The 144,179-nt window shown below is 44.6% G+C and overlaps 1 protein-coding gene across 1 annotated transcript; it reads left to right on the plus strand.

The window, feature by feature from the left end:
- The first annotated feature begins 2,563 nt into the window (after nt 1-2,563).
- cradd (CARD and death domain containing adaptor protein) lies at nt 2,564-91,247 on the plus strand. Its single transcript, XM_084330672.1, has 2 exons — nt 2,564-3,122; nt 88,115-91,247. The coding sequence occupies exons 1-2, from the start codon at nt 2,813-2,815 to the stop codon at nt 88,417-88,419; spliced, it is 615 nt and encodes a 204-aa protein (XP_084186798.1). The 5' UTR covers nt 2,564-2,812; the 3' UTR covers nt 88,420-91,247.
- Nucleotides 91,248-144,179: the final 52,932 nt, after the last annotated feature.

Below are 144,179 nucleotides of genomic sequence, written 5' to 3' on the forward strand. Positions count from 1 at the left end.
TTTAACTTGTATTCATTTATAAATGTATAAACTGTTGATTGATATGCACTGTCCCTCATCAAATAAACTGAGTAAACTAAACTAACGTGTTCTTGTGCATATGGCATGCTGAAGCACAGCCTTTTATGGTTCATGCAAATGTATCAATTATTATAATTATATCAGCGACTATATGACTGCATATGTATGCAGTCTAGTAATCTGATGAAGACCAGTTTACTCTTCTTCAATATGAAATGTAGGAATGTAATGGGGGTAGCACACACGCACACGTAAATAAAATTAGAGAGAGAATAGGAACCTCCAATAGGAATGAATAGGAGAAGCCTTAAAGGCCTAATTTAGCAAAAATTAATGGAAGCGGATATGGACCAGCTAGCCTAGCTGCTTGTCAAAAACACATCTCCCGGAGTTTTAAGCTAGGCTAGTGGTCCGTATCCGTTTCCATTAATTTGTGCTAAGCTAGGCTAGCTTGCAGCCAGATAGCTTTCTACTGAACGCACAGAGAGGAAATTGGTATCTATCTTCTTGTCTGACTCTGGAGAAGGCGGTAGGTACATTCACTGTAATGTTGACGTGCCCCTTTAACAGGATATTTCACTTTAGTAGAATGTGTCCTGTTCCAGCAGTCTTACCTCAATCTAAGTGCATCAACAAGTACGCTAGCAACTGCTGTCCCTGTCGTCCGCTGTCAACACCACCATCCCTCCAGGTGTCGGGCTCCTCATTCACTAATCACTTCCAATCATTTTGGGGATCTAGTCTAAATAATATAAAATAGATTTTTGTTTCATACCCTAGGATAATTTTTTAAAGGGGAATGCCACCCATTTTAAGAATGCACATGTCTTCCTGTGTCCCAGGACAGTTCAGTCTGTATTTCATTCTCTCACTTGTTTTCATTGGCTTTTTGAGGCTTGTTAAGCCATACATCCCTGGTCCTGTTGTGACTATTTAGTGTATTTATTGTATTGCATTGACTCGTGCATTATATATTGTACTTTGTATTTGTCCATTTCTTTGTACTGTGAAGCACTTTGGTGCAACTTCGTTTGATTTTAAATGCACTATATAAATAAAGGTGACCTTGACTCTCTCCTAAAGCTATAAATCAGAGAGCGGACCCTCCAATCAGTGATGTCACTGGGATGTAAAATATGGGGCTGCTTCAGACAATGAATGGAGCTTTGACTTTTTGTTTGAGTTCTTACAACTAGGGATGTCCAATATTATCGGCCGATATCGGCAGTAAAATGTGATATCGGAAAATATCGGTATCGGTTTAAAAAAAAAAAAAACAATAACAATATTTGTTATATATATATCCAGTGAAATTATTAGTTACCTGAAATTATTCAGTTTTTTGGACGGGGAAACCCTTCATATATCGGTATCTGTTGATATCGGTTGATATCGGTATCGGAAATTAAGAGTTGGACAATATCGGAATATCGGTATCAGTAAAAAAGCCAATATCGAGCATCCCTACTTACAACCTAATGAGGTTTACATTCTAGCATTGCTAGACGGTCTGAAGCAGAATTAAAACCTAATTTGGGTGTAAGAGCTCACAAACATTTTAAATCAGAACCCTATTCATTGTCTATGGGGCAGCCACAGATTTCTAATCCGAGGTTACATCACAGATTTGAGGGTTCTGGAGGATTCTCTTTCTGACTAGCTTTTGGAGGCAGTGGCGCATGTTCACAAATCCTGACTGAACTATCCTGGGGCACAAGAACATAATGGGAATTATTCAAATTAGTATTTGGTAGTGGAGAATAAAGTTAATCTTCAATATGATATCAAATCAAAGCCAGTAAATGAGTATGGAACAAAGAGGATGCCATTCATTCTGAAAATTTCCTCTCAACTGAATGATGGAATTATATGAGTTAGCGTTATACCAAATAGTTAAACTTAGAGGTGTAGGTCACGGGGTGCAAAGGTTTTTTTCAATACATGAAAGAAAATATGATTTGAGAGATATTTGTAAATTCACTGTTCAAAAAGCTAAGAAAGGGATTAAAATGAGGTGCATTTCTATTATTGGGGTTAACTTGTGGAACACTGCTGATATCCTACAGTTAAGAATGAGTAATTCGCTTTTGGTTTTTAAGAAAATGGTTTGTAAAGCTATTTTTGAAAACTACAACTAAGGGTGAATAATACTGTTTTTTTTGCTATTTTCTTTTAGAATACTGTTTCGAATTCGGAGTCTTAATTTTTGTTAGAAATATATGACAGGCATATATAAGCATTATGCTTCGGTCTGTACCTTTTCAGTCACTGTCAAAATCAAATATCGTTAAATGATGGTGTATATTGTATTGTGTGATGATGACTGAATAAAACTACTACTACTACTACTACTACTACTACTACTACTACTACTACTACTATTACTACTACTACTACTACTACTACTGCTACTACTACTACTACTACTACTATTACTACTACTACTACTACTACTACTACTACTATGTTTATGCACGGTAGTTCCGCTTTCCAGGTTTCCAGTCGGACCTAATAAGGAGCTACGTCGATTCGGGGCTGTTGTTTGTTTTGCTTGTTCAAGTTGTCGTCGTCCTGACTGTTTCCAGTTTGATTACTTATTATCACCATGACAAAGTAAAGCGATGACAGCTCGTTATGTGCATTCAAAGTGGCTGCTCTTTGTCAACACAAGACACAAAGACTAAAAATATCAGCGAATTTGTCAAAGTTATCAACGTGAAGGTTACTCGTCGTCTGCTCTGCTTCTCCTATCATGGTCATGGGGGGGTTGACGCTCCGAGGTTCATAAACCATGGACCCCGCACACAAAGACATACTCAGGAAACACAGACTGGACCTGTCGAACCAGCTTTTAGTGAGCGATACTGTTGTTCCGTTTCTCTACCAGGAGGACGTCTTAACGGCGAGTCACGTCGAGGACATTGAATCCCAAACGAGCAACAAGAGGAAAGCGTTGAGAATGCTTGATATCCTGCCTACCCGAGGTCCAAGAGCCTTCAACACATTCCTCATGTCTCTGGAGGAGGAGTTCACTTGGATGAGAGACGTGATGCTGCAGGATTTAGACTCTCCTCATCCACCCACTGCGCAGTGTTCAACAGGTGAGCCTTTAAAGGGAAGATCCACTCTAAATGTACAGTTTCCCCACCTACCCCTTATGATGAATTGAAAATGGGGTACCCTGATGTAAACAAGACGAAAGTCTTTCTCTGGTCTGCATCCCCTTAACAATTGTGTGTAATGTGTATTGAGCCGTACTGTATTGTACCCATTCTGCAATCTGTTAATAACATTTTCAATCAATCAATCAATCAATCACCCCCACCCCACCTACCCAACCTCCTCCAATGTACAGTTTCTTCCCCCTCCCACCTACCCAACCTCCTCCAATGTACAGTTTCTTCCCCCTCCCACCTACCCAACCTCCTCCAATGTACAGTTTCTTCCCCCTCAAATGTATTTTTTAGACTAGAAACAGGTTGAAATGGGATGTAGAGCAGGGGAAGACATTCTGAGAAATGACGGCGGGTCCGGGAATCGAACTTGTGTCCCCCAGATCCGTGACGAGCACGGTTTTCCCCGACGCAGAAATAGCGCCGAGATATGCGGTGAGCTACGGGAGCTCCCCCAATGTACAGTTTCTACGTCAAATGTATATACTATTTTTTTCTGGACTCTTTTCATATCACAAACAGTACTGTATTTGCAAATCTGGTATGTCATAAATGTATAGATGTAGAAGTACTGTCTATCTGTATGTCATATATGTTAAAAATCATACAAATCATGTAAAACCCAGATTCGGCTCAAACAAGGGACTAAACACGTTTCGCAATTATGCCACATCAATGTGGAACGCCCTACCCAAAGCTGTAAAGGAATGTGAATCACTACCCACTTGCAAAAACACTCTCAAAGAACACCTACGGGAGACTGCAATTCGAAACTGGCCCCTACAAATGTCCTAACCCAGTTGTACAGTAAAGACCAAGTATGGCCTTGTCAGTCAGTAGTCCAATGTACAGTGCCCCCCCCCCCCCCATACCCAACCCCCCCCCCCCCCCCCCCCCCACCTCCAATGTACAGCCCCACCCACGGTCCCCACCTACCCAACCTCCTCCAATGTACAGTTTCTATGTCAAATGTATGTCAGTATTCCAATGTACACAGTGCCCCCCCCCCCCCCCACCTCCAATGTACAGCCCCACTCAACCCCACCCCACCTACCCAACCTCCTCCAATGTACAGCTTCTATGTCAAATGTATATACACTCTTTCTGGATTTTTTTTAGTATCACAAACAGTACTGTATTTGCAAATCTGGTATGTCATAAATGTATAGATGTAGCAGTACTGTCTATCTGTATGTCGTGTGTGTCATATGATGAATTGAAAATGGGGGACCCTGATGTAAACAAGACGAAAGTCTTTCTCTGGTCTGCATCCCCTTAACAATTGTATGTATTGAGCTGTACTGTACTGGGATGCATTGATATGAAAATTGGCCACCGATACCGATACCGATTGTTCAACTAACACAATCGGCCGATACCGATACTTGTGGCAAAAAATAAGTATTTGTAATTTTTTAAATTTTTTATTTTTTTTGTATTTTTTATTTTTTAAATGAAACTACTGTATATTTGTATGTGTATGTTTGTATTTGTAGGCCTCTTTACTTACTTAAAAAAAAGGAAACATCAAGAAATATGTTTATGGTATTAATTCCACCATGCCATGTAGCACTATCCCTCTCCCAGTATCGTCTGGCGGCCTGCAGATGGATACTATTCTCTCAACCAGAGCTCTCAGCCAATGCAATAGAACCATTTTGATTGACAGTCGATTCGGCCAATTACGCCACACCGCTAGCACCCACCTCCTGCTGTTCTTACCACCAATCGGCAAGCGTTTATTCATTTTCTACTTTCGGGCATGCCGCCATTGATCTGCTTGCGACTCGAGAGCACAACAAACTTAACGTAGCTAATACGTTAGCTGCCCGGCCCGCCGACCAGCGCTCCACAGCATGACCAAATGAGACATAATGATTTTACTGCAACAAATGTTATAATAAAACAAAGCCTTTCTATACATTTGTCTGGTTGACACTTTATTAACAGATTGCAGAATGGGTAGTTGGGTACGGAATGAGCAACGGAATGGAACTGAGCTATGAACGGAGTAATGCCTTGCTTACTTGCTGTGTTCGGGTAAATAATATGCTGATGTTATATTGAACGTGTAACACTAACTATATAACGTTATTAACTAACTAGCTACCGTCTCTGGAGCTCACGTTGATGCCTGGATGGTGCTAACTAACTAGCTACCGTCCCGGGAGCTCACGTTGATGCCTGGATGGTGCTAGCTAACTAGCTACCGTCCCGGGTGCTCACGTTGATGCCTGGATGGTGCTAGCTAACTAGCTACCGTCCCGGGAGCTCACGTTGATGCCTGGATGGTGCTAGCTAACTAGCTACCGTCCCGGGAGCTCACGTTGATGCCTGGATGGTGCTAACTAACTAGCTACCGTCCCGGGAGCTCACGTTGATGCCTGGATGGTGCTAGCTAACTAGCTACCGTCCCGGGAGCTCACGTTGATGCCTGGATGGTGCTAGCTAACTAGCTACCGTCCAGGGAGCTCACGTTGATGCCTGGATGGTGCTAGCTAACTAGCTACCGTCCCGGGAGCTCACGTTGATACCTACTAACTGGCTACTGTTCTGTGATTTGTTTACTTCGAGGTTGAAGAAAGTGCACTTTTAGGTTGAAAGAACGGGGGCCGGGGGCGGCGTTGTGCAGGTCGCGACGCGTTTTGCCTTTTGACGCGACACAAATTGATGGATATTTATCGGCTACTGCCATCGGCACATTCGAGCACATTCGAGCAGTCAACAAGGCACTTATCGGCCGATACCGATACCCGACCGATACATCGGTGCACCCCTATACTGTACCCATTCTGCAATCTGTTAATAAAGTTTTCAATCAATCAATCCCTTAACTCCTTAAGTACAAAATGCAAACCTTTTGTAATGCAAAATGCAAAAATGAGGTATGGATGTAGTGCAAATCTTTTTATAATAAATAGATAAAATATGGTGTAGTGTCTAAAGTGAATGTTAACACATTGGGTGCCACGCCCCTTCCGGGAAGTGCATAAACTCATGCCACCCATTAACCCTATGTAAACGGTCACCTTGTTTGTAGAGCTAACCCTATATTTAATATTATAGCTATGGATCCAATATCATTGTCAATTGACAGTATGAACCTTCCGTTCAATATGCCATAAAGAAATATTTTTTCCATCGATTCGTTCCCGTTTTATACCGTGGTGAATATGAGTGTTATATCGGAATGATCTGGGATCATTCCTGTGAGGCAATTTATAAGGCGCAATGCTAATTGGCGTCTCGTCCCTACACACGCTACAGTTAAAAATCCAAATGCATATGATCGGTATTATGTTCCATCATGAATGCGTGATTGGGGGGGGCGGGGGGGGGTCGTTTGTGATTAATTGATTGCCAATAACGGCATTAGTTATTACCACAACATACACTGAACTGGGGTATGGCTATGAAATCCTTGCACGATCAAGCTGAAATTGACGTCAAATTACTCTTACCTTTGGCCGGTTGGATTCCAAAAATTATTTTCCAATTATTTGATCGCCATCTGGTAGATCATAAATCCATTTGGCACACGCCATAACGCTATACAGCATAATGAATCCGGCATCCCAAAAAGTATTCCATGCGATCTTGTGAAGCCCTCGCTTCAGGCTAACAGAAAAGTCCGCCCGGAGCATTGTCAGTGTGACACCAGTTCTGCAACAGGGGTTACTGCATTATCGAGACAGCGCCACTACCAGGATCTGGCCGGTACCTTCGGAGTCCCAATATGCCTGTTCCAGCCAAAATACAGCTCTGTGGACATGAAATAGGATATTAACCCATTCTCCGCCATTGACTGATTAAGACGTCATTCCTCGCCATGCTTAATCTGCCAATGACGGATTACGCCGTCATCGAGATCAATATTTCAAATTTTCGTCATGGTATTCACATTTCACCCACGGAGTCATGACTGGTGCTGTAGATCTCCACTCAACTCTCCAGCGCTTCAATACTGCCACCTGGTGGCCGATCGGCGAGTTGCCAAACCGGAAGTGGGGCCGGAAGTGCTTGGTGTCACCCCTATTCCGTCCGCCACTCGCTATCGCTCGCGGGACTCCATCTGGACACACTGGATAATCGATCCGTTGCCATAACTCGATAAACAACATTATTTGGACATATATAGTATTATACAACCTGGAAATGGAGTGCATAGATCAACATCCCATAATAGCGATCTTTTTGCTCCAGTATCATCCCCCATTGCTACGAGGAAGCTGCGGTGAGTTTCAGCGTTTTTGATTATTATCCATACAAACTGCTATGATCTATATATCACTCATACGACATGAATCATTTAACGTCGGTCATTGCATTATAAACGACCCCCCCCCCCCCCCCCCCCCCCCCTCCGGTCACCAGCAGATGATGAGTCATGACGTTTAGGACCTTGTACAATTGAAATTTTTTTATCTGACGTCAATCGCTATCAAACTGCATTTGATGATCTAATATATGCATAAATGGCTATAACTCACGTTCTATGAAATACTGCAGAAAACGATAAAAACATATTCATACTCTAGACCGTATTTTTGTATGAATGTGTGAATGAAAAAGTATAACGTTCCCACATACTGAACGATAGATAATTGATGTTGAATGGGCCATAGTAATGTCAATTTAGCAATACAATTTAAAAAGTTATAGCCCTGCAAAGTAGGTGAACATCTCCATAGCAGGGTTTCCGTTAGAAAAAATTGTTGCCGGTCTCAGGGTCCGGTAGATTTAAATCTACCGGTCAAATGAGAGAAATTCCGGTCAGAGTTTATTGAGCTTAAAAATAATTGACATCCTCAAGGCATGTAGATTTATAATATTTTAACTTAAAACTAGGCTACTTTTGCGTATACAATCATTATATTCCAAATAAAATAAGTCCAGAGACTCCGTGCTGCTGCCGACTTTAAATCAAATAGGTGTCTGTGGGCAGTCGCCCGACATTAATACAGTATACAATAATAAACAGCAGTCTGTTATAATCACATTTTTATGAGCTAACGAATTCCGTTATATTGGACATTTGTATTAATTATATCAAGCGAAGAACTGAGAAATTTGGCAGAGAGAGACGGCAACATTATCGTGGGTTTGCGTGATGACTCTCTCCACCTCGCAACGACTTATTTGCAAAGAGTATGGCGCTGCAGAGCAGCAGATTCAGCTGTTTTTTGGCTCTATCTGGGGACCGCTCAACAGCGCCCCCCACCCAACAGCTGAATTGCCAATGGCTGAATTGGAGTACTGCACTGTGCCGCTGCTGCTCCGGCTCTGCAGCTACACATGTACTCGCAAAACCCAGCACTAAGCTCTCGCTGACAACATTATTATACCTGCTTGGTGAAGCAACGATGAAACAAATGTAATGATTGTTTCGTTCATCGAATAGGCTATTTAATTTTAGCCTATTTTAATACAATTCAAATAATCAAATTGTGCTTGGAGGGAATTATTTTCACCGGACATTAAGACCGGAGAGATTAAATATGTCGGACTTCAACAGATTTTGCCAGTCAAATACCGGTAATTACCGGCTAACGGAAACGCTGCTCCATAGACAAATAGAGCTCTCAGAGGATGGTATAAGAAGGGTACAATGCCTGGCAAAGAAGTTCAAGTTTCAAGTTTCAAGTTTCTTTAATAGTTGTCATACAGAAGTACAGAATACTTTTATACAAAATGCTTCTTACTGTTACGCTCCAGAGACTGTGCAAGACAAGATAAGTATGAAATAAAATAACATAGTATAGCATGTAAATTAGAAGTAAAAAATGAGGTCACAGTGTTCAGTATAGACATATGTACAATGTTCGATGCATAATAGACGTAACTGAGTTACCATATAACAATATACTATGCAGTGTACTAATATACAATACTATATAGTGCAAAGCACAGAAATGGGATGAGGTACAATTTAGGTACAATTTACAGTAGGTGTACGAGTTGTAGTGCAAATCCTTTATCAATAAATATAAAGTGTGTTTGTGTGATCTAAAGTGTGGAGAGTGGGTGCTGCAGTGTGTTGTTTGTTTGTTTAAGTGAGTGTGTGCGTGTGGGTGTGTGTGCTGCTATGTGCAATTGATGGTTGTTGCATAGTGTTTATTGTTCGTTGAGCAGCCTGATGGCCTGGGGATAGAAGCTTCTTCTGAGTCTTTCTGTGCTCGCCTTAAGACTCCGGTATCGCTTGCCTGACCGCAGCAGTTTAAAGAGGCAGTTGTTCGGGTGGCTGGAGTCCTTGATGATTCTCTTCGCCTTCCCCCTGCACCGCTTGTTGTAAATGTTCTGGAGGGTGGGAAGCCCCCCTCCAATTGTGCGTTCGGCTGAACGTGTCACTCTTTGTAGTCTGCTATGGTCTTGTGCAGTGCTATTCCCAAACCAGGAGGTGATGTTGCCAGTCAGGATGCTCTCTATTGTACATGAGTAGAAGTTCCTAAGGATCTTCTGACTGACTTGGAACTTCCTTAGGCGCCTGAGGAAGTAGAGGCATCGTCGTGCCTTCTTCACAACACTGTCAATGTGTGTGGTCCATGTCAAGTCCTCGGATATGTGGGCTCCGAGGTACTTGAAACTGTTCACTCTCTCAACCGGTGCCCCGTCGATGCTGAGGGGGCTGTAGTCCTTGACCCCCGACCTCCTGAAGTCCACAATCATCTCTTTTGTTTTGCTGACGTTCAGGGAGAGTTAATGGGTTAATATCGGAAAAAAAGGAAAAACAAAACGGAAACGAGAATCTTCGTTTCCGGCACTCAACCGCTGGGCCACAGAAACGAGAATTCTCGTGAATGGCAACCAAAGGGTTAAAGGTGAGTGTTTAAAGTGAGTGTGTGCATGTGGTAAGGCTGTCCCCGAAGCCTGTTTTTGGGATTCGAACTTCGTCAGGGTTTTACGAACGAACATTTGAACCTTCGTTTTTAATTAAAAAAAAAAAATAATAATAATAAAATTCAAAGTTTTAATTTTAATTTAATTTTTTTAATATCCTCAAACTAAATCCTCAATTTGAATAAAGTGATTAATCTGATTAAATTTGTCTCTTTTTTTTATTAAATCACCTTTCTTTAATGAATATAAAGTTTTTTTTAATACTATAATATTAGTGTATATGTTGTGAAGGATCAGATTAAACCGAATATGTATATTTATTTATATATATATATTTAATTGTATTTGTATATCGTTTGATATCCCCTGTATATTCCTTGTACAATATGCATTGAATATCCCCGTTTCTACTAAACAGCCCATAATAGTTCATTCTACCATTGGACGAGAACCTGGCGCCAGGTTGCCATACCCCTAGGTCCAAGTTCAATCGTGCCGCCTAACATGTCGAGGCAACCCCCGGTTCCGCGCAGTAATATGTCGGGCGAAATACGAATGGTACTATTTGTTCATAGCGCATATATATATGACGCTAGTAAAGTAGAACTTTCTTTTAGTCCAGTTCTTTACCCTCCAACAGAGTGACAGACGCAAAAGCCTCCCCACGACGCACGTGCGGTGTAGTAAGGCCTACTTGGCCCAGAATAGGCATTGAGATATCGTGTAGATTAATAGTTGAATGGTCATAGTTTGGCACCATACCGTCGAGTTGGACGTATTCTATTAAGCTAATAGTAGTCTATTTATGTATGGTGCATCGTTCGGTTAGAGTTCTACAGTTATCAGTACCCCCATCGTTCCTGACGTTATCTGGACGCTTAACCAGGCTGGTCAGACCCCTAGTGGTGATTGCATCCGAGGAGCTCCGGGCCAAGAGCGACTGGACCTGTATATTGGATTACTCTACCCAGACGACGGCGAGCCTTCCACGGCTTGGATTATGCTTTGTGTGCTTTGATTATTCCATGGATAAAGGCCAACACTGCTGAGTGTTGGAATTACCCCCCGGAGAGGACTCCAGGTGAGACGGCGCTCTACACGTGAGGTCGCCTCACGTTTCTCCGTTGTGGACCGGCAGATACCGTCCACAGAGGGTCCAGCTGTATTCGTCTGCGGTCCGAGGTTCTGTGGGCACCGTGTCCAAGACTTTGGATTCTCCCAAGACACCGTCGGCCAGATGGGATACCGCCAGCGGCTTCTCTAACCCCCCCCTCCTACTGTCTTACAACCAGCGGGACCCCCCCCCCCCCTTAGTGTATCCAGCTATAATCATTTAAGTACCATCGCTATCGTTTTCCTAAATATTCCAGGTTGTATACTTACTCCCTGCGCAACCAGAGATTGGACATTCAATGTTGATTTACCTACAAATACTCATTTGCCATAAAAGTGCATATTCCATATTTCAAATCATAAATGTAATTAAGTGATCGTTGTATACACCCTTTGCTGTATTAAACCTTCGATTTGGTACATTTGTGTTGGTTCGTTTCATCAGGTGGGAAAGTGTTCATCATACTTATATCTTGTACTGGGTGGCCAGAAGTTAAAGTACATGAGGTAGTGGTATTAAATATCATATCTAACAATACAGTCAGGGAATTGTACCCCTCAGTTACAATTGGTCCTTCGAGCCGGATGGTAACTAGTGTAATATTAATATAGTGTTATTAATATCGAAATGGCCTATGATGAATACTCCACGAAACGATCCTCCTAACCTAGAACGCCCGCGGCGCAGACGACAGACACCTCAGTACTTAGAGGCTTACACTGTCAGTCAACTACCTAGCCTTCGACAAACGGTAAACGCGGTAAAAGTAGAAAGTAAAATTATGTCTGACCTTAACGACCAGGTTTCCCCGACCACAGAGCCCCTAGTAGGTCCTAATGTAACTGACCAAGCTCACGGTGGGGACCAGGAGGGAATTGACATGCCTTTACCCCCCGCCACTACTCAAGAAGTAGTCCCCGAACAGCCCCGGGAGGAAGACAACCCTACAGAGAGAGAACTCTGCACGGAAGAAGAGGAGGAGAGCGCCGAGGAACTAGAGCTCCAGGACTCCCCAACGAGTACCCCCAGGAGCGGCTCACGCAGGAGCGGCTCACCTCCACAACCACCTTCCCCCAGCGAAGCGGAGAGGATACTACAACAGGCGTTCCTCGTCAGCCTGACAGCCTCTACCGAACGCGATCGGCTCCAAGCACAGACGCTTAGCGAGCGCGAACGTCTCCAAGCACAGGCGACCAGCGAGCGCGAACACCTCCAAGCACAGCAACGGAGCGAAGAACAGCGCACACATCTGGAGATGAGACGCTTCCAGATGGAAGAGAATATGGCAAGAGACCGGGCCGACGCCCAGCGCGCCGCTGCCGGTGCCCAAAGAGAAGCAGAGCGCGCCGCCGCCGACGCCCAGCGCGCCGCTGCCGGTACCCAAAGAGACGCAGAGCGCGACAGACTACAAGCGCAACTAATAGAGCAGCTGATCAAAAGGACAACTCCCTCTCCCTCCGCCAGGGGCTCAAGGAACTCGTCGAGACAACAGTCAAGAGCAGCGTCACCACAACGAGCAAGCGACCCTGAACTTGACCAACAGACCGAGTCTAGACCCCCCGCAGACCCCCTTCCCATACCGGTCCAAGCGAGACCCAGCTACAAGGAAGGAGCGGCATACACTGCGGAGAAGCTAAATAAACGATTACAAGATCTGGAAGATCTGATAGAGGAAGAAGAGGGAGAAGAGGAGAACCAAGCCCGACGACAGCACAGTACTCCACCGGACCAGGAGGTCCCATACAGTCCAGGCTATACCCCCGCGGCACTGCGCTACAGACCCCCGACTCTATTCACGGGTGAGCACGACGCACAACCAGCCCCGAGGAACAGTACCTGGACCAGCGGGCCATGGTACCCTGCCAGTACCAGCCCACAGCGAGGCGCAAGAGGGGACTCGCCCAGGAGGTCTCTCCCCCAACGCTCGCCGATGTATCAGCCATCCACGGCGTCATACAACGCCACGCCGTCATTCCCAGACTTTGCCTATGAGAGTCGAGCACAGTACACGGAGCTCCGGATGTGCTTAGAGACAATGATGGTGGATGTCGCTGATGAACGCCACAAGTATGCAATATTACTGAAGCACCTGAAAGTACCGCGAGCGCACAATATAGCGCTAGCCTATGCTACCTCCTCGACCCCATACACAGCGGCCCTTGCCCTTGTACCTTGGACGTATATGGGATTACGTAATCCAGGAGATAAGGCATATTGACCGCCTACCCCCAGCCACAGACAATCGCTCACTAGACGACCTGTCAATCAAAGTGCAGTCCCTGGTGGGGATGCTGGGAGCTCAACGGGAGAAGGGCATGCATGAGCTATACGCCAACTCTAACGTTGAGAGGATTTTGGAGAAGCTGCCACCCGCAAGACAGGAGCGCTTTCGGCGGCAGAGGGACTACCGCGATCCCGACGGCCCCGAGCCATCCCTCCTTGATCTAGCCGACTTCCTGGCGAGAGAGGTCAGCAGCTTACGACTGGACACCTTCGGGCGGAGCACGCCAAGCTCCAGAGAGGGACCCAGGAGAATAAATGATGGAAGAAGATCGGTGACTGTCATGCACCAATCAGAGTCAGTACCGAGCAGTAGGAGTCACAGCACCCCCTCGAGAAAGGAGAAGTGGAAGATAGCGTGTCCCTACTGTGAGAAAGAACACTGGCTGTCACAATGTGACTCATTCACAAAGATGAATGCAGAAGAAGTGAGCCAATGGATAAAGTCCAACCGGCGCTGTTATCGATGTGCGCGGCCCCACATGGCAGCCGAATGCCGCCTAAAGAAAAGGTGCAGCCGGTGCGATGGAGCCCATCTAGATATACTACACGATAGTAACGGAAGACGGCCTATACCTGCACCACGGAGCGGCACCAAGGCAAGTGTCATGTACATTGACCCCGCCAGCAGCAACGGAGCTCAAGTGCTCTTAAAGGTAGTCCGTGTGACATTGAGCTACCAAGATAAAGTCATGGACACTTACGCCGTCCTTGATGACGGGTCAGAGAAGACCCTTCTGCTCGCCTCCGCTGCGACCCAGCTGGGACTGCGGGGGAGCAAGAACGAAATGACGATTCGGACAATAAGAAGAGATTTAAAGACGATAAAGGGCGAGAATGTCTCCTTCACTATCGCAGCCAACGGGCAGCCAGAGCGACGGTACAAGATCACAAATGCTTTCACCAGCCAAGAAATAGGACTATCGCAGTACACCTACCCTGTCACCAAGTTGATGGATAAATATGTGCACCTGCGCCAATTACCTATCCCGCTCATAGACGGCGCTACCCCGACCCTGTTGATAGGCTCCGACCATGCAGAACTCATAGTCCCGATTGACCGGGTCCATACAGGCCCCCGAGGCTGTCCTGCAGCAGTCGAGACCCGCCTAGGGTGGACCCTACAAGGCCCCCTCGCTAAATCTCTCAACCGAACAGCAGCCACTAGCTGCTTCCACTCCAGAGTGACAGCAGGAGACACCACACTCCTGCAGCATGTCGAGAAGAAAACTGACTGGCGACGCCGAGCGCTGCTCCGCGCCTCTCTGATCAAAGACGGCTTTGATCTCCGGCAGCAGGCCAGCAGCGACCCCCCAGTATTGTTTGCACTACAGAAACACGTCACAGAGGACCCAGCAGCAGATGAAGAGGTCCAACACAGTGTGAAGAACAGTTTCTACGTGGACAACTGTTTACAAAGCGTCTCGACCCAAGAAGAAGCCGAGGCTCTCCTAATCAAGTTACGCGCCTCCCTAATCAAAGGCGGCTTTGATCTCAGGCAGTGGGCCAGCAGTGACCCGCAAGTATTGCGCAGCCTCTCCTCCGCAGACAAGGCTGCCAGCAGCGAGACCTGGATGGCGACAATCCCAGGAGAAGCCCAAGAAATGACACTAGGACTAGTCTGGCGCTTCAAAACAGACTCGCTCCACTATAGACACAAACCCTTAGCTCCAGAGCAAGGAAGGTCGGCGGCGATACCGACCACCAGACGGAGTGTGTACAGAACACTCGCCAGACAATATGACCCGTTGGGATGTATTCTACCTTACACCACCAGGGCAAAGATGATTGTACGAGCACTATGGGACAAGGACCAGGGCTGGGACGACCCAATACCCGCACACCTTGCCTCAACATGGAGAGAGTGGGAGACGGAACTCCGCTCACTCCCAGGTGTCAATATACGCCGCAGCTACTTCCCATCCACAGTGAGGCCAGAGACATGCGAGATTGAGCTACACGTCTTCAGCGACGCCTCCGAAGTAGCCTACGGATCGGTTGCCTATTTGCGTGCCCAAGAGATGGGAGGAAAGATACACACTGCTTTCATACTGGCCCGCTCAAGAATAGCCCCACGTAAGCAACAATCTATCCCACGTCTAGAGCTCTGCGCAGCCCTCGCAGGAGCGCATCTAGCCACGTTAATCCAACGTGAACTCACCATTCCGGTGCATAGAACAATCTTGTGGTCAGATTCCACGACAGTACTCACATGGATTAAGTCTGATTCATGCAGATACAAAGTCTTCGTGGGAGTCAGAGTCACCGAGATTCAAGAATTAACAGAAGAAGCAAGCTGGCGGTATGTGGACACCAAACACAACCCAGCTGACGTCATCACCCGGGGAATGTCCCTGGATGACCTAACCCGTCGCAACATCTACAGTGACGGACCAGCATTCCTCAAGCTCCCGGAAGGAGATTGGCCTACGCCCACCCCGAGGGAAGCAAGTAACGAGGAGGCTGAGAACAAGAAGCCTATGTTCTGTGGACTGAGCACTGTCGCCTCCACAGACCCCAACATAGATGACTGCATTACCCTAGAGAGTGCGCAACAAAGAACATTCCTGCGGCACCACCCAGAGACTCAGTCCACCACTGACATGTCAGCAGCTGACTACGAAGAAGCAGAACTTCTTCTACTACAACGAGCCCAGAGAGACTCGTTCCCCGATGAGCTAGACTGTCTACAGGGAGGAAACCCCGTCCCATCAGACAGCAGACTGATTCACCTGGCACCAGAGAGTGACGCACATAATCTCATCAGAGTGGGTGGTCGCTTGCGGAGAGCCCCCGATCTACCAGATGACATTAAGTACCCGATCGTCTTGAACAGCCGACACAAGGTCACAGAGCTGATCATAAAGAAATACGACGAGGATGTACACCACGCAGGAGCAGAGAGAGTCTTCGCGGAGATCAGACGTCGTTATTGGATATTGCAAGGGAGAGAAGCAGTACGGCGCTTCCAGCGAACCTGTCTAGACTGCCGTAAGTGGCGCGCGCAGCCCAGCATACCACGGATGGCTGACTTACCCCCCTGTCGCCTCCGAATCGGCGACAAGCCATTCCACTCCACAGGCATGGACTGCTTTGGCCCGTTGTATATAAAGAGAGGAAGAGGCACCGAGAAGCGGTGGGGTATTGTATTCAAATGCATGACCACCAGAGCGATACATATTGAGCTCCTTCCGACCATGAGCACAGACTCATTCCTTATGGCCTTCCGGAGGTTCACATCACGGAAAGGAAAACCGTCTACATTGTTGTCTGATCACGGGACCAACTTCAAAGGCGGAGAAAGAGAGCTGAGAGAGAGCTTCCAAGCTATGGGCCCAGAACTTAAGACCCACCTCGCTCCATCCCAGATTGACTTCCAGTTTAATCCCCCGAACGCACCCCACTTCGGTGGAACCTGGGAACGAGAAGTACGTTCTATAAAGACAGCCCTGTACGCAGTACTCGGAGCCCAGACTGTGGCAGAGGAAGTCCTAATGACAGTCCTCACGGAGATCGAGGGAGTATTGAACTCAAAGCCCCTCGGTTACGTCTCCAGTGATGTAGCAGATGTCAACCCAGTCACCCCCAACACACTCCTAATGGGGCGGCTGGACCCCGCGCTACCCCAGACAATGTACAGGCCTGAAGAAGCGAACGGCCGAAGAATGTGGAGGTACAGCCAAGTACTAGCTGACAAGTTTTGGAGCAGCTTCCTACTTCACTACCTACCGTCTCTACAGACCCGCCAGAAGTGGGTAAAAGAGAGAGACAATTTGACAGAAGGAACAGTCGTCATGATTATTGATCAGTCGCTACCCAGAGCTATGTGGCCGGCCGGCCGCGTAAGCAAAGTGATCACCGGTGCCGATGGCAAGGTCCGAGCAGCTGAAGTACTCGTCCAAGGGCGCACTTACACACGTCCCGTGGCGAGGCTCATAGAACTGCCCCGACTCCCAGATACTATCGATGATGACCATGACCCTATGACTTTGTGAGTTGACTGACCCTTACAGCGGACCTTGAGTGGTAGACAGTGCGGTTAATCTGTCTCTGCTTAGCTAATTAGGTGGGACTAATTAGGGGGCGGCTGTTGTGAAGGATCAGATTAAACCGAATATGTATATTTATTTATATATATATATTTAATTGTATTTGTATATCGTTTGATATCCCCTGTATATTCCTTGTACAATATGCATTGAATATCCCCGTTTCTACTAAACAGCCCATAATAGTTCATTCTACCATTGGACGAGAACCTGGCGCCAGGTTGCCATACCCCTAGGTCCAAGTTCAATCGTGCCGCCTAACATGTCGAGGCAACCCCCGGTTCCGCGCAGTAATATGTCGGGCGAAATACGAATGGTACTATTTGTTCATAGCGCATATATATATGACGCTAGTAAAGTAGAACTTTCTTTTAGTCCAGTTCTTTACCCTCCAACAGAGTGACAGACGCAAAAGCCTCCCCACGACGCACGTGCGGTGTAGTAAGGCCTACTTGGCCCAGAATAGGCATTGAGATATCGTGTAGATTAATAGTTGAATGGTCATAGTTTGGCACCATACCGTCGAGTTGGACGTATTCTATTAAGCTAATAGTAGTCTATTTATGTATGGTGCATCGTTCGGTTAGAGTTCTACAGTTATCAGTACCCCCATCGTTCCTGACGTTATCTGGACGCTTAACCAGGCTGGTCAGACCCCTAGTGGTGATTGCATCCGAGGAGCTCCGGGCCAAGAGCGACTGGACCTGTATATTGGATTACTCTACCCAGACGACGGCGAGCCTTCCACGGCTTGGATTATGCTTTGTGTGCTTTGATTATTCCATGGATAAAGGCCAACACTGCTGAGTGTTGGAATTACCCCCCGGAGAGGACTCCAGGTGAGACGGCGCTCTACACGTGAGGTCGCCTCACGTCTCTCCGTTGTGGACCGGCAGATACCGTCCACAGAGGGTCCAGCTGTATTCGTCTGCGGTCCGAGGTTCTGTGGGCACCGTGTCCAAGACTTTGGATTCTCCCAAGACACCGTCGGCCAGATGGGATACCGCCAGCGGCTTCTCTAACCCCCCCCTCCTACTGTCTTACAACCAGCGGGACCCCCCCCCCCCCTTAGTGTATCCAGCTATAATCATTTAAGTACCATCGCTATCGTTTTCCTAAATATTCCAGGTTGTATACTTACTCCCTGCGCAACCAGAGATTGGACATTCAATGTTGATTTACCTACGAATACTCATTTGCCATAAAAGTGCATATTCCATATTTCAAATCATAAATGTAATTAAGTGATCGTTGTATACACCCTTTGCTGTATTAAACCTTCGATTTGGTACATTTGTGTTGGTTCGTTTCATCAGGTGGGAAAGTGTTCATCATACTTATATCTTGTACTGGGTGGCCAGAAGTTAAAGTACATGAGGTAGTGGTATTAAATATCATATCTAACAATACAGTCAGGGAATTGTACCCCTCAGTTACAGTATAGCCTAATCTTTATCTGCAACTGTGAAGAAAAACCACAGTGGTTCAAACAGAATGAATAGACACATAAAAGAAACATACATTTTTTTTAATTAAACTTTTTTTTTTTTGAATTTAGATTTAGAATTTGAATGTTAACATAACGAACGAACGTTCGAACATTCAGGCTCAGCCTTAGCATGTGGATGTGTGTGCAATGAATATAGATGGATGGGTTTGAGCATCCTGATATCCTGGGGATAGAAGCTCCTTTTGAGTCTCTCTGTGCTGGCCATGAGACTCCGGTAGCACTTGCCTGACCTTGCAAAGAGGCAGTTGTTTGGGTGGCTCATCTTGGAGATGCTCCCCTGTGACATATTCATACTTCATACAGCTCTGGTGACAGGTTCTGCACAAATAACAATTTGTTTAATCAAAGTCACACATTCCAAGTGGACTTAACCATGAAATGAAACATGTTTTTGAGTGGAGGGGTATTTTTAAGGTAGAATCTGTAATACCGGCAAAAAGCGACCTCAGTAGGCAAAAGAGCCCCGCTTGGTATTGCACTTTGTTTCCTTTTTTGTTTTGGTCTGATGTGTGGGTTGAAGTTTAATAACTTATTATACTTTGAATTTCTCCAGACCTCTCCTGGCAGAACCTGAGGTGTAACCAGCAGTAGCAACCCCTCAACCCTATACCCACTGAAATCCAACTCGCACATCAGAATAATTTTTTTAAATAAAATGGAAACGGAGCAAGAGTGTCTCTTTTTCCCACAGCTAGCTGTTTGACAACATTATAGATTTGACCTTTAACACAATGGCGCCCAAGGACGTATATCTCCGTGTTTCGATTCCACCCGTTGTGGACAGAGGCACGGATAAATAAAGTTGTTATTGCTTTTATTCCATTTTAATAACCTATTCAAGGTCGCCGAGCGGCACTGCAGATCTACCCTACTCTATGAATTCGACAAAGTGCAATACCGGCCAGATCCTCTTAGGGGCGCTATCGTTATAATGCAGTGTTCCCTGTGGCCGAACGGTGGACTATTTTTATTTTTTTACTTTCATGTTATCCTTGTACCCCTTGTTTTTATACTATTGTATAAATTGTATGTACTAAATAAAAATCAAATCAAATCAATGGAGATTTCAGTTAGCTGGATTCTGGATGTGTAGCCTGTAGCTTGGATTAGGTGTGTTTGCATTTTAGCATAGCAGCACTGTAGCTTTTCTTTAGTAGTCGTCGCTGCACCGTGTTTGTACAGGTTGCACCGGTTGCACCGTGAAAACTATGACAGTCAAAAAACACAAATAACATACACAATTAGTTATATTGTTCACAGAACCACAACAAAGCACATAATGCGTTCAAACAAACATTTGAACTTAACGATATCAAGGGTGAACTCTTCTTCCATAACAAAAGGGCATTTAGGGAAACTAATAACTAACGTTACTTGTTCGGCAGCAGGTGCTCTGATTAGAACCGAATCAGTCAGTGCACCACTTTACATGTCTACAACACGCAAAATATAGACATCTCCAATAATAATAATACACATTTTAGTGTTCAACGTACCTTATTCCGCTTTACCAAGGGGTGTTAATTACTGAAGTAAGGTCCTGGTACTTTATATAGTTTGCTGTCTGCTCCGACGTTCTCGCTTGGTTACTTCCTGTATTAGTGACAGGTCTCTTGAGAACAAACAGGATCTTGTGACCTTTATACTATAGAAAAGACGAGCTCTGCCCCCATGTGGACACTAAAGGAAAATGCACAAGCGGCAACTGAGATATTAACACAGGGTTTCTTAAATAGAAAGTTTAATATTATAAACTAATAAAGAAAAGTTGATCATCTAGACCAATGTAAATTAAAGCTTACTGATAATGAAGATGATAGGCATCTTGACCCTTGGCGGTCATTTACATGGTTATTGGTAATCGATAATCAAAAACGACATCCCCCCCTTTCATGCATACATGCTTTGGGATTGTGTCGATCATATGCAGTTTGAGTTATTTCTGTAGCATCTGTAAAACGGAAATGCCATTGGATATAACGTTAGCAGCTATTAGCCCTATATCTAGCCTTCCAGAAAATATACTAGTCCCAAATCCCGTATAACGATTATATTCACGGCGCTATAAAATGAGAACCTATTGATGCATTTTTTTTCCTTTAAGCCATTTTGAAGGGACGGTTTATGGACTCAATTGACAATGAGAATGGACAGATAGCAATACTATAAAGTATAGATTTAGCTGTACAAACAGCCCCACGTTTGTTTACATTCCCCGGTCCTCTTGACATTAATTAGACTCATCCCAATGGCCCCGAATGTGTTAAAGCACAGTCAGAAATATTATTATATTTCACATGTTGACAGATGGGAGAACAGACAAGAAAGATGAAGAAAGAGAGACTGGAGATGTTACATAGTAGCAACGTTTTGTTTCACTAGGTTCACACATTTCAAGCATCAGTGATGCAACGTTCATAATAATAATAATAATAATTATGTGATTATCTCACATGCGCTATTAAGTAAAAACAAAAGACAGACATCTTAAGACTCAACAATGTAACTTTCAATTGAATGGTTTTGTTCCTGGAAATAACTTTAGGGAAATGAGCCAAAGAATGCAGTTAAGTGCCACGATTAGTAAAGCTGAGGTCTTATCCACTCTTAAACCCTTTAAATCCTGGTTACAAATCCAGTTAAGAACTCTGCTAAACACAATTTAGGAATAGATTATAACCACCTATATTTGAATGAAGTAGGCGACCATAACTACAAATATGTTGACAAATATGATATTCCTAATTATTTTAGGCAGCTAGAAATTTGCCTAATTTACTATGGCTGTGTCTCAAATGTAAGGAAGCTTCCCATCATCTTGCTACAGAACTAGGAACCTTCCTAATTGTAATTAGGTACATCGTTTGAATGTGGTTAACAGAAAACACATTTGTTTGAGACTAGGGATGGGCAAAACTCACAATTTATATTCGATCGTCACTTGGAACTATTTTGACTACTAATCGAAAGCAAGCTGTACCCAGCATGTCGTTCAGCGGTGTAAGAGTTAATAGGGTTCCCTCTCAATACACTACACAGTGTAGGTGTAACAGTTAATAGGGTCCCCTCTCAATACACTACACTACACAGTGTAGGCGTAACAGTTAATAGGGTCCCCTCTTAAAGTCTCAATACACTACACATTGTAGGTGCTGGTAAAAACAAAAGGATTTTTTTAAGACAAAACGATAGTTGCATAAACTATTACATTTTTTTTTTATAATTGAACAACTATTCGAAAATCTATGCCCATCCCTATTTGAGACTTAAAAATGTCACCTACCTTTATAGGAAGCTTACTTGCATTTGAGACAGCCTATATGTTCATTGCTTTTGTGATCTCACTGCTTCCTGCTTACTCATTAGAAGTTTACACTTCACAAAATTCTTGATTGGCATGTTCTAGTATATACATGTTCTAAAATAAAATATCAGGAACCAAAGCTATTCTACATTTCATTTAGACATTTAATATGCAGTAAATCAGGGGTCTGCTATTAAGTTTGGCCTTGGGCCACATTTTTTGTAAGCCATTATATGGCTGGCCAGAACCAAAAACAATGGCAATTTAATAAATTGATAGTGAAAAACCTTTTAACTCTGTGACAGACCACCTTATAACTAAGACATACATTTGTGGCAGAGGCAGAAAATTTATCAAAATAAACTAGCTGCATAGGTGGCATAATAAACTAAACTAATAGTTTTTTCTACTTTCCATTATTATATAATGCATGTTTGCACTGAACTTTATACCTTTGTTTTTGCCATTTTATTATAAAACTAGAGACAAGCGCCTCTTCATATCCTACATTATGCGCAACCAGCGCCTCTGTCTGACAGCCTGTTCTGAGGAGCTCACTGGACTATTGAGAAACGATAAGAATTTTCAATTGGTTCAGAGTTAATCATGCTTATTTACAGCTTATTTATATCTTTACTATAATTGTATTGCCTATATTTATGTCTTCTACTATTACCATGCCCATACCTGTACCTCCCACCCACCATGCTGCTATGACTCGTGAATTTCCCCAAGGGGATCAATAAAGGAATATCTTATCTTATCTTATCTCCAAACCTATCTACTCCATTCTTATAGATAGTATCCCTCATTTTCTGTAAATGATTCTCACTTGTGCCTACCCATCTAGCGTCATGTTCAAATCAATGTTAACTGATTCTAATTCCATCTTATTACCCATTGGCCATTTCACTCCAGGTTTCTGCCCAATAATCTTTGCCTTTCTTGGCTGACTAATCCCCCTACCCTTCACACCCTGCGTTTCAGTGCCAAATCTCCCTCAGTGACGGTGTGGCCGATTACCGGCTGATAAGTATTTTGTTTGCTACCTGCTGCCTGGCTTCCCCTGACTGACTTCTGATTAATTAAAGGAACATTATGGGAAATGCACTTACCGTCTTCTCCGCAGTCAACATAGAAGATGGATACACATTTCCTGATACACGTCTGTGTGTTCAGTAGGAAGGTATTCAGCTGCAAGCTAGCTTAGCACAAATTAATGGAAGCGGATACGGACCAGCTAGCCTAGCCAAAAACACCTATCCCAGAGTTTTAAGACGTCCGTATTCGCTTCAATTAATTTGTGCTAAGCTAGGCTAGCTTTCTATTGAACGCACAGAGAGGAAATTGGTATCTATCTTCTTGTCTGACTCTGTAGAAGACTGTAAGCACATTTCCCATAATCTTGGTGTGTCTCTTTAAGTAATGGCAGGGCAATGGCAGTCTTTAGTTTTTGCCATCCGTTTCTGATGCATTATAAGAGGAGTATATCAATGGAGGGTTATTAAGTACATTATGATTGCTGTGGGTGATTATGCATTTTGCTTATCTATTACCTAAGGCATAAAAAAATATTGTTTGGTTCCTGTTGGTTGTCAGTTAAGGCCATGAGTAGTAGGTAGGGAATTTATTTTATTTAATTTTTTTATTTTATCTCTTCCCACGGCGATTATGGATAGGGAATTTCTTTATTTAATTAAAATGTTCACGACAACATGGATGCATGTACTCTGCCAGCATGTTTAATATCCATAATACTAAAGGTTTGACTAAGATTTTTATGAAACGTTATTGTAAAAAATAAAAATAAAATTTATAATATATATATTTTTAAACTCATAAAATAAATTGGGTCGCACCTAAATCGGCAGGGTCGGTCGGCAACCGGAACCAAACCATTATTTTTGTTAGGCCTAAGGAAGGAGACAACTGTTGACATCACTGCTGCTCAGTGACATTCATCCACTCTTTCTGTGCTCATCTTCCCCTTCAAAGCTAAAGTGAAAGGAGTTTTCTTTAATAGAGGGTGTCTGTGGATTATCTGGACATGGTAGGGTGCTCTGTGAACTTGCGTCTAGGATTACTCGCACATCCTAAACATTCTTTTTGTCGCAAATATATTTTCTTAACTCTGAGAAACATCTAAAGATGCAGGCATGTACTGTATAGCCTACTCCAACCCTGAGCTGTTGCTTTTATTACTTTCAAACGTATGTACGCCTACTTGCAGAGAGGAAATAAATTTATAAAATATAGTCTAGATTTGAAAGAAACAGGTAAATGTAGTGTGCCAAAAATAATTTAACTTGTTCACAACCCAACGCGCAGATTGAGTTGGCCTATTTCTGTCAGCACTGTGCAAATAGAACGGAGGTATGGAAGATGATTGGAATTTAGCCGACAATAAAGAATAACCTCTACAAGCTCTATAAAGACATTATAATATATAGCTAAATGTTATAGTACAGACACGACCTGCAAACTGAAATAGTATCTGTCCTCAATTATCACTCCGGTCCACAACCAGATTAACTCAAAGTCACTTAATCTTGTTTAGCCAATGATTTGTTTATTATGAATAAACATATTGTTTATTCCCCCCAAATCTTCAGTTGAGCTCTATTCTGGGAGCTCAATTATGAGTCTGAGTCGTGGTCGGTGGAAGTAAACAACTCATGGGCAGTCATGGGAGTTGTGGTCTAGTAGTGTGCCAGCCCATATTCTGCCATCGCAGGGCTCGAGAGTGTGAGCGTTTCACTCGCATTTGGGGATTTTTTTTAATTTGTGCATCGAAAGAATAATTTAGGAGAACATTTATTTTTATTTATTTATTTATTTATTTTTATTTATTTATTTAATTTAATGACCACACAGCCAGGCTGGTGGAATTTAGTTTCAGTGCAGGTTTCATAGCAGTTCCAACATAAAAACATAAAAACACAAACATAGAACATATAACATCACTTACAGCGTACATAAAAGAAAACACAATTACATAGATACAGTTCAGAGTTTGTGAGTTTGTCCATGTCCATGTCAGCAGAGGTAAGGGGGGTTGCGGGGGGTACTGCAGGGGGGGGGGGGGGTGCTACAGGGAGTTCAGTGTCCGTATGGCAGTGGGGAAGAAGCTGTTTTTGAACCGGGTTGTTTTGGTGGTCAGGGATCTGTAGCGCCTCCCGGAGGGCAGCAGCTGGAAGATGTGGTGTGCTGGGTGAGTGGGGTCGGAGATGATTTTCCTGGCTCTCCTGATTGTAATTTGGCGGTGGAGTGATTCGAGGGAAGGGAGGGGGGTGCAGATTATTTTTGAGGATTTATTGATGATTCTTTGTAGTTTGTTTTTTGAGTGAGTGTCCAGATTGCTGTACCAAACGGTTATGGAGAAGGTGAGGATGCTTTGTATAATGGCCTGGTAGAAACGGAGCAAGAGATGTTTATTGACTCTGTATTTCTTAAGCTGGCGGAGGAAGAAGAGTCTTTGATTTGCTTTTTTGTGTATGTGGTCTGTGTTGGTTTTCCATTTGAGATTATTGCTTATGTGAGTGCCGAGAAATTTGAAGGAATCTGTGGTGATTATGGGTTTGCCGGAGATGGATATGGGGGTTTTGGGGTTTGGCTGGCGTCTGAAATCTATGATGAGTTCTTGGGTTTTTGATGAGTTGAGAAGGAGGTTATTGTCTGTGCACCAGGTGAGTGTGTGGTTGATTTGTGTACGGTATTCTGTTTCGTTATTGTCTGTGATGAGGCCTATAAGGGTTGTGTCGTCTGCATATTTATATATTTTTACGGAGTTGTGGAGGGATATGAGCAGGTTGGTGTATAGGGAGAAAAGCCAGGGTGAAAGGACGCAGCCTTGGGGGGCTCCTGTGCTGAGATATAAAGGGTGGGATGTGATGTTATTTATTTTGACCTTCTGCTGTCTGTTGGAGAGGAAGCTGTGGATCCAGTGGCAGATGCAGGGGTTGATGTTCATGTCCAGAAGTTTATTGGTGAGTTTGGCTGGGATAATTGTGTTGAATGCGGAACTGAAGTCCATAACCAGAATGCGGGCGTATGAGTTGCGGGTTTCCAGGTGTTGCAGCAGGTGGTGAGTGGCTGTGTTGACTGTGTCATCCACAGACCTGTTGGTTCTGTAGGCAAATTGATGTGGGTCCATGAGGGGGGTGGTGCTGGTTTTGAGGTGGGTGAGAATGATGCGTTCAAATGATTTCATTACTACGGATGTGAGGGCAATTGGTCTGTAATCGTTAAGGCAGGAGATATTATTGGATTTTGGGACAGGGATGATGGTGGACTGTTTGAGACATTGGGGGACTGAACAATTACGGAGGGAGGTGTTAAAAATGTTGGTGAAGATGGGGGCCAGTTCTGCAGCACAGTGATATAGGACAGATGAACTGATGTTATCTGGGCCTGCTGCTTTATTTTTCTTTATCCTCTTGAAGGTGGTCCTCACCTCTTCCTCCTGGATGAGGAAGGGGGGAGGTGGCAGGGGGGAGGGGGGCGAGGGGGGTGGGGGGGGTGTCTGTTCAAATCTAGTGTAGAAGATGTTGAGTTTGTCCGGGAGCTGGTCATCACTGTCAGGTATGGGGGGGGGTTTCTTTTTGTAGTTGGTAATGTGCCAATCATGATGAACTTAATAAGCCTCCTTTGATATAGTTCTTCTCTCATAATTAATCAGAAGCAGATGGTAAAAACTAAAGACTAAGTTACAGCAGCAGAAAAGATACCTTCATGTCATCAGTGTTAATTTTCATTTTAGTTTTAGTCTTTTTTTTTTTTTTTTTTTTTTTTGTCTTTTCCCCCCTCCATTTTCCTCCGATTTTCTCCCATCCCAATGTTAGTCGTATGCCAATTCCCAGTCCCTTCCTGGTCGCTGCGCACTTACCCCCCACAGTCAGATCATCTGGGAGAGTGGAGGCTACCACGTGCTTCCTCCGACACACGTCCAGCCAATCACCGCTTCTTTTCACCTGGCAGCGCGGATTCTCATTGAGAGGGCGTAGCGTGTGGGAGGACCACACTATCCCCCTCACGTCCAATCCGCGCTTAGCAGGCGCCCCGACCGAACTGTAGGAGTCGCTGTTTACAACGACCCGGACCCACCCCGCCAGCTTCTCCCACCCTCTGATACAGCCAATTGTATCAGTGCAGACGGCCAGCCAAGCTGGTGACAACCCCGGAGCTGTGAGCTGGATTCGAACAGGCAAATCCAGCTCAGCTCCGGGGCTGGTGACGAACACAATCTCCGCTCGGCCACCTAACCGCCCTACTGTTTTAGTCTTAATCATGTGTCAAGTGCTCCTTTTCCATTTTCATCATATTTAGTCATTTTCATTTATTTTTCTTTTAGTCAGTTTTAGTCAACTAAATGTCTGAGCATTTTAGTCTTAGTCAGTTTTTGTCTCAATTTTGTCTTTTTTGTTTTCGTCTAGATTTAGTCGACGGAAAAGGATGACATTTTTGTCTATTTTTAGTCAATGGAAAAAAAACTTGTCAGAAATAGTCAACATGGAACATATTCTGATTTAAATTGCGTATTTATTTTTTAACCTAGGGGAATCTGAGTCGGCGGCACAAGTAATACACAGGAAGGGTGCACTCACTGTCGATCTGTGAATGGAGAAATAACTTAATAAGACAGTCACATTATCTCTTGCCTTGCTCACCTGGCAGCGATTTATTTGAATGATAAATATTAAATAACACTCTGTAACAGCAGCCAGCGCAGTGTAACAACAACACTAACTAACAGGATACTGTCTGTTGTAAACAAACACACAGTACAGTAGTAGTTGAGTAGATAATAGTAGTGTGTAGTACACACAGTAGCAATCTGATTGCAATCTGCTTGCATAAACATATAAAAAGCTGCCAGCGCTGGCAGCTCACAGCCAGGTGTGTGTGTAAGCGGGCCTCGCGGGAAGAGAAAAATATATATATTTGATTATGTTTTATTTTTATTTTTTATAAAAATAAATATAATGTTATTTAACAATCACTTTCCATCATAGACCGAAAATCTACTTTTGCTTACAGGTGTCTAATGTGACTTACATCCATCCATCATGCAGTTATTATATATATATTTCATTTCACATTAGACCGGCTGGCCTGCCCTCTCACTATGCCTGCTACGACCTGGCTGCGAGTGCGACAGGCAGCGTGTGTCCGTCACTCACCGTCACCTATCTGCGTGCTGCGCATATAAAAAGCTGCCAGCGCTGGCACATGGACTGTCTCATAGCTCACAGCCAGGTTGCATGTTAGAACGTTCAGTCGGGGAGGGACACAAAAGTACCCGCGGCATGGCCGGGATATCCATTCGAACCAACGTCGAGGTGGTGCCAAGAGTAAATACGGAAGCAGATACATACGACGCTGTACATCGGAGGGAGGACGCAGTCAACTAAAGAAAAGTGAAAACGCTGTGTTGACTGAATGACTGTTTTCTGTGGAATCGCCGAATTTCACTGGTGCTAATGTTGCTAGTTTGAGCTAACTGGCTAAGTGGCTCTGCTAGCCAACTGAGTGCTAACACTGCTAGCTGCTAGGAAAGTGAAAACGCTGTGTTGACTGAATGACTGTTTTCTGTGGAATCGCTGAATTTCACTGGTGCTAATGTTGCTAGTTTGAGCTAACTGGCTAAGTGGCTCTGCTAGCCAACTGAGTGCTAACACTGCTAGCTGCTTGCTGAGGAGATGAGGAACTAGGAAGCTAGTGTGGCTATCTGTGTGAAATGACAGCTCCTGAAATGTTTGTTGGATTTTAATGGATTTTTATAACCTCATTCTCCTGTCTGACAAGGGATTGTACTACCAGTTGTAAAGGTCTGTAGTATGTAATCTGTCATTGAATTTATCAATTTAGTCAACAATATCAACATACATGAAGAGAAATTTCTTCCTGGTTTTTGTAAATTACATTTTTGCGTCCTCAGTTGTTGTCAACGATATGTAATTAACTATTTAGTCACGTTAGCGTCACATGGTCTTCAATAATGTGACATCACGTCTCGTTGTCGTCATGAAAAAAACCTTCGTTGACGAAGATCTTTCGTCATAATTTTCGTTGACAAAATTAACACTGCATGTCATGGTTCGCGATTTAGTAACTAGAGCCTAAATCTGCCAATGAAAGGTAGAATAGTTTTGGTTCTTCATATATAATTTTCTCCCCCACCAAAATTCCGAAAGAACCAGATTTGATAAGCAGAACAAGAACCGATAAAATCCCTACGATACCCAACCCTACTGAAAAGATTATCGGTATGAAAATCTTTCACTGTGCTCCTAAATTTCTTTGTGTGCTAATAAACGTTTTCATTTAGGGAAAAAAGTAAGTAAAGTCAAGCCCTGTCATTACTTAAAGGAACACGCCAACATTAACACTTTGAGTGCCAACGACGAGAAATCTCGGTGTTGGCCGCCATGCGTTGAGTAACTTGAGTGCCAACGATGAGAAATCTCGTTATTTAATCGTTATTGCTTTTATTAGCGATATCCGATATCCATTCATTTTTCATCAATCCAGCCTCACATTATCATTGGGACTGGCTCTGACCTCGAAAATGGCAAATACCGCCCCCTATCGTCTCCCGGATGGTAATGCACCCATTGGATTGGACTCAATGGAAATCCATGGGTGGAAAAAACCCCGGATTCCACATTTTACTTCTCAGGCATGTAACCCGAGACGATTGCATTCATTGGGGACCCTCAGAGCAGCGTGGAATATGTGTTTCGAGGTTGGATCGTTGGATCAATAAACGCGATCGATATTTGTAATGGCGATCAGGAATTGGAATAATCTTTTTGCACAACATCTGATGTGAGGTAAGGAATCTATTTTACCAGTCTTGGGGTAATCAGATGTTTTTTTCACATATTTCACAACGTGTCCCCTATTTGTGTATGTGTGTATATGACTTTAGCGCTGACCAGGTCATAGATAATCGATTTTTCAGCCCGCTTCTCTAGCGTGCATAAGTACACATATACTATCGATTAGGGGTGTAACGGTACGTGTATTCGTCCCGCGAATTTACGGTACGGCCGTCACTGTGCGGTACATCCAGCCATACGCCGAATACGTCTCAGATGACAAGCGGACAGAATTAACAACAGCGCGCACTGACACTCTGCACTCGGCTCTCCCCTCCTCCTCTCCTGTTTACTACAGCCTATTTGTCCCTAAAACAAAACCATGATGAATTAATTAAATGTTTAACACAGCAGGGTCATTACAATTTTGTTTTCTTTAGTTTTCTTGTTCGCCCATTAATGTTAACCAAAAGACACACGCTCACTCGCGAACACACACATCAACCTTTTTCGGCGGACCGCGGAGTCTCATAGCTGATCGGAGAAAATTTAAAGCACAACATACCACCAGATCATCTGAGCTCCTCTCCAGTTGCTGCTGCCTGCTACTGTTTAAATCCAAAATATTGATAATCCTCTGCCATTGTTGTGTAACATGTCACCTGTTCTCTAGTATTCTTTAGTCTCGGCTTCACGTGAAGTTAAATCCCCTCTATAAGTGAAACTGAAACTAAGGTCGCTTTCACACAGGGGCTGTTTGGTCCGGACTATCGGACCAGAATTCGATAGTCCGGTTTTTCGGGTTTGTGTGAATGCGCGTCGAACTCGGTCCGCGGACCAAACACACAAACTCTGGTCCGACCAAAAACATAGGTCTCGGTTCGCTTCATCGGACCAAACGCGGACCAAATATAGGAAGTGCTTATTATTACCGCGGCATTCACTGCAAAACGAGCACACTGCATCTATCTATCTATCTATCTATCTATCTATCTATCTATCTATCTATCTATCTATCTATCTATCTATCTATCTATCTATCTATCTATCTATCTATCTATCTATCTATCTATCTATCTATCTATCTATCTATATATCTAACTGCATCTTGGGTAGAACGTAGAAGGAAGAAAAAACACGGCTTATTATATTATTACCGAGGCGCTCGGCATTCACTGCAAAACAAGCACACTGTACACATATGGGCAGAAGACCAAATAAAACAGCTACTTGTGGGCACTGATAAAAACAACGCGGTGTACAAGTTGTTTAGCGAGAGGATGGTGGTAATGGGCTTCAATAGAACAATGGATCAATGTCACGTCAAAATAAAAAACTCCGCCTCCGCTGATCTGGAGGGCTCGCAGTCCACACACACAGACACACGCGCGCGCGCGCGCGCACACACGGGCTCGCAGCCACACACACACATTTCTATTCTCTATTGTCCAATAGACGAGCCTTTTCGACAGCGTGACATTGTTCAGAAAGTTCGGTGCGCCTGACAAATTGCTATGTGAACGCAGACGAACCAAATGAAGAATGCAACAATGTTGCAACTTCACCACCAGAACCGCACCGAGTCCACCAAAACTATATGTGAAAGCGACCTAAGTTGTTGTTAAAGGTGCAGTAGGCAATTAATTTACTCGGTGGATCACTGACTACTACGGCAAGCCTATAGAATATTATTATATTTAATAATTAGGGCTGTCGGTTTATCGCGTTAATTCGATTAATTAATTACACAGCAAAAAATTTACTAAATTTTTTTTTATTTTTTTATTTTTTTATTATGATATATATTTTTTATCTCATTCATTCCATAAGAACGTAGAATACACATTTACAGACTTTTTTTTAATATGGTCCATTTGCATGTTCTTGGTATCTGATTCTAGGGACCTTTTATGTCAGATAGTGCAAAGTTTAGTTTTATGTCATCTTGACTATAAGCTCTGCGATGTGGTCATCTGCTGCCAGTGGTGACCTCAGGAAGCTCCAGGTGGTCCAGAACAGGGCAACACGGTTGGTACTGGGCTGCTCACTAAGGTCTAATGTGAGCCGTATGCATGCCCGCCTCTCTTGGCTTAACGTTGAAAATAGATTGTCTTTTAATATACTTGTGCTGTTCAAGTTGGTCATGAGCAGTAAAACTCCTGTTTTTATACATAATCAGATTGTTTTTAGTAATACTGTGCACGAGCATTACACTAGAGGTTCCAGTAGTGGGCAGCTTGAATTGCCAGGTCCTAGAACCAGCGCTTTGGGGAGATCTTTTATTTGTAGAGCATTAACTCTTTGGAATGGCCTGCCTCGGAACCTCTGCTGCATTTACAGTAGATTCACTTTTAAAAATAATCTTAAATCGTTTTTAAATTGTTTTTAACACTATTTTTTTTGTTTTTTTTACACTAATGTAATTTTAGCTATCTTAATTGTTACAGTAGGTTCATTATGCATTGTGTGTACTGACTTTTAATAATTTTGTTTTTGCAATAGTGATTGTTTTTGTATGTTTTTTTTTTTGGTGTGTGGACCCCAGGAAGGCTAATGGGGATCCCTAATAAAATCAAATCAAATCTATGGATCTCAGGGAATGTATTCCCAGTGTCAGAAATACTGTGTCTGTTACTAGGCTTGAGTAAATTGTAATGAACCAAATGAGAATATCAATACTTTTTTTTAAATCTTTGACTGTGAATAACACCATGCTCAAATTTACCAGACCTGAAAAATCTAAGCAAATTAATAGATGGAAGATGATTAAACAGAAGGTTTTGTAGATGCAGTACTGAATTCTGCCATCCGGACACATGCAATTTAAAATATGATTATAGAATATAGAATATCAGGCATAAAATGGTTATGCGATTAAAATGTGATTAATTAGATTAATTAATTACAAATCCTGTAATTAATTAGATACATTTTTTTAATCGCACTATTAATAATAATAATTATAATAATAATAATAAATATATAATAATAATAATAATAATAAATATTTTTTTCCTGTTGTACCGAAATCGTACCGAACCGTGACCGCAATACCGAGGTATGTACCGAACCATGCCTTCTGTGTACCGTTACACCCCTACTATCGATAATCTAGCGTTTATTTGAAAACGATTCATAAATCAGCCGGAAAATGACAGCGTGTTGTGTGTATTACACTAAAGGGCGATTCCTGCGGAATCTTTTTCTTTTTCTAGAAATTTCCAAAAACTTCCGTTTTTCAAAACGGTATAAAACGGAAATGTACCGATGGAAAAAACAATCCGTTTCGTACATGTTGACTGCAAGCAAGTCATTGATAAGCGACGGGCGTATCGTGCGCCCCCTGCTGGCACCCTTCTGGGTCTTGGGATATTTCATATGTTTTGGCTAATTTTGATTTAAATTGTATAATTCCCATTTTAAAATGTTTTACCATGGTATGTTTGGTATCTTTTTTTTCAGCACAGCCTCACATATATGACCTGACAGTTAGTTTTCATATTGTATAATACTGTATATACTGCATAATGTACAACACAAAACACAAAATCGGATTGAGAAAATGTGTTATTTTTAGTATGAACCAATGCAAACATATCAAATCAAGGATATAAAACAGTGGAAATGCACCCTCAAGTAGCATATTTACATAAACAAAAGAGAACAGATCAGAATTCAATTTACAAAGCATTATTTTCTCCATACACAGGTAATAAACACAGACGAAATTTTGATTCTCAACTGGAAATGATCACCAGCATGCTTTTTTTTAACAAAAAGTCAGTAAAGGTATTTTTTTTTACAAAAAAGGTAAAAGAAAAAAAACGTTTTACAGTAAAAAAGTAAAAAATAACTAAATAATAAAATTGTGGGATATTCAATATACATATATACAGTACACATATGACTAGAGTGCAGTCATATAGAGTGCAGGATGCCTGAGGCGTATCCAATAAAAATATTGCACCTGTCAAACTGTAACGCCTTTTGACAGGTGTTACCTGTGTATACGTGGCATGGGGGTCTAGCTGCGGTCCTGGGGGTCTGCACGGCATGAACCGGAGGGGCTGAGGGGCTGGATCAGGATCACTGTCGGTCTTCCAGGGCGTCTGATCTCCTGCCTGATCTCCTGCCTGGGCTGGACGTCTTGGCCTGGCCTGGGTTGTCCTGCGTCGGCCTGGAGCAGGCTGCTCATCATGTCTGCACATAAATGGCACACACATTGTACATATAAGACACTGCTCATACAACACACACACACACACTGTATATACACTCAATATTCCATTCTGTATATATTGCGTACAAAGTCTGCAAACCTAGTAATAAGGGTTAGGGTTAGGGTTGGCTTGGGCACGCCCTGCCCCCCTAGATGTCCCAGGCAAATCATTGCTGTAGACAATGACATGTAAAAATTAGGGCTGTCAGTTTATCGCGTTAATTAGATTAATTAATTACACAGCAAATTATTGCGTTATGAAAATTTACTCAAAATTAATTACAAAAAATTTTTTTTTTTTTAAATAATTTTTTTTTTTTATCTCATTCATTCCATAAGAACGTAGAATACACATTACAGACTTTTTTTTATATGTCCATTTGCATGTTCTTGGTATCTGATTCTAGGGACATCTATGGATCTCAGGGAATGTATTCCCAGTGTCAGAAATACTGTGTCTGTTACTAGGCTTGAGTAAATTGTAATGAACCAAATGAGAATATCAATAAATATTTTTTTTTATCTTTGACTGTGAATAACACTATGCTCAAATTGACCAGACCTGAAAAATCTAAGCAAATTAATAGATGGAAGATGATTAAACAGAAGGTTTTGTAGATACAGTACTGAATTCTGCCATCCGGACACATGCAATTTGAAATATGATTATAGAATATAGAATATCAGGCATAAAATGGTTATGCGATTAAAATGCGATTAATTAGATTAATTAATTACAAATCCTGTAATTAATTAGATTACTTTTTTTAATCGCCTGACAGCACTAGTAAAAATACATTATTTTCAACTTTTATGAACAGAGTAATAACTAAAACAAAAGCACTAATAATAATAATAATAATAATAATAATAATAATAATAATAATAATAATAATAATAATAATAATAATAATAATAATAATAATAATAATAACAATAATAATAAGTCTCTCACCTGTCTTGGTTAGCCCTCCTTCCATGTCTCACTGAACTGGTTGGAGGCAGGGCTTCTGCTCCTTGCTCCTCCTCACTGATCGTCAACGTTAGCACATGGATAGCTCAAACTACTACTACTAAAACGTCTACTAATACTACTACTACTACTGCTACTACAACTACTACTACTGCTACTACTACTACTACTACCACTACTATTACTGCTAGTACTGCTACTACTACTGCTACTACTACTGTTATAAAAGTCGAACTACTAACTACTAACTGTCCGACAGAAATTATCTAGTGGACGAATTGTGCAGGCTTGTTCTACTCTTTTTTTCTGGCAGTAACTTCCGCCTCCTTCGTCACTTCCTCCCAATATTTTCCGTTTCAGTCTAGCACAAAAAATGGCCAAGATATTGATAAAAATGTAACGCATGTAAAATTATATCTGGCACATTTTACGCGTGCGTAAAAGTTTATTTAGCATCGAATTGAAATGATCCTGGTTGAGTCATTTATTGGTTTATGAAGACAAAATAAAAAGTAGCGTGTAGTTTCAAGGCCACGTCATAATGCCACGCCGAAAAAAACCCGGAAATGGACTAAGTTTTCGATACAGAGCGGCACAAACTGATGACGTCACTTCATCACGGCGCCGTGAGCCGCGACCGGGACCCGTTAAGCGCTTACCGTCTTCTACAGTCAGACAAGAAGATGGATACCAATTTCCTCTCTGTGCGAGTGTGCGTTCAATGGAATGCTAGCCTAGCTTAGCACAAATTAATGGAATCAAATACGGACAGCTTAAAACTCTGGGATAGGTGTTTTTGGCCAACAGCTAGGCTAGCTGGTCCGTATCTGCTTCCATTAATTTGTACTAAGCTAGGCTAGCTTGCAGCTGAATACCTTACATACTGAATACTGAACACACAGAGAGGAAATGTGTATCCATCTTCTGTGTTGACTGCGGAGAAGACGGTAAGTGCATTTCCCATAATGTTCCTTTAATTAATCAAAAGTCAGTCAGGGGAAGTCAGGCAGCAGGTAGCAAACAAAATACTTATCAGCCGGTAATCAGCCACACCGTCACTGAGGGAGATTTGGCACTGAAACGCAGGGTGTGAAGGGTGGGGGGATTAGTCGGCCAAGAAAGGCAAAGATTATTGGGAAGAAACCTAAGATATAAGAGGGAATCAGAATCAGTTAACATTGATTTGAACATGGCGCTAGATGGGTCAAGAGGTACAAGTGAGAATTTACAGAAAATGAGGGACACTCTAGGTAGGAGAATGGAGTAGATCAGTCTGGAGATCATGAGGAAAAAGAGACGTCTAGGTGTCAACAATAACACAACTAGTGAAGGAGAGGGAGGCAGCTTGGAAAGCAGTGATCAGATAATGTGCTTAGCAAGACTTGAGAACATCAACTACCACTGTGACTTAACCTGGGTGGTGGTACTGAAGAAAGCAGAAAAACTATCCAAAAACAGTCAGGAAGCCTGTTGAAAGGAAGATGGTATAGTCCAAAAACAGTAGAGAAGCCTGTTGAAAGGAAGATGGTACAGTCCAAAAACAGTAGAGAAGCCTGTTGAAAGTATGATGGTATAGTCCAAAAACAGTAGAGAAGCCGGTTGAAAGGAAGATGGTATAGTCCAAAAACAGTAGAGAAGCCTGTTGAAAGGAAGATGGTACAGTCCAAAAACAGTAGAGAAGCCTGTTGAAAGGAAGATGGTATAGTCCAAAAACAGTAGAGAACAGAAGCCTGTTGAAAGGAAGATGGTATAGTCCAAAAACAGTAGAGAACAGAAGCCTGTTGAAAGGAAGATGGTATAGTCCAAAAACAGTAGAGAAGCCTGTTGAAAGGAAGATGGTATGGTCCAAAACAGTAGAGAACAGAAGCCTGTTGAAAGGAAGATGGTATAGTCCAAAAACAGTAGAGAAGCCTGTTGAAAGGAAGATGGTACAGTCCAAAAACAGTAGAGAAGCCTGTTGAAAGGAAGATGGTATGGTCCAAAACAGTAGAGAACAGAAGCCTGTTGAAAGGAAGATGGTTCAGTCCAAAAACAGTAGAGAAGCCCGTTGAAAGGAAGATGGTACAGTCCAAAAACAGTAGAGAAGCCTGTTGAAAGGAAGATGGTATGGTCCAAAACAGTAGAGAACAGAAGCCTGTTGAAAGGAAGATGGTTCAGTCCAAAAACAGTAGAGAAGCCCGTTGAAAGGAAGATGGTACAGTCCAAAAACAGTAGAGAAGCCTGTTGAAAGGAAGATGGTTCAGTCCAAAAACAGTAGAGAAGCCTGTTGAAAGGAAGATGGTACAGTCCAAAAACAGTAGAGAAGCCAGTTGAAAGGAAGATGGTTCAGTCCAAAAACAGTAGAGAAGCCCGTTGAAAGGAAGATGGTACAGTCCAAAAACAGTAGAGAAGCCCGTTGAAAGGAAGATGGTACAGTCCAAAAACAGTAGAGAAGCCCGTTGAAAGAAAGATGGTACAGTCCACGCCTAAATGGCAAGCAGATTCAGGAGTTAAGACGGGAGATATGAGGGAACAGTATAGAAAGGCCAACGCTACCAGGGGCCTTATGGGTAACCTCTGCTTTGGCCTAGATTTCATAGGGAAGAATGCCTTTATTTGTAAATGTTCTAATTGTCAAACTATCTATTTAAATTCTATTGCAATTCGATAGATTTGATTTGAGTCTCTCTGCTTGGAAACACATTGCTTTCATTTGTGAATCATGTGTCGTGTTTGATCCCTAAGAGGAGAGAGCGACCTGCCACCCCCCCCCCCCCCCCCCCTCTCCGCTTCAAACATATCACGACATCAGCCCCAGATAGGCTCCTCCTCCCTGGTGAATATTTGCCCTTTTCATCAAAACAAAGCTTGTTTTTCTCTCCTGTTTTTTATTTTTTGTGAATGAATGTCCAAGGACCTCACTATGAAAGCACACGCCTCCTGACCGGGGGTCAGTGACACCCACGGTTTGTAAAGAGTTGTACAGAGTAGTTATGATGATCAAGTGAAATGCAGGATCCCATCTGTGCTGCCACAGTCCAATGTTCCCATGGCACAATGTTTGGTCCGATGTTCCCTCAACACAATGTTGGGTCCGATGTTCCCTCAACACAATGTTGGGTCCGATGTAGGGCTGACCTTCGAAGCTTTTGTTGGCAATCGAAGCTTCGGGGCCGAGCTTCGATTTTAATTCGAAGCTTCCGGAATTTATTTTAAAAAACTTTTTAAATTTCTTTTTTATTATTTTTTTAAATTTATTTTTGTATCTTAGGTTGTGGGACTTGTACAGCACTTTGGTAAACTTTGTTGTTTTTAAATGTGCTCTATAAATAAAGTGGATTGGATTAATTAATTAAGTAGCCCCTTTCGTGACTGTGACGCAGCCAACAAGGTTTCACTCGGCTGCCCTGCCTGGGTGCAGTGTGGCTGCTCTCACAGCCAACGACATTACATAATTATGTTGCAACCTTCGTCTATCAAGCAAACAATTATATAAATATTTATATGTACCGGTAGTTGATAGAGACAAAGGCAGAATTTGACTTAATTAAGCATGTTTTATTAAGACATATTTTTATATGGGTCGGGACACTTTAAAAAAGCAGCACAATGAACACAAATCTGTCCGACATAGTCTTAAATAACAAACGGCATTGCTTCGCTTCTTCGTCGACATGTCTGCTGCACATATCCTTGTTGTTTTCAACACAGATAATCTCCACGTGCTTGTTGTAGAGAGGTGGAGTCGAGGCGCCGCTTACTTTCGTTTAATTGGAATGGAGGCGGGAAGGCGCCGCTTACTTTCGTTTCATTGGAATGGAGGCGCAAGATTTTGGAGGCAAAAAAAAATAATAAGTATTAAAAAAAATAAAAATGTAATTTTAATTTTTTGAACTTCGATTTTTTTTAAGCTTGTGCCATCGAACGAAGCTTCGAAGTATTTAAGACAGCCCTAGTCCGATGTTCCCTCAACACAATGTTGGGTCCGATGTTCCCTCAACACAATGTTGGGTCTGATGTTCCCTCAAGACAATGTTGGGTCCGATGTTCCCTCGACACAATGTTGGGTCCGATGTTCCCTCAAGACAATGTTAGGCCGTATGTTCCCTCAACACAATGTTAGGCTGTATGTTCCCTCAACACAATGTTGGGTCCGATGTTCCCTCGACACAATGTTGGGTCCGATGTTCCCTCAAGACAATGTTAGGCCGTATGTTCCCTCAACACAATGTTAGGCTGTATGTTCCCTCAACACAATGTTAGGCTGTATGTTCCCTCAACACAATGTTAGGCTGTATGTTCCCTCAACACAATGTTAGGCTGTATGTTCCCTCAACACAATGTTAAATCTGATGTTCCCTCAACACAATGTTGGGTCCTAAGTCCGATGTTCCCTCAACACAATGTTGGGTCCGATGTTCCCTCAACACAATGTTTGGTCCGATGTTCCCTCAACACAATGTTAAGTCCGATGTTCCCTCAACACAATGTTGGGTCCGATGTTCCCTCAACAAAATCTTTGGTCCGATGTTCCCTCGACACAATGTTGGGTCCGATGTTCCCTCGACACAATGTTGGGTCCGATGTTCCCTCGACACAATGTTAGGCTGTATGTTCCCTCGACACAATGTTAGGCCGTATGTTCCCTCAACACAATGTTAGGCCGTATGTTCCCTCAACACAATGTTAGGCCGTATGTTCCCTCAACACAATGTTAGGCCGTATGTTCCCTCAACACAATGTTAGGCTGTATGTTCCCTCGACACAATGTTAGGCCGTATGTTCCCTCAACACAATGTTAGGCCGTATGTTCCCTCAACACAATGTTAGGCCGTATGTTCCCTCAACACAATGTTAGGCCGTATGTTCCCTCAACACAATGTGAGGTCTGAAAATGAGGGGAGTTAAAAGTTCAAGGCTTTTCATTTGTAGAAGAAATGGAAGTTGGGTAAGCGCTTTGTTGCCTTGGAAACAGTTTTTCAATAGATGCTCTCTCTTTCGCTTTCTCTCTCGCTCTCTCTCCCTTTATCTCTCCCTTTATCTCTCTCTCTCTCTCTCTCTCTCTCTCTCTCTCTCTCTCCTCTCCCCTCTGCTCAGTGTTTGTCCTCTGTGTATTCTATGCACAGTGCCTGATTGTAATAGAGTGACTTGATCACAGGCTCTGGTTTGACTGATGATGTATATATGAGCCACACCGTCACTCTGTTCCCAAAAAGTATTACAGTTACACTTCACCTCCACCGGCAGAACATCATTTACCGGGGGAATTCTGAAGAAATGTCCAGATTCGTACTCTAGTGTAAAATATATTTTTTGTATTATTAGTACTATGGTAGTTCTTGAGCTGTAAAGGAGAGGCAGTTAAATCATTTTGTGTCCTGTACTGTGCAGGACAGTGATGCAACAGTAGCAGGACAGTGGATCACAGTGATGTAGCAGGACAGTGATGTAGCATCACAGTGATGTAGCAGGACAGTGATGTAGCAGGACAGTACATCACAGTGATGTAGCAGGACAGTGATGTAGCAGGACAGTACATCACAGTGATGTAGCAGGACAGTGATGTAGCAGGACAGTACATCACAGTGATGTAGCAGGACAGTGATGTAGCAGGACAGTACATCACAGTGATGTAGCAGGACAGTGATGTAGCAGGACAGTGATGTAGCATCACAGTGATGTAGCAGGACAGTACATCACAGTGATGTAGCAGGACAGTGATGTAGCAGGACAGTGATGTAGCATCACAGTGATGTAGCAGGACAGTGATGTAGCAGGACAGTGATGTAGCAGGACAGTACATCACAGTGATGTAGCAGGACAGTGATGTAGCAGGACAGTGATGTAGCAGGACAGTACATCACAGTGATGTAGCAGGACAGTGATGTAGCAGGACAGTACATCACAGTGATGTAGCAGGACAGTGATGTAGCAGGACAGTACATCACAGTGATGTAGCAGGACAGTGATGTAGCAGGACAGTACATTACAGTGATGTAGCAGGACAGTACATCACAGTGATGTAGCAGGACAGTTAAAGGTGTATTCCACCCAAATGGTTAGCAGGACAGTGATGTAGCAGGACTGTACAGTACAGTACAGTGGACAGTGGTAAAATGGCTGCAGGACAGTTAAAGGTGTATTCCACCCAAATAGTGTTAAAGGTTATAACCCAAATCGAATGATTTTAAAGGTGTATTCCACCCAAATTGTTTTAAAGGTTATAATACAGTAGCAGTACAGTGGATCACAGTGATGCAACAGTAGCAGGACAGTTAAAGGTGTATTCCACCCAAATGGTTAGCAGGACAGTGATGTAGCAGGACTGTACAGTACAGTGGACAGTGGTAAAATGGCTGCAGGACAGTTAAAGGTGTATTCCACCCAAATAGTGTTAAAGGTTATAACCCAAATCGAATGATTTAAAGGTGTATTCCACCCAAATTGTTTTAAAGGTTATAATACAGTAGCAGTACAGTGGATCACAGTGATGCAACAGTAGCAGGACAGTTAAAGGTGTATTCCACCCAAATGGTTAGCAGGGCCGTGATGTAGCAGGACTGTACAGTACAGTGGACAGTGGTAAAATGGCTGCAGGACAGTTAAAGGTGTATTCCACCCAAATAGTGTTAAAGGTTATAACCCAAATCGAATGATTTTAAAGGTGTATTCCACCCAAATTGTTTTAAAGGTTTTAATACAGTAGCAGTACAGTGGATCACAGTGATGCAACAGTAGCAGGACAGTTAAAAAGGTGTATTCCACCCAAATGGTTAGCAGGACAGCCCCATCACAATGTGCAGGAGGTGTGTACAGTACAGTAGGTGTACAGTAGCAGTACAGTATGTGTACAGTAGCAGTACAGTAGGTGTACAGTAGCAGTACAGTAGCAGTACAGTAGGTGTACAGTCGCAGGACAGTTAAAGGTGTATTCCACCCAAATGGTTAGCAGGACAGCCCCATCACAATGTGCAGGAGGTGTGTACAGTAGCAGTACAGTAGGTGTACAGTAGCAGTACAGTATGTGTACAGTATCAGTAGGTGTACAGTAGCAGTACAGTAGCAGTACAGTAGGTGTACAGTAGCAGTACAGTAGGTGTACAGTCGCAGGACAGTTAAAGGTGTATTCCACCCAAATGGTTAGCAGGACAGCCCCATCACAATGTGCAGGAGGTGTGTACAGTAGCAGTACAGTAGGTGTACAGTAGCAGTACAGTATGTGTACAGTATCAGTACAGTAGGTGTACAGTCGCAGGACAGTTAAAGGTGTATTCCACCCAAATGGTTAGCAGGACAGTACATCACAGTGATGCAACAGTAGCAGGACAGTTAAAGGTGTATTCCACCCAAATGGTTTTAAAGGTTCGAATACCCAATTGTGTTATGGTGTCTTCCCCAAATCCTTTTAAAGCTTATAACCCCAAATCGTTTGAATGAATAAATGAATGAAATGGGACTATGAAGTCTTTATTTGTAACACATGTGAGATGGGCAGCACACACGCATTCCTTTGGGGGGGTTGCCATTGAAATGTCATCTGCGCTTGACCCATCCTGTCATCCTTCATCCTGTCGTGGGTCCGCTCCAATACAATACCTTGCCAATCCAAGTGCTCCTGTTCATCTTCATCAGGGACGTGACAGCATTAGCGATCAGTTCTGCATGTTTTTCCATTCTTTCGTTTTTATTTTTGTATGTGTATTCCCACAAATAGCTTTAAAGGTGTATTCATCCCAAATGTTTCTAAAACTTTATTCCACCCAAAGTTAAAATACTACTTCATGTTCAACTCCAAAGGTATATATGCTTGAATTACATTCAAGTAATCTCATGACTTCCAGCTGGCTATAATGGAGGCGGTGAGCCCTCTAGTGTTCAAACATAAATAAGACACTATTCTAGACAAAATTAATTCTAATATTCTAGCAATACAAATCCAACAAGTTGGCCTTGGCCTCTACACACCGGCGCCTAATTGTGCCTTAAACTAAACACAATTACAAAATATATATATATATATCGGAGAAGCTACCGACATAATCAAAACACTCATATGGCCCTTACACTGTGTCTACGTACGTGACTTCTATTTTTACTTCTATTTTTTTTTACATGCTATACTATTTTATTTCACTTATCTTTTGTCTAGCACAGTCTCTGGAGCGTAACAGAAAAAAGCATTTTGTATAAAAGTATTCTGTACTTCTGTATGACAACTATTAAAGAAACTTGAACTTGAAACTTGATACATGACATACAGATAGACAGTACTGCTACATCTATACATTTATGACATACCAGATTTGCAAATACAGTACTGTTTGTGATACATGGCAGGCATGTTAGACATCGTTTTGCCTCCTGAGCACAGTGATGTACAGGTGCAGCTCAATAAATTAGAATATCGTGGAAAAGTATATATTTAGCTGTATTGATGCAGTAATTTGTGCAAAAGGAGCCCCAACCGCGTGAATACTTTCGGTAAGCAACAAGCCCTTCCGCGTTGCTCTGATTGGCCGAGCGTGCGCATGCACATGAGCCGCAACAAGCCCCTCAGCCAGGCAGCAATACTAAGGTCCGCTTAATGCAATTTATACAAATGGAAGTATTGATTTCGCCGTAACGAATCATTAAAAAAATATACCGTTAACTGGAATATGTTGTTTCTTTACACATATGTTGGATTATGTAATTGGTTTGTCATGACAAACCAATAAAAAAGACAAACCAATTACATAATCCAACATATGTGTAAAGAAACAACATATTCCAGTATCTTTTTCTGATCAGTTAGGAGTTGTTTAGAAACAGTGTAAATAATAACAATCAAATAGCACACAAGCTAACACTCAAGCACAACACATAAACAAGCACATCATTTGTGATCAACTGTAATCCTCATTGTGCAGGTGTTCTCAGTGAGCATGGTGAGGTTATGTGCACACATTCAGATTGTCTTGTCCTTTCATGGTGCTGGTCCTCAAAAAAATTGCAGTTACTTTGTTGGGCAAAAAGAGCAATAGACTTAAGCTAAATTCAGGCAGCCAACCACGTCCAATGGCTGCCGATATCCTCCACCCTAAAAAGGTGCAGGATCACAGAGCCTGAAGAAGAGTGGAGCAGGAGACCAAACACACCCAGGACAGGATGACCACAGTCAGCAGATGAGGGATGGAGCAGGAGAGATGAGGAATGAGATAGGACTAAACAGACCAGTAAGTAGTGATTCCGGGCCCCCTGGGAGACATGCCAAGGAAAGAGAAAAAGTAAAGCATTGTTAGTTAGTATTGTGGCTATATGATGCTAATTATGTGAGTTAGTCAACTGGCCTACTAGAAGGCCTTTTATATGAGATATTTGGTATGGTATGGGTTTATTTCTGTGGCCACTACTGATGACCATTTTGTATAATGCGTCATTGACAGCAACATCATGTGAAAATGTGCCCCATTGCATTGGAGCCTGGTGAGAGGATACAACATAGTGCTATGTGTCTAAGTACTAAAGCGATCAGTGAAATCTTGGCCTGTACAGCAATATCAGAACCTGAACCAATCCCAGCTACTCGCATAACCTGCATAAATGTCATAACCTGGCAGATCTCAAAACAAACTGGTCAGACTACTGCTTGACCTTACTCCTAGAACCCACCTCACCCCTGCCCACTTTGACAACCTAGGATGGCTTAGAGTAGACGACAGAGTACAGCAACTTGCAATGGGCCTGGTCAACAAGATACACTATACGACTAAGGTACCCATGTACATGTCAAAATACTTCCCAAAGGTCAGTGAATACCACGATCACAACACCAGAGGGAGCTCCACAAATCATGTTAAACCCAGATTCGGCTCAAACAAGGGACTAAACACGGTTCGCAATTATGCCACATCGATGTGGAACTCCCTACCCAAAGCTGTAAAGCAGGGGTCAGCAACCTTAGGCACGAGTGCCACCATTGGTACACATTATCTAAACCAACATGGCACACTAGCAAATGTGTAAGAGGAACCTTTTTGGAAATGTTGAGTTACCTCCCCATGCAGTTACCTCTTTCACAGCCATTGGCAGTTGCACAGCCTGTTATTTATGGTACTGTAGGTTGACTGATATACCAGGGATATTTCATGGTCAGAGCCAATGAGAAGGGTCAGTCTGTTGTTGTTTGCCGAACATTGAGTGTTAAACGCCATTTTGAGACCAAACATGAGAACTTTAAAGGATGAGGCAGACAAGGCTGAATGTGTCCAGGTATGGCAAGCAAGCATCTCATAAAGACGGCAGCATTCTCTTATATATTTATGAGAGGAAAATGGTTATTAAAACTATTGCTATGCACGTTGCCTATATGGATGGAATAGAATTACAGATCTGTTGGAGATTTACATTGTGATGTGGTTTCATAATTAACCTTAACATTGATATGGCACACTGGTTAACAAGAACATTTTAAAATGGCACTTCGTATCAAAAAGGTTGCTGATCCCTGCTGTAAAGGAATGTGAATCACTACCCACTTTCAAAACCACTCTCAAAGAGCAACTACGGGAGACTGCAATTCGAAACTGGACCCTGTAAATGTCCTAACCCAACCCCCTCCAATGTACAGTAAATGACCAAGTATGGTTTCGTCAATATTCCAATGTAAAGTTTTGCTTGTACAGTTGTACAGTGTACTTAGTATAATAGTAGTAGTAAAGTATAATTTCTGGGTACTTTTTACACCCCTGTTTATGATGAATTGAAAATGGGGGACCCTGATGTAAACAAGACAAACGTCTTTCTCTGGTCTGCATCCCCTTAACAATTGTATGTATTGAGCTGTTTTGATTGATTGATTGAAAACTTTATTAACAGATTGCAGAATGGGTACAATATAGTACAGCTCAATACACACAATTGTTAAGGGGATGCAGACCAGAGAAAGACTTTCGTCTTGTTTACATCAGGGTCCCCCATTTTCAATTCATCAGGACAGACATACATGACATACAGATAGACAGTACTGCTACATCTATGTACTGTACTGTACCCATTCTGCAATCTGTTAATAAAGTTTTCAATCAATCAAACACAACTACTGTACATAACGTTAAATTAAATAGACCGTGGACGACGTACCCCCCCCCCCCCCCGCCCCCATACACAACCTACAGCATAACTTCCCACAGTAACGTTAACCAAATACTGTGGGCGACGCAGCCCCCCGCCCCCCTCCCACATACAACCTACAGCATAACTTTTATATCAGTATAATACAACTCTCAAAGCCAACGTAGAGTTTGTGCACTACTGTACATTTTAACTAGCACTTACCAGCCCTCGGGGGGGGGGGGGGGGGGGGGGGGGGGGGGGGAGGGGGGCGGGCAGTTCTGTTGTACAATGTGGTAGAAAAGATCGCTCCTGTGAATTGAAAAGCAAGCCCCGCCCCCAGCCTAGTGAATGAGAAAAGCCTGCCCCTAGTGGAGCAGGACAGTCCCTACACAGTACACTACACAAAATGATCACAGTGATCCACTCTCTTGCTACATCACTGTGATCCAATGTCCTGACTCCTGCTACATCACTGTCCTGCTACATCACTGTGATGTACTGTCCTGCTACTGTTGCATCACTGTCCTGCTACATCACTGTGATGTACTGTCCTGCTACTGTTGCATCACTGTCCTGCACAGTACAGTTTATGATGAATTGAAAATGGGGGACCCTGATGTAAACAAGACAAACGTCTTTCTCTGGTCTGCATCCCCTTAACAATTGTATGTATTGAGCTGTTTTGATTGATTGATTGAAAACTTTATTAACAGATTGCAGAATGGGTACAGTACAGCTCAATACACACAATTGTTAAGGGGATGCAGACCAGAGAAAGACTTTCGTCTTGTTTACATCAGGGTCCCCATACATGACATACAGATAGACAGTAGGCCTACTGCTACATCTATGTACTGTACTGTACCCATTCTGCAATCTGTTAATAAAGTTTTCAATCAATTCAATCAATCAAACATGTATATATTCCCTCCCCGCCGTATGTATATTTCTCTCCCACCCACCCACCCCCTCCTAATGTACAGTCCCCTCCCCATCATATGTATATACTCTGTCAGGATCTAGGGGTAACAGTACTGTATATTTGAATACCGGTTATGTCACAAATGTATCAGTACTAAATACCTATATGTCCCTATGCCATAAATGTCATGTATGTTGTGTATGTCATAAATGTCTATATGAATTGAAAATGGGGGACCCTGATGGAAACAAGACAAACGTCTTTCTCAGGTCTGCATCCCCTTAACAATTGTATGTATTGAGCCGTACTGTATTAAGATAAGATAAGATAAGATAAGATATTCCTTTATTGATCCCCTTGGGGAAATTCAGGCATCATAGCAGCATGGGGGGGAGGGGGGGAGGGGTACAGGTAGTAAAACAACACAGTATACAGGTAGTAAAAGACAACACAGGCAGTGTAAACAATTTGATCAATATGGTCAATATAATTTACTATCTGACTAGCTGAGGAATATTCACATTATTCACAGTGTCACATGAGGTGCAGTATGCAGGAGGTAGTGTTATAATAATTTACTATCTACTGAGTATACATTAATCAAAGTACCAGGGTAGTCTACTTTGTCCCCCTTGGGTTCCTATAAGTCCCAGGTCAATGTCTGGTAGCAGTCGCTGTCGCTGCCCCCTGTTGTGGGGCCTGGAGGCTGCTAGTCGCTGCCCACTGTTGTGGAGCCTGATGGCCGCTGGTATGAAGGACTGTCCGAGGCGGTTAGTTGAGTGTCGGGGGGGGATGAGTCTGTGGCTGAACGAGCTTCTCATCTTGACTAGCTCGTCGTAGAGGGGGTGGTAGGGGTTCTCCATGATGGCATCCAGCTTCCTTATCATCCCCCTCTCTACCATCACCTCAAGTCTAGGTAGCTCGACTCCCACCACAGAGCTAGCCTTCCTCACCAGCTTGTTGAGCTTGTTGGTGTCCCTTGAGTTGATGTAGCCTCCCCAGCATGCCACAGCATAGAAGAGGATGCTGGCCACAACAGACTGGTAAAAAGACTGCAGCAGTTTGTTGCACACATTGAAGGACCTGAGTCTCCTCAGGAAGAACAGCCTGCTCTGTCCCTTCCTGTAGAGGGCCTCTGTGTTGTCCGACCAGTCCAGTTTATTGTTCAGGTGTACCCCAAGGAACTTGTATGAGTCCACCATCTCCACATCCACCCCTCGGATGGAGATGGGAATCGGGGGGGGCCTCTTCTTGCCCCTCCGGAAGTCCACCACCAGCTCCTTGGTCTTACTGGTGTTGAGTTGGAGGTGGTTGCTGTCGCTCCACCCCACGAAGCTCTCCACCAGGGCTCTGTACTCCTCCTCATCATCGTCGGTGATGTAGCTTACGATGGAGGAGTCGTCTGAGAACTTCTGCAGGTGGCACCCGCTGGAGTTGCGGCAGAAGTCTGAGGTGTAGAGGGTGAAGAGGAAGGGTGACAGCACAGTTCCCTGGGGGGCGCCGGTGTTGCTCACCAGTACGTCAGACTGACTGTCCTTTAGTCTGACGTACTGTGGCCTCTCAGTGAGGTAGTCCTTGATCCAGGCCACCAAGCCGTGCTCCAGCTGCATCGCAGAGAGCTTCTCCGCTAGCAGTGACGGCTGGATGGTGTTGAAGGCGCTGGAGAAATCAAAGAACATGATCCTCACTGAGCTGCGCGGCTTTTCCAGGTGCGTGTACGCTCTGTGGAGCATGTAGATGATGGCATCCTCCACCCCGATGTTTGCCTGGTATGCAAACTGCAGGGGGTCGAGGGAGTCACGCACCAGGGGCTTGAGGTGTTGCAGGACCAGTCTCTCAAACGTCTTCATGACGTGTGACGTCAGAGCGACTGGCCTGTAGTCGTTGGGGGTGCTGGGACGTCCCTTCTTGGGCACCGGGACAATGCAGGAGGTCTTCCAGAGCTGGGGCACATTGTACCCATTCTGCAATCTGTTAAATAAAGTTTTCATTCATTCACACAACTCTCAAAGCCAACGTAGAGTAGAAAAGATCGCTCCTGTGAATTAGAAAAGCCAGCCCCGCCCCCAGCCTAGTGAATGAGAAAAGCCTGCCCCTAGTGGAGCAGGACAGTCCCTACACAGTACAGTACACAAAATGATCTAACTCCTACTGGTGTAAAGGTGACCAAACTGGCCATGAATGTTTTAAGTAATTTAAGCAACAGCTCAGGGTTGGAGTAGGCTATATACAGTACATGCCTGCTGCATCTTTAGATGTTTCTCAGAGTTAAGAAAATATATTTGCAACAAAAAAATTATTTAGTAGCACACATGTGCGAGTAATCCTAGATGCAAGTTCACAGAGCACCCTACCATGTCCAGATAATCCACACCACAGACGCCCTCTATTCACTTCAAACCCTGTAGGATGAGGGCGGCTGGGTAGCGCAGTGGAGAATGCACTCGCCTACCACCGCAGAGACTCTGGTATCGAATCCAGCTGTCAGCGGTACCTCCGGCTTGGTCGGTCGTCCATACTAACCAATTGGCAGTGTTAGCGGGTGGGAAGTCGGCGGGGTGTGTATCCTGGTCGTTGTAAACAGCGACTCCTACAGGTCGGTCTGGGCGCCTGCTCAGCGAGGGAGGGAACTGGGGGAAGTAGTGTGATCCTCTCACGCATTACGCTCCCCCAGTGAGAGTCCTCGCTGTCAGGTGAAAAGAAGCGGCTGGCTGACTCCACATGTATCGGAGGGGACATGTGATAGTATCTATCAACCCCCCCTAGACCGGCAAGTGGGGGACAAATGCGCGCAATGACCAGGAAGGGGAGGGGGGAATTGGCATAACGACTAAATTGGGATGGGAGAAAAATACAGAAAAAATTTGAAAAAGTAGATACAAAAAAAAACGGTAGGATGTGTAATGTCATCAAACGGTCGAGTCCTCTGCAAAAGAGCTCCTCTCTGTGTTGCACTTTGTTTACATGATCGTTTCTGTCTGATGTGGTGGTTTGGAGTTGAGTGGGGATAGGAGGGAGGGGCGGTGGGGGGGGGGGGGGGGGGGGGGGGTTGCTGACCGCACTGCAGGCTCTGCCAAGAGAGGCCTGGACTCTGGAGAGACCCACAGTGTAGTGAGTTGCTAAACTTCAGCCCTCACGTCGGCCAAAAACAAAACCGGTAATAAACAAAGCACAATACCAAAGCGGGGCCCTTTTGCCCAGAGGTCGCTGTTTGACAGCGATTACAGATTCAGTGGCTCAGGAGGTAGAGCAGTGGCCTGGTAATCGGAAGGTTCCCGGTTCGATTCCCGCTCCTCGCGGGCAGCATGTCCAAGTGTCCTTGAGCAAGACACTTAACCCCTAATTGCTTCCGATGAGCAGGTCGGCACCTTGCATGGTCGCCTCTGCCGTGAATGTGTGAGTGAATGGGTACAATGTGAGGAACCGAAAATTATAAAGCGCTTTGGATAAAAGCTGTTATATAAATGCACCATTTACCATTTACCTTTTAACTGAATTAATATTAGCCTAAGATAAGATATTCCTTTGTTGATCCATTTGTGAAATCCTGCTACTTATCAGCCAGCCGACTAACGGATGACAATTAAATGTCGGATTTTATACAAATACACAACAATACAGGGGCATTGCAGGTAATGACAATGACAATAATAATATAATATATGGTATATATAAAGATAATATAGAGATAATATAATAAATAATCATACAATTATAAAATCTCATATTTTTATATTCTGATAAAATTGTATTGCTTATATTTATTATCTTTATACTATTACCCTGCCCACATCTGTACCTCCCCTCCCAGATCAGAGATTCAGATTCGGATTCTTTTTTTTATTGTCACAGCTTATTTTTATTCAGAAAAACGTGAGATGCTTGTTTTTTCCCGGCTGCTCAGCCATAGTAGATTTGTTGGAGCATGTCTATGTTCCCCGGGTCCTATGTTCCCTGATTGATTGATTGATTGATTGATTGATTGAACATTTTAGACCACCAGCCCTGATTCCAAACTCTAACCATAACCAACTTCGAAAGAGGGCCTAAGCTTAACCAGTTCGAAACAAGGCGGACATTAATAATTAATAAAATAATAAAAATTAATAAAATGTTCAATCAATTAATCAATCAATCGGGGAACATAGGATAGGACCCGGGGAACATAGGGATGATCCCGATTTGTAAACAACAATACACAACCATCTATATTACAAACTATACAACACAAGGTAAAAAACAGTGCATAAATAAAAAAAACAATTAACACTATGGTCGTCAAAACCGCCGTACGACGTCTTTCCTCGCCATGCTCATTCTGCCAAAGACGCCGTACCACGTCTTTGATATCAATATTTCAAAAATCTGTGATCGAAATCATATTTCTCCCCCGGACACTTGAGATATACTGTTGATCCCCTCTCAACTCTCCAACGGTTCAAGAGCGCCATCTGGTGGCCGATCGGCGGATCGCCCAAACAGGAAGTGATGCGCCGGAAGTGGCGCTCTCCCATATTTCGTCCGGGCACTCGCTATCGTTAGCGGGACTCCATCTTGATACACTGGACATCGATCGGTTGCAAATAACTCGATAAACAACATGATTTGGACGTATATACTATTATACAACCTGGAAATGGATCGCATATTTCTACATCCCATAATAGGAAAACTTCTGTTCCACGCTCATCGCCCAACGCTACGAGGAAGCTACGGTAAGATTCAACGTTATTTTCTAACTTGTTCGATACTAACTGCTCTAATGATCATATCACCCACACTAGATGAATCATATAACGTTGGCCACGGAATTATAAACGACCCCCCCCCCATCCGGTCAACATCAGATGATCAGTAGTAACTTCTAGAAGCACGTCCATTTGAAATTTTCTATCTCGCGCAGATTGCTATCAAACTGTATTTGATCATCAATATAATGCATTTGGGGCTATAAATCACGTTCTGAAGAAAGCTGCAGAAAACGATAAAAACATACTTATACTTTAGTCCTGTGCTAACCAGCTAGCCCCTGTGTTCACCACCATATTTAATCGATCGCTGAAGGAGTCAGTGGTCCCTGCCTGCTTCAAGATGTCTACCATTATCCCGGTACCAAAGAAACCCTCCCCAGCAGGTCTCAATGACTACAGACCGGTGGCACTCACCTCTGTGGCCATGAAATGTTTCGAGAGGCTGGTCAAGGATCACATTTGTGCCTCCCTCCCCAGCGATATGGACCCTATGCAATTTGCATACAGGCCAAACAGGTCCACTGACGATGCGGTCTCCCAAGTACTGCACAGCACCCTCTCTCACCTGGACCGTCAGAAGGGGGGCTATGTGAGACTGTTGTTCATTGACTACAGCTCAGCGTTCAACACCATAGTCCCCACCAGACTGGTGGACAAACTGATCGAGCTGGGTCTGAGCTCCGCTCTGAGCGCCTGGGTACTGGACTTTCTGAGTGAAAGACCCCAGGCGGTCAGGGTGGGGGGTCAGACCTCCAACACCATCACCCTGAGCATCGGGTCCCCCCAGGGCTGTGTTCTGAGCCCCCTGCTGTACTCACTATACACACACGACTGTGTGGCCAAGTTCAGCTCCAACTCCATAGTGAAGTTCGCAGACGACACGGTGGTGGTGGGGCTGATCTCGGACAACGACGAGAAGGTCTACCGGGAGGAGGTTGAGGTACTGGAACGCTGGTCCTGCTCCTGACCATTGGTAAAACCAAGGAGCTGATCGTGGATTATAGGAGAGGACAGCAGGAGACACACACACCACTGAGGATAAACGGGGCCACCGTGGACAGGGTGAGCAGCTTTAAGTACCTGGGGGTCCACATCTCAGAGGATCTGACATGGTCAACACACATAGACACAGTTGTAAAAAAGGTGAAGCAGCGCCTCTACCACCTGAGACAGTTAAGGAAGTTCAGAGTATCGGGGAAGATACTCCAGTCCTTCTACTCCGGAGCTGTAGAGAGCATCTTGACTAGAAACATCACTGCCTGGTATGGAAACAGCACGGCACAGGACAAGAAGGCCCTACAGAGAGTGGTGCGCTCTGCCGAGCGTACCACGGGTATTGCACTACCTCCCCTGCAGGTTCTACACAACAAGAGGTGCAAATCCAGAGCCTGCAGAATAATGAAAGACCCTCACCACCCCAATAACAGCCTGTTCCAGCTGCTGAGGTCAGGCAGACGCCTGCGAACACCAGCTACTAGGACAGAGAGGCTTCGGCTCAGCTTCTTCCCCCAGGCCATCAGAGCCTTGAACAATGAACACTGAGGGTCACAGAACACTGAACCCTACACACACAAGCACACATTAGCACACACACGACACACACAACACACACGCTGTGCACACTCGCACACTAGCAACCACTTTAACATGAGAAAGCACTCACTCATGCTGCACACGCCCGCACTTATGGCCACAAAGAAAGGTCACTTTAAAAATAGTATAGTAACAGTGTATTGCACTACCAAGGGACCTAGCATGTCCTTCATGCTCTGTAAATAACTATGTACAAATACCGTGATGTCCCACTATGTTACCTGTTTATTGCACAATGTTGTCTATTGGATTCTATTATATGTTGTACTACTGTATTGCACATCGTTGCGGGCAAGACCACCCGCATTTCATTGTATACTTGTATGCCGTGATAAAATAAAACTCTTGACTTGACTTGACTTGACCGTATTTTAGTATGAATATGTGAATGAAAAAGTATAACGTTGCTACACCCTGAACAATAGATATAGGACGTTGAATGGGCCATAGTAATGTCAATTTAGCAATACAATTTAAAAAGTTATAGCCCTGCAAAGAAGGGGACCTTCTCCATATTGAATAGGGCTGGCAGAGGATGGTAAATTATGAATTTAAGCCTGGCGATCAAAGTGTTAAGGATTCTACAGTGTAAATAGCAGCAGTGTTTGTGTGTATGTGTGTAATAAGTGTGCTTGTGCAATGCATGCTGCTATGGCGCCCGGATTTCCCCAAGGGGGATCAATAAAGGAATATCTTATATTATCGCATCTCCTAAACTTCTGATTAACAAACTGCGCCGCTCCCCCCCCCCCCCCCCCCCCCGATAGTTGCCTCTTAGCGCCGGAGCGTTATGTAACATCTCCATCACACGGTTAATAATTAGGCACGACTTGCATAACCGTGCCGGAGGCAAGACGGCATTGTCGAGGGGCGACAAGGAGCAGTCATCGCACACCGCTTTGCACCGCTGTTTCTTCAGATGAGAGGGGGAAAGGGGGAGAGAGAGAGGGGGGAGAGAGCGAGAGAGAGAGAGAGAGAGGGGGGGAGAAAGAGAGAGTGTTTATTATTATTGAGGAAGCATGGCGTGACAATGTGGCCCTTCCGTCGCTGCAGGCCTTGGAAGGGGGGGGTTTGAAGCGTGCCGCGCCAGTTCTGACAGCCATCAATTCATGCCAGGGCAGGCAGAGCTGTTTGCTTGTTTTCCTTGCCGTGAAATTCCCTCCCTCTCTCCCGCTCCCTCCCTCCCTCCCTCTCTCATCCTCCCTCTCTTTCTCTCTCTATCCCTCCCTCTCTCCTGCTCCCTCCCCCTCTCTCTCTCTCTCTCTCTCTCTCTCTCTCTCTCTCTCTCTCTCTCTCTCTCTCTCTCTCTCTCTCTCTCTCTCTCTCTCTCTCTCTTTCTCTCTCTCCCTCACTCCCTCTCTCTCTCTCCCTCACTCCCTCTCTCTCCCTCACTCCCTCTCTCATCCTCCCTCTCTTTCTCTCTCTCTCCCTCACTCCCTCTCTCATCCTCCCTCTCTTTCTCTCTCTCTCTCCCTCTCTCCCTCACTCCCTCTCTCATCCTCCCTCTCTTTCTCCCTCTCTCTCCCTCACTCCCTCTCTCATCCTCCCTCTCTTTCTCTCTCTCTCTCCCTCCCTCCCTCCCTGCTTTGAGTGCCTGCCGCCTGCTTTCCAGGAATCTTGGCAGGAGGAGCCTCTCCCTGTTAGAGCAGCAGAACAGGCCCGGAGAGACCAGCCCTGCAGAGACCAGCGGACCAATCACACGCTCTGGGTCCGTTATTAAGGTCTCCGGAATCACGTTTCATAAGAACCCCGTCATCTGTAATGAAAATATGCATTGTTTTTTGTGTTGTTTTGGTCGTTAGAGAGGGCGCTTTGAGCAGCCAGTAGGAATTACCGGTGTCTGGTTTCAATTTACCCAAATGTTTTTGTGTAAGGGAACACAGTTGAACAGAGGTTGAATGTAGTGAGTGAGTGGGGGGCGGGGGGGGAGGGGGGGTATTACTCGTAAGAGGAACATAGTCTACGTTCAGACTGCAGGCTAAAGTGGCCCACATCTTCTGCTCATATGTGACTCAGATCAGGTGTTTTCACGACCGTGTGAGCGGCACAAGTCACATGGAATCTGATCTTTTCAATTCTCGATTTGGGCCACTTTCATAATGTGATCCTGAATCAGATACGGTCTGTTTTTGTTTTTGCAATGCGACCTCAGTCTGAACAGTCATGCGTCACTTCTAGATTGACATTTGTCACAATTCTTCTTTATTGTTCAGATCGGAGAAATACATCTGAATTGAGCACTATAAGGCTTGCGGTGTGAGTCTGTATGCAAATTCAGGTGTACGAGAACGAGCTTCCAGTTTAAGAATGAGTGACGTACTTCTGCTGCAATCATTTTGGCAGCTTAAGAGAACCTCTCCACTAGGCATGTGCCAGTATGACATTCTGATGCTATGATAACCCTGGGCAAAAATACCACGGTTTCACAGTATATCACGGTATTCTGTAAAAAAAAAAAACACGATCATGTATGAAAATAAAAAGCATAATTTTTTTTTAAGGCTTAATGGAAAATACATGCAAGATATTGCCGATAGCCTATCATGGACAATGAAATGTCCTGCATTAATAGATCACTTGACTAATATTGATGAACAATTCTACAGATTGACAGACTTCCACATTCATATTGATGCGTCAATAATTCTCCTCGATATTAGACCTGTGTCTGCTGAAGTCCATCTCTTGACATCACAGCAAATTGTAGACAGTAATTTCACCTGCCGATCCGGGATCAATACCCCCTATTCTGAGGAACGCTGCGGCTGCGCACACAGTGCCCTGGGCTTAGGACATAAGTACATTTATTACATGGGCTCAAGAATTGCAAAACACTGGCGCAGCGGACATTGCGCTCGTCACCAACGCAAGATACACCGGGTTCGACTCCGGCTGTCGGCGTTGCCTCCGGCTTGGGCCGGCCGCCATACTAACTCAATTGGCAGAGTTAGCGGGTGGAAGTCGATGGGTGGTAATCTGGACGTTGTGGACAGCGACTCCTACAGGTCGGTTGGGGGACGCCTGCACAGCAGAGACAGGAAATGGCGGGGGTAGTGTGAGCCTCCCACACGTTACACCTCGCCAATGAGAATCCGCGCTGGCAGGTGAAAAGATGTGACAGGCTGCCTCCTCGTGTACCGGAGGGGACACGTGATGCAAGGCTTCTATCCTCCCTACAACCGGCCAGTGGGGGGCATATGCGAGCAACGTTCAAGACAGGGGAGGGGAGAATTGGCACAGTGGAATTGGGATGGGAGGAAAAATAGAAAAAGAGGAGAAAAAGTGGATAAAAAAAATAAAGAATCGCAAAACACATATCATCATCATCATCATTTTATTTATTCGTACATGGAATCACCACAGTCCAACAGTACATATTCACATAATTCACAAAAAAATACCATGGCCGAAAGGAACAGGAAGAAGAAAAAATCTTATATATACCTGCCCCTACGTACAACACACCGATAGACATATTGTGTAAAACCAAACAGAATATACCCATTTTGCAAAAAATAAATAAAAATTTAACATCAACACAACCAAATTAAATCAACATAAATAAACCCATTTTGTCTATCTATCAGTCAAACTACATATTTAGGTTAATTCATTTACACACACACACCCCCACACACACACACACACTTATATAATGTATTATACTTCTATATACTATCTAATTTCTATTTTATTATAATATAACTAAATCATACTATTTATTCTACACCATATTGGTACAGTATTATACAATATTTTAATATATTATTATTCTATGTTACGCTGCTATATACTATATTACTATACTCATACTGGCCTACACTACAACTCTATGCTACGTCATCCTGACACGCTAAACTGCAATATTATACTAAACTGTGCTATACTGTCTATGTATCTTTTCTTTGCACAACCTTTTGAAGTGAAATATATTATTGGAACTCTTTTCATCGTTCTGCAAAGAGTTCCATAGTTTGATACCTATAACTGAGGTGCACCTTTGTTTTAAGGTTGTTCGTGCAAATTGGTGTTTAAAATTTAATTTCCTTCTGCTGTCATCTGGACAGGGAACGAACAACCTCTGTATATTTGCTGGTAATACTCTGCATTTTGCTCTAAACAAAACTAATAAAGTCTGTATTTCAGCTAACTCTTTAAGTTTCAATAGTCTGGATTTAATAAATAATTCGTTGGTATGTTCTCTTGAATCTACATTGTGAACTATTCTTACTGCTCTCTTCTGTAATATAATGAATGATTTTATTTCTGTTTTTTAAAAGCATAGTAGTAGAACTTCCAAAAAAACTAAAAAAATTAAATTACTGAAAAGGTGTAGGCTGAAGCCGAGGCTTATAATTGGCCTTTTTACATTACATTACACTATTTACATTACATTACACTATTTACACAAAACAATAAAATACAAAAAAGAAACATAATTCAGTATATCATTTAGCAAAGGTTACAAACGTTTCATAGTTTTATGTACAAAACGTATACAAATTTATTTATGTTTTATTTCTTTTTTAAATACTTTTTCTTTTTTTATATGTTTTTCTTTTTCCCTTTGTCACTATTTGAACACCGCTACATACAATCACAACAGTTTGATAGTCCTCGAGAGATTCTGTCTTGACGAGTCACTTAAAAGGAGCCTTTATCGGGAGCAGAACTTCTTCGAAGAGTCTTATTTTCTCTACACTCGTGCGTGTGTGTGTGCACGTGCGTGTGTGCACGTGCGTGTGCATGTGTGTGTGTGTGAGCGAGCTTGCCTGCCTGCTTGCCTGTCTGTGCATGTGGTTCTCTGGAAGCGAGACAGAACATTGGGTTGGCCTGCCTGTGCTTTCTCCACACTCATAAAGAGGCTGTTCCTAGAAAAGCGAACGTTTTGCCAGAAGTGGAGAGTGTATGTGAGGCAACGGTCTGCCTCTTTTGTTTGGGTCGCCTTACTCGGTTTTCAATGCCTCTCTCTCTCTCTCTCTCTCTCTCTCTCTCTCTCTCTCTCTCTCTCTCTCTCTCTCTCTCTCTCTCTCTCTCTCTCCCCTCTATTTCTCCTCTCGCTGCAGGGAGATCTTGTCTCTCAGCAGCAGCTCCCAGCCTTTCAGAATAACGTTGTTTATTCAACAGGTCTGTTGCTTTGTCGCTCGTCATGGCCGCCGGGGAGCATGTTATTTCAGACTCCTCACTCAAATGGTCACAGAGCTTAAATGCATGTCATGTGCAATCGCCACGTCAACCACCATCCAACCAACCCCCACCCCTTCCTCCTTTGTCATGGTAGGGCGTGGGGGCGGATTTGTCCAATGACGACAGTCTGCCTGGCCAACGCCTCACAGAGGACCAGTGTGATGCAGCCTAGGTGCACGTTGTGTGCAGCTATGTTAATGTGTCACAACTAGGGGTGGGCGATATATCGAGTATACTCTATGTATCGCGGCTTGTTCTACATGAGATGTAGTAAATAACTATATCGCGAACACACCGATTATATGTTGTCACGTCATTTTCTGAGCCGCCACGGCTGAGATGAGACTTGCTTTAGCACAGAGCTTTCCTCTCATTTCATTATAGACACAGACCAGCGCGGACCTTCAATGACATGCAATACACTATAAATACTAACTTGATAGTTGATGATATAAACTAGTGATGTTAAGATTCACCGGTTCGCATTGGTGCACCGGCATAAACGTTCAAGATGCGAGTGCACCGGTGGAAAAAGTGCACATCGGCTACAATTCAGGTTGAACTCACGATGCATCTGTTGTAGCGTCTTTGCATCGGTCAAAACCGATCATTCATATAATTTCCTCTCATCCACTTCTGTCAGCACTCAGCAGCAGAGACTATCTTTGCTTCGCTACTACGGAAGGCGAGAGCCGCGTCACAGTTATCAACAAACAGTGGAAGTCGATGAGACATGAATTTAATTGACCCGCTGTTATCCGCTCAGCTAACGCTAAACTATCTAACTAACTAACATGACTCCGCAACACCAGTTCCATTAGTGAGGAAATGGGGGGGGGGGGGTATATTGATGAGGCTTGACAACAGAGGTTCAAAGGTAACTTCACATTTATTGGCAATTCATTTCTTTATATCGCTTGACTAAATGCCATCATGGTGAAAATTTGCAGGGATTTTGGGGAAATGGCCACTCTTTAGCCTGGGATTGCGCAGGAACGGATGTATGTAGAAATAAACGTTTTTTCCCCCTGTTGGAGTATAAATATTGCCTTTCAAAATGAGCCATAGTATGTCTCCATAGCTATAATATAAAATGTACGATGGTTCTACAAACATCGTTAAAACGGTCTGAAACGCTGGCGCCAGGGAGTGGAGATGGAAACACAGCGTGGCAGTCAATGAGTTAATGTGTCACAATGCCTGGAAGGAACAGTGTGATGCAGGTGCACGTTGTTAATGTGTCACGCCGTCCTTGTGACCAGAAGATATTTTAAAAGGGCGAGGATGTCAGTATGACAGGGACGCACATGTGATTTCTTTGAATCAGGTGAACACACGCACGCACACACACACCATAAACACACCCACACATACACACACCATAAACACACACACACATACAATAAACACACACAAACACGTACGCGCACACACACACACACACCATAAACACACACACATACAATAAACACACACAAACACACATACGCGCACACACGCACGCACACACACACCATAAACACACACACACATACAATAAACACAGACAAACACACGTACGCGCACGCGCACACACACACACACACATGCCATAAACACACACACCAAACACACATACCATAAACATACCAAACACACGTACGTGTACGTACACACACACACACACACACACACACACACACCACCACCACCACTATCATCCTTCCTCTTTACACACAATTACAGTTCATAGTAGCGAAGGCCTCACTTAGTGGTCTGCTGCTGCTAATGGAATGGTGGTTATTAGCTCAGTGAAATGTGTGTGTGTGTATGTGTGTGTGTGTGTGTGTGTGTGTGTGCATGCTTTCTGCCCTTTAATAGCACAGGGTGTTTGGCTTTTAAATGTGCGACAGAGGCTATAAACGGACGAAAAAGAGTCTGGAGATGGAAAGCGAGGCGGACCGGGAGAGGACGAAGAACCCCAAATGATTACAAATAATTTATATTTAGTCATTTAGCTGAACGCTTTTATCCAAAGCGACTTACAGGTTCTGTTCGACAAGTCAGCAGGAAGGATACAAATTGAGTATATCAAAGTGCTGTAGTGTTGAGTGCATAGTAGCAAAGACATATTAGTATAGTAAGAAGAGTGCATGATAGTAGAGGACAGTAAGAAGATTAGTATTTATTTAAATTTTTTATTTGAATCTTACATTTATTGATTGAAAAAGTGTGTCTTTAGTCGATGGCGAAAGATTGGTCGGGTTTCGTAACTGGTGGGAATAAAGGCAAGGAAGATTATTTAGTGGAAGAGTGCATGATAGTAGAAGACAGTAAGAAGGTTATTATAATTTCTTTTTTTCGTTTCAGATATTGAGTGAAGAAGTGTGTTTTAGTCGACGGCAAAAGATTGAAACATATACCTTCCATTACAGGTGTCTTAGCAGACACTCCCGGAGCGAAGTGCCTCAGCAGAACGAGCTCAAAATTTACATCCTGGCAACAGAGAGAGTAGCCGGGATGAGGAGCACTGAGGGCCAATCAGCGGTGAATAACAAGTAGCCCGGAGCCTACGGCGGAATAAAGTACTCGGTAGAAAGAAGAACATTCTAATTAATCAAGGATCTCAAGTGCCGGTAGAGGCGCGGGGGGGGGGGTTCCTTGACGAACAGGTGGGTTTTCTCTCTCGTACGTCGTGACTCTGCAGCCCTGAATGAATTGAATTAGAACTTCTAATTAAACCTGTCAGACCCTCTACCCCCATAGCCCTTCATTTAAATCATTTGATGAAGGACTTTTTAGCTCTGATTCACATAACATAACATGGGCTGTTGAATCCACATGGCCCCCAGGGTATCTGCGGCTAATAAAAAATGTAATTCATAATTCCATTTAAAGCCTTAAAAAGTCTAAAGGTATTAAATTGAAATAATATTAAATATGTGAAATTGGTATTCAATTTAGCTTTAAGTGGTTAAAAATGGCTTAAAAAGTCTTAAATTGAACTTGCTGATACTTGCAGATACCCTGGCCCTGTTGTTATTCGTCTCAACAGCAGGGTCGGTTAGGATACGACTTAGAGTCGACTGTTCTGATTCACTCCCCCTTTTTTCCCACCGTCCCAGACACAGTTTCTATCGTCCCCGGGACGTTATTTTCACCCTCGGGCGCATATTAATCACACTCGGATTCAGATTCAGAGTTTTATTTGCCACATGGAAACAATACAATCATAGAGTTTTTCATACAAAATCATAAATACCATACCATGGGCAAAAGGAGCAGGAAGAAGAATAAATCTTATAGTTACCTGCCCCTTATTCCTAAACTAAACAAGTATTACTTGATGGTCGGCATACAACCTAATTTACACAAAATAATAATTTATACCATATACAAAGAAACAAACAATCCACAGTTTAAACAAGAAGAAATTAAATGATAATAACAATAAAGAATAAAAGAAAGAAAATAAAAGATCTCACTATTCAGATCACATTTGATTTTCATACTGACATCCCTTAAGCTCGCTATGGAGAGAATTCCACAACTTTACACCAATAACTGAAGGACACATCTGTTTGAGTGTGGTACGTGCAAACTGACCACACCTCCCAATCATAGCTGTCTCAGCGGTCTCAACCTGTATCACAGCAGCGACCCAAACGTCCTCCATGACCTTGGGAGCCTCAAGACCCGTTGAATGAACGACCATAACGGTAGACTTTGGCCAGCTCTTTACACTACAGCACAGCATACATGCAGCCATCCCCAAACATCATGTAGGCTTACCGCTCTCGAACTCCCTCACCCCACGTTTAACATACATGCACTCTGTGACCGCTCCCCCGAGGCTTGTAGAGCACAACTCTCCACCACGTGAGCCAGTGGCTTCTGCTGCGTAACACGTTGAGAGGTTGTGCTCCCAAACGCTCTCAGTTGAAACATCGCCAATCTACACAATGACTTTCCATGAAGCTGCGGTTGCGAGCGGAAGGTTTGGGACTAAACGGTGTGTCGCCTGCCGACAGGAAGAGGTGCATAATTCACACTCTCCGCAAATAAGTACAATGAGTACAAAAAAGCATGTGAACCCCCCCGGAACAGCCAGTCCCCCAAACTTCCCTACACATCAATCCCCACCATGTAGTGCATTTTCTAAAGTGGAGCTCATGCATACGTGTTTTTGAAGGGGATTCCAGCGTGGAATAGGCTAATATAATGTGTTTTTACTTAAGTAATTTGGAAATCTGCTCGTAATTAGGCTGGTTGTTAAAAGTTTGTGGTGGTGAGATATTTGGAGTCATGAATCGGTACATTACCTCACCGCCACGGGTCGACCTACATCTTGTGATGTTTTATATAGAATTAGTGGAATTCAGCCATTAGGCAAAGGGATCAAATTAGAGAATGAATTAGGCTATTAGGCTCCGTTCACACTGCAAGCCGGGAGGTGTAGTGGTTACGTCATTGCCGGTTTTTCCTGTTCCACCCTCTGTTCCACTTAATGTATTTCCCCATTGACCATTTCTAAATTGGCTCGTTTTAGATAAATAAAGCATTAACGTTGGCATGGTGTACCTTTCTGTCTGTATTCATCCACAATCTATAGCTCAACATGAAAGTCAACATGGTCGACTATGATTGGCCAAAATTTGCCGTTATTCGACTATTGGTCGATATATTTAAATTTTTTTTTATTTTATTTTTTATTTTTTATTTTTTATTTTTTTTAATCATTCCATTTGGGCTGTGGGGGGTGCTTAATGTCTGAAGGAGTCGACTGAAGGCTTCTTGTCCTCTGCAAAAGCATGCAATTGGTCCACTGATGGATACATCTTGATATTTGTCTAGTGTGTTCATTAGATGGGTGAAATCCTCTTTCAGTGCCTCTGTGCCTGTTTTCGTAGGCAGTTAGCCTCTGGTATGCGTGCCATTAGCGTTAGCCACGCTTCTAGGCCTCTTTTCTTTTGGAAAGAATGATAAAAAAAAATAATCGACTAATAGGGGGTCAGCCCTAATAACGTTATTTCGCTGCATATTAAATCACTGTAAATACTAATGTAAATCATTGTTTCGTTGTACATATTGTGTATAGTTTATAACGTTATTGTTTTTTTACATGACGTTAGTAGCTAGCTAGCTTGCTAGTAATTCCCGAAACTCCTCCACATGCCCCGATTTAAAATGGTTCTCTCCTCTTTGTATACGTTTGTCCTCACAAACAAAGTATTCTGCCAGGGAACTTATGGACACGACAGTAGTAGTAGTAGTTATAAGGTGTTTGAGCTTGTAACGTTAACGTTAGTTATTACATGGCGTTTTAACATTCGTTTAAATGCTTGATTGTAATTGGTCAATAGCGCTCGTCAGAGGTCCGTTATTACTCGATAACGGACCTCTGCCGAGCAATAATGACCGCTGTTCGCAGCTGTAGCAATCAAGCCCACTGACACACACTGCATCAGTGCAGCCAATCAGACACACCTGCCGGCTGCCGGCGAAGCTGCCGGCGATGACAGCGCGGAGCGACAGAACAGAACTGCGTCTGCATTTGGTCTCGTCTTGTCGATGGTGTAAAATGAATTAGGTATATTGTTAGTAAGTTAGCCATGTAATAAGCGGGATAATGTTTAGCCTATACTCTGTCATTGTCGCAAAATAATTAACCTTCACTGACGTTTAGAACACCTCGGCGAGGCGCCTCGGTATTCTAAACTCCGTGTCGGTCAATTATTTTGCGACAATGACCTCGTAGCGATACATTATCCCTTACTTAGCTATCGTGGTAGCCCCCTTTTCCCTTTCAAGTGCATCACAGTCACGAAAGGGGCTACTATCGTGCTATCAGCCGGCCGTGACGTGTAGCTATCCAGCTTGCTAGCCGGCATGATGCATGTGCAGTGCTTGCCCCACAGGTCTGAGAAGAGGACCTGCACATTTTACTCGTTCCCGAAACTCCTCTACATGCCCCGATTTAAAATGGTTCACGACAGTAGACATAATGCTAACGTTAGCGGGGTAACGTTAGCTAGCTAGCTTGGTACTATCAGCTGCCTGTGATGGGGAAAAGGCGACAGCCTAACAGACCAATAGCGGCTGTGTACTGAACAACAGGCTGCCTACTGGTAAGTGTAGTTCTTTTTTTACGACATTAAAAACCTTATAACTACCTTTGTTTCAACCAAAAATGCTTAAACAATCATGTTAGTGGTTAGTGTGCAAAAATGGAAAGCTTGCCAATGTTCATGCGGCAGAATTGTTACAATAGCCGATAATCCATTTTCCCAAATGATAAATCCCTATACCGGTGGAACAACCAGTGACGTCAGACTACACCTCCATATTCAGATGTATTGCTCAGATCAGATTTTCTTTTGTTTGGCTGTTCATATAATTTTTTTAATGTGGTCAATATTAGATTCTAGTGTGAACTGGTCACGCTCCTGAACTGACCCGCATGCGCAAATGAACAATAACGTAATGAACGTAATTTTTTTTTGACAACTGTCAATTTTAGAGTGACAAAGGGTCACATTGCAAAAAATCTGACCTGTATCTGATTCAGGACCACAAAGTGGCCCAAATCAGAATAGAAAAGATCAGATTCCATGTGATTTGTGCTGCTCACACTGTTGTCAAAGAATCACATTTGGGACACTTTTGTCTGCAGTCTGAACGTAGCCTTAGATGCCTTGGCCATTGGCATAATAAAAAACGATCTACAAACTACATGAGATGGTTTTTATATATTGAGATGGTATTTAACTTAGTACAGTCATTTTGTCGCTCCTGCATGCAAAGATGTCCCTTTTGATACTCATCTCATCCCTCAAATCATCTGAGGAGCAGAAAATCTGTAACCTAGCAATTTAACTGGGGCTGATTTTTGATGAATTTAAAATCTTAACGAAATCGCAATATGGCCTAGTTTAATATCCAAATCACAATATGGCCTAGTCAGTGCAATATCCAAATCACAATATGGCCTGCCTAGTGCAATATCCAATTGGCAGGAGGCGCAATATTTGAAGGCGAAACATGTCCAGCAACTGACTTGACGACAGTTTGCTGGATATCAGTAATGCTGTCACTGAAAAGGGGGGGGGGGTGTAGGAGGATGTACTGTAGATCGTACTGAGGTCAGAGAGAAGAGCTGGAGGATGTAGATGGTACTGAGGTTAGAGAGAAGAGCTGGAGGATGTAGATGGTACTGAGGTCAGAGAGAAGGGCTGGAGGATGTAGATGGTACTGAGGTCAGAGAGAAGGGCTGGAGGATGTACAGTAGATGGTACTGAGGTCAGAGAGAAGAGCTGGAGGATGTAGATGGTACTGAGGTTAGAGAGAAGAGCTGGAGGATGTAGATGGTAATGAGGCCAGAGAGAAGAGCTGGAGGATGTAGATGGTACTGAGGTTAGAGAGAAGAGCTGGAGGATGTAGATGGTACTGAGGCCAGAGAGAAGAGCTGGAGGATGTAGATGGTACTGAGGTCAGAGAGAAGAGCTGGAGGATGTAGATGGTACTGAGGTCAGAGAGAAGGGCTGGAGGATGTAGATCAGGGGTGGGCAACTTTGTATATGGTGAGGGCCATAAAATGTCCACAATCAATCTGGGGGGCCGCATTGTTTATCGGCAGTCCCGCCAGTAGTACCCCATCACTCAAATAGCCCTAATAGTCACAAGGTATATAAACAATTATAATTTGTTGTAACTTTGTTTTTATTCCATTTCAAATGCATTTAGTAATGCAATTTCAACTTTATGAATTTATAAACAGCTGAATTTAAAAGTATTGCTGTGTAACCCCAAATATATACAATAATAAAATAAATGTATGAACTTAAAGCCCACTGCTCAACAAACACAAAGCAGCATTCCTGCTGCATTTCACTACAACAGTAAATCAAAAGTGCAATAATAAATGATTTTGTTAAATGTATAAACTTTTATCCTGCTACTAAACAAAACATTATAACACTGAAATGCATGTTATGGATATGACGCACTCAGGAATGTTTTGTTTAGTAGCAGGATAAAAGTGTATACATTTAACTAAATCATTTATTATTGCACTTTTGATTTACTGTTGTAGTGAAATGCAGCAGGAATGCTGCTTTGTGTTTGTGTTATTAGTGTTATCTGAACACTACAAAAGTAAACAAGTAAAGTGCAAGTAAAGTAAAGTGCAATACTACATGCCTCCCATTGACCCTTTATCAAACTGGCATGACATTCACCCTCGCCCCACAGTGGGTCAATAATGGTTATAATAATAATAATAATAATAATAATAATAATAATAATAATAATAATAATAATAATAATAATAATAATAATAATAATAATAATAATAATAATAATAATAATGGTCCCCTCTCTACACCTCTCCATCATCCCCCCCCCTCTCTACACCTCTTCATCATCTCTTCCCCCCTCTCTACACCTCTTCATCATCTCCTTCCCCCCCCCCCCCCTCTACACCTCTTCATCATCTCCTCCCCCCCTGTCTTTAATGAGACACTTGTGGTCTCTCTTGTTGGCGCACAATGGCAGGAATGTCAACTTCAATGTTTGTGCATGCAATCTGCATCAGATGAAATAATGTTTCATCCGACAGCCTGTTTCTCTCCTTTGACTTGATGTGCTTCATGTTTGAGAAATTGCTCTCACATATGTATGTGCTCCCAAACATACTGGCCATAGAGAGGGCAAAGTCCCTGAGGAGTGGGAAGCGGGGCTCAGGTAGCAGTTTCCAAAACGAAATTCCCCTCTCATTTCTCTTTGCTTGAAAAAAAGGATCTGACTGTAGCTCGCACAGTTCAAGCTGCAACGGTGGGGGCTGCTCTGACACCGTAGCGGTGAGGGGGCCGGCAAACAGCGCTATCCGTGACTGCATGCCGTTGAAATCTTCAAACCGATCATTGAATTGCATTTGCAGTGTTTCAATGTCGCTCCTGTACTTTCCGACGGCTCAGCCATCGGATTTCTGTGTGTAGCTGCAAGTCGCCATAATCAGTGTCCATCTCTTCCAAAAAGGAGACAAACTTTCTATGGTTTAGTGACCTGTTGCCTCCACGAATTAGATTGGTAACCTTGGTAACCAAATCCATAACATGGCTGTAGTAGTCAAGCTTCTTGGCACAGAGAGCCTCCTATATCAGATACAAAAAAAGAAAAACGATTTAACGACTCTTGCATATAATTTTACTACACTCGACTCGCATTGGTCATTATTAGTGACCCACAATAGATGGAAATTATGTTAGCGAACTTACCTGATGTATAATGCAGTGCAGCATTGGACACTCAACGCCACTCTGCCTTAGAAGCCCGGCGAATCCTGTGCGTTTTCCTTTCATTGCCGGTGCTCCATCGGTAACAACAGCCGACAGTTTATCAAAACCCCCATATTGCTGCACGGCACTTTCAACAGCGTTTCATATGTCCACACTAGGGCTGACCCCTATTAGTCAAATAGTCGACTAATCGATCGAAAGGAGCCATAGTCGACTGCCAACTCTTCTTAGTCGAATACAATACAAAAAAAATTTAAATAAAAAAAATATTTTTTTTTTTTTTTTTTTTTTTTTTTTTTTTTTATATTGGCCTGGGGCCGCATGGAACGTCGGTGAGGGCCGCATGCGGCCCGCGGGCCGCCAGTTGCCCCTCCCTGATGTAGATGGTACTGAGGTCAGAGAGAAGAGCTGGAGGATGTAGATGGTACTGAGGTCAGAGAGAAGAGCTGGAGGATGTAGATGGTACTGAGGTCAGAGAGAAGAGCTGGAGGATGTAGATGGTACTGAGGTCAGAGAGAAGAGCTGGAGGATGTAGATGGTACTGAGGTCAGAGAGAAGGGCTGGAGGATGTAGATGGTACTGAGGTCAGAGAGAAGAGCTGGAGGATGTAGATGGTACTGAGGTCAGAGAGAAGAGCTGGAGGATGTAGATGGTACTGAGGTCAGAGAGAAGAGCTGGAGGATGTAGATGGTACTGAGGCCAGAGAGAAGAGCTGGAGGATGTAGATTGTACTGAGGTTAGAGAGAAGAGCTGTAGGAAGATGTAGATGGTACTGAGGTCAGAGAGAAGAGCTGTAGGAGGATGTAGATGGTACTGAGGTCAGAGAAGAGCTGTAGGAGGATGTAGATGGTAATGAGGCCAGAGAGAAGAGCTGTAGGAGGATGTAGATGGTACTGAGGTCAGAGAGAAGAGCTGTAGGAGGATGTAGATGGTACTGAGGTCAGAGAGAAGAGCTGTAGGAGGATGTAGATGGTACTGAGGTCAGAGAGAAGATCTGTAGGAGGATGTAGATGGTACTGAGGTCAGAGAGAAGAGCTGTAGGAGGATGTAGATGGTACTGAGGTCCGAGAGAAGAGCTGTAGGAGGATGTAGATGGTACTGAGGTCAGAGAGAAGAGCTGTAGGAGGATGTAGATGGTACTGAGGTCAGAGAGAAGAGCTGTAGGAGGATGTTGTAGATGGTACTGAGGCCAGCCTGCTGGTCAGAGAGAAGAGCTGTGGGCAAGTAAGGAATAATGCACACCTCAGAGTTTATTATTCCACTGATCCCATGGCCACTTTCCAAAGACAAAGAATATGTGCCATTTATCCATATTTTCAACATTAAAATATAAAGAAATATGTTTATTTATTTATTTTATTATAGTCCATCTGCGTTACCTTAACAACTGCTTGACAACCACCTGTCACTTGATTAATGCCAGTGTCAATGACCCAGAATGCTAACGTCATGCTAGAAAGCCTTTCTGTCAATACGGTTAACACGAAATATGATCTGACAGTATGTTTGACAAAAAGGCTGGCTTGTTAGGCAGACATCGCATTGTCCCCAAGTCCCCTTTCTTTTCATGTCAAATATGCGGGTCAGTCGCAGCCTCAAGCCTGCAAATTGAATTTCGAGGACGGGATGTGCCAGGATATGAGGATATGAAGAGATTATGCAAAATACAGGAATACATTTAGCTCCACATTGCTCTCCACATGCCAACCTGCTTTGCTAGTTCTTATCTTGGAAAATGAATAATCGTCCAAAAATACAACCATAGCAGCATCCAATAATATAAATACAATAGAATTAGCATAGAATAAGTGTAACTGAGGGGTTACAAAACCCTGACTGTATTAAAGATTGTGATATATTAAACCACTACTAGTTATGTACTTTAATTACTGGCCAAACAGTACATCAAATATTGATGGTGAACACCCACACAAGAATACGGCATTGACACATAAATTATATTGGAGGGTTATTTATTATTATTAAGCAACGTTAGGTTACAGATTGAGAATTAGAGTTGCGCTTGTATGGCGAAGAATATACGTAAAGTCAGTCAAGAGCATAAGTCAATGAGAATAGTAGGAATACTATGATGGGTCTAAGCTGACGCCACCTGTGGTATAGCAATTATATGGGCCACACCGGTACCAACTGGAGACACTGGGTTCCCTCCGGGGTGTAAAGCCGGGAGGGGTAGAGGAATGTTCGGGTACCCAGTCTGAGTCAACGAGGAATAAAGAGGCTCCAGATACAGGAGCCGGTGCTTGTACTCCCTTGATCAGCAGACAAAAGCAATAGTTGTAATCCAATATGCTCGACAGCATTGACGACAGCCAGCCAGCCCCTTCCACGAGGCGGGCCCGAGTGGTGATCCTCACAAGGTTAAATCCCAAACGACAGTGGAATCAACGGTGCTCTTCTCCGGTGGTCACGGTCCCAAAGCAATATAATCCAACCAGAAATGGTTCTGCATTCGCCAGTGCCGATTCTCCTGTGTACATATCCAACGGTTCTCGCCTAGGACTCCTCGGGTGTGGGCACGGATTTAGGCCGCACAGCCTGGATAAGTGCACTAGCTAAAGACACGACGAACCGATGGTAATGCTGGTCACGGAAGAACTGTAGCCGCACGATATACAACAAATGATCGACTATTACTTCACATTAGATTAAGTCGAACTCAACGTTACTGCGTTAAACTCTGACACTTTAACATTCTATTCGCACGTGGTTCTCAATGCTCTATTTAGATGCAAAGTTGCTCACTTCACTGCACGTTGACTCGTGGTGAAGGCTTTACTAGGTTTTGGTAAGGTACTGAATGAACTACTGCTGTTTACACCTGCGCCGTATTTATACGTAAGTGAATATCTAGTCCCAACCTCAGTTCTTGTCTCGTATTACTACGCAGACTCTGGGCATGTACTGACATTGCCTTTGAACTTGTCGTTGGGGGCTTGGTCGTTGGCGCCTGGGGCCGCTGTCCAATAGGAGAGCGAATATTACTCTGGTTTGTACGCAGGTAAAGGGATATTCCGTGTATATATATAAATAATATACAAGGTATATCAAACGATACATATATATATTCAGTTTAATCTGGCCCTTCACAACAATAAGAATAAAATAAGATAAAATATGACTAAAATAGTAGCGAGAATAGCGAGATGAAAGCACATCCTACCTGGTCAGCAACACTGTTGCAAACCTTGCCTCTCAGATATTAACTGTATATTTATGCAAGGCTCTTTCTCTCCATGTACATCCCGCCCTTGCAATTCAACTTGCGACAATTAATGTACTTGAGGCCAGTGGTGTAGTCTAGTCTGAACTTCTGAAGTAGTGGGCATACTGTTTTTTTTCCCTTCAGAAGTTCACACCATTAGACCAACAAGTAATGCAATGTGCTAGATAAGATTTTCTGATTACTATAGAGAGTGGCAATAGCATAGCAGAATTTCTAGTGGAAAACATACAGAAAATTCGAGTGGGCATACGCCGTATACCTGTGTATCATGTAGACTACACCACTGCTTGAGGCTACATGACCAACACCAACAGTGATATAGCTAGCTACCATGCATATTTGACGTGGGAAAACTTTTCTTTTTCCAAATCTTGATTTGGGGACAATGAGATGTCTGCCTAGCAAGCACATACTGTCAGATCTTCAGTTAACCATAGGCAACGTTATTGACAGAAAGGCTAGCATTGATTGATTGATTGATTGATTGAAAACTTTATTAACAGATTGCAGAATGGGTACAATACAGTACAGCTCAATACACACAATTGTTAAGGGGATGCAGACCAGAGAAAGACTTTAGTCTTGTTTACATCAGGGTCCCCCATTTTCAATTCATCAGGACATATATGACATACATGACATACAGATAGACAGTACTGCTACATCTATACATTTATGACATACCAGATTTGCAAATACAGTACTGTTTGTGACACACGAGTCCAGAAAAGGGAGTATATACATTTGACGTCAAAACTGTACATTGGAGGAGGTTGGGTGGGGGGGGGGGGGTTTGGTAGGAGGGGTTGGGGGGGGGGGGGGGAAACACTGTACATCTGTACAAGCAAGACTGTACATTGGAATATTGACAACCATACTAGGTAATTTACTGTACATTAGAGGGGGTGGGGGGGAAACACTGTACAAACAAGCATAACTGTACATTGGAATATTGACAACCATACTAGGTAAATTACTGTACATTTACAGGGGCCAGTTTCGAATTGCAGTCTCCCGTATGTGTTCTTTGAGAGTGGTTTTGAAAGTAGGTAGTGATTCACATTCCTTTACAGCTTTAGGTAGGGCGTTCCACATTGATGTGGCATAATTGCTAAACGTGTTTAGTCCCTTGTTTGAGCCGAATCTGGGTTTAACATGATTTGTGGAGCTCCCTCTGGTGTTGTGATCGTGGTATTCACTGACCTTTGGGAAGTATTTTGACATGTACATGGGTACCTTGGTCGTGTAGTGTATCTTGTAGACCAGGCCCATTGCAAGTTGCTGTACTCTGTCGTCTACTCTAAGCCATCCTAGGTTGTCAAAGTGGGCAGGGGTGAGGTGGGTTCTAGGAGTAAGGTCAAGCAGTAGTCTGACCAGTTTGTTTTGAGATGTTTGTAATTTTGTTTTTAGCGCCTTTGAGTTTGAGGTACTTTGGTACCATGCGGTGCAAGCATAGTCGTAGTACCCTTGAATGAGTGCTCCTGCCAGAGTCTTCAGGGTATTCTTGTTTACCAGAGAGGAGATCCGGTACAAGAATCGAGTTCGTTGGTTGACTTTTTGTATTACATTGGATGCCATTTTGTAAAGTTAGCTTTCTGAGTCACAGTTTTCTGGCAGAAAGCCAAACAAGCGCATTCATTTTTAACTGATGAGGCTCTAGCCGTGGCAGTATATCGAATAATAATCAACATTCAACACCCCTCCGGCCAATCAGAATCGAGTATTCACCCAGGCCGTGGTATAACATGGATTTTTTTATAATGGTGTTAGATGGGTTTAAAGGAACAGTGGTAAATAGATTAGAGAAGATGGGAAACATTATTCATGAATATGGTGCTGAAAGATTTGGAATTATTGATGGAAAGAGGGTGGAGAGATTGCAGCTAGTTAGGTCCAGACGGCAGAGACATCTGCGTTGTCAATACCTCGAGTTCACATCAACGGGGCATGGGTCTGTTGAAGTTGGCAATGCTGTTTGGTGCTGTAGAGATGCCTTGGCCTACAAATAGTATTTTGCATACTTATGAAAACATTTAGACTTACAATACAAAATATTATGAATAATGACACAAGTATTATTATTCCCTTTAATATCGTGAGTCATATCGCAATTGCAATATCATTCAGAATAATCGCAATTCGATATTTTACCAAATCGTTCAGCCCTAAACTTAAACACACTGAACTAGGCCCAGGCATTAAACTGAAATACCTGTTCATTATGGCACATTATCCTAATTTGTAATGATGATGTCAATAACGGTGTTCCTCAGGGCTCCATCCTGGATCCTTTCCTCTTCAGTATTTACTAGGGCTGTTAGCACGTTAATAGCGTGTTAATGCAAATGCATATCAACACCACTAATTATTTTGATGCATAACTATTGATGCGTAAATATTGTAATTATTTAATATTTTCTAATTACTGACATGCATTTCTTGTATGTATGTATGTATGTGTCTGTCCACCAATATGCCCAGACAATGAAAATAACTTCTCACATGGTACTTTGTGAGAGTGGGAAAGAGCGAACTTCAATATTACTGTACAAAAGTATATTAGTCTGTAAAAGGTTGGCAAGAGATTAACATTGGACTCCATTCACTCGATTTCCGATTACTTTTTTTTTTTTTTTTTTCACAGTTTTTCTTTATTTTCCCTTTTCAACATGAAACAAGACAATACAATACAATAACAATACTAATAAACAAGACATCACAGGACAATAACAGTAATAATAATAATAATAACGACAATGACAAGACCATCAGTTAAATCAGAATAATGAAAAATAAAATAGTCATGTATAAATTAAATATATAAATTAATAAGAATATATATATATATATATATACATATACATACACACATACATATATATACATATATACATGCATATACCCACATGTATGTACCATAAGGCGAGATTACTTGAGCACCCGTCATCTCCAGTATCGATTTCCGATTACTAATCAAATAGTTCCCAATGACTATCGAATAGTAATTTTGTGAGTTTTGCCCATCCCTAACCAGAAGATTAGTACATTTTAATTTACAAAGCCATCATTGGTAGACTGACCACTCTACAAATATCCACCAATGCCTATACTTAAGATCCTGCTTTCTTCTTAAAGTCCCCAGAGTCAGAGCTGTCTGTAGTGGAAACATCCTGGTCCTGGAATTATCTTCAGTGAAAGCGCCAGCTTGACCACATTGTACCTTTAAATCAGTTCAAACTAATGAGTGTGCAAGATGTGCACTCCTGTTTCTGATCCAGATTGTGACTTGTGATTGATATAATCTTTTTTTTATTGTAAGCTATATTTAATTTTGTTTAATTTCAAACCTTTATTTAAACTTGAAACGGCAACTGAGGTTTCCCTCATTTACAGTCACGTGTACACAGTGCCGTCTGGGAGAAATGCGAGGCCCTGTGCGAGATTTAAACGCGAGCCCCCCCCTAAATGTTAAAAAGAAATATATATATATATATAATACATTATTTTTATTTTTTTCAATAATTTCTTCTTAAATATTTTTTTGCATACAGTCAACGTATTCTTAAATAATAGCGCTGCCCGAGGCTGGGCATATGATACAGTCAACGTATTCTTAAACAATAGCGCTGCCCGAGGCTGGGCATATGATACAGTCAATGTATTCTTAAATAATAGCGCTGCCTGAGGCTTAGTGGCAATGCACCTGTACAGTCGTACACCTGGCAGTAACGGGGAAAATGCAATAAAACACCCCTGGAACCTGATAAACAAGCTTAAAGCCAGGTAAATTTTTCAAGCACGACATGCAGATTTGCAGTTTTGCCTTATTTGAATCGAACTCTGAGCTTAGTACACACGTCACAAACTGCACGAGCACAGTGTGAGCAGACCCTTGCATGATGCAACACACCGAGTGAGAGAGAGAGAGAGACCGAGAGAGTGCGAGAGAGAGAGAGAGAGAGAGAGCAAGAGAGAGAGCGAGAGAGAGGGAGAGAGAGAGAGAGAGAGAGAGATCCACGGCGGGAACAGAATAGATTGCATTAAAAACTCACCCTAACGCAGAATCAGGTCCAAGAGGAAGGAGACGACTGTGGAGATGACAAAGTTCACCAGTCCCATGATATTGTCCCCCCCGTTGGGATGAACTTGGGAGTCTGTTCCTAGTTTATCTGCCACATGTTAGCACTCGATAACGCTAGTTAACTGTCCCTGCCTTTAGCTAAGCTACTAGCCGACATGGCTAGCCCGACTGAACCACATGTTAGTAGGGGTGGGAATCACCAGTTTCATCACGATACGATACGATATCGATTATTTGGACAACGATACGATATGTAAGGGATAATGTTTAGCTACGAGGTCATTGTCGCAAAATAATTGACCGACACAGAGTTTAGAACACCGAGGCGCAGCCGAGGTGTTTTAAACGTCAGTGAAGGTCAATTATTTTGCGACAATGACCGAGTATAGGCTATACATTATCCCGCTTATTACATGGCTAACTTACTAACAATATACCTAATTCATCGACAAGACGAGATCAAATGCAGACGCAGTTGTTCTGTGGCTCTGTCAGCCCAAATAAAGTGATTATTATTATCGGCAGCCGGCAGGTCTGTGGTCTGATTGCATGACTGAGTGCAGCTGTGCATATGCTGAGCAGGACTCATACAGTGTGTGTAGTGGGCTTGATTGGTCAAGCTGCGCACAGCGGTCATTATTGTTCGGCAGAGGTCCGTTATCGAGTAATAACGGACCTCTGACGAGCGCTATTGACCAATCACAAGCAAGCATTTCGGCGAATGTGAAAACGCCATGTAATAATATCCGATATCACACAGTCTGCCACGATACGATACGATTCGATTCAGGTGCCTGCGATCGATATGAGACGATATTATATGCCCATTTAACACAATCAGTAACATTTAAATCAACAACAAAAAAGGCAATGGAAATATCATTTGACATTTTTATTTTTGAGCTCTTCCAGACATTTAAATTAAAAACAATCTATTATTTTTAATACAAATAGACCTCCTGTTCACTGTTTTTTTTCGATATTAATATCCTATTCACTGTCACAGAGCTGTATTTTGGCTGGAAAAGGCATATTGGGAGTCCGAAGGTGCAGTACCGGCCAGATCCTGTTAGTGGGGCTATCCCGAGAATGCACCCTCCTTCCCAGTCCCCACTTCTCTCTGCCTATGGCTCTGGGTTAGCTTGTTAGCTTACGCTAACGTAACGTTATCTTTGATCTTTAACGCGACGTGGGCATAATGGAGTGGCGAGGATTGCAAAGCAGGTTAGATGCATTGGACCCGTTGCGGAATAAAACAGCAGGGACATGTTTTGGGTCACAGAATAGGCACACTAGTTTTGCTCTAGTGACGCTCTAGATGCTACTGCTGTGTGCTGTTGATCCGAGCCGAGCGGATCCATACGACACATGGGATTTTCTAAATAAGAGTATCGCAATATGAATCGATCTTTTTACGTTGCATCGATCCTATTTGATTATTGATAATAGATCGATATATCGATCTGGATCGATGTATCGTCCCACCCCTACACGTTAGCACTCGATAACGTTACGTAGCTAAAGCTAACTAGCTAGCTAGGTTAGCTGTCCCTGCCTTTAGCTAAGCTACTAGCCGACATGGCTAGCCTGACTGAACGTTCTAACACGCAATAACTTTCATCTTCAGTCCATCTGCCGAACGTCCTCTTCATCTTGGCATAACCTAATCACTATACTTGGTATTGATAAGCTTACGGCATGCAGCGTTATTTCTTCTGCTCCGATGCTGCACATTTGGTTTTCAAAAGTAGGATGCTCTTGGCCAAGACAGCCACTCGCTCCCGTGGATAGTGCCGAATAGACCCCGTACCTGTACCCCCTCCCCTCGTGGATAATACCGGTCTTCTTCACATCTCTCTACCGACTACCAGACCGACGCCAACCAGCTCCCCTTAGTGTTAGTCCTCCCACGGTGCTTTGCAAAAAAGTAAATGGGTCAGTGAATGAAACCAATAGTATATCTGCAGAGCCGCAGAGCCCGGAACACTATTCTACAAACGTGTCTAATGTGAAATATATAAGCATGTAAGCTAAACTAGATTTTAGGTCTGTGATGGAAAGTGATTAACATTTTATTTATTTTTATTTTTATTAAAAAATATATATATATATCTTCTCGCAAGGCCCTGTGCGACCGCACTGCTCGCACGCCCCTAGCGGCGGCCCTGCCTGTACATACAGTGACTGTACATACAGAAATTTGCAAAAGAAAGGCATATAGAATCACACAGCATATGAAATCATCAATCAATAAGACGAGACGAGGCAAAGAGCAAATGATAACAAATCAATTAAAATAACATACAACTTGATTGAAAAGATATGCATTAAAAAATATTTTTTTTAATTGTCAGTGAATCTCATCAATTTGCCAGTAAGGCAGTTTTATGTTCATATTTGACGAAGCTCTTGTTTGTTTACAGCGGTGACTTGCTGCCCTCTAGTGGTCAGAAAATAGTTTTTGCAGCTTTAATGAGGACCATTGTTTAAACAAATATCCTACAGACCTCTCACACATTGTCGTCATTTTGACGAGCCCCCTTTTTTTGGCACCTATGGCGTTTTGCATCAGTAATTTTGTCCGTTCAAGTTCAAGTTTTTTATTTGTCAAATACACAACAATACTGGGGCATTGCAGGTAATGAATTTCTGTGTTTCGAGCTCAGACTCAACAGTGCACAATTAAGAAACAACAATGAAGACAGTAGTAAGATAAGCGGGAAGCGGAGCGGAGCTAAGTTAACAATATACTCGTTATCATCATACATAAAGATTTTCCGGGAGTAAATACTTGATATCTTAGTCATAACCATAGTTGCAAGACGTTATAATGAAAGGTCTCGTTATCTTGCATTGTTTCTACATAAGCAAGCACACCCATCTTAAGCCGTTAAACCCCTTCGAATCACCGAAGCCAATATGCACACACAATCAGTCGAACTGGAACGGTTTACCAAACATACACTCCCGGCATTCATAACTCGGACAATCCATATGAACGTCCCGCATTCTAAGAAAAAGATCTCCGGACCCTCATACGTTCATCTTCTATACGCTTAACCATAACATTTACTTACTTACCCAAACAACGTGTTCCAGAGTCCACATTCATGCACGAATCCATTTCAAAACATTAGAAAAATGCTCCGATACCCGAATCCACAATCATCCGATGTCTGGAAGTGGACCCATGGTCCATTCGATCTTAATAAACGGAAGGCCACCGGTCCATAACCGCATTCTATAGAAGAATAAGTCTTTATTTGTTGTGCAGATTAACACACACATGCGAGATGGGCGACCCACAGACAGGAACACGCGCGTGGCATCATCTTGCTCAGCTCAGCTCAGCTGAGCTCTGACTGAGAGAGGGAAAGACAGACTGCCCTGCCCTCTGCTGGCACGTGCTGTGCACTACAATCAACTCCCTGTTAGTGTAATAGAAAGAAATGCATCTGTGATTTGGCGCACAGTCTGTGACGTCACGGTATTGAAAATCATACCGATGGGATTTCGAAAACAAACACACTGTAGCACCCACTCCCCACACTTTATATTTATGGATGAAGGATTGCACTACAACTCGTACACCTTACTGTAAATTGTACCTAAAATTGTACCTCATCCCATTTCTGCTTTGCACTAGATAGTACTGTACATTAGTACACTGCATAGTATTGTGTATTGTATATTATATGGTAACTCAGAACATTGTACATATGTCTATACCGAACACTGTGACCTCATTTTCTTCTTCTAAATTCATGCTATATTATGTTATTATGTTATTTGATACTATCTTGTCTAGCACAGTCTCTGGAGCGTAACAGTAAGAAGCATTTTGTATGAAAGTATTCTGTACTTCTGTATGACAACTATTAAAGAACTTGAACTTGAACTTGAACTTGAAATACCCTGGTATACCGTAATACCGTCATACCGCCAAAGCCTAATCGGGAGTATTCCAAAAATAATATTCCAATTGTTTGATCGCCATCTGGTACATCCAATGTCCATTTGATCCACGGCATAATCCACCACAACATATGGATCAGGGATATTTGACGCGCTTCAATGGAACCGGGAGAACGGCTGCCCTCGCCCGACAAAGAAACATGAAACCGGAGACGTTTGGCCATTACACAGGCCAAGATACAAGGTTACAAAGGGTGCTCGATACCGCCATCTAGCGGGATGCGGCCGGTATTGCACTTTGGCGACCTCAGACTCATTCCCTATGGTAACACAGAGGTCCGTGGATGAATAATGAATACAAATATTGAATAAAGGAATAAACGACCAAAACCCGAGAAATCTCGGGTATGGCGCCCAACGCATGGTGAGTTAACCCGGGATATCTCGGGTCTGGCGCTGAATGTATTAACAGTCGCCCCCAAAAGTGGTCATTTATTTTTCGTTTTTGAGGACTGCATACTTTTCTTGCAAACCAAAATACTATACTTTATACTTATAGCACATGCATCATGGGCCTGGTCTCTTTTGAAAGATGACATTCTGTGGTTTCTGATAAAATTCACTTTTAGTGCTAATGAAATAGAGTAATATAGGTCTGAACTTGAGTTGTAGAAAAACATGTTACTCACGTTTTTCTGTAGTAGTTAGTAGTCCAGAAGTAGTATTTCCCCAATTGGTATGGCTGAAAAGACATCCTGGGTCCATAGTCTTGTGTAGTACATGTCCAAATTTCATAAAAATCCGTTCAGAAATGAGTGATTAGGAGCGATTTTGGTAAACTGTGTAGTGTTCCTGGTTTCCTTTTCCTCATAGGTGTTTTTTCTCTTCCTGTTTTTGCTCATGACTTTTCACCTAGATCTCATTGGCTACAACCCTGTCCAATAATTTTCAAGATCGCCAAATGATTGACGGAGCTAGAGCCCCGGGAGTCGGGGTGGTAATCTCTGACTCTGCCGTGTACTTTGGCGCACGCCTCACATATCGGCATGTAACTTGAGAACTGCTGAATGGACCTTTTAACCTGAAACGGCTATCAACAGGCAACAAATAGGGCTTTAATTCGATATATATATTGTATTAATAAATATGCACACCCGAGCCGCTAGAGGTCGCCAAATTGCCTGTGGGCAAATCTTCCTCAAGAGGGCCCACATGTGGGCCGTTGCATGCTAAGAGGTAGGAGTATTATATGTTTTGTTAACTAGCCTAATTCTAAATACATTGCTGACACTAAAAGACCAGTTTCTGCAATTCCACGGTGATGCCTGATCTGTAGGGTTGGGTGCCAAACTCCAAATTACATCTGTACTACAGAGTACCAATTCACAAATTTTGGTACCTTTACATATTTTATAGTTTAGTATAAGAGTGTGATATGCTAGACAAGAGGGAGCCTTTTCCACAAATATATATAGATCAGACCAGACGAGGTCAGAGAAGTTTGATAATATTTACGGCCAGATAATGTTGATGATGACCGATGACCGTTTGAACCCCCCCCCCCCCCCCCCCCCCCTTTGGCAGAGAGATGAATCGATATTAGAAACAAGAGGCATGGGAGGAGGAACAGAGCCTGCGTGTGCCGCAGCAGGGAGCCGCCTATTAATAGTCCACTCATTTTTCTATAGCCGCGGAAATACGACACACGCGGGAGGCCTGCGGAGGCGCGCGCCTGCTGCTGTTAGACAACTGGCAGGTCAACCGTTTTATCGACTCCCAATTAAACGCACCGGCATACACACATACACGGCATCCTCTCCAGGACATTTATAACGAAGAGAATAATATAAGAGAATAATCAACGACTCTAGTAGGGCTGTCCCCAACTAAGGATTTGGATGGTCGACTATGATTGGCCAGAATTTGCCGTTAGTCGACCAATATATAAATTTTTAAAAAATGTTATTACATTTTAATTAATTTTTTTATCATTCCATTTGGGCTGTGGGGGGTGCTTAACACTTTGATCGCCATGGGTTAAATTCATAATTTACCATCCCTCGCCAGCTCTATTTGTCTATGGAGAAGTTCCCCTTCTTTGCAGGGCTATAACTTTTTAAATTCTATTGCTACATTGCCATTATTATGGCCCATTCAATGTCCTATATGTATTGTTCAGGGTGTAGCAACGTTAAACTTTTTCATTCACATATTCATACTAAAATATGGTCTAAAGTATACGTATGTTTTTATCGTTTTCTGCAGCTTTCTTCAGAACGTGATTTATAGCCCTAAATGCATTATATTGATGATCAGATACAGTTTGGTAGGAATCTGTGCGAGATGAAAAATGTCAACTGGACGTACTTCTAGAATGATCTACGTAAGGCGGCTAGGTGTGGTGTAGTGGGCAAGGCACTCGCCACCAGTGTGGAGACGCTAGGATTCGCGTGTTCGAATCCAGCTCTCCACATTGTTTTCAGTTTAGCTGGTCGTCCGCAGTAATACACATTGGCCGTATTACGGGGAGGGAAAACTGAAGGGTGGGGATCGAACGTTGTGAACAAGCGACTCCTACAAGTCGGTTGGTGCGCCTGCGCAGTAGAATCAGGAAGTGTCGGGGGCAGCGTGAGCCTCCCACGCGTTACTCCTCGACACTGAGAGATCGAGCTGCGCAGGTGAAAAGATGCGACTGCTGTTACCTCAAGTACCGGAGGGGACTTGTGCTATGTATGACTTAGTCCACATTGCAGCCGGCTTGTGGGAGGCAAGAAACAGCGTTCGTGACAGGGGAGGGTTGAATTGGATGATACGAAATTGGGATGGGAGAAAATATAGAAAAATGGGAGAAAAAGTGGATAAAAAAAAAAAAAATGATCTACGTATGATCTGATGATGACCGGATGGGCGGGGGATCGTTTATAATTCCGTGGGCAGCGTTAGATGATTCATCCAGAGTGGGTCATATGTTCATCATAGCAGTTTATATGGAATACGTTAGAAAATAACGCTGAATCTTACCGTATGTTCCTCGCCCCGTTGGACGATCAGCGTGGAGTAGACCGTTTTCGATTATGGGATGTTGATCCTGATGAACCATTTCCAGGTTGTATAATACTATATACGTCCAAATAACGTTGTTTATTGAGTTAGGGCGAGCGATTGATCATCCAGTGTGTTGAGATGGAGTCCGGCTGCAGATCGCGAGTGCCCGGAGCACATATGGATGAGCACTTCCTGTTTGGCGCGCCCCTCCCTCTTGGCCGATCTGCCGATCGGCCACCAGATGGCGCTCTCGAACTGTTAGACAGTTGAGTGGAGCTCACCAGTACATCTCAGGGCTCCGGAAAGGAAATATGATTTCGATGACAGATTTTTGAAATATTGACATCAAAGACGAGTTACGGCGTCTTCGGCAGAATGAGCATGGCTAGGAATGACGTCTTAACTCGTCATCGGCGATCATAGTGTTAATGTCTGAAGGAGTCGACTGAAGGCTTCTTGTCCTCTGCAAAAGCATGCAATTGGTCCACTGATGGATACATCTTGATATTTGTCTAGTCTAGTGTGTTCATTAGATGGGTGAAATCCTCTTTCAGTGCCTCTGTGCCTGTTTTCGTAGGCAGTTAGCCTCTGGTATGCGTGCCATTAGCGTTAGCCACGCTTCTAGGCCTCTTTTCTTTTGGAAAGAATGATAAAAAAAATATTATATATATATTTTTTTTTATTTGACTAAGAGGTTGGCTAGTCGACTACGGCTCCTTTCGACCGATTAGTCGACTAATAGGGGTCAGCCCTAGACTCTAGTCACCCAAACAACTGCCTCTTTGAACTGCTGCGGTCAGGCAAGCGCTACCGGAGCCTCATGGTCAGTACAGAGAGACTCAGAAGGATCTTCTATCCCCAGCAGGGCCCAGGAGTTCAAAACATTGAACCCCTATTTATTGATTGATTGATTGATTGATTGATTGATTGATTGATTGATTGATTGATTGATTGATTGATTGATTGAACAGATTTAATGAATGGGTACAATACAGTACAGCTCAATACACACAATTGTTAAGGGGATGCAGACCAGAGAAAGACTTTCGTCTTGTTTACATCAGGGTCCCCCATTTCAATTCATAATGAGTTGAAATGAATGAATACAAATCTGATCCAATCAGATAGGGATTACAAGTTTTGAACTCCTATCCACAGGCCATCAAGATGCTCAATGACAATGATACTATGTAACAACCCATCAGCTACACTCACTGCACACACATCCACATGTCATGTACACACTCACTTTAAACAAACACTCACCTTACCACTCACTTTACTCACTTTAGACATTTTAACACACTTTATATTGATCTATTATTAAAGAGATTTGCACTACATTCATACCTCATTTGCACCTTACCCTAAGTTTTGTACCTCATCTCATTTCTGCATTGTACCTCACTGTTACTCATTTTACTCTGTATATTATGTATATTGACTGAATATTCCTTTACTTACTTTTTACTTACTTCTTAATTACTCTTTTTTTTTACTGTATGTAGCACACTCAGGGGCTCATACAGAAAAAAGCATTTCATCATAAAGTATTCTGTATTTTATTATGACAAATAATAAATAAACTTGAAACTTGGACTTGAAACACATGACAAACCCTGTTAGATACACGGACTCAAAGGTTACGTGCGGTGAGGAGCCTATTTTCAATCACTAGCACACAGGCACAAACATTTCTGCATGTCACAGAGACCTGGAACCGAACAAACAGAGCGCTGTCGACACAGGGATATTGCGACATCGTACTTGCTTGATTGACAGTCTGGTCGGAAAGGACCGGTTGTGTGTTTAGTTTTACCCCGTGGCACGGGAGAGTCGATGGCGTTAACCGCTGAATTCAGGCCAAGCAGCCGGTGAGTCGCGGTATCATTCGACGCGTCTTCGACGTTTGTAAACAAGGGTGAACTGCAGAGGCATCGATACTGTCCACTGTCCAGTCAGCTGCTAAGTCAGTACTGCTTTGCCGTACGACAACATCACAACACGTTGGGTCATTATTAAGCCACCGCTCTCGCCAATGTCAAATAGGGGGCGACGGTGACTCAGTCGTCCGGTAATCGGAGGGTTCCCGGGTGTCCTTGAGCAAAGACACCCCTAACTGCTCCACGTTGGTGTGAGTGGATGTGTGAGTGAATGGGTGAGTGAATGGGTGAATGTGAGGCATAAGTTGTAAAGCGCTTTGGATAAAAGCAATATATAAATGCCATAAATGTATCCATTTTACCAAATGTGACTTATGAAATTCTGTGATTCCACAGATTGTAGTAAGTGGCTCAGTACTGAGTGTCTGGACTCATGTCTTCTTCTTACCTGATTTACAGAATCTGTAATGCTGCCAAACGGCAAACTAGACGAGGTCAGAGACAACTCAGGAAATTCAAATTATCACGGAAGATACTCCAGTCCTTCTACTCTGGGGCTGTGGAGAGCATCCTGACTGGGAACATCACTGCCTGGTTTGGCAACTGCACTGCCCAGGACAGGAAGGCTCTGCAGAGAGTAGTGCGCTCAGCAGAGCGTACTACGGGTATTGCACTACCACCCCTGCAGGACTTGTACAACAGGAGGTGCAAATCCTGCAGAATAATGAAGGACCCTCACCACCCCAACAATAGCCTGTTCATGCTGCTGTCAGGCAAGCGTCTCCGCATACATGCTGCAAGAACAGTGAGACTCAGACTCAGCTTCTTCCCCCAGGCCATCAGAACATTGAACACTGATCTATACACACACAAGCACACACACACATACCACACTTCCTGCACTCTCTCACACACAAACACACTACAGGTCACTTTAGGAAAAAGCAAGGGTCACTTTAAAAAACATAACTATGTTTTTGTATAGTATAGTTGGATATAGCATAACTGTATATTATATAGTATAATGTATAGTAGTGTATATATGACTCATTACCTTAATTCGTAAGCTTTGCATTGTATTGTATTTTATTTTATCTTAGTACCTTTTATCATGTCTATTTTATTATCCTCTATTTTATTCTATTATTATTTGTATTCCTTTGCACAATCAAGGCGGGCATGGCCACCTTCATTTCACTATATGTCTTGTGATATATAAATCTCTTGAATCTTGAATCTTGAACTCTTATCCGAGCTCAGGGTGGTTCATCAAAGAGAAGCCAGCTTTTCTCTGTCTTTGGTGGAACGAACTTCCCACCACGGTCAGGACAGCTGAAACCTGACAAATTTTCAGCCGTCAACAAAAAACACTTATTTTGTTTTTATTTTGATCCACTTTTTCTCCCCATTTTCTATTTTTCTCCCATCCCAATTTCGGATTTCCGATTCTTCCCTCCCCTGTCTTGAACGTTGCTAGACTATGCCTCCCACTGGTCGGCTGTAGTGAGGATAGAAGCCTTGCATCACGTGTCCCCTCCGGTACACGAGGAGGCAGCCTGTTGCATCTTTTCACCGCAGCAGCTCGAACTCTCGGTGGCAAGGAGTAACGCGTGGGAGGCTCACGCTGCCCCCGATACTTCCTGTTTCCGCCGCACCGGCATCACCCAACCGACCTGTAGGAGTCGCTGTCCACAACGTCCAATCCCCACCCACCAGCTTTCCCACCCTCTAACACTGCCAATTGTGTTAGTATGATGGCCGGCCAAGCCGGTAGCAACGCAGAGAGCTGGGCTCGATACCAGCATATCCTGCGTTAGTGGCGAGCGCCTTGCCCACTGCGCCACTCAGCCACCTCCAACAAAAAACACTTCTTCAATCAATATCTGAAATGAAAAATAAAATAACAAACCTTTGTACTGTCTTTTACTATCATGCACTTTGCTACTAATTAGTCTTCCTTGCCTATATTACTACCTACTATACTAATATGTCTCTACTACTATGCACTCAGGACTGTCTGTAGCACCCAACTTTCACCACTGTTGAACATTATTACTCAGCTGTAAGAGTCGTACCCTTCCAGTGCTGACTTGTCGTACAGAACTTATAAGTCGCTTTGGATAAAAGCATCAGCTAAATCAGGGGTTCCCAAACTTTTCAGGCCGCGACCCCCAAATAACGGTGTCAGAGAGCCGCGACCCCCACTATTATAGGAGGTAAAAAAAAAAATTTTTTTCTTTTTTTATAAATGGAAATGTATGGTTGAAACGTTCAAATGCACACACTAATAAGCATTGGAGGCTTTCAACCAGGGCCGGACTGGGGAAATCATTCAGGCCAGGAAATATAGTGCAAAATATAGCCCCAGTCAGGCCACTTTTTAAGCAGGGGGTCTGGGGGTCCCCCACCAGGACTTTTTTTGTTACAAAGACTTCATTTCCTGTATTCTGGTGCAGGATTTTTTTTATTTGTACCCTTTAAATGCCAGTGTTTGTGATGGCATCACAAATTATTGTTAAAAAACAGGCTAGCATATGTATGATTAGCAACAACACTGATTTTGATGGATTTTCAGTTTTTTTGTAATGTCAGATTGAAAAAAATACAATCTTTTATTCAACTTCAGCCCTGATCATAACACCACATATTAATTTAATAATTCTAACCCTTTAAATGCCAGTGTGTGTGATGGCATATATTTGCAATATATCAAATGCAAAGTAGATTTTTCTGGGGGGGATTATTACAGGCTAGCATGTGTAAATGATTAGCAACAACAGTTTTTTGTAAGGGTCCCACCTCCACCAATCACATGCAGCTCCCTTTGTGTGTGTGTGAGAGCAAGAGAGAGAGATAGTTCTCCAACTTGTGTGAGTTGCAGTGATCTCCTGGTTGTTCCCCACCTAGGTTATCTAACTATTGCGCTGCTGCAACTAGAAACACTGGCCTGGCCTGCTTCTAAGTTCAGTGGCCATCTGGCGACCCCCCCCCCCCCCTGCGGGGGGTCGTGTCCCCCATGTAACGGCCATATGAGTGTTTTGGTTATTGTTATTATTATTATTATTATTGGAATGTTTAATATTGATTGGATTTAGATAAAGTCATTGAACCGTCGTATTTGTCATAATAGGGCCTTCTGGAACCTAGAACCTTCTAGAGTGTTGTGGTGATGTCATAATAGTTCTTTCTAGAACATAGAACCTTCTGGAACGTTTGTGGCGATGTCATAATAGAACTTTCTAGAACATAGAACATTTTGGAACCCTAGCGTGACATCATGATAGAACGTTCTGGAACATTCGTGATGTAGCTGTATGATGTCATAACCGAACATTCTAGAACGTTTGGGTCTCTATATATAGCCACGATTCTCTCTCTGTGGCAGTTACATTTTCCACCGGACTGGATGGACACGAGAAGGATGGACTCAACAAGGACCTGAAGTCAGAAACCAGCAAGTAGATTTACGGCTTGCGCACTACTAAGGAATTTTCCTGTGTGGAGTCGGCGGTGACTTTTGGAGACTGGGAAAATACAGTTTTCTTACCTTGTAGTAGTATTGACAGGAATATTCAGGAAAGTAGATTTAGGCCCACTTCTGTAAAGAGAGACTTCGCAAATAAACCATTTGGCTATCTTTACTTTACCCTGTGGACCTTGCTTTTCTTTATCAATGGACGTACTACTCACGAGTAAGTAATTTGACCAGTGAAGTGGAGCCCCGGCACGCACACCCCACTTTGGGAACCCCTGAGCTAAATGACTAAATATAATTATTATTATGTCTTATTTTTTCATTCTCTCTTCCTCTTTTCCTGGGTTTCTCACCCTCTCCTCCGCAGATGACATTCCCGAGGAGGCGCTCCGGAAGGTTCCGTCGGACCGGGAGCTGTCCCGACTCGCTCGTCGCCTCGGCCCCGAGTGGGAGTGCGTCATCCTCGACCTGGGTCTGTCTGCTGCGGCTCTACACCACTGCCGCGCGGACCACGCACACAGCCTCCACGGACAGGTGTTGGCGGGGCTGGTCCAGTGGAGGCAGACCCAGGGGAAGAGCGCCACGGTGCACAGGCTCCTCCAGAGCCTCGGGGCTGCGGACATACACCCTTCTGTCCTGGGGGAGGTCCTCCGCCCGTCCACCAGAGACTGAGGGACGATCACCAGAGACTGAGGGACGTCCACCAGGGACTGAGGGACGATCACCAGAGACTGAGGGACGTCCACCAGGGACTGAGGGACGATCACCAGAGACTGAGGGACGTCCACCCCACCCACTGCTGTTTCGTTCCAGGGACTGAGGGACGTCCACCCCACCCACTGCTGTTTCGTTCCAGGGACTGAGGGACGTCCACCCCACCCACTGCTGTTTCATCACAGGCACTAGAGGGACGTCCACCCCACCCACTGCTGTTTCATCCCAGGGACTAGAGGGACGTCCACCCCACCCACTGCTGTTTCATCCCAGGGACTAGAGGGACGTCCACCCCACCCACTGCTGTTTCATCCCAGGGACTAGAGGGACGTCCACCCCACACACTGCTGTTTCGTTCCAGGGACTAGAGAGCTGTATCGTTCCAGGGACTAGAGGGACTGTTTCATTCCAGGGACTGTTTCGTTCCAGGGACTAGAGGGACTGTTTCATTCCAGGGACTAGAGAGCTGTTTCGTTCCAGGGACTGTTTCGTTCCAGGGACTAGAGGGATTGTTTCGTTCCAGGGACTAGAGGGACTGTTTCGTTCCAGGGACTAGAGAGCTGTTTCGTTCCAGGGACTAGAGGGACTGTTTCGTTCCAGGGACTAGAGGGACTGTTTCGTTCCAGGGACTAGAGGGACTATATTGTTTCAGGGACTAGAGGGAGTGTATCGTTCCAGGGACTAGAGGGACTGTTTCGTTCCAGGGACTAGAGGGACTATATTGTTACAGGGACTAGAGGGACTGTTTCGTTCCAGGGACTAGAGGGACTATATTGTTACAGGGACTAGAGGGACTGTATTGTTCCAGGGACTAGAGGGACTGTTTCGTTCCAGGGACTAGAGGGACTATATTGTTACAGGGACTAGAGAGACTATCGTTCCAGGGACTAGAGGGCCTGTATTGTCCCAAGGACTAGAGGAGTATATGTGGAAAAAAATGTGGAAGCACGTTTATTTTATATCTCGATTCATGAAGTTTCTTTGTACACCGTCGTCGGTATGTGTATTTCTCATGATCACAAACGTGACATTGTACGTCCATGAACAAGCTTAACGTCCACGTGCCGTCAAGGCACGCAGTTTGTGATAACACGCTGTGAAATGCCCGTTTATTTTCTCAGTCGTTTCCACTAAGCAAATAGATAAAGGATGTAGTACTGTAGTAAACGCAGCCTCGTAGATAATGACGTTGATCGTCGCAAAAGCAAGAGGGTCGTGTTTTTTGGCGCAATGGTACGTGACAATGGCAAAGTAAGGTTCCGAAGTGTGTGCGTCTTCGAGAACCAGAAGATGGACACGACCTTTTCAAAGCGCTGTATCGTCAAAGGTCGCCTTTGTCCGCCACCTGGGCAAAAATCTGCTTTTGCAGATCATTATGCAAGACTGTGACGCTAAATAATCGCAGCAGATTCTGCATGAGCACAAACGTAGCCTCTCTCACGGACTTTCCTTAGACGGCATTGCCTTCTTTGCTTTCTTCTTCTTCTTCTTCTTTGCTTTTCCATATTATGGAAAATAAGCGTTTTCTTTTTTTAATTGAGGGTTCGAGGAATGAGAAATAGGGACACGATACAGATCACATCTCAAATGCATGCAGCTAATACAATAGTCAGGGTTTATAATACAAACCACATTTATACAAATTAAATCTTATTCCTTACTGGTTGGATTGTATGATTGTTGATGCAGTTCAACCCGTTTTGTCAAACAGCCCACGAAACAGCCATCAGCCTCTCTGGTTCATAACGTTATTCCCAGGGTCTTTCTTGTATTGTATTGTATGTCTTTTGATAATCCATGACTGTCCAGTCCTCTTGATAATCGCCAGCCTGTTATTCTGGCTTTGGCCTGCAAAGGTCTGACTCGTTTGAAAAACTCAACAAATATGACTTTTTATTAAAAGATGTTCCTGTCATGTCTTTTTTACATTATAGCAGTTTTTTCCGCATTGCCTACTTCATGCAGTTCGCAGTAGGCTACTTCACGTGTGCTAAATTTCTCTTCCTCATTGACAAGCATTAGGGAGGCAGTGCATGCCCAGTGTACTGAAAGGTCTTGAGCTAGTATAGGTGAAAATCTTTTCTGGGACGGCGATAAAAAATTCTCATTTAGACGGAAATAATTCACTCCGCTCGACATCTGAATCAGAAAAGTCTTTATTGTTTTTTCTGTTTTCTGTTGTATTTTTTGTTGCTTTTTCTTTAAAAAAATGTTTTATTACTTTGTAACAGGATTAGAGGGTATCTAACAAACACAATTATGACTTACTTTGGTTTTTCATTTCATTGCATTTAAAAAGAATAAATGGAAATTGTATTCTACATCATGGTTCCCTCCTTCCCCTAAAATGTCTATGCGAACCCGGGGGGCTGGGAGGGGGGTTAAGAAGCGACCTGGGCTGTCTTGAACAGAGGAAGAGACTGTCACAACTGCAAGCAGGCAGGCTATACAGTATACAACTATATGCCACTGTGGGAATTCGTATGAACTGCTGATGTGAATGTCTCTTTCCTCTGAATTCCTCTGAAAAAAAAATTTAAATAAAAAGTTGGTCACAAAAAAAGTCTTTATTGCCAAGTGAGCTCTTGCACCTACAAGGAATCTGTCTTGGTCTTTTGGTGCATCAACATTAACAGACAATATCAACACTTACAAAGCAAGTGGGAGTAAATTATCTTTTTTAAATGAAAGTAGAATAAAAATTAAATGGAATATATAAACTAAATTATAATATAATATAGGTTTATAGATTTATAATATAAATCAAAGACATATGATGAGTCTAAACACAGCCTGAGATTCCCAATGGAACTGACAGAACCCCCCTCGCCCCCCCCCCCCCCCCCCCCCTCCTACATTAGACCTCTTTGATCCCTGCCCTTCGTATGCACACATATTACTAATCTATCTGGGGTTGACGTCCGGGGTCATCTGGGGAGAAGATTAAGTGTTCACCATGATCAATCTTTCCTCCTCATCCCTTAAAACCAGAGGAATGCTTACGGTCCTTGCGACTCCCTGGCGAAGGCATGCTCGCTCCGCGATGAACTGAGAGCCGACTGTGCCACAAAACACTGGCTTATATGTTCCCCTCTCACGCCTTTTCACCTAAGTTGTTACAGGAAGCTTAGCGGCTGCGAGATTTTCTCACAAATGAAAGTATCTATCAAAAGATTCTTTTTTATAAATGATAGTTTTTTATGTTTCTTAAATTAACTCCTCAGACGAAGAACCATACATTCGTTTTTAAAATATTTTGGACAGCCTGTGTGTTTGCAGTAAAGTCGATCCAAATAAATGGTAAATAAAATGTCTGCATTTATATATCTTTTATCTAAAGCGCTTTGCAATTTGTTCCTCACATTTTACCCATGATTTTCACTGTGCGTTGCAGTGTTTGCAGGGCTATATGTATCTATATTCTATATTATAGCTATGGAGACAATACTATGGCTCATTTGTTTGTTTTGTTTATTTGTTTTGTTGAACATGAACTATCCCTCGTTCAACATGTGAAAAAGAATAAATTGTTTCATGTATACGTTCACGTGTTATACCGTGGTGAATATTGTATAGTTTCAGAGTGATCCTGGCTAATTCCTGGTAACTGTGTTACGGAGCTATATGTGAATTTTGCTAAAAGCGTTCGCGTTGCTTGCCTGGACACGCTACTATTTCCAAATCAAAGGTATATAATAGGTATTATGTTTCAACACACAGGCACACATCAAAAACCCACAGGGCGTACTCCTCACAACCAAGGAAGAACAGTTGGACTGAACACTTCAGAGATCTGCTCAACAGGCAGCCTCCTCAACTGGAAGCAGATATCCCACCAGCCCCAAATCTGTTGGAGATAAACTGCAACCCCCCCACCAAGACAGAAATCAGAAAAGCCATTAAGGCCTTAAGAGGAGGGAAAGCAGAGGGACCAGACGGGATCCCAGCAGAAGCTCTTAAGGCTGACATTGAAACCTCCACCAGCATGCTCCACCACCTCATGCAAGCCATCTGACTGGAAAGATGGCCACATCGTGAAAATCCCCAAGAAAGGAGACCTCAGGGAATGTAAAAATTACAGAGGAATAATGCTCCTTTCAACACCGGGGAAGGTGCTCAACCACATCCTGCTGGAAAGGCTCCAGAAGTGGGTCGATGAGAAACTGACGGAAAACCAGGCTGGCTTCAGGAACAACCGATCCTGTGGAGACCAAATTGCCACCCTTAGGATTATCATTGAACAGTCTATTGAATGGAACTCTTCTGTCTATGTGAATTTCATAGATTTTGAGAAAGTCTTTGACAGCGTGGATAGGGAAATGCTGTGGAAACTGATGGCCCACTATGGGATCCCAGCAAAGATCATCAACATTGTAAGGAACACCTACCAAGGGATGAGATGTCAAGTCCTCCATGAAGGATGTATATCGGAAGCTTTCGAGGTCCTGACTGGTGTGCGGCAGGGGTGCCTGCTCTCACCCTTTCTTTTCCTCCTCTGCATAGACTGGGTGATGAAAGAAACAACCAGCAACAGAAAAACCGGCATACAATGGAGCTTGACAGAGCAGCTGGAAGATCTGGATTTCGCTGATGACCTGGCACTACTGGCTCACACACATCAACAGATGCAGGAAAAATCGGGAAAACTGGAAGAAACTGCTGCTCTGCTCGGGCTCAAAATAAACTCATCCAAATCCAAGGTAATGCGTATCAACAGCAAGAACACACCCATAACCATGGAACAAAACCCATTAGAGGATGTAAACAGCTTCACTTACCTTGGAACCATAATTTCTGTGGAAGGGGGTACGGAAGACGATGTCCAAGCCAGGATTGGAAAGGCAAGGACATCATTCAACATGCTAAACATCATCTGGAAGGCAAAAAACCTGTCACTCCAGACCAAGCTACAGATCTTCAACTCAAACGTAAAGACCACTCTACTATATGGCTCAGAATCCTGGAAAACCACCACCACTGTACTCAATAAGCTACAGACCTTCACCAACCGGTGCCTCAGACGCCTCCTGGGAATATACTGGCCCAACACCATCTCTAACGCCAACCTGTGGGAACTCACCAAACAGGACACAATAGAAATTCAAATCCGGAGGAGGAAGTGGAAGTAAATAGGTCACACACTCAGAAGAAAGAAATCAATCACAAAGCGGGCACTGACAAGAAGAGGGGCAGACCGAAAACCACCTGGAGAAGAACCACAGAACAGGAGATGAAGAAAGAAGGGCTGTCCTGGCAAGATCTGGAGCGGAGGGCACAAGACCGAAGAGGATGGAGGAGCTTCGTCGATGGCCTATGTTCCTTGGGAATTTAAAGGCCTAAGTAAGTATGTTTCATCATGAATGCATGAAAGGGGGGGGGGGGGGGGGTAGTTTTTTGATGCTTTGATCGCCAGCAACGGCATACATTTTGGAGTGTTACATGATCGTTGCGATCGATGTGAAATCATTGTTGGATAAAAGTAGGATTGATGTCATATAGTCCTTACATTTCCTAGGAGGTATCCCAAAAAGAATATTCCAATTGTCTGATCGCGATTTCCAGTATTGAGGTCGATCAGGTCCCTGACATGAAGTGGCACAAGATATGCCTCAAGTGTGCTGAACGCGTTTTGGAAGTGATAGTGTAACTGAGGGGTACAATTCCCTGACTGTATTACTAGATATGATACTTACTACCACTACCTTTGTACTTAATATTCGGCCACCCAGTACACGGCATAAATATATTATGATGAACACTGTCACGTAGATGAAACGGATCCAACACAAATGTACGAATTAGAAATAGGTCTTTATTTCTACACAGCGATGGTGTGTAGAGCAAGCACTTAATCAAATCAATCACATTTATGAATGGGAATTAGTATGCACTTTTATGGCAAGAGTATTCGTCGGTATATCAATAGAGAATGTCCAATCTCTGAAGGCGCAGGTGGTACATATACGACCTGGAATAGTTTAAGGAATAACAGCAATGATACTTTAATGATTATATACTGGATACACTAGGGGGGGTTAATCCGGTCGCTTGTAAGCCGACAGGAGTAGGAAGGGGGGGGGGGTAGAATCCGGCTGCCTCATCCGGCCAAGGGTATCCCAGGTGAACCCACTGTAGTGCCGTTCAATGCGCCGGCGATCCTTGGACCACAGATGAAAGCAGATGGACTCTTTGTGGGCCGGCGTCCTCCGGTCCACGGAGGAGAGACGTGAAGCGACCTCGTCTTGCAGAGCGTCTCCTCACCTTGCGTCCTCTCCAGGGGGGGGGGTTCCAACACACGGCAGTGTCGGGGGTCTTTATCCATGGAATAATCAACGTATACAAAGCATAATCCGTGCCTGGGAAGGCGGGCTGTCGTCGGTAGAATAATCCGGTATACAGGTCCACTCGCTCGTCGGCTCTGGGGCTCCTCGGGTGCAGCTTCACGTGGGGTCAACCACCCTGGATAAGCAGCCAGTTCTCTGCCCGAAACGATGGGGTGCTGACTACGGTAGTATTCTCACCGTACGAAGCACTATATATTAACCGACTATTATTAGCTTAATAGACTACGTCCAACTCGACGATATAGTGCCAAATATGACTATTCAAATATTAATATACACGATGTCTCAATACCGATGGTAGGCGAACTTGGCCTTACTCCCACACGTGGCGTCGCGGGGAGGCTTTACGTCTGTGACTATTGGAGGGTAAGAAACTGGACTGAAAAGGAAGTCCTACTTTAGTAGCGCAGTATATATACGCACTATGAACAAATAGTCCCATTAGTGGTGCGGTAGCCAGATTCCTACGCGGAACTAGGACTTGTTCGTACATGTTGAGCGGTACGTTTGAACTGGGTCTGGGGGGTATGGCAGCCTGGCACCAAGGTCTCGACCAATAGTAGAATGGAGACTATTATGGGATGTTCAGTAGGCTAGAATGGATATTCAATGCATATTGTACAAGGAATATACAAGGGATATCAAGGAATATTAGAGAATATACAAATACAATTAAATATATATATATAATAAATATATATATTCGGTTTAATCTGGCCCTTCACAACAGCCACCCCCTGATTGGTCCCAGACCTAATCAGTTAAGCAGAGACAGATTAATCGCGTTGTCTATTTACACATAAGGGTTTGCTGTAGGGGTCAGTCAACTTCACAAAGTCATAGGGTTATAGGGTCATGGTCATCATCGATTGTGTCTGGGAGTCGGGGCAGTTCTATGAGCCTCGCCATGGGACGGGTGTAAGTGCGACCCTGGACAAGCACTTCAGCTGCTCGGACCTTGCCGTCGGCACCGGTGATCACTTTGCTTACGCGGCCGGCCGGCCACATAGCTCTGGGCAGTGATTGATCAATAATCATGACGACTGTTCCTTCTGTCAAATTGTCTCTCTCCTTTACCCACTTCTGGCGGGTCTGTAGAGACGGTAGGTAGTGCAGTAGGAAACTGCTCCAAAACTTGTCGGCTAATACTTGGCTGTACCTCCACATTCGTCGGCCGTTCGCTTCTTCAGGCCGGTACATTGTCTGGGGTAACGTGGGATCTAGCCGCCCCATCAGGAGTGTGTTGGGGTCTGCGGAGATAACAGTGCTCAATCCACAGAACACAGGCTTCTTATTTTCCACCTCCTCTGGACTTGCTTCCCTCGGGATAGGCATGGGCCACTGTCCTTCCGGGAGTCTTAGGAATGCGGGGCCGTCACTGTAGACATTGCGACGGGTGAGGTCATCCAGGGGCATCCCCCGGGTGATGACGTCAGCTGGGTTCTGTTTTGTATCAACGTAGCGCCACTCTGTTTCTCCGGTTAACTCTTCGGTTAAGTCTTGAATCTCGGTGACTCTGACTCCCACGAAGACTTTGTACTTGCATGAGTCCGATTTGATCCAGGCGAGTACTGTCGTGGAATCTGACCACAGGATTGTTCTAGACACCGGTATGGTGAGCTCACGTTGGATGAGCGTGGCTAGGTGCGCTCCGGCTAGGGCTGCGCAGAGCTCTAGACGTGGGATAGATTGTTGCTTGCGTGGGGCTATTCTCGAGCGGGCGAGGACAAATGCTGTGTAGATCTCTCCCCCCTTTTCTTGGGCCCGCAAGTAGGCTACTGATCGGTATGCGACCTCTGAGGCGTCACTGAAGACGTGTAAGTCCATTTTACATGTCTCTGGCCTCACCGTGGGTGGGAAGTAGCTTCGGCGCATATTAACGCCTGGGAGTGAGTGGAGCTCCATCTCCCACTCTCTCCAGGTGGATGCAAGGTGTGCGGGAATGGGGTCGTCCCAGCCCTGGTCCTTGTCCCACAATGCTCGTACAATCATTTTTGCCCTGGTGGTGTACGGTAGAATACATCCTAGCGGGTCATATTGTCGGGCGAGTGTTGTGTACACACTCCGTCTGGTGGTCGGCGCCGCCGCCGGCCTTCCCTGCTCCGTAGTCAGGGGCTTGTGTCTGTAGTGAAGCGAATCTGTTTTGAATCGCCACACCAATCCCAGGGTCATCTCCTGGGCTTCTCCCGGGATTGTAGCCATCCAGGTCTCGCTGCTGGCTGCCTTGTCCTCGGAGGAGAGGCTGCGCAGTACTTGCGGATCGCTGCTGGCCCACTGCCTGAGATCAAAGCCGCCTTTGATCAATGAGGCGCGGAGTTTAATCAGGAGAGCCTCGGCTTCTTCCTGGGTTGAAAGGCTTTGTAGACAGTTGTCTACGTAGAAGCTGTTCTTTACGCTGTGTCGGACCTCTTCGTCCGCTGCTGGGTCCTCTGCTACATGTTTCTGTAGTGCAAATGTAGCACAGCAGGGGCTGCACGTCGTTCCGAAGGGGAGGACTTCCCATTGGTAGATGGCTGGGTGCTCATCTCCTGGCTTCTCTCTCCATAGGAACCGTAACAGGGGCTTGTCCTCCTCTACTAATCTCACCTGCAGGAACATTCCTTTAATGTCCCCGCTGATGGCCACCTTTTCCTGGCGGAAGCGGAGTAGAACGCCGAGTAGGGAGGGGCCGAGTGTGGGACCGGGCAGTAACTCTTTATTCAGATTTTGGGATCCGATCTGGTAGCTGCAGTTAAATACTATGCGGTCTTTACCGTTGTGATGGACCTTGTGGTGAGGCACGTACCACGATTCAGTGGTCTGGTCAGCCTCTTTAATGTCCATCTTTGTGACGTGTCCCGCTGTGATGAGCTTCTCAATCTCAGCGCGGTATACACTCTCTTGGGCGGGGTTCTTGGCTAAGCGCCGCTCCGTGTTCAGCAGGTACCGTTCTGTGGCGTCTGTCTTGGCGTGGAAAGTAGGCATTCCTTCTCGCCGCAGGAGTGGCGTGGCGTATCTCAACACGCCGTTGACCGGGACTCTCTTGGTCCCTGTCTCGAGGAGGTGAATGGCGTAAATGTCATCTTTAGAGCGAATGTCTTTCTTTCCGTTCTTAAAGGGCATTTGTTCCAAGGTCCATAGCCGCTCTACGTGTTGCAGGAGTGCGGTTTCTCCCTCTGTGACTCGGGAGTGGAGACATCTAGTGGCTGTACTTCGGTTGAGAGATTTGGCGAGCGGGCCTTGGAGAGTCCATCCCAAACGGGTCTCGACTGCTGCAGGACAGCCTCGGGGTCCGGTATGAACCCGGTCTATCGGGACAATGAGGTCTGCATGGTCGGAGCCTATCAACAGGGTCGGCATAGCATTGTCTATGAGCGGGATCGGTAACTTGCGCAGATGGGCATATTTCTCCATCAGCTTGGCGACGGGGTATGTGTACCGCGACAGTCCTATTTCTTGGCTGGTGAAAGCGTCTGTAATCTGGTACCGTCGCTCAGGCTGGCCGCTTGCTGCGATAGAGAATGAGACATTCTCGCCCTTTATCGTCTTCAAATCTCGTCTTATTGTCCGAATTGTCATTTGGGTTTCGCTTCCCCGCAGCCCTAGCTGGGCCGCAGCGGAGGCGAGCAGAAGGGTCTTCTCGGACCCGTCATCGAGGACGGCGTAAGTGTCCAGGACTTTATTCTGGTAGCTTAGTGTCACACGCACTACTTTTAGGAGTACTCGGGCTCCACTGCTGCTGGCGGGATCGATGTACATGACGCTCGCTTTGCTGCTGGATGGTGCGGGTGAAGGGCGCCGTCTGTTACTGTCGTGAAGTATGTCCAGATGGGCTCCATCGCACTTGGTGCACCTTTTCTTTAAGCGGCATTCGGCTGCCATGTGTGAGCGCGCACAGCGAAAACAGCGCTTGTTGGACTTTATCCATTGACTTGCTTCCTCCGCGTTCAGCTTGGGGAAGGAGTCACATTGCGCTAGCCAGTGTTCTTTCTCACAGTAGGGGCACACTATCTTCCACTTCTCCGTTCTGGAGGGGGTACTGTGGCTCCTGCTGCTCGGTACTGACTCCGATTGGTGCATCACAGTCACCGATCTTCTTCCATCATTTAGTCGTCTGGTTCCTTCTCTGGAGCCAGGGGTGCTCCGTCCGAATGTATCTAGCCGTAGGCTGCTGACTTCTCTCGCCAGGAAGTCTGCTAGATCGAGGAGGTTCGGTTCGGGGCCATTCGGGTCTCGGTGGTCTCTCTGTCGCCTAAAACGCTCCTGTCGAGCGGGCGGCAGCTTCTCCAAGATCCTTTCCACATTTGAGTTGGCGTAAAGTTCATGCCTCCCCTTCTCTCTCTGCGCTCCCAACATCCCTACCAGGGACTGCACTCTGATGGACAGGTCGTCCAGTGCTCGATTGTCTATTGCTGGGGGTAAGCGGTCGATGTGTCGGATCTCCTGGATCACGTAATCCCATATGCGCCCATACCTCTGGTCCAATGCTACCAGCGCTGCTGTGTATGGGGTGGTGGAAGTCGCGTAGGCGAGCGCTATATTATGTGCGCGGGGTACCTTTAAGTGCTTCAGTAGGATGGCGTATTTATGGCGCTCATCCAATACATCCACCAACATGGTCTCCAGACACATGCGGAGTTCTGTATACTGGGCCCGGTTCTCTTGGGTGAAGTCGGGTACCATAGGCGTGCCAATGTATGACGCTGACTGTGGATACATCGGCGAGCGTTGGGGGAGAGGCCTCCTAGGCGAGTCTCCTCCCGCTCCTTGGTATGGGCTGGTACCGGCAGTGTACCATGGCCCGCTTGTCCAGGTGCTGTTCCTCGGTGCGGGTCGTGCGTCGTGCTCACCCGTGTATAGAGTCGGGGGTCTGTAGCGCAGCTCCGCGGGAGTATAGCCTGGGCTGTACCGGACCTCCTGGTCCGGTAGAGTACTGTGCTGTCGTCGGGCGTGGTTCTCCTCCTCTTCCTCTTCGTCTTCAGTTAGGTCATCCAGTGCTTGTAGTCTCTGGTTTAGCCTCTCCACAGGATATGCTGCTCCTTCCCGGTTGCTAGGTCTCGCTTGGACCGGTGGGGGGAGGTGGTCTGTGGGGGGTATAGACCTCGTCTGTTGGTCAAGTTCAGGGTTGTTTACTCGGCTAGGGGATGCCGCCCTGGAGGTGTGTCTAGACGAGTTCCTGGAGCCTCTGGCGGAGGGAGAGGGTGTTGTCCGTCTGATCAGCTGTTCTATTAGTTGCGCTTGCTGTCTGTCGCGCTCTGCGTCCCGTAGAGCACCAGCAGCTGCTCGCTGGCTGTCTGCTCGGTCTCGGGCCACATTCTCTTCCCTCTGAATGCGTCTTATTTCTAGACGTATATGCTCTTCTTCGCTCCGCTGCTGGATCTGCAGTCGGTCGCGTTCAGCAGCGGCGTTCAGGCTGATGAGGAAGGCCTGCTGTAGGGTCCTCTCTGCCTCGCTGGGGGAAGGCGGTTGTATAGGGGAGCCTTCCCTCGGGGTACTCCTTGCGGAGCCTTGGAGCTCTATCTCCACGGTGCTCTCCCCGTCTTCTTCCGTGCCGAGGTCTCTCTCGGTAGCGTTGTATTCCTCCCGGGACTCATCGGGGACTACTTCTTCAGTACTGGCGGGGTGTGAAGTCATGTCTGGTTCCCACTGGTCCCCACCGTGAACTTGGTCAGTTACATTAGAACCCGTAGGGGCCTCTATGGTCGGGGTAGTCTGGGCGTTGGGGTTAGACATACTTTTACTTTCTAGTTTTACCGTGTTTACTGTTAGTAGAAGACTAGGTTGTTGACTGACAGCGTAAGCCTCTAAGTACTGAGGGAGCCGTCGTTCGCGCTGCGGGCGTTGGTTAGGAGGATCGTTTCGTGGAGTGTTCATCATAGGCCATTTCAATATTAATAACACTGTATTAATATTACACTAATTACCCTCCGGCTCGAAGGACCAATTGTAACTGAGGGGTACAATTCCCTGACTGTATTACTAGATATGATACTTACTACCACTACCTTTGTACTTAATATTCGGCCACCCAGTACACGGCATAAATATATTATGATGAACACTGTCACGTAGATGAAACGGATCCAACACAAATGTACGAATTAGAAATAGGTCTTTATTTCTACACAGCGATGGTGTGTAGAGCAAGCACTTAATCAAATCAATCACATTTATGAATGGGAATTAGTATGCACTTTTATGGCAAGAGTATTCGTCGGTATATCAATAGAGAATGTCCAATCTCTGAAGGCGCAGGTGGTACATATACGACCTGGAATAGTTTAAGGAATAACAGCAATGATACTTTAATGATTATATACTGGATACACTAGGGGGGGTTAATCCGGTCGCTTGTAAGCCGACAGGAGTAGGAAGGGGGGGGGGGTAGAATCCGGCTGCCTCATCCGGCCAAGGGTATCCCAGGTGAACCCACTGTAGTGCCGTTCAATGCGCCGGCGATCCTTGGACCACAGATGAAAGCAGATGGACTCTTTGTGGGCCGGCGTCCTCCGGTCCACGGAGGAGAGACGTGAAGCGACCTCGTCTTGCAGAGCGTCTCCTCACCTTGCGTCCTCTCCAGGGGGGGGGGTTCCAACACACGGCAGTGTCGGGGGTCTTTATCCATGGAATAATCAACGTATACAAAGCATAATCCGTGCCTGGGAAGGCGGGCTGTCGTCGGTAGAATAATCCGGTATACAGGTCCACTCGCTCGTCGGCTCTGGGGCTCCTCGGGTGCAGCTTCACGTGGGGTCAACCACCCTGGATAAGCAGCCAGTTCTCTGCCCGAAACGATGGGGTGCTGACTACGGTAGTATTCTCACCGTACGAAGCACTATATATTAACCGACTATTATTAGCTTAATAGACTACGTCCAACTCGACGATATAGTGCCAAATATGACTATTCAAATATTAATATACACGATGTCTCAATACCGATGGTAGGCGAACTTGGCCTTACTCCCACACGTGGCGTCGCGGGGAGGCTTTACGTCTGTGACTCTATTGGAGGGTAAGAAACTGGACTGAAAAGGAAGTCCTACTTTAGTAGCGCAGTATATATACGCACTATGAACAAATAGTCCCATTAGTGGTGCGGTAGCCAGATTCCTACGCGGAACTAGGACTTGTTCGTACATGTTGAGCGGTACGTTTGAACTGGGTCTGGGGGGTATGGCAGCCTGGCACCAAGGTCTCGACCAATAGTAGAATGGAGACTATTATGGGATGTTCAGTAGGCTAGAATGGATATTCAATGCATATTGTACAAGGAATATACAAGGGATATCAAGGAATATTAGAGAATATACAAATACAATTAAATATATATATATAATAAATATATATATTCGGTTTAATCTGGCCCTTCACAACAGATAGGATGAAGCGATTTACTTGGCTTGATCAAAATTCTCCGCCTGGATGAAATTAGATGTGACACACAGTGTGAAATAAGGTTTCAAAGGGTGGGCGATACTGCCACCTAGCAGGATGCGGCCGGTATTGCACACTAGGGATCTCAGAATGATTTCCTATGGTAACACAGAGGTCCGTGAACCTGTAATGAATAGAAAAAATCTAATAAAAGAAAAAAGGATCTAAAAACGAGTTTACTTGTCTTTGGCGCTCAATGCATGGCGGCCAAAATTTTGTTAACTCGTCTTTGGCGCCCAATGTGTTAAGACTCCATGTTGTTATTGTTTCAGATCGCCGGTTCATCTGTGTGCATTCATCTGTATCCGATGCCGTCTATTTATGTTCCAACTGGGGGCCACGTTGCCGCCTGGTGTTTCATAGTAAGTTTTTCCTGGAATCCCAGAGGAAAGTGAGTTCACATGGATACGTAATGGACTTACTTGGTTAGCCATAAAGTACCATCAAACAGCCCATTGTGCCCAGGGAGCCAATAAGACGCCCACATGGCGCACATGGCCCGCCCGGCAACAGTAGCTCCTCTCACTGTATTTTATTAATTCCTCTACAGCCAGTGTCAAGGTCGGGTTTAACCCGCTTGAAAGAAACGCTTTCTGTTTGAGCTGTGTGTTTTTTTTAAGGTGGTCTGACAAAGTTGCACGGCATCCGTTGAAAAGCGGCTTTATGGATGTAAAACCGTGTGCGGTGTCAATTTAAAACCCTATACCGTGTCGGTACGAAGAGCGACCGAAGCCAGGATTTTTAAGAGACTTCTCATATGAAGAGGTCTTTTTATATATATATATATATTAAACTAAATAAGACTCGTGCACATCTAGTTGGACCCCGACTGGAGGTGCAGGTCAGCGCAAGAGAGATATATAAAGCTAAAAGAATAATACCTTCAAAAGAAAGAAGGGACCGCACCAGTGGCGTCATTTCAGTAAAAGGCAAGGTATGGCGAGGAGGGGGGGGGGGGGGGGGGGGGTCAAGGGGGGTTTTTTCCCCCCCTTGGTGGATATTTTTTTTGTCAAATCAGTTGTGCAATAGTCACTTTTGGTGAGTTGTTTCTATACAATTCAGTTATATGACATTTAGGTATGACACAGGACTACACAAGCATTTTTAGTATAGAAATGTGTCAACAGACTAAAGCAGGGAACCACAATATTTTGCATACGAATTATGCAGAATGTAATATCATAACTGTCTATTACTTTTCTTGCAATTGAGCCAATTTTCCTTAGGTAAGGTTTTGAGGTGTGTGTTCAACAGAATGTAGTATCAAAAACACATTCACAAAAAGTATGGGTTACTGAATGCTGAACTGCACTATTATAATCACTAAGCCAGACCTTACCTGTGTCCCTGCACAACGCGTTTCGCTTCTGCTTCCTCAGGTGCTAGCAGAGGAAGCAGGTGCTAATGTAGAGGAAGCAGAAGCGAAACATGTTGTGCAATAAAAAAAGAAAAAACCAGTCCTGAGGAGTGTGCGGTCCCTTCTTTCTTTTGAAGGTATTCTTCTTTTAGCTTTATATATATAAAGAAAACCCGAACGGCAGCGTGAAGCGTCTTGACTTTTCTTCTTATTACTAAACTTTTTAATTTCCTCTTAGTTAAGATATATATATATATATATATATATATATATATATATATATATTAGTGCTGTCAGGCGATTAAAAAAATGTATCTAATTAATCGCATTTTAATCGCATTACCATTTTATGCCTCATATTCTATATTCTATAATCATATTTCAAATTGCATGTGTCCGGATGGCAGAATTCAGTACTGTATCTACAAAACCTTCTGTTTAATCATCTTCCATCTATTAATTTGCTTAGATTTTTCAGGTCTGACTCTGGTCAATTTGAGCATGGTGTTATTCAGTCAAAGATAAAAGAAAAATTATTGATATTCTCATTTGGTTCATTACAATTTACTCAAAATAAAATGTTCATTCAATCAATCACCGCGCAGATTGATTGATTGAATGAAAATGTTATTAACAGATTGCAGAATGGGTACAATACAGTACGGCTCAATACACACAATTGTTAAGGGAATGCAGACCAGAGAAAGACTTTCGTCTTGTTTACATCAGGGTCCCCCATTTTCAATTCATAATGAATTGTAAGTAAGGGTGCAACTTGCACCGTGCAATCCATTCTTTGTGGATCTAGCCCACAGTATTTCTGACACTGGGAATACATTCCCTGAGATTCATAGATGTCCCTAGAATCAGATACCAAGAACATGCAAATGGACCATATTAAAAAAAAAAAGGAAATTAGTTAATTTTCATAACACGATTATTTACTGTGTAATTAATTAATCTAATTAACGCGATAAACTGACAGCCCTAATATATATATATATCTTAACTAAGAGGAAATTAAAAAGTTTAGTAATAAGAAGAAAAGTCAAGACGCTTCACGCTGCCGTTCGGGTTTTCTTTCCGTATAGATGCCAAAGATGTTTGATACTGTGGAGGTTTTGAGAGAGAAAAGAAGAACCAAAAAAAAAAGTGGACGTTTTGTTTCTGCCTCGTTGAAGAGCTGCTCACGTGATTAGATTGCGTGTCCTCATGTTGGTCCTGGAGAGTTTCTCGGAAAGCTGTGAACTGCTAGGTTTATTATATCCCCTCTTTCTAAGAAGCTCTGAACATATTTAAAGAGGCCTGTCTCTTTCAGCCAGCCTTTTTCTCTCTCTCTCTCTCTCTCTCTTCCCCTACCCTTCCTTTTCATTACAGTTTGTTCTCCGTGGTGGAGTGGCTTGGAAATTGCCCAGAGACACAGTTTTTGAAAAGTAGGCCAGTCCAGGTAGGACACGGTCACAGCAGACAGAGGTTTCTTTTTGTTTTTATCTTGGAATCTCCTCGGCCAGCTGGACAGTTCCGTGGTGGTTCTACCCCTCTGTCTACATGCAGGTTAAAGGCCCTGGGCCTGTTCATGCAGTAATTTGCACCTGTGTAGAGCTGGAAGGAGCTCATGTTTCTACATGCACGCGGTAATGTAGCCTTGGTACATCTACGTATGTGTCGGTTTGTCCCTAAGACAGTGTTGTAGTACACTGACACTGATTTTCAGGACTCGTGACTCGACTTGGACTTGAGCACTGATGACTCGGACTTGGACTCGAGCATTGACTGCATTCGCACTCGGAAAGTGCAGACGAGGACTTGATAAATACAGTTTTTATTAAACATTTTTAATGGGTCATAATCATTTGGCATAAGATATTGATGGCTAGTGCATTTGTTTGGCTATTGTGTCACAAAGTAAATAAACTCCCTTTGATATGGTGACCGCTGTGTCATTTATGTTTAATGTAGACCTTTTTTTATTTGTATGTCAGCTCAGACTCAACCTTGATGACTTGGACTCGGACTAGGGTAATGGGGACTCGACTCTGACTTGACTCAGGCTCTTCTTTGGTGACTCGGACATGGACTCGTTCTCCAACACTGGGGACTTGAGACTCGACTCGGACTCGAGATTTAGTGACTCGACTACAACACAATGCCCTAAGAATACCATTTGACTATGAATTGGCTGAAATTAGATAATTAATGATGATGTATTGTGACTGGCTGGACCTTAACTCATTCTGCGCCAAACCCGAATATAGTCGGGTTTCGTCGCCAACCGTTGAGCGCCAAACCCGACTATAGTTGCAGTAGTAACTGAAATTGCAATGACGATTGAATCCCGCCATGTGGCAGTATCCCCTACCTTATGAACATGCATGGGCCAGCTTAGTGTCAGCCCCCAAACAACTAGGGACTCGTTGCGAGCAGCAGTGAGCGACACGTTCGACAATCGCGATCGCCTAGAGCGAACTATTGGATATTATGAAAAAGACTAAATGGATTATATGGATGATGATTATGGATAAGGTGCGTTTACACCAGACTATGTTGGACTATGTTGGACTCAGCACTACTGATAAAACGTTAAAAAAAAACGAATCAAACCGACCATGAGGAAACCTATTCGGCTCGGTGGTATAGTCTGTCCCGAGCACACAATAGTAACCTGCAAGGCAATGGTGAGCGAACTATTGGATATTATGAAGAAGAAGACTAAACAGATTATATGGATGATGATTATGGATGATAAGGTGCGTTTCCACCAGACTATGTTGACTATGTTGGACTCAGCACTACTGGTAAAGAAGAAACCTATTCGGCTCCGTCTATAGTCTGGCCCGAGCAGCCCCCCCCCCCCCCCCAGCCGCGAGATTTGCATACGCTGCACAAAACACACTTTATCTCACAATCTAGAAAACCAGCCTGGATTATTTTTAAACGGGGCAATGTTTAGCTCGGGATTGTGAACGAACGAGGGTATGTAGAAACAAACAATTTTTTACATGTTGGACTGTAAATAGTGTGTCAAATGAGCCATACTATGGCCCCATAGCTATAATATGGAATATACAATAGCTCCGCAAAGATCGTGAAAATGGTCAGAAAAAGCTGGCGCCAGGCATCGTATATTTCACGATCCCCTGAGTTTGCTCGGAACAGAGTGAATCTGCATGTCGCTATGATGCCCCTCTAGCTCATGGAATGAACTCCAACAGTCCTCAAAGCTTGAGATTCTCCCTTCTGTTGCAGAGTTTAAAACCTTGATCTCCAACCATTGTCAATCAAGTTGTACATTTAATTGATTTGTTATCCTTGCTCTTTGCCTCGTGTTGTTGGCTTATGTTATGATTTTATATGCTGTGTGATTTTATATGGTTTTCTGTACAGTATGTACACTCGACGTGATTGTAATGAGGGAAACCTCATTTTCCTTTCGAGTTTAAATAAAGGTTTGAAATTGAAATATTCATGACGAAATGTATATATTATTACTACATCAAAGCAGGCATAAAATTCTTATAATTAAGTTAATTTTGTGTTGTATTTTCTATTGTGGGTAGTGCCAATAGGAAGCTATCATTAGGCATTGGGCTGTGCTTTGTAACACCCATTTATTGGCTTGGATTGCAGTTACACAGAAAAAAGGCCAACCATGTGTGGCACCATCCCTGCTTATATAGGTAAGCGGATGGGGGTGTGGCCAGATGAATGCTGGCATTTAAAGGTACATTTTGAAATGTATTCAGTGTATATGTGACTGGGCATGGGGGCGCGGGACTTGTTGAGGTAAGGTCCAATTTTTGGAGGCTAATTTCTGCGGTGCACACGCCCAATATTCCAGGCCGTGGGACCAGGAAACTCCCTCCCCCCCCCCCCCCCCCCCCCCTCACCCTGTAACATGCCGAACCGCAACGTGACAGGAACCTTGAAGGACAGGGGGTTTACCCCTGACCAACAGAAAAAAGGGGGGAGGAAAGGTTACCAGTTCACCCCTTTACGACCCCACACCCATGATACGATGTAATGACAAAAAGAGAGTATGACACAGTCATAGTCAGCTCCATGAAGTGTCTGACAGCTTCACACAGCGCATGAGCTAACCTGCTATCTGATTTTTACTAAGGAAAAAGAGCCCCGGTACCAAACTTACACATGTGCTTCTGTGGCCAGTCCAACCCAGTTGTAGGTCACATGACACACACAACCCATCATCACCTACAAAAAATGGCAAAAACACTCTACAGAGGAACGCCGTTTTTCATAATGAGAGAATACATAATTCTCGATTAGTATCGGCCACAGGCCTTGCTAAGCACACACGAAAGCGACCAAACAATCTTTTCTTTTAGGAAAATAAAGTTTCTCCAGCAGTTGTAGCACAACCTCAGCAATCAAGCTAAGGGTCACATCGCATCCCTACCACACAGTGACACAATGTAGTGCAACAACATGTCTGATAGGAGGATGAAGAAGTCCCCAGGGAACGGGGGGGAAACACAATCCTCCTACTTTACCCTTAATACGGCCAGTTAAAACAGGGAAACCTGTTAATATGTGAACACACTGTTCATTGTCATTACAGGCTGAGAAAAGAATCATTCTTTACTCATTTGTCACTAAGCATAGCTTTATAGGTTAGTTAACCCCCTTAGTTGTGAGTACACGGTACATATAAACACACATGATGTTTCTCAACACAACAAACCAGATAATTTTCACATCTGTAACAACAACCCGATTTGCATGGAGAAGCTAAATACCAGTGACAAGACAATTCACACATAACTCACGTCGTATTCTAAATGTAGTGCAGCAACACTCGTTTTGGAAAACATCGTTATTTACAAAACATTTAGAAGGGAAAGCCAGAAGCAGTGTATAAGGTCTGGCCAAACCTTGCCTACCCGGAGCGTAGATCAACGAAGTGCAGTCTCAAGGCACCGTAGTAAACACAGCCATTCTGTGTTGCCGACCCGGCCAGCGTCGCCGCTCCAACCCGTCGCTACGGTCCCCTTTGTTGACGCAATCCTTGCCGTCCTGGCTCAGGGCAGGGTCGACGAACATCCTCTGTCAAAGATGACGTCGTAGTCAAGAGTGTTAAAACATGTTATAATCAAAGCACGTTCAACAGAGTAGCATTAAGCTAACGGCCGCTCCAACCGTCGGTCGCTACGCTACGGCGCACGCAACCAGAGGGGAGCCGAATGCCCCCCGCCTCTCCCCGTGAGGGAAAGGGGAGTTGGGAACCGCGGCAGCGCGCGAGGAGCCGGAGCCACCCCGCGCTGGGCCTCGGCCGATAGCAGCAAGCTAACGTTTCCTAGCCTAGCCAGGTAGGCCACCTACTCACCTAGTGATCACAGCAGGCTAGCGCCGCAGCTAACAGTAGGCCACCACTAGCACGTAAGCTAAGCAGCGATAGCAGCAAGCTAACGTTTCCTAGCCTAACCTAGATAGGCCACCTAGTGATCACAGCAGGCTAGCGCCGCAGCTAACAGCTGACTGGCTAACAGTAGGCCACCACTAGCACGTAAGCTAAGCAGCTATCACCTGAACTTGTACACAATGATATAACACTCACCCAGACAGGCCGCCGTTCTGAAACCCTCCTCACTTTTTAAGAGAAAAGAGAAACAAGATGTTAACACAGTTTTACAACGGTGATTTTACCAACACCCGACGGAGCCAGCACAATACCCAACTGGCCTGTGTAGCTGACTTTGAACACAGATCTTCCGCTAATGAACATCTATGCCCATATCTCCTCGTGAGGGAATACTCTCATTTGGATATGAAAGATGGGGCCTAACACGGTGACAGAGAGACATCCACTCGTCCAGAAAACACAGGGATCACCAGTGTTAATGGTCGTGGCCCACTAGTTAAACTATAATGGGCTTCAGATCAAGGTCTTCCGCTGCTGCCTAAGAGGCTGAACAAAAGACCTTAATCTGGGGCCGGTGTTCGTAAACATTGTCAGTTAGCCCCCATAGCACTAACAGACAAGTGGAGCCGCAAGCAAACAGTACTCACCCAACCTGAAACCCACCGCTTCTCACAACAGCGGCGCGTCCTACAGTTCAGCTGTGTCCTGAAAGGTTTCACCCCAACCAACACAGCAAGGAACTGCAGTTGAGAGGCATGCAGCGGCGTGCTCCCAATACGAAAACCGGTGGAGGATTTTAGAATGATCACCATCTTCCAAACACTCCAGTGACGAAGACAATATCGCCGTATTTTCTCGAAAATAGTGAGAGAGAAAATAAAGATATGATGTCAACGTATCTCCTTGTTCTTCCTTTCCTCGTAAACATTGTTCTTCCAGCCAATATTTTTCTCCATGTCAAGTGGGCATATGAGCAACACGTTGCTTGTGATGAAATTTGAGAAGGGATGAGTGTGTGGCACCATCCCTGCTTATATAGGTAAGCGGATGGGGGTGTGGCCAGATGAATGCTGGCATTTAAAGGTACATTTTGAAATGTATTCAGTGTATATATGCTGAAGCGAGATATATGCAATGAGACGCAGAGTGGGAGCTAGTGTGATACAGAACAGTGTAACAGTGTTCATTAGGGATGGGTATTGTTAGGATTTTATCGATACTACTACTCTTATCGATACTGCTTAACGGTTCGGTACTTTATCGATACTCTTATCAGTTATTTTTTATTATTTTGCAAGAAAAAAAGGCAATTAATTAAGAACAGAATCGACATTGCTTTATTATTTATAACTTTATAAATAAATATTATAAATAAATATTATTTCTTCAGAAACAGCAGCAGCAATGTTCTTTTATAACGTTATAAATAAATATTATAGCTAGGGTGAAGGGACTTTGGGCTTGGCTGGGACCGGTGGTGGTAGATGGAGGAGGGGTGGGCTGGGACATGGTGGCTGCAGCCTCAGCTTGACGATCTATAAAAAGTTGTCATCTTTCAAATATATTTGTAGCTAAACAATTAGCTAAGCAATTATATTTTATTTATTAGCCTATTCGTAATAATTCGTTATTAGCCTAGCTAATTCCGTATCTTGGTTTACCTGCAGTGGATGGAGATGGAACACTGCGAACAAAGCAGTCGAAAACGGCGCATTTCTGCAGAATAATGTTATGTTTTGACAACAGATGTTTTGACAAATTGCTTGTATTGCCACTCTTACTTGCAAATGTTTTATTGCACTTGTGGCAACGTGCGTTGTCGGCATTGACTTTCGTAAAGTGTAACCCAGACTTTTGAGCGTTTCGTTCTCGTTTGGTTCTCATGACGAGCGCATGCAGAGCTCTGTCTGTATGCTGCGCGCTTCAGCATGGAGCCACGCACCTCAAGTACCCGCATGTGCATTTGTGTGAGCGCTCGCGAGTGTGTGTGTGTAAACTAACAGCCCTGCTTCTCCTGCAGACAGAGCGAGACAGAGAGAGCAGAGATAGCAACATTTAAATTCCTCGAATTCCCTACTCGCAAGAGTGCCCCCAAATATTTTTCTCTACTCGTACAGGCAAAATTCGGGCGCAATGTGCAATGCCCTCGTCGCACTGTACAGCCCTGTTTCATTTTTGAAGACTGCATACTTTTTTTGCAAACCAAAATACTATACTTTATACTTATAGCACATGTATAAGCCTGGTCTCTTTTGAAAGATAACCTTCTGAAGTTTCAGATACAATAAAGAAAGTGCTAATGAAATAGAGTAACATAGGTCTGAACTTGAGTTGAACTTGAACTTAGTTGAACTTTTTCTGTAGTAGTTGCAATATCCAAAAGTATATTTCCAAAGAAATTGTTATGGCTGAAAAAACACCCTGGGTCCATAGCCTGAAGTAGTACATGTCCAAATTTCATAAAGATCCGTTCAGAAATGAGTGATTAGGAGCGATTTTGGTAAACTGTGTACAAAAAAAGAAGCTTGCCGGTTTCAGTTTTCTCATAGACTTCAATGCATTCAGTGTTTTTTTCTCTTCCTGTTTTTGCTCGTGACTTTTCACCTACAGTAGATCCCTGATTTGCTGATCCCCATGTGGGCTATCATTGGAAAGCCACACTCATTGGCTACAACCCTGTCCAAAATCTTTCGAGATCGCCAAATGATTGACGGAGCTAGAGCCCCGGGTGTGGTAATCTGACTCTGCTGTGTAGTTTGGCGCACGCCTCACATATCGGCATGTAACTCGAGAACCGCTGAACGGATTTTGTCGCCTGAAACGGTAATCGACAGGCAGCAAATAGGGCTTTGCTATATGTATATTGTATTAATAACAATGCACACCGAAGCCGCTAGAGGTCGGAAAAGTGGCATGTCGCGAATCGTCCTCAAGAGAGCCCACATGTGGGCCGTTGCATGTTCATGTTTACTTTTTTTGTTTTGTTTTGTTTTGTTATTTACATTCGACTGGCAGTTTGAATGTCAAATTATTTGTTTTATTTGTTTTTTGAATATTGAAATGTCAGCCCTAACGTGGATAGACAAGTGACAGGAAGATGATCCAATCAGAAGCTCTGTACCCCTAGGTCAGTGGCAGCCATTCAGACTAGTGAAGAAAATGTGGGGTGATGCGAGTAACCTCTAGAGACACAGACCTCCTATCAGAACGACAGGGTTACGTTTATAAATTGGTGAAATGGCCCTTTTAACCACATGTTAATTTAATTGTAGCTTTATTAGATTTAGATTTATTAGATTAGATTAAAATGTATTGTCATTATACAGCACAGTAGAGTACAGTACAATGAAAATAAGTTTAGCTTCCAACCAGAGTGCAAATGTAACAGTAAAGTGCAACAGCAACATACAATGTACAGGTGATTAAACTGGGAACAAAATATACAAATTAGTACGACTGAGTGTAGTGCTAATCAGATGTATGTACAGAGTTGTAGTAAAATATGTACAGTGATACAGGTGTAAAGTCAGTATTGTAGTAGTCATACTGGCCAGCAGCGTAGCTAGTAAGAGTAGGATATGTACAGATATAGATATAGTATCTACAGATATGTAAAGGGGCTATGTGCAGGTAAATCCAGACAGGTGTGGATAGATATACATGCGGTGAGAATAAATATATATATATACAGCATTATTGTACATGTTATCATACAGAGCTATGGGTTATATGCAGGTGTACAGTATAAGTAAGTATATAGAGGGGTTATATGCAGGTATATTCAGACAAATATGGATATATACCGTATATATGTGGTAAATATACAAATATAAATATTCTACAGCACTGTTTTACATGCTATCATACAGAGTATATGGGTAGACTATAGTATGAGTTGGGTAGTTACGATTATTATTATTATTGATAGAATATACTGCCATTCTACTATTATTACTATGTTCTACTCTATTATTATTATTTCCCTCCCTCATGCTGCTATGACACCTGAATTTCCCCAAGGGGATCAATAATATATATTTTTTACTATAATTGAAAATCGTCCTCGGCCTCTTGATTCGATAATAACTGGTGTTATTATTGAAAAAATCATATGGGTCGAACCCTGAACTTGTACCACCTTCCAGCTTTTTCTTTTCTCCCCAGATAAATTGTGGAAAACCTCATTGACTTCCAATCGCACCACTTAACAAATAAAGATGTCTCCTTTCAGAATCTCCAAAGACCAAAACACCGGTGCAGGATTCACCATGCCAAGGTTTAGTAATGAGTAATTAAAGCCCCAATCCATGATTTGTGGACCCTAAATGTGGGGTACAGTATATTCACACGCCTTCTTGAAGGGTCTGATCTGTAGATGGGGAACTCTCTTAACGCATTGTAAGTCGATGCTTACTCAATACCACACTACAGAATGTTAACCCTTTCACTACCACACTACAAAATGTTAACCCTTTCACTACCACACTACAGAAGGGTAACCTTTCACTACCACACTACAGAAGGTTAACCTTTCACTACCACACTACAGAAGGGTAACCTTTCACTACCACACTACAGAATGTTAACCCTTTCACTACCACACTACAGAAGGGTAACCATTCACTACCACACTACAGAAGGGTAACCCTTAGTGGCGGCTGGGTGGCGCAGCGGTCTAAGCACTCGTCACCAACGCGTGAGACACCGGTATCGAATCCGGCTGTCAGCGTTGCCTCCGGCTTGGGCCGGCCATCATACTGACTCAATTGGCAGAGTCAGCGGGAGGGGAGTCGATGGGTGGTAATCTGGTCGTTGTAAACAGCGACTCCTACAGGTCGGTCAGGGCGCCTGCACAGCAAGGACAGGAGATGTCGAGGGTAGTGTGAGCCTCCCACACGTTACACCTCGCCAATGAGAGTCCGCGCTGGCAGGTGAAAAGATGTGGCTGGCTGACTCCGCATGTATCGGAGGGGACATGCGATAGATTCTTCAACCCTCCCTATGACCGACCAGTGGGGGGCACATGCGAGCAACGATCAAGACAGGGGAGGGGGGAATTGGCACGACTAAATTGGGATGGGAGAAAAACAGAAAAAGGAGAAAAAGTGGATAAATTTTTTTTTTTTAACCCTTTCACTACCACACTACAGAAGGGTAACCTTTCACTACCACACTACAGAATGTTAACCCTTTCACTACCACACTACAGAAGGTTAAACCTTTCACTACCACACTACAGAAGGGTAACCTTTCACTACCACACTACAGAAGGGTAACCATTCACTACCACACTACAGAAGGGTAACCATTCACTACCACACTACCAACGGATAACCGTTGACTAAAAACACCTGTTCCAATCGGCGGCTACGTGGCATAGTGGGCAAGGCGCTCGCCACGAATGACGGAGACGCTGGGCTTGCCTGTTCGAGCCCAGCGCTCCACATTGCTTTCAGTTTAGCTGGTCGTTCATCTAATACACATTGGCCGTATTAGGGGGTGGGAAACTGATGGGTGAGGATCGGGCGTTGTGGACAGCGACTCCTACAGGTTGGTTGGTGCGCCTGCGCAGTAGAATCAGGAAGTGTCGGGGGCAGCGTGAGCCTCCCACGCGTTACTCCTCGCCACTGAGAGATCGAGCTGCGCAGGTGAAAAGATGCGACTGCTGTTACCTCAAGTACCGGAGGGGACTTGTGCTATGTATGACTTAGTCCACATTGCAGCCGCCTTGTGGGAGGCAAGAAACAGCGTTCGTGACAGGGGAGGGTTGAATTGGATGATACAAAATTGGGATGGGAGAAAATATAGAAAATGGGAGAAAAAGTGGATAAAAAAAAAAAAAACTGTTCCAATCAATATCTCAATATATATATTTTCTTTTTTAAACTGCCTTTTCCACTCAATAATCATCCTTTCTATATTACTACCTACTATGCTAGTATGTCTTTACTACGATGCACTCAAATTCGATACTGTTACTGATACGGAAGCAACCATGCAAGGTGCCAACCTGCTCATCGGGAGCACTTAGGAGTTAAGTGTCTTGCTCAAGGACACTTTGACGCACTGCCTGGAGGAGCGGGAATGAAACCGGGAAACAGACGACCCCTCTACCTCCTGAGCCACTGTCGCCCCCCATTAACTCCGAGGGGGCATCTACCTCGGGTAGTGGGGGACCGTTAACAAAGAGGCCTATTAAAGAACATTAATGTTCTATACCTTACCTTGACTTTGTCTATTTTGCTGCTGTCTATTTTATGTTTATCTTATGCTTATTTTATGTCTGCACTTTATACATTGCTCTTGATCTGCCAATGTTGTGCTCATTTTATGCCTGCCTGCCTTTTTTTTATTATTATTATTATTTTTATTGCTGTGAAGCACTTTGAGTTGCAATTCTTGTATGAAAGGTGCTATACAAATAACGTTTATTATCATTATTACAACATTTGTTGTTTTTAGGGGGGGGGGGGGCATAATGCCCGGTTTACCCCTGCTGTTATCTTAGGAAGGTTTTGTTATCTGCCAAACCATTACAGTTGTAATTGCAAATAGGCTACATATTTCCCCCAGGTGCCGCCCAAAATGGATGCAGAGGATAATGATGCGTTACATAAGCTATATGTAACCATATGTCGTTGTCGTTTTACGAGTTATGTTATGATGCGCATGGGGGGGGGGGTGCAAATACAAATGGAGGTCACATGCTTTCCCTTTTCACAATGCGTGTCCTGTTCACCTGTCTGTCTGCCCCTCTGTCCCTGCCTCTGCCATAGGTCACCTGACCACCCGCAGGTTAGCCAGATGACTGCTGTACCTCCCGAGCCCCTGTTTGTGTGTGTGTGTGTGTGTGCGCATGTGTGTGTGCGTGCGCATGTGTGTGCGTGTGTGAGACACACACAGTGACAAGGCAACCAACAGCATTCTTCCAGCGACCAGATCCTAAATCAAATCGCTCCCCTCCTCCCTTCCCCTCAAACCTCCTTGTGGCACCACGTCACCCTATTATTACAGCTCCCTCTGGTATGAAGCTCCCTCATAAACCGTGGTCTCTCTAAACTATAGCATGCCGGCCTGATTTATGGCCTTATCATTTCCAGCGCGGCGGGAGCGGCGTGTCACCTCAAAGGCCTCCCGCTCGACGGTGTCAAAAAGATGCACCCCAGACCCCCCCCTCCTCCCCCGCCAGACGTCTATAACGTTTGTTCACGTTCATTCTAATCTGTCCGTGGGCCCCCGGGAGCTATTTATAACTTCTAAAACCAGGAAGTGTAAAGAAAGAGCGGGAGAATACGGAGAACTGAGGGGGAGGGGTGAAGGAGTTAGCAGAAACGTTATGTAACCCATCTTCAAATCACCTCATGTTTGATGGCCGCTGGAGCACGTGTGTCGAGTCCACCTCCACACTCCATGCATACCCTTCTCTGCACGCCGTCTGATCTCCTTACCAATTAATCATGATTAAAGAAATTAAAAGTCATCTTAGCTGGAGTTATGGCAGACATGGGTGACATATAGGGGTGGGGTGGGGCGGTATGGTAGTAAAGGGAAGGAATTTCAATGCATGTCTATATATATGTGTGTGTGTGTGTATGTATGTTTATTTATATATGTGTGTATCATATGGTGTTATATGTGAATATATATTTATTTATTTTCTCTTTTTTTCTTTCCTTTATGTTGGAATGGATCATGGATAATAACAGTTAATATAATAAAAAAAAAAACAGACATGGCTATCTGGTTATCCTTTTCTTAGAATGAATTATAGAATTACATGTTTATTTTTTTTACGGAAAGCCAGTGTTTTCCTCGGTCAGCGTGGAGAGAGAGTGATGGGCCACGGCAGCTCCAGCTGCAGCACAATATGTGCATGAATTCCTCTTTTGCCTCCAAAGCTCGCTGTCTGATCCCACGCCTCAAGCCTGCTTTCCCAGAAGAGCATCTGCTTTCCTGGTAGGGCTCGGTGCTGCAGCGAGGCTACAGTGTATCTCTGTTGCATATTCCCTTTCTCACACACACGCACACGCACACACGCACACATTAGAGGCTTATTTATGCATGCATACACACACACACACACACACGCCCACATACACACTCATTGACACACATCCACTAAAGGCACATTGGCCTGTCACACTTACACATACGAAAACAGCTCTCACATAATCATAATCATAAAAACGCTGTAACGGGTCAGGACATCCATTCTCATTCACAGTGGCAGGCCGGGGAGGAGACTGACACGTGTGTACCAACACAGAAGATACACACACACACACACACAGACACACACACACACAGAGACACAAGCGAACCGCCTCATTGATTAGCCGGGGAGGAGGGTGTCATCTTACAGCGTTGGAGGAGGCCGGCGATGGAGGCAGGAATTTCCCTGGGATTACCTACTGACTGCGGTTCCTCAGAACACTGGGGCACATGGACACAGCTTTCCCAGAAGCCTGATTAAAGGAAAGTGGCAGTCGGCCAACAGGCCACGATCTGCCGCGCTTTGTTTAGGGCACACAGAGAGACACACACACACACACACACACATACATACACACAAATACGAAACGCGTAGACTTGTGACCGGTCTGTTTCTGTTCAGCCCTCCCCCGCCCCCCCTTCGCTAATCTTTTGTGTTGTGCCTTTCATTACAGGCCACGTCTCACCCCCCCCCCCCCCCCGTTCAACAACCACGTTTCTGCTTCAGACCTTTCATCTGCATTCTCCTACTTTATATGGCGATACATTATCAAGTCAAGTCAAGTGTTCCTTTATTAATCCCCTTAGGGAAATGCAGGTGTCATGGCAGCGTGGTGGAAATGGGGGGCGGGCGGGGCGGTATAGGCAGAAAAAAGATAAATTATAGTAAATGGCACATTTATATTGCAGCTTTTATCCAAAACGCTTGACGATTTTGTTCCTCACATTCATCCATTCACCCACACACATTCACTCACCGACAGCAGAGGCAACCCGTGCAAGGTGCCAACCTGCTCATCGGGAGCAGTTAGGGGTTAAGCGTCTTGCTCAAGGACACTTTGACACGCTGCCAGGGAGGGGCGGGAATTGAACCGGGGAACCTTCCGATGACCTGACGACCGCTCTACCTACCTCCTGAGCCACTGTCAGCTAAACCCTGGCTAACGGAGACCAGGCGTCAGTCTCTCTATACCGTAAACGTAAAGGCTGTGGATCTGATTGGTACATCAGCTGTCAGCCAGTGCTTCATAGAATCGGTATATCTTCCGTGAAATTGTGGTCTGGGTTTGGTCCGTCTTCTTCACCCTAAGTGTCTCCTGTCTCCTCTTCTTCACCCGAAGGGTCTCCTGTAGTCTCCTCCTCTTCTTCACTCTAAGTGTCTCCTGTCTCTTCTTCACTCTAAGTGTCTCCTGTAGTCTCCTCTTCTTCACTCTAAGTGTCTCCTCTTCTTCACCCTAAGTGTCTTCTGTAGTCTCCTCCTCTTCTTCACTCTAAGTGTCTCCTGTCTCCTCTTCTTCACCCTAAGTGTCTCCTCTTCTTCACTCTAAGTGTCTCCTGTAGTCTCCTCTTCTTCACCCTAAGTGTCTCCTGTAGTCTCCTCCTCTTCTTCACTCTAAGTGTCTCCTGTCTCCTCTTCTTGACCCTAAGTGTCTCCTCTTCTTCACCCTAAGTGTCTCCTGTAGTCTCCTCCTCTTCTTCACTCTTAAGTGTCTCCTCTTCTTCACTCTAAGTGTCTCCTGTAGTCTGTCTCCTCCTCTTCTTCACTCTAAGTGTCTCCTGTAGTCTGTCTCCTCCTCTTCTTCACTCTAAGTGTCTCCTGTAGTCTGTCTCCTCCTCTTCTTCACTCTAAGTGTCTCCTGTAGTCTGTCTCCTCCTCTTCTTCACTCTAAGTGTCTCCTGTAGTCTGTCTCCTCCTCTTCTTCACTCTAAGTGTCTCCTGTAGTCTGTCTCCTCCTCTTCTTCACTCTAAGTGTCTCCTGTAGTCTGTCTCCTCCTCTTCTTCACTCTAAGTGTCTCCTGTAGTCTGTCTCCTCCTCTTCTTCACTCGAAGTGTCTCCTGTAGTCTGTCTCCTCCTCTTCTTCACTCTAAGTGTCTCCTGTAGTCTGTCTCCTCCTCTTCTTCACTCTAAGTGTCTCCTGTAGTCTGTCTCCTCCTCTTCTTCACTCTAAGTGTCTCCTGTAGTCTGTCTCCTCCTCTTCTTCACCCTAAGTGTCTCCTCTTCTTCACTCTAAGTGTCTCCTGTAGTCTGTCTCGTCCTCTTCTTCACTCTAAGTGTCTCCTGTAGTCTGTCTCCTCCTCTTCTTCACTCGAAGTGTCTCCTGTAGTCTGTCTCCTCTTCTTCACTCTAAGTGTCTCCTGTAGTCTGTCTCCTCTTCTTCACTCTAAGTGTCTCCTGTAGTCTGTCTCCTCCTCTTCTTCACTCTAAGTGTCTCCTGTAGTCTGTCTCCTTCTCTTCTTCACTCTAAGTGTCTCCTGTAGTCTCCTCCTCTTCTTCACTCTAAGTGTCTCCTGTCTCCTCCTCTTCTTCACTCTAAGTGTCTCCTGTAGTCTGTCTCCTCCTCTTCTTCACTCTAAGTGTCTCCTGTAGTCTGTCTCCTTCTCTTCTTCACTCTAAGTGTCTCCTGTAGTCTGTCTCCTCTTCTTCACTCTAAGTGTCTCCTGTAGTCTGTCTCCTCCTCTTCTTCACTCTAAGTGTCTCCTGTAGTCTGTCTCCTCCTCTTCTTCACTCTAAGTGTCTCCTGTAGTCTGTCTCCTCCTCTTCTTCACTCTAAGTGTCTCCTGTAGTCTGTCTCCTCCTCTTCTTCACTCTAAGTGTCTCCTGTAGTCTGTCTCCTCCTCTTCTTCACTCTAAGTGTCTCCTGTAGTCTGTCTCCTCCTCTTCTTCACTCTAAGTGTCTCCTGTCCTGTAGGTCACAGCCTCCACTTAAGCACTGAGGAGTTTGGCCAATGTCCCCCAGAGGCGGCGCTGAAGATTTACTGAGATTTAATTCATGGGGTCAGAAGAAAAACTGTTTTTGTTTTGTGTCCAAACCAACTCTCTCGCTTTAATTATGCTTGTGATGCTGGCTCCTCGTCCCCTAGTTTACTAAAAAACCAGCTATACCACCCTGACCCCAGGAGAGAGAGAGAGAGAGAGAGGGAGAGAGGGAGAGAGGGAGAGAGGGAGAGAGGGAGAGAGAGAGAGAGAGAGAGAGAGAGAGAGAGAGAGAGAGAGAGAGAGAGAGAGAGAACGAGAGAGAGAGAGCGAGACAGACAGACAGCGAGACAGACAGCGAGAGAGAGAGAGGCAGAGAGACAGACAGTGAGAGAGAGAGAGAGAGATAGACAGAGAGAGAGAGAGAAGGGGGGGAAGAGAGACAGAGACAGCGAGAGAGAGAGAGAGAGAGAGAGAGAGAGAGAGAGAGAGAGAGGCGGAGCGGAGCTGTTGGGTGTTAGGATGATGTGCGGTCAGTGCTCAGCCTGCAATCACATCCTCCGCGGAGGTCAGTCTGAAGTAAACGGATGTTTATACATTCACCACCACCACTGACAACAACAGACTCCGCTCAGAGACAACGGCGGCAGGAAGCGAGTGGCTTCTCCACCTGTTTGCATTTGAGACTGACAGACAGTACAGAGGTACTTTATTTAATTTTTTTATTAGAGGAATCATTTTATTTTTACTATTAATAATATCTCAGTTTAGATGATTTAAAAAAAATATTACAAAACTTTTTATTAGTTCTACACAGAGAAATAGCAGTTATATTATCATACTGGCCAATCGCGTCTTGCTCTTCGCCATTATGAGATATCTCTTATCTCCTAGCACCTACTGCGCTCACGAACAAACAAATGCACTCATATGCACGTGACCAGGCCATGCCCCCGCGTCCTACTATATGACGCCGGACATGGTCACACTCTACCTTCCTCTTTTTTGTTTCCAACACGGACGTAGCAGTGCACTCCGTGAACTAGCTGTTATGAAACGCAGGGAGAAATTACACAATGTTGGGGTTTCGCCGGAGGTTCACCAGCCCCTGGAATCTTCTCGGCACATCCTAACAGCGCACCGGGCCTGTCCTGGGGTTTCCTCATCTCGTGACAGCGGATCGGGGGCCTTCGCGCTACGGTTAGCAGTCAAGCTACGTCACGCACAGGTAGGGCTTGCGCTAACAGGCATTGATACTAGCATGAGTGATACTGCTCATTGTCCCGTGAGACAGCCGAGTTATGTATTGGCGCGAGGGGCAGGATATTTGGGAAAACATGGTCGTCATGACTCTGTTTTGGGTGTTTTCCCAGCTATCCTAGAGCGAGCGGCTAATGCTAATGCTACAATGCTAGGACGCCATTCCTTTGTTTCCCGCGAGGGACGTCTTTACTAAAAGGTCTTCCCTCTTCTTAACCATTCATGCTGACGGTCAATCGGTGTCTAATGTTGGGGGTTTAACGGGGGCTTGTTTACCATTTACATGGGTGGATGGGCTGAGGCTCAGGGCTGGTGTGCTTTTTGTGAATCTATGAATTGTGTGGATGGGACTGGTGTTTTTCTCTGGTCTGCATCCCCTTAACAATTGTGTGTATGGGCTAGCCCATTCTGCAGTGTTAGTGGAGTTTTCGTCCATTTATTCATTTACCCCTTCATGGGTGCATACCACAGTGGAGGTTGCTGCATGCCTACTAGTGAGGCAGTGCTTCCCTAGTAGTAGACTTTGGTCTGCGGCCACCACTGGTGTTCCGTGCTTGTGAAGCAGGTGGCATCAGTCCTTTGTCCCTCTGACATGGTGGAACGGTGTCCCGCCCGGCCGACGCGATGAGGCGAATCGGCCCGGCAGGTGGCTGGTGGGCTGTTAAAGCCTATACCGCTGTGGTATAGAATTAGCAGCGACTGGCAACATTGCTCCCACGCCACACGTTCTGCGTCTGTGTTTGGTGAGCCTGGTGTTGTGTCTGTCAACGACGAAGATTGTCAGCGGGGGAACTCGAGGCCCAGGGGGTCGCAGCGCGAATTCCCCCAGCCCCTCCTCTTCTTCACTCTAAGTGTCTCCTGTAGTCTCCTCCTCTTCTTCACCCTAAGTGTCTCCTGTAATCTCCTCTTCTTCACTCTAAGTGTCTCCTCTTCTTCACTCTAAGTGTCTCCTGTCTCTTCTTCACTCTAAGTGTCTCCTGTAGTCTGTCTCCTCCTCTTCTTCACTCTAAGTGTCTCCTGTAGTCTGTCTCCTCCTCTTCTTCACTCTAAGTGTCTCCTGTAGTCTGTCTCCTCCTCTTCTTCACTCTAAGTGTCTCCTGTAGTCTGTCTCCTCCTCTTCTTCACTCTAAGTGTCTCCTGTAGTCTGTCTCCTCTTCTTCACTCTAAGTGTCTCCTGTAGTCTGTCTCATCTTCTTCACTCTAAGTGTCTCCTGTAATCTCCTCCTCTTCTTCACCCTAAGTGTCTCCTCTTCTTCACTCTAAGTGTCTCCTGTAGTTTCCTCCTCTTCTTCACCCTAAGTGTCTCCTGCAATCTCCTCCTCTTCTTCACTCTAAGTGTCTCCTGTAGTCTGTCTCCTCTTCTTCACTCTAAGTGTCTCCTGTAGTCTCCTCCTCTTCTTCACTCTAAGTGTCTCCTGTAGTCTCCTCCTCTTCTTCACTCTAAGTGTCTCCTGTAGTCTGTCTCCTCCTCTTCTTCACTCTAAGTGTCTCCTGTAGTCTGTCTCCTCTTCTTCACCCTAAGTGTCTCCTGTAGTCTGTCTCCTCCTCTTCTTCACTCTAAGTGTCTCCTGTCTCTTCTTCTTCACTCTAAGTGTCTCCTGTAGTCTCCTCCTCTTCTTCACTCTAAGTGTCTCCTGTAGTCTGTCTCCTCCTCTTCTTCACTCTAAGTGTCTCCTGTAGTCTGTCTCCTCCTCTTCTTCACCCTAAGTGTCTCCTGTAGTCTCCTCCTCTTCTTCACTCTAAGTGTCTCCTGTAGTCTCCTCCTCTTCTTCACTCTAAGTGTCTCCTGTAGTCTCCTCCTCTTCTTCACTCTAAGTGTCTCCTGTAGTCTCCTCCTCTTCTTCACTCTAAGTGTCTCCTGTAGTCTCCTCCTCTTCTTCTCTAAGTGGCTCCTGTAGTCTCCTCCTCTTCTTCACTAAGTGTCTCCTGTAGTCTCCTCCTCTTCTTCACTCTAAGTGTCTCCTGTAGTCTCCTCCTCTTCTTCACTCTAAGTGTCTCCTGTAGTCTCCTCCTCTTCTTCACTCTTCTGTAGTCTGTCTCCTCCTCTTCTTCACTCTAAGTGTCTCCTGTAGTCTCCTCCTCTTCTTCACTCTAAGTGTCTCCTGTAGTCTCCTCCTCTTCTTCACTCTAAGTGTCTCCTGTCTCCTCTTCTTCACTCTAAGTGTCTCCTGTAGTCTGTCTCCTCCTCTTCTTCACTCTAAGTGTCTCCTGTAGTCTCCTCCTCTTCTTCACTCTAAGTGTCTCCTGTAGTCTGTCTCCTCCTCTTCTTCACTCTAAGTGTCTCCTGTAGTCTGTCTCCTCCTCTTCTTCACTCTAAGTGTCTCCTGTCTCTTCTTCTTCACTCTAAGTGTCTCCTGTAGTCTGTCTCCTCCTCTTCTTCACTCTAAGTGTCTCCTGTCTCCTCTTCTTCACTCTAAGTGTCTCCTGTCTCTTCTTCTTCACTCTAAGTGTCTCCTGTAGTCTGTCTCCTCCTCTTCTTCACTCTAAGTGTCTCCTGTAGTCTGTCTCCTCCTCTTCTTCACTCTAAGTGTCTCCTGTAGTCTGTCTCCTCCTCTTCTTCACTCGAAGTGTCTCCTCCTCTTCTTCACTCGAAGTGTCTCCTGTCCTGTAGGTCACAGCCTCCACTTAAGCACTGAGGAGTTTGGCCAATGTCCCCCAGAGGCGGCGCTGAAGATTTACTGAGATTTAATTCATGGGGTCAGAAGAAAAACTGTTTTTGTTTTGTGTCCAAACCAACTCTCTCGCTTTAATTATGCTTGTGATGCTGGCTCCTCGTCCCCTAGTTTACTAAAAAACCAGCTATACCACCCTGACCCCAGGAGAGAGAGAGAGAGAGAGAGAGAGAGGGAGAGAGGGAGAGAGGGAGAGAGAGAGAGAGAGAGAGAGAGAGAGAACGAGAGAGAGAGAGCGAGACAGACAGCGAGAGAGAGAGAGAGGCAGAGAGACAGACAGTGAGAGAGAGAGAGAGAGAGAGATAGACAGAGAGAGAGAGAGAAGGGGGGGAAGAGAGACAGAGACAGCAAGAGAGAGAGAGAGAGAGAGAGAGAGAGAGAGAGGCGGAGCGGAGCTGTTGGGTGTTAGGATGATGTGCGGTCAGTGCTCAGCCTGCAATCACATCCTCCGCGGAGGTCAGTCTGAAGTAAACGGATGTTTATACATTCACCACCACCACTGACAACAACAGACTCCGCTCAGAGACAACGGCGGCAGGAAGCGAGTGGCTTCTCCACCTGTTTGCATTTGAGACTGACAGACAGTACAGAGGTACTTTATTTAATTTTTTTATTAGAGGAATCATTTTATTTTTACTATTAATAATATCTCAGTTTAGATGATTTAAAAAAAATATTACAAAACTTTTTATTAGTTCTACACAGAGAAATAGCAGTTATATTATCATACTGGCCAATCGCGTCTTGCTCTTCGCCATTATGAGATATCTCTTATCTCCTAGCACCTACTGCGCTCACGAACAAACAAATGCACTCATATGCACGTGACCAGGCCATGCCCCCGCGTCCTACTATATGACGCCGGACATGGTCACACTCTACCTTCCTCTTTTTTGTTTCCAACACGGACGTAGCAGTGCACTCCGTGAACTAGCTGTTATGAAACGCAGGGAGAAATTACACAATGTTGGGGTTTCGCCGGAGGTTCACCAGCCCCTGGAATCTTCTCGGCACATCCTAACAGCGCACCGGGCCTGTCCTGGGGTTTCCTCATCTCGTGACAGCGGATCGGGGGCCTTCGCGCTACGGTTAACAGTCAAGCTACGTCACGCACAGGTAGGGCTTGCGCTAACAGGCATTGATACTAGCATGAGTGATACTGCTCATTGTCCCGTGAGACAGCCGAGTTATGTATTGGCGCGAGGGGCAGGATATTTGGGAAAACATGGTCGTCATGACTCTGTTTTGGGTGTTTTCCCAGCTATCCTAGAGCGAGCGGCTAATGCTAATGCTACAATGCTAGGACGCCATTCCTTTGTTTCCCGCGAGGGACGTCTTTACTAAAAGGTCTTCCCTCTTCTTAACCATTCATGCTGACGGTCAATCGGTGTCTAATGTTGGGGGTTTAACGGGGGCTTGTTTACCATTTACATGGGTGGATGGGCTGAGGCTCAGGGCTGGTGTGCTTTTTGTGAATCTATGAATTGTGTGGACGGGACTGGTGTTTTTCTCTGGTCTGCATCCCCTTAACAATTGTGTGTATGGGCTAGCCCATTCTGCAGTGTTAGTGGAGTTTTCGTCCATTTATTCATTTACCCCACAATGGTGGAATGAACTACCCACCCCAGTTAGGACAGCCGAATCACGTCCAATCTTTCGCCGTCGACTAAAGACGCACTTCTTCAACCATTATCTGAATTAAAAAAAAATAAAAAAAATAAATCTAACCCTAACTAACCGTACTGTCATGCACTCGTCCTAATAAACTAACCTACACTGTAGCACTCAACACTTTGATGAACATTGTTGCTCAGCTGATAGAGTTGTGCCCTTCCTGATGGCTTGTCGTACAGAACTTGTAAGTCGCTTTGGATAAAAGCGTCAGCTAAATGACTAAATGTAAATGTAAATGTAAATGTACCCCTTCATGGGTGCATACCACAGTGGAGGTTGCTGCATGCCTACTAGTGAGGCAGTGCTTCCCTAGTAGTAGACTTTGGTCTGCGGCCACCACTGGTGTTCCGTGCTTGTGAAGCAGGTGGCATCAGTCCTTTGTCCCTCTGACATGGTGGAACGGTGTCCCGCCCGGCCGACGCGATGAGGCGAGTCGGCCCGGCAGGTGGCTGGTGGGCTGTTAAAGCCTATACCGCTGTGGTATAGAATTAGCAGCGACTGGCAACATTGCTCCCACGCCACACGTTCTGCGTCTGTGTTTGGTGAGCCTGGTGTTGTGTCTGTCAACGACGAAGATTGTCAGCGGGGGAACTCGAGGCCCAGGGGGTCGCAGCGCGAATTCCCCCAGCCCCGCCCTCGCCAGGCCGGGTATCACGTTAGTGCCTCCCACGGCCGGAAGACCGGCGTTGGTCAGTCAGGCACGCGTGATTTGGGTGGTAGTAATATCACTGCAGGGCTACGGTGTGTAGGAACCCACCCTATCGGGCAGTGTGGGGACCACACGCCTTGCATGTCCAGCTGCAGAACAGATCCTCAGCAGTCCATGCCGGGGAGATGTTCAGTGGGGGAGCTTATGTTACCTAGTGTGATGTCAGCTTCCCCCATATCAAACCGGCCCTTTCTGTCGGGGTCCGCCCTTGGGTGCGATTGCCTCGTTGGTAGTGTCAGGGTGCGATATCCCGGCTCCGCGAGACACCCTGCTTGCGTGGTTGGCGAGTCCAGGGTTGGCAACGCACAGCGGGTGGGACCGGGCCGCCTATCTACGGTTGCTGGCAGACCAGCGCCAAGTGGTGGCTGGTGCGCTTGGGATTATCATCACATATGGCTACGACAGTGCCATATGTCGAGGTGGATGGAGAGAACGCTGAGGCGAGGACTTGTGTTGCAGTTTGCACAACCCCACCCTCCATTTTCAGGTTTGGTACAGACCCTATTGTCAGGGTCAACAGCAGTGACAGCTCTGGCCGACGAGATCCAATCTCTGTTGGCGAAGCAAGCCATTGTCGTGGTCCCAAAGGAGGACGTGATGCATGGCGTTTCCTCCCGGTATTCTCTGGTGCCCGAGAAATCGGGGGGGGGGGGGTCTCAGACCCATACTGGACCTGTCCCATGGGAGGTTCAGAATGTTGACCGTCTCCCACCTGTTAGACGCTGTCAGGTGGGGGACTGGTTCACCTCCATATACCTGTAGGATGCGTATTCGCATCCCGATCTTCCATCCTAGGGCTTACCTACGCTTCCTTTGCAGGGCTTAGCGTACGGGTACCAGAGGCTGCCGTTCGGCTACTCTCTGGCTCCCCGCATCTTCACCAAGTGCGTGGAGACCATGCTGGGGCCTCTGCGTCGTCGGGGTTTACGAATTTTATTCTACCCTGGACGACGTTCTGGTCCTTGGCTGGTCAGGGTAGATCGCCAGGTCTCATACCAGGCAGGTGGTGCCTCACCAGCCTGGGTTTAGCTGTAGACTGGGAGTAGAGTACTCCTCCAGTATGGTACTGGCGGCTCCCTTCACTCTAAACGGAAAACAATGGGGCTTCACCGGGGGAAGGGGAGGGGAGGGGAGTAACAATGATCAGTAACAATGATCTCTGGCAGAGAATGGGCGAACAACCAGTGGAAGAACAAATCAAGAGAAGAAAGTGGGGATGGATCGGCCACACACTACGCAAACAAAACACCAGCACCACCAGACAGGCCCTTAGATAGAACCCCCAAGGCAAAAGGAAGAGAGGCCGGCCCAAGAACACCTGGCACAGGGACTTGGAGACAGACATTACAGAGTTCAGAGTTCAGAGTTTTTATTTGCCACATGGAATCATACAATCAGAGTTTCCTCATTACACAATCATAAATAGTCATTCCATGGACAAAAGGAGCAGGAAGAAGAATAAATCTTATAGTTATCTGCCCCTTAAATCTTATAGTTACACAGAGCGGACTGACATGGAAACAGCTGGAAAGCAAAGCACAGGACAGAGGACCCTGGCGAACTGTTGTCGACTGCCTATGCTGCCCCAAAAGGAGCGATAGGTGTAAGTAAGTAATGTTCAGTCAGTTCACAAAGTGAGTTCACTCAGTTCCACATATCCACATGGGCCCATATCCCTCCATCCCCTGCTTGTTTTTTGATACTCCATGTTCAGTCAGTTTACAAAGTGAGTTCAATGTTTTACAATGTTTTAATGTATGATTTTAAAGATTTTTAATGATTTGAGTTTTTCCTTTGATTAATAAAAATCAATTCATTACAATTTATATCTATTGTCCTTCTTAAATAGTTAAATAATTAAATGCAATGATTATGGAAAGTCTTATAGAAATGTAAGAGTAAAAAACTACTATTTATATGTTAAGCAGTATTTGTCTCTTCAACCCTGTTACCATATATTCAACCCCGTTACCCTAGACTCAACCCTGTTACAGCTACATGTTTATTAATTATTTCTTTAAGTTTATGAAAAACTAATTCAACTTTTGAATAATTTTGTCTGAAACGTTTAGAGCAAACATAAGAATATCTGAGGTCAAATCACATTTCTGATAAAAAATCGTGCGGCCGCTGACAAAAAAAGGCAAATTTCAGGGTTCAGAATAGCAAAAGTGTAGGATTTTACGTAATTTTTAGACGAGCAATTATAGAAATGGTGTGAAGGACATCTAATTATTATAGAAATGTTGACTTTAGCACAAATGCATGTTTTAATCTTATTCAGAGAGCTTCCAGAGTGTCCATAACGGAGTTGAAGAATAATGGTGTCCATATCATACAATAATGACCAAAAATAATAGAGATTTCATGCCTGAGATGGGAAAATATATTTTTCTGGAAGTTAAATATGTCATTCATCTTGAGGGGTGTTCAGAAAAGTAATACCTCTTGGTAAAAAAAATAATAATCCCAAAGTCCAAATCGGACTGGATTGGTGGAATGACTCAAATACAAACACAGTGATTAACATTTCCTTGATTTTCCTGACATTTAAAATGTGCATAATTTCACTGAGATGCATCTGTTACTTCCTGGAGTAAAATACATCTTCACGACATCACAGATTCCGACTCTTTAACTCAATAACTCTCAACCCGAATGGATTTGTATACACGATGGTTTATAGTATTGGGATACGCATGAGATTATGAACACAATTTAATACGCAAATTTTTTTTGGTGGAGTGTTCCTTTAAGTACTTTTTTTGTACTGTTACTTTGGACCAAGTACTATTCTATCTGGATGTTTTCTGCTGGGAGGTACTGCGTCCTCGCTCCAATCCAGAGTGTCTCCATATCACATCTCCTGCAGCAACACCCTCCGCAGTCACAGCCACGTCTCACAGGAGACTCCTCACAGGACACGTCCATGTGCCCTGCCTCAGTCACATCAACCTGTATTCAGCAGACGTATGGGACACATACAGTACATTCTTGCTCCAACGGGAGAGGCACGCATGCCACACGGAAGAAGAATAATGTGCAACATTTAGATTAGATTATTAATTTAGATTAGATTAGATTCAAATTGATTGTCTTCATTATACAGCACAAGTACAGTACAACGAAAATAAGTTTGGCATCCAACCAGAGTACTGTAAATAGAAGTGTTATATTGAAATAGTAATATACAATTTACAGGTGATTAAACTGGGTATAAAATATATAAATCAATACTACTGACTAGCTATGTATGTGATATAAGGGATGAATCTGTTTTTTTTTTATGTTGAACTCAAACTAAGAAAATTAAGTATATGTAATGACATACAATGTTGGAGTACACAGAAATATACACAGGGTGATGATGTTGACCAGCTGTGTGTGTGTGTGTGTGTGTGTGTGTGTGTGTGTGTGTGTGTGTGTGTGTGTGTGTGTGTGTGTGTGTGTGTGTGTGTGTGTGTGTGTGTGTGTGTGTGTGTGTGTGTGTGTGTGTGTGTGTGTGTGTGTGTGTGTGTGTGTGTGTGTGTGTGATAGGCATGATAGGATCGTGAACCTGATTGCAGACAGTGTCAGTTCCACACTCGGGTCACCTGCAACATATAAGCTGTATAAACACACCAGTGTGAAGCCATATATGCTCAATCTGTGTAGGGACAATTCACTGTTCTCTGACATTTCAGCAAACACCCCCGATGTTGTTATTGTTAATGAGTGTGACGTACCTTGGGTACGTGGGTTGGTCATTACCATTATTACTGTATTTATGACACCTTCTGAACATCAGGTTAGTATATTTAATGTGTTATGTTTTGTAGATGATGTGTGTGTGTGTAAACATGAGAGCTAATGCTGTCTCTTCTCTCCCTGTCAGGTGCTGCCCATCCCTACTGAAGAGTGCTGATTGCTAATGAATGACAGCTGATTGGCAATTAGCTCAAGAGGGATGGGTAGCCAAATACCTGACAGCACACACACATCTCGGCGCCTCAGTCTCAGTCAATTGCTGGTGACTAGAGAGGAGTGAGGTTGCCATTGTTAGACCACTGTTTGTGCATATATATATATTGTTGGCCTATGTGCCACTTCTCTAGCTGAGTGAGTATCCTCTTGTTGGCCTATGTGCCTATTTTCCACTAAGTGTGGAGTGATACTTTACTGCCCTTTTGCTATTGTTCCCTTCAAGTGGAACTGTATATATATATGTGTTGGTAGGCTGTATGCCATTGCCACTTTATTTATGTCTTGTTTGTCCTTCATTACCTTTTCCCCTTTGTGTGTGCGTGGGTTGAAATCCCCACCGACAACATCCCCTTTTCCTTTTGGGAAAAGGGCCATGGGTTGAAACCCCCACTATGAAATAAAACCTTAATTTACCATTTGAAAACGTCTTTGTTTACTATCTGCCTACCCGGGACTGTTTGAGAAGCATTTTTCTACTGAGGGGGTTGTTTTTTGCTCATGTAACACCTGCCCAGATTACTATCTTGTATGGTCAATAGACCTCTGTACATGACATGGGGGCTCGTTAAGTTTGCGCAATTGTATGGTTCCTTGTTGGTAAAATAACGGGGTGACTTGTCGATTGAAGCATGTCAGGTGTAATAAGATAGCGTTTTCTAAATTGGTATTGGTAGGGGTCCATTGTCCGTGCACAGTTGATTGATGTAAACCATTATTGTTGTGATGCTCTTAACCATTCTATTTTTCTGCCACATAGGTAACGGGGGGGTCACCTGCTTGGCTAGAGGGTGGGGGGCACGAGTCGTGATTCCGGTGGAGTGCGCAATGAAATCGGTAAGCGACTGAAGATATTTGTAGCCTTTCATCCATCTAGTGGAGTAGTTTATCTGGGATAGGCTAGAGTGACACAGGTGACTCCTAGTTGAGTGGTTAGGACCATTTGTTATTATTTTCATTTAGTAGATGTGGTCAGTTGAATTGTTTTGGTTAAGAGGTATGAAAGCAGAATGTGTCTATTATTATTGTGCACGGTCATGGTTAATTAAGTGAGGACGTGATATATATGTATATTTTATATTTTTTTCTCACGCACACATAAAAACATAATATGGCTGTGTCGGCATTTGTTTTGGAAGTCTTTATAGCGGATCCGACAGAGGGTCAAGTGGAAGGTTGCACTAAGGCGGAATTAGGCCTTATTGCTAGGCATTATGCTATTGCTGTACAAAATTCCCAATCCAAGGCAGATATGAAGGCAGCTGTTATAGCGGGGTTGGTGGAGCAACAGGTATTTAGCCCGGCTCAGGGAGTAGTGAGTCATAGTGATCAGGAGGTTGCACACACTGGCGAATGGGTTAACTCTCCCTTACGTGATCTTGACATGGATGGTGGTGCTATTAGGAAGGATGGTAGTACGGCCGGAGCTGAAAGTGAGGCCGCGGGCGATTCGGATAAAGACTCCACGTCTTCTGGCCATGCGCGCTCTAGTCTGCGTTTGGCCCGTCTCCAGATGGAGGAGAGAGCGCTGTTGCGCAGAGAGGACAGAGACAGGGAGGACAGAGCAGCTGACAGAGAGGACAGAGCAGCTGAGAGAGATAGACGGGACAGAGCTGACAGAGAGGACAGAGCAGCTGAGAGGGATAGACAGGACAGAGCAGCTGAGAGAGACAGGGAAGACAAAGCTGTACAGCAGGGATCGGCAATAGGCGGCCCGCGGGCCGAAATGGGCCCGCCAGCAATAATTTCTGGCCCGTCAGGTTATTTTGAGAATATGATGTTTATTTTACGCGCAGGAAATATTCACTCGTTGTGACGCCAGAGTGTCTTTTGAAGCTGTATCTATCTATTCATCATATCTATGGCTGTCACTATAGCCAATTGAAATGCTAGAAATGGTCACATGGACTGGGAGAACCAATGGAATTTCACTTTCACTTCCGCGTTTGGGATGCCGGCGAGCGAACGTTTGCAAAAACAAAACAAACGTCTTTGAATAACTTCTTTGCAATGCAACGGGGAAATATGATGAGCCAGAAGAGGAGCTTACGACCTATAAAGCTTATTTTAATAAACAGGTGTCATTCTTAAAATACGGGTTTATCGCAACAGGTAACTCTTGCAATAAGCAACCGGTGACTCTCGCTTGTTGACATGGCAACACGAGCAAGCAACTGTGTTCAAGTTGGGTGGGCATTCAACGCGAGTGGACATTTAACATGTTATTAACATGGATTTTGGAGGACCGAAGCAGAAACAATATCAAGTCCAGGGCAGGGCTGCCTGCATTATGCCGGTGAGTGTTGTGTTTTAATAATAATAATAATACATTCGATGTATAATACACCCGCTGTGGTGCTTAAAATCAAATGCACCCTACTGATCTCGATTTATAATGCGAGCACCTGCATTAAAATCAAATTACTGATCTGTTCATGTGTAATGCACTGTCTGAGAGGCACTTTATAATAGAAAAAAGACAGTGCAAACATGTATATGTCGTTTTTTTTTTTACAGTTAAAAAATGTTCACTTATCATTGGCCCGCCACACAATGGCTTGGGGAAAATTTGGCCCGTGGGCAAATCTAATTGGCGACCCCTGCTGTACAGGATAGAGAAGACAAAGCGGCTGTACGAGATAGGGAGGACAGAGCAGCTGACAGAGAGGACAGAGCAGCTGAGAGAAACAGGGAAGCTGTACGAGAGAAGGAGGAAAGAGATAGAGAGCTCCAGATTACACTGAAGAGGATGGAGCTGGGGAGTGTTGGCTCTTCTTCACCCTCATCTGAAGGTGGCCATGGCAGTTTTAATGTTGGGCAACATATTGCTATGGTTCCTGTGTTTCGAGAATCTGAGGTGGAGACATTTTTTTTGAATTTTGAGCGGGTAGCGGGGGCTGCGAATTGGCCGGAGGATCAGTGGGCACTATTAGTGCAATATAGGCTCACGGGTAGGGCTCAAGACGCATGCCAGTTTTTATCAAAGGAGGACAGCATGGTATATGAGAAAGTGAAGGGTGCTGTCTTGCGCGTATATGAACTGGTGCCGGAGGCTTATAGGCAGCGGTTTAGGAGACTAAGTAAAGCTCCCTCGCAAACACATGTCACATTTTCCCATGAACAACGGATGGTGTTCACTCGTTTGTGTGAAGCGTGTAAAGTGGATGGGGTCGAGGCTTTGAGCGAGTTAATCCTCATGGAACAATTTTAAAAATTTGTGCCCGAACACATGATAATACAGTTGGAGGAGCGAAAGGTTTCTACCCTCCAGGAAGCTGCAGTTTTGTGTGACGAGTTGGCAATGATCCACAAAAATGTTTCTGCATCACATGGTTCTGTGCGAAATGATGTGTATGTAGGAGGCGACGAGCGATCATTTCGACCACGCTCGTCTCCGTCAGAAAAGAGACATTGTGATTATTGTAGCAAGCAAGGTCATTTGGCGGCGGACTGTTATGCATTTGTGCGCGATCGGCAAAATACTGACAGGCCAGCTCAGGAACCAAAGGTGGTGGGGTTGGTTAGCACTGTCTCACGCCCTGGGCGGAGGAAACCGGACAGTTGTTTTGATCCTTTTATATCTTCTGGTTTTGTGTCACTGTCGGGTAAGGTCTGTGACCAGCGCGAGGTGAGGATCCTTCGTGATACAGGTGGTTCACAGTCCTTTATGCTGGCGGATGTATTGCCGTTAAGTGTGGAGTCGTCTTGTAATACAAGTGCTATTGTGTGCGGAATAGAGATGGGCTACACGCCCGCTCCGTTACATATGATACATGTGAGGTCAAAACTAGTCACAGGTTGTTTTCCCGTCGCGGTTCGTTCCTCTTTTCCGGTAGCCGGAATTGATTTTATCATGGGAAATGATATAGCTGGGGGGAAAGTTCTGTGCGATGCGTTGATTGAGTCGGCAATCCGGCCACGCTCGCCGCCGTCTAGGAGACCGGTGGTGTGCAATTATTGTAAAGAGACAGGCCATGTAGTGAAAGGATGTCGTACGCTGAGGAAGCGACAGGACAAAATCACAAAGTCAGCCCAGAAACCAAAAGGTGTGAGTGTTGATTTTGACGTGGCGAGCAAGTTTGCTGGGGAGAGTGTGATTCCTGTAGTGGGGGTTGAAAAGGCTCCATTGGCTGACTTGTGTTGTGATAATGTTGATAATAATCACCCCAATGTGTTTTCTGCTTGTGTTGTCACCAAGGCACAGGACGGAATGCGAACTCAAGTTTTGTCGTTGAGTGACTCTGTCGGTGGCGAGGCGGCTCCCGCCGAGGACAGGGGGCCATCTGTTGGAGAGATGGAAGAGGTTGCTGTATGTAGCGTTCAGGGGGAGCTGGTAGTTCCCGAACCCTTTATTGGAGAGTTGATGATGGAAGACATGCCGCTACCACCTGAAGTTGCATTCGTCAAGCAGGGTCGCCCGAGCAGAAAAACTCTAAAGCGAGCTCTAAAACGGTGGAGGCTGGGTGTGTAGCTGACCATGTGCATTTGACATGGTTTTTTGTGAGTTAGATCTCACCGCATTTTTGAGACCGGTTTGCATTCGGTAGTCGGTGTGTGCTACATGCAGTTTTCAATGACGTCACTGCGTGTCTATTTTTGCATACGTGCGTTGATTGTGAGAGGATAATTTTGTTTTGGTTGTTTCTGTTTTCCCTGGTGGGTGGTACTAATCGGATGTTGGGTAATAAGTAATAATGTTTTGCTAACCCTACAGGTTCGCTCTTATGGGGGGAGGTGTGACGTACCTTGGGTACGTGGGTTGGTCATTACCATTATTACTGTATTTATGACACCTTCTGAACATCAGGTTAGTATATTTAATGTGTTATGTTTTGTAGATGATGTGTGTGTGTGTAAACATGAGAGCTAATGCTGTCTCTTCTCTCCCTGTCAGGTGCTGCCCATCCCTACTGAAGAGTGCTGATTGCTAATGAATGACAGCTGATTGGCAATTAGCTCAAGAGGGATGGGTAGCCAAATACCTGACAGCACACACACATCTCGGCGCCTCAGTCTCAGTCAATTGCTGGTGACTAGAGAGGAGTGAGGTTGCCATTGTTAGACCACTGTTGTGTGCATATATATATATATATATTGTTGGCCTATGTGCCACTTCTCTAGCTGAGTGAGTATCCTCTTGTTGGCCTATGTGCCTATTTTCCACTAAGTGTGGAGTGATACTTTACTGCCCTTTTGCTATTGTTCCCTTCAAGTGGAACTGTATATATATATGTGTTGGTAGGCTGTATGCCATTGCCACTTTATTTATATGTCTTGTTTGTCCTTCATTACCTTTTCCCCTTTGTGTGTGCGTGGGTTGAAATCCCCACCGACAACATCCCCTTTTCCTTTTGGGAAAAGGGCCGTGGGTTGAAACCCCCACTATGAAATAAAACCTTAATTTACCATTTGAAAACGTCTTTGTTTACTATCTGCCTACCCGGGACTGTTTGAGAAGCATTTTTCTACTGAGGGGGTTGTTTTTTGCTCATGTAACACCTGCCCAGATTACTATCTTGTATGGTCAATAGACCTCTGTACATGACAATGAGAATAACAGAGAGGTTCTCATCCTAGAAGTTGGTTGCACGTTTGACTACAGTCTAGAGGAAGCATTTACAACCAAAATGTTAAAATATCAACTGTTAGACCATACCATATCACAACTCGGCTACAACTGTAAACTTTTAGTCTTCATATTTGGAAGCCTGGGTCATGTCCATAAATTGGGTGTTAGAGGCCTTCAGTTGGCCGGTCTTCCGAAGAGAAGAGCCAAACAATTAGCTAAATATTGCTCAGTGTCAGCAATTATTGGCAGCCGGGCAATTTGGAGAAGACGCTGCTATAATAATAATAATAATAATTCATTTAATTTATATAGCGCTTCTCAATAACCCGAAGTCGCTGACAGTAGTCGGGAGCAGGGGTACAAACAAAGAAATGAAAGCAAAGAAACAAAAACAAAAACAACAAAGAAACAAAAACAAAAGGAACATGAGACCATGGGGGGAACAGGGGAGACAGCCTGATAGCACAAAAAAGACTGGAGACAGATATCAATCAGGTTGGAGGGGAGGGGGGGGTTTAGGGGTGGGGGGGTTGAAGGCAAGGGAGAACAGGTGGGTTTTGAGGCGAGCTTTGAAGGTGGAGAGTGTAGGGGAGTCTCTGATGGACTGGGGGAGGGAGTTCCAGAGTCGGGGTGCAGTGCGAGAGAAGGCCCGATCTCCGAAGTTTTTAAGCTTGGATGTCGGGACAGTGATGTCTGTACCCATGAGCTGTGTGTTGATTGTCAGGTTCATCATCCGTGTGAGTCTGTAACTTTGATTGCCACTGTGGCACGATTGTATCGGAATAATCCCACAATGTACAAGTGCACTGTTAATATTTGTGTCCTTTAAACCTTGTCTTTATGTGGACATAAATAAAATATTCTAAATGTGTGTGTGTGTGTGTGAGTGACGGATCGTATCGGCCTATAGGAGGGAGATCGAGAGGCTGCAGAGCTGGTGCAGCTGCAACAACCTGGAGCTCAATGCTCAAAAGACAGTGGAGATGGTAGTGGACTTCAGGAAGAAAGCAGCCCTGCCCCCTCCCATCATACTGGGAGGCACTCAGGTGGCCTCCGTGGAGTCATGCCGATTCCTCTGCATTACCATCTCCCGGGATTTGAAGTGGGAGCTCAACATCACGGGCCTGCTCAAGAAGGCCCAGGGGCGGATGTTCTTCCTCCGGCAGTTAAACAAATATAAACTGACTGCACTGCACTAGTCCTTACTGGAACTCTGCACTCTTCACTTTATATATATATATGTATTTTATTGATTAATCCTCCACTGCACTGTTTCGTTTCTTGTCATGTGTCTGTGTTGGTGTTGTCGTTTACTGTGAAAAAAGAAAAGTAAATGCATACACTGTATTGCTGCAACAATTACCAATGTGTTTTACACAAATGGCTCAATAAAGGAATCTGAATCTGAATCTGCGTTGTGTTGTTGTTAAATGCTGATGTCCCGAGGGGGAGTCGAACAGGGGAGCTCCCGCTCTGCGGGCGACGACATAGACCGCTGCACTAAGAAGTGAATCCACTCCTATGGACCGTACCTATGCGTCTATTAACCCTGTTATGAGGAAGTGAGTTTAACTTACCAGCCCGTAATGCCACAGTCACTTGTCAACACCCCTGTTTCTGTGACTGTGGATATACTCACGGGCTTCCCCGTTACATGTGTGTGCGCGTGCGTGTCTGTTCTGTATCTCTCTCTCTCTCTCTGTGTGTATGCGTGTGTATATATATATAGTATGTGTCTGTTCTGTATCTGTGTGTGTCTGTCTGTTCTGTATTTGTGTGTGTAGATATATATGCGTGTGTGTGTCTGTATCTGTGTGTGTGTGTGTGTGTGTGTGTATATATATATATATATATACACGTGTGTGTGTGTGTGTGTGTGTGTGTGTGTGTGTGTGTCTGTTCTGTATATGGGTGTGTTAGTACAGCTAGAGAAAAGGTTTGGGGGGGGGTATTATTCATAGAAATATTTTTCATGATTAATCTTTTCACCTTTACATAATCTCAGAGCATATATATATATATACACGTGTGTGTGTGTGTGTGTGTGTGTGTGTGTGTGTGTGCGCATGCGTGCGTGTCTGTTCTGTATCTCTCTCTCTCTCTCTGTGTGTGTATGCGTGTGTGTATATAGTATGTGTCTGTTCTGTATCTGTGTGTGTCTGTCTGTTCTGTATTTGTGTGTGTAGATATATATGCGTGTGTGTGTGTGTGTGTGTGTATATATAGTTGAGCTTATAGGACTAGATATTACAATCCCTTAGATAATCAGCACTTTTTTGAATGGGGTAGTGGTAAAAGCTTCACTGGGGTCTTCAGGTGGGCACCCTCCTTCATTGGTGTTTCGTTGACAGGCCCACGACACCTCCGAAGGGCTCAACGGCAACACCTGGCGTCCCAGGTGTGCCCCCCTCTGCTTTTACCCCTCGATGGTCATTTTGCAGCCCAGTTGGGGTCCTTTCTCTTAATCCATAGCCATCTGCTGCTTCGTTCGGCAGCCTCTGACAGTGTTTTGACAGCTTGTCGGAACGCCTGTCCTCGCCTGTCCTTGGTTGTGGACATGGCAACAAATCCTCTAGAACCAACCTCCACCGGAAGCACCTGGGCACGCCAGCCGCGTTGTTCTGCCTCGGCTGCTATGTCGGAGTACTTCATTCGTTTACGTTCATATGCTTCACCAACTGCAGCCTCCCATGGTACAGTTAGTTCCACAATGAATACAGACTTCTGGGAGGTTGACCACAAGACCAGGTCCGGCCTGAGGTTAGTTGTAATTATCTCAGGCGGAAAGATTAGTTTCTGGTCCAAGTCAACCTGCATTCTCCAGTCCCGGGCAGTGTCCAGGAGGGTTGCCTCCACTCTTGCAGATGGCTTTGCTGGGAGCTGTCCTGCTCTTACAAAAGAAGTGGTGTTTGAGTGTCTAGGCATTGGGGGAGGGAGGGCATTGTTGGTAGTTCTCCTTCCTTCCAGGGTGATTGCCAGTTGTCTTAGGACCTGGTTGTGTCTCCAGGTGTAGCGCCCTTGGGACAAACTGGTTTTGCAGCCGGTGAGGATGTGCCTCAGTGTTGCAGGGTTTGGCAAAGCGCACAAGAAGGATCTTCTCCAAACCACTGGTTTAGGTTCTTGGGCGTGGGGAGAACATCATAGGTGGCTCTGACGATGAAGCTGATTTGGCTTCCTTCCATCTCCCAAAGATCCTTCCATGTGAGCTTACGATGCTCCAGGTTTTCCCAGCTAGTCCATTGGCCCTGTTTGGACTGTGAGACTGCCTTTGCGCATCTGTCTGCCTCCTCTTGTTGCCGAACCTGAGCCACCACCAGATTTCTCCTCTGGGTTGATGTTGCCTTGTGCCATGTGGGTCGACTTGTCCCAAGTCCAAACCCACCTCTTCCATGCTGCACCTGTCCTACAATGTCTCCATGCCTGAGAGCAGATTTTGCTTGCTGTACGGCCTCAGATGGGATCCATTTCCTCCCAGTTGCCAGTCTGGGAGCAGCCGCTCGGATCACTTCATCTTGAGACTCGGTCAGGGTCATGTTCAGCCTCACTTTGGTGCATTTAAACTCCTCTATGAGGCTAGAGACAGGCAATTCCAGGGCCCCGTGTCCATACAAGCCGATGTTGCTGAGGCAACGCAGGAGGCCAAGCCACTTCTTGATGTATGAACTGACTGTCCTCTCCAGCTTCTCGACTTTGGTCATGGGGATCTCGTAGACCGTTAGAGGCCACATCAGGCGGGGGAGCAATCCAAACTGCAGGCACCAGAGTTTCAGCTTTCCAGGGAGCAAGGTCTTGTCTATGCTGACAAGGCCTTTGATGGTTTCTTCCCTCAGCTGATCACTCTGGTCTGAGTCTTTGAGGCTTGCGTTGTACCATCGCCCTAGGCTCTTGACTGGCAGTTCTGACACCAAAGAAATGGGTGTATCCTTGATGTGGAACCTCTGGTCCACGAGTTTTCCTTTGACGATGGATATGCTCCTGGATTTGCTGGGTTTGAACTTCATCCGTGCCCATGTAATGTTGGCATGAAGCTTTCCCAGCAGACGTTTGGTGCATGCTATGGTTGAGGTCAAGGTGGTCATGTCATCCATGTAGGCGCGAATAGGAGGTAGACGCTGTCCAGATTGCAGACGTTCTCCTCCCACAACCCACTTGGAAGCTCGAATGACCACTTCCATTGCCATGGTGAAGGCTAGTGGGGAGATGGTACATCCAGCCATTATTCCCACTTCCAAAGATTGCCATGATGTTGTGTATTCTGTTGTTTTGATACAGAATTGCAGATCTTGGAAGTAATTTCTCACCAGGTTTGTGATGGTATTTGAGATGTGGAAGAAGTTGAAGGCTGTCCAGATGAGAGAATGGGAGACGGATCCAAAAGCGTTGGCTAGGTCCAGGAATAAGATGTGCAGGTCTCTTCCTTCCCTTTTGGCAGATTGGATTTGGTGCCATATCATGCTTGTATGTTCCAAGCATCCTGAGAAACCAGGAATGCCGGCCTTCTGCACAGATGTGTCAATCAAGTTGTTTTGCTTCAGGTATGTTGTCATCCTTTTAGCAAGAATGCTAAAGAAGACCTTCCCTTCAACATTCAGCAGGTTGATCTGCCGGAATTGATCGATGTTTGAGGCATCCTTCTCCTTGGGGATTACTACTCCCCCTGCTCTTCCCCACGCTTTTGGGATGGTTTGCTTTGTCCACATCACCTTCATTTGCCTCCACAGATAGCGTAAGATATTTGGGGAGTTTTTATACAGCCGGTATGGAACTCCATTTGGTCCTGGAGCTGAAGCTGCCCTTGCCTTCCTCACTGCTTCCTCAACCTCCCTCCACCTTGGAGGACAGTCATCCAGCTGGTGTTCTGGTTGAGGAATTGGTGGCATGTCTGGTGGTAGTTCCCTCTGTTCATATCTTTTGCTGTCTGTGTGAGTTGTTTTCAGATGGTCCTCAAACTCCCTCTTTGGCACCTTAAGTGACCCGCTCTTTTCCTTTGTGAAGAGTCCTTTCACAAATCTGAAGGGATCCTTGTAGAAGGATGTTCTCGCTCTTTCCTTCCTCTTGCGTCGAGTCCTGAGGTTTTCAGCTCTCCGCAGTCTTCCCAGGCGTCCCTTCAGGTCTGTTTGCAGGAGGTCGATGCCCACTCTTTCCTCCAATGAGGCTCTCTTCCCTTCTCTCTTTGACAAGGCGCTGGATTTCTTGCTGCCTTCTGGACTTGGGAGGGGTTGTTGGTGTCATGTCCTTCTTTCCTGTCTCTTTTGTTCCGAACCTTTCTGCTCCATAGAAGTAGATCAGATCGCCCATTTTATCCAGTTTCTTTTCCACTGTTCCTTTGATTCCATCCAGGATTTTGATCAGGTCTGCATCGATTGTCGCCCACTCTTTCTTGCTGCTGGACTTTGGCCACTTCACATGAGGTCTGTGGCCTTGCATGTTCTTCTCCAAAGAAGGTTGCAAGTGACTTGGTTCCAAGTTCTCTGATGTGCTTGAATTACTTTCAGCCACTGGGGTACAACTCCATAGTGAAGTTTGCAGACGACACAGTGGTGGTGGGGCTGATCTCGGACAACGACGAGAAGGCCTACCAGGAGGAGGTTGAGGTACTGGAACGCTGGTGCCAGGACAACAGCCTGCTCCTGAACATTGGTAAAACCAAGGAGCTGATCATGGATTATAGGAGAGGACAGCAGGAGACACACACACCACTGATGATAAACGGGGCTACCGTGGACAGGGTGAGCAGCTTTAAGTACCTGGGGGTCCACATCTCAGAGGATCTGACATGGTCAAAGGCGAAGCAGCGCCTCTACCACCTGAGACAGTTAAGGAAGTTCAGAGTATCGGGGAAGATACTCCAGTCCTTCTACTCCGGAGCTGTAGAGAGCATCTTGACTGGAAACATCACTGCCTGGTATGGAAACAGCACGGCACAGGACAAGAAGGCCCTACAGAGAGGGGTGCGCTCAGCCGAGCGTACCACGGGTATTGCACTACCTCCCCTGCAGGTTCTATACAACAAGAGGTGCAAATCCAGAGCCTGCAGAATAATGAAAGACCCCCACCACCCCAATAATAGCCTGTTCCAGCTGCTGAGGTCAGGCAGACGCCTGCGAACCCCAGCTACTAGGACAGAGAGGCTTAGGCTCAGCTTCTTCCCCCAGGCCATCAGAGCCTTGAACAATGAACACTGAGTGCCACAGAACACTGATCTATCCACACACAAGCACACATGAGCACACACACGACACGCACGCTGTGCACGCTCACACACTAGCAGCCACTTTAACACTTTAACATGAGCAGACACACACTCATGCCGCACACGCCCACACTTATGGCCAAAAAGGAAAGGTCACTTAAATTAGTATAACAACAGTAACAGTGTATTGCACTACCAAAGCTACCTAGCATGTCCTATATGCCCTGTAAATAACTATGTACAGATACCGAGATGTCCCACCATGTTACCTGTTACCTGTTACCTGTTTATTGCACAATGTTGTTTTTTATTGGATTCTATTACATGTTGTACCACTGTATTGCACATCATTGCGGGCAAGACCACCCGCATTTCATTGTATACTTGTATGCCGTGACAAATAAAACTCTTGACTCTTGACTTGTACTGATGCTCGGTGGACTGTGGGTTAAATCCTGCCGCTGAGCTTCACTCGCCTGACTTGACCTTTCTCTCAGAAGATAATGGTCAATGCGAGGGCTACATCTGCTCCTCCGTCCCCATCAACATGGACCCCCTGCAATTTGCATACCGCCCCAACAGGTCCACGGAGGACGCCATAGCCCATGTGCTGCACACAGCAGCATCACACCTGGACAAGAGGCAGGGGAACTATGTGAGAATGCTATTCATCGACTACAGCTCGGCATTCAATACCATAGTCCCCTCCATACTCATAGCCAAGCTCAGGGACCTGGGCTTGGGCTATGACCTCTGCCAGTGGGTCTTGGACTTCCTGACTGGCAGACCCCAGGTGGTGAGAGCAGGCAACTGCATCTCCTCATCCATCACCCTCAACATAGGGGCCCCCCAGGGCTGTGTTCTGAGTCCCCTCCTCTACTCCCTGTACACACACGACTGTGTGGCTCAGCGGAGTAGCAATACAATCATCAAATTTGCTGACGACACAGTGGTGGTGGGCTTGATCTCTGCCAACGACGAGAGGGCCTACCTGAAAGAGGTCAAGGTCCTGGCGGGATGGTGCCAGGAAAACAGCCTCTCCCTGAACGTCAGCAAAACAAAGGAGATGATTGTGGACTTCAGGAGGTCGGGGGTCAAGGACTACAGCCCCCTCAGCATCGACGGGGCACCGGTTGAGAGAGTCAACAGCTTTAAGTACCTCGGAGCCTACATATCCGAGGACTTGACATGGACCACACACATTGACAGTGTTGTGAAGAAGGCACGACAACGCCTCTACTTCCTCAGGCGCCTAAGGAAGTTCCAAGTCAGTCAGAAGATCCTTAAGAACTTCTACTCATGTACAATAGAGAGCATCTTGACCGGCAACATCACCTCCTGGTTTGGGAATAGCACTGCACAAGACCGAAGCAGACTACAAAGAGTGACACGTTCAGCCGAACGCACAATTGGAGGGGGGCTCCCCACCCTCCAGAACATTTACAACAAGCGTTGCACGGGCAAGAGAATCATTAAAGACTCCAGTCACCCGAACAACTGCCTCTTTGAACTGCTGCGGTCAGGCAAGCGATACCGGAGTCTCAAGGCGAGCACAGAAAGACTCAGAAGAAGCTTCTATCCCCAGGCCATCAGGCTGCTAAACGAACAATGAATGAACACTACACAACAACAACCACCAAACGCACATAGCACACACATCCACACGCACACACTCACTTTAAACAAACACACTGTAGCACCCACTCCACACACTTTATAGCACACACCCACTTTAAACAAACACACTGTAGCACCCACTCCCCACACTTTATATTTATTGATGAAGGATTGCACTACAACTCGTACACCTTACTGTAAATTGTACCTAAAATTGTACCTCATCCCATTTCTGCTTTGCACTAGATAGTACTGTACATTAGTACACTGCATAGTATTGTATATTATATGGTAACTCAGAACATTGTACATATGTCTATACCGAACACTGTGACATTTTTCTTCTTCTAAATTACATGCTATATTATGTTATTTGATACTATCTTGTCTAAGCACAGTCTCTGGAGCGTAACAGTAAGAAGCATTTTGTATGAAAGTATTCTGTACTTCTGTATGACAACTATTAAAGAACTTGAACTTGAACTTGAGGTCCCGGCCTCACTTTCTTCAAGCACTTCATCCGGCCTTGATGTATTCGTTGGCCTCTGATGGATGTTACCTTGGACCAGCCACAGCTACATACTCTGTGCTCCTGTCCTTCAGTTGATGTGCCGATTATCTGGTTCGTCGTCATGTTCATTCCAGGGTCAGTTACCGGGT

Source organism: Notolepis coatsorum (genome assembly GCF_963971535.1).
Source record: "Notolepis coatsorum genome assembly, chromosome: 15".
Classification (NCBI taxonomy): domain Eukaryota; kingdom Metazoa; phylum Chordata; class Actinopteri; order Aulopiformes; family Paralepididae; genus Notolepis; species Notolepis coatsorum.

What these genes read in the sequence shown, in the direction of transcription:
- cradd (XM_084330672.1), top strand. Translation starts at nt 2,813, where the DNA reads ATGGACCCCGCACACAAAGACATACTCAGGAAACACAGACTGGACCTG. An exon ending in CACTGCGCAGTGTTCAACAG is followed by an intron (nt 3,123 to 88,114) that starts GTGAGCCTTTAA and finishes TCTCCTCCGCAG; the next exon opens with ATGACATTCCCGAGGAGGCG.